Source organism: Xenopus tropicalis, chromosome 1 (genome assembly GCF_000004195.4).
Source record: "Xenopus tropicalis strain Nigerian chromosome 1, UCB_Xtro_10.0, whole genome shotgun sequence".
In the NCBI taxonomy this organism is placed as follows: Eukaryota; Metazoa; Chordata; class Amphibia; order Anura; family Pipidae; genus Xenopus; species Xenopus tropicalis.
This window is the reverse complement of record NC_030677.2, coordinates 120,574,286-120,718,464: the sequence shown is the minus strand read 5'-3', so window position 1 is coordinate 120,718,464 and position 144,179 is coordinate 120,574,286. Positions and strand designations below refer to the sequence as shown.

The window sequence follows — 144,179 nt, the reverse complement described above, 5'->3', positions numbered from 1 at the left end:
AGCTGAAACTCTAAACCTGAACATCTGTCTCAAGGCAAACAGTTTTTTTTTCCAAATCTTAGGTTTTGTAATTTATTGACATGAATTCTGAAACAAGTGACAGTTATTGGTCAGACTACATTGCCTTATCTAGCTAAGCAAAATATACTCACTGACAAAAGCATTAGAGTTAATGGAATATTGCCATTAGCTTCTACCGCTATCAAGCACAGAGTAACTAAATGTAAAGTGTCTGTCTAGTAATAAAATAATGGCAGGACCATGTTAGACGGGGTTATGGCTATCAGTCCTTATAAGGGTTCTTGACCTCATTCCCTTAGGGCCTTACTAGACTGATGGAGACCACACCTGCAATTCCATTATTATTCATCCTTCTGCATAGGGGTGGTTGGGTGTGGGACATATCTTCAGTGTTTTTTTCTGGTCTTCCCTTTCCTCAAGTGAGAGAGCTGATAGGCAATGAATAATTTATACTGCTAAACATTTGCAATTTAACATATTTTACTAGAAAAATGTGTACAAATATGTATGTATGTGCATAGTCTCAGTTACCTAGAACACTGATTACATTTATGAAGAGCCATTTTAATTATTATTATTATTAGCAAGTATTAATTAAGCACCAAAAATATTCACCAGAGCTGTAGAAAGGAATTTTTATAAATGAAACCTACAGCTTACATACAAATACTGAATGGTTTAAAAGATAATAGGGGTCTTGCTCTATAGAGCTGACAATCTAAAGACACATATATCCTCCATAGCAGTCTTGCTACACCCAGATAGTTCTGGAATACAACTTCCAGCATTTAGCAGCATATCATAAAGCATAATGGGAGAGTAGTCCAGCAATCAGAGATATTAATTCTGGAAGCAACTGAAGTCCTCCAGGGCCAGTTGGCTAAATAATGCAGAAGGATGTTCCAGCAACCATCCTGCCTGCTTTCTTTTTACTTGACTCTCTCTCTTGCTGGATTCATATAATTGTCTCAGAGGTTTAAAGTTTGACTCTTTATTTCATTACACCCTCTATTTAGAAGCCTATTTCTCTATTCTTATGATTTTCTTACAAAGTCATTATAATCAGAGGAAAAGCAACAGAAATTGACTGTAAGGTATATTTATTATTAAATAGTTGGGATTACTTAATGTGTGAAGTTTATATTTAATGTATTAAAGTTAATATAAGCAACAAAGTGTTTCAATTGTTCCATTGTTTATGACCAAATAAATAATAGAAAAATTAATGAATCTACCATAGTAACAAATAAATTCCTTATGTGTAAGTGTTCATATCACCATATATATATACATTTCTTCCCACCAACTCTGAAACAAGTTGGCGTAGGATTGGGGGGGAATTTGGCCCCCATAGCAGTGCCATAACATTGTAAAATATTTACTATCAAAGGAAAAATAACTACGTGTCAACAACAAAAATCAGTTGCTTTTAATAAAAAAAAAAGTGTTGGAATCATAAGTGGTATAGTGTGTAAGGTGAAACCAAATGGCTCTCAAGCCTAAATGGTGTTGTATGGAGGAATATAATGTTACATCTTCTGAGACCCATAAAATCCTCTTTCCATATGAATTTAAGGGTATGAGTTACATGTTTTACAGTTACCTGTCTTTTAAATAGCTCAGCACAAAACAAAAGGTTGTAAATTATAATCAGTGTAGTCACATAAATGTTCACCCAATAATCCATGAAAGTCTATCAGGGTTATGTACCTTAGGAAGGTAGTGAAAAATGGTTATCTTAGGATTCTTAACCCTCAATCTGCATTAACATCAGTAATAAAAACCAAATTCCAGAGCCTCTTCCATTAATATAAGTCCACCTTCATATTTCTGTGACACCTGTCAGTTTCAGCTAACACCTGACTGAATAAGTTCAATGGAACCATTCTCATTGGATGTCTGTGACTGTACTACCCTCAAGGGATTAAATACCGGGGAATTCCCTACCAGTCATTTGAACTGAAGAAGCCACTCAGATGAGTGGTGAAATGTTTTCAAGAAAAACTCAGAAAAGTAAATATTCGGAAGGGATTTTTTACTGTGCGAGCTGTGAAGTTGTGGAATTCCCTCCCTGAATCAGTCGTGCTGGCTGATACATTATATAGCTTTAAGAAGCTTTAAGATGGCTTCTTTGCAAGTGAGGGAATACAGGGTTATGGGAGATAGCTCTCAGTACAAGTTGATCCAGGGACTGGTCCGATTGCCATCTTGGAGTCAGGAAGGAATTTTTTTCCCCCCAGCAAATTAGAGAGGCTTCAGATGGGTTTTTCACCTTCCTCTGGATCAACTAGCAGTTAGGCAGGTTATATATAGGCATTATGGTTGAATGTGATGGACATACGTCTTTTTTCAACCTAACTTACTATGTTACTAAGTCCAGTTGTTTTAGACTTAATTCTACTAGACACTGTAAACCAAACCACTTGTTATGCTACTCTACTAACCTGCTCCTCAACTCCTCTCTCACTACCTCATCACCCACTCGTGTTCAAGACTTTGCAAGGGCTGCACCCCTTCTTTGGGATTCTCCCAATCTTTCCACCTTCAAAAGATCTCTTAAAAACATGTATTTAGAAAAGCTTACCCTCATTAATTTAGCAGCATGTGCTACCTCTCTCACTTTGCTTACTTCTGATCTTGCCCATTCACACACCTTGTGTCTTAACCCCATCTCCTTTTAGATTGCAAGCTCTTTTGGACAGGACCCTCTTCACCTTTTGTATATGTTATTGGTTGCTTTTTTATGTAATTATGTTTGTCCAATGTCTAATCCTATTGGTTGTATAGAAGAAGAATTAATAAAGTGTTAACAGAACATGTAATTTCTCATTGGATAATTCTCCTGCTTCAGTTGGGCAATGGTACTGTAGGACTTAAAACAACTTTTTTTATACAGTGTTTGTTTAAAAATGTATCTGTGGTTGCAGAAACACAGAATTCTTGTTGTAGTCCTTTAACATGTTGGTGAAGCAACACTCCACGGCTGTAAGGTTTATTTTCCAGGCAGAATTGCCTGTGGAACATATGAAATGATACATTCTAAAGCCAGTTATGGGTAAATGCATCTGATCCTATTTAGAGCTTTTTGCAACTGTAGCCCAAATTGGGCCAGTCTAACCATATTTCCTTTAGTAAACAATGCTTACCCTCAGGGTGTGCTTTGTGTAAGTGACAGATACAGTACAGCACAAATCTGCATCTTCCAACAACATTAATAAGTGTAAACAACTAATTTCAATAACACAAAAGACTGAGGGTTTATAAGGTCTAATAGTAAGCAGTTACATTAATTTTGTAAGAATACACTCAAAATATGTGTCATAGCATAGAACAAGACAATATAACGATGAACTTCTTCATGATAAATCACCAAAGACACTACCTGGAATGCATATAAACCTCAGCCATGAGTCATCTTTTATCGCTCAATTTTATTATCCTGTTATAAATCCAATCCAGTTGCTAGCTATTATTTTCCTCACAAAAACTGTGAAAACAGCATTTTCAAAAATGATACGTTGAAAAAACTTAATAGCTACATTTTATGAATCCTTGGAATAGATATCAGATACATAACCCGTGCATTTGTTGGCAGGGCTTATGCTTTTTCCTATAGAGGGGTGAAGAAAAAAAAAAACAATGAAATGATCTGCGATATTGTAATGTTTGGATTTGGATGCAATAACGTTTGAAGCCCTTAATCTTTACTGGACCAGCAAGAGTATTAGATAATTGGTCTTATGGGCCTCTAAAAAGGCTTCAATATCAGTTTCCTATTTATATTTCTGTCGTAAATCTGTTTGCACAATTCTTTCTATGTTTGTAGTTAACGGATATTTTGTTTTGTGCGTATGATGAGTCGTTTATGTGCCCTGGGCTTAAATAACCTACAATTTTAGGTAAGAGGTTAATGGCTTGATATTTATTGTGCTTTAATATACTCAAATACAGATGCTAATGCTATCCCATAAAATGACAATTCTTTATATCACAGAGCTTTTATAAAAGGTGATGTAAACCTTCTATAACAATGTATCAAGGGTTAAATCCTGCTGCGAGATGTAGTCCGACAACATTATGGATGGATTCTCAAATCTTTACTAATAAAAAAGATTTTCAGGTATTTGCAAGACCAGCAGCCTATTAAAGGAGAACTAAACCCTTAAAATGAATATGGCTAGAAAAGTCATATTTTATATACTAAAATTACTGCACCAGCCTAAATTCTCAGCATCTCTATAGAAGAAATGATTCAGGTCTTTAAATTTGTCACAGGAGCTCCCCATCTTGGATTCTGTTAGAAGTATCAGCAGGTGCGTTTCCTGCAATGCTGCCCCCCCCCCCCTTTCCACCCCAGCACTTACATTTTCTTGCACCAGATGGGGTCTGGGGGTGGAAGGGGTTCTAGAAGAGGCAACTTTCCAGTTTAAAGACTGAAAGTTTGGCTCCTAAAGTGACCAGAAGCAGCTTGCTGCCTCCCCCAGTAACTTTGAGGGCACTGCTGCCTGAGGCAAATTTTGCGACTTGTCTAATGGTAGCATCACCCTAGCAGCTGAGAAGCTGAGCTTAGGGGTGGGCAAATTATCCAGCAGAAAATGATGTTTCCCTGTCATATAAGCTGATGCTACAGGGCTGATTATTACATTTTGATGCAAATTGCCCTGGTTTCAGGGCTGCCATGTAATGTTGAATCTAAATAAATTACTAATTAGCCTTACATCATGAGATTTCTATTCTATGTATACTGAATATTTTGAGATGATCCCTAAGCTCAGTAACTGATCAGCAGAAAATAAGCTGGGGCTGGTAAAACATCAATCAGCTAACATTACACATTTCACACACTAACAAAGATAGGAAGAATAGTAAAAAACAGAAAAGAAGAATATAACAGCTGGGCAGGTCCATCGTGTTAAGACTAATAGCTCTATTGTGTAACATGTAGTAGTTAGTAGGTAGGAAATCTCAGTGGTCAATCCATGACCTAAGCACATATTCAGTGCAAAAAAAGGGCTGAATAACACCGGCTGCAGTATACATAATATATATATTATAAAAGAGCCATGCATATCCTGTATATTATATCCTTATATATGGTGCTTAGTGATGTCATCAGTTATAATGTGTGTTTAGTGATGTGATTTGTGTTACATGACTTACTGAAACTTGTGCATAACATAAATAATGTATCCTATTTTGTGAAATATAGGGATATTAAAAGTGATCTTGAAGTTACATGACCTGTATAAAATAATTCAGACTTTGACTTTATGGCCATGGAATTCCTCAGAGACTTGTAAAATCCTAATATTTTACAATAGGGTACATTATTCACTATACAGTCTACAGTTTGGTAATTTCCCTATGTGCTAAACTGTAAATTAAATTCTTATAAACAGAGCATTCCTATGTCATAATGCACCATTTATAGCTTAAATGGACAAGAACTGCTATCCTCTCATTCCCAGCCCTACCACTACCACTTGCATTAATGCTGTTCAGATTCATTGAACCCAAAAAAGAGTAACTGAAGTTAAAAGAGCATGGAACAGATGGCAGGAGAGGGTGAGCAGCAGGACATGGGAATGGGCATGTGGTATATACCAGAGGCTGAATGGATAGGTGGGTACAGGCCTGGACTGGCAATCTGTAGATTCTGGCAAATGCCAGAGGGGCTGCGGTAAGATGCCATAAACTGTTACTCATTAATGGGCTAGAGGGAGCTGTTTGGGCCTCTATCTTGAATCTCAGTCTCGAACTAAGTGGGTGCCAGCAACTGAGGAACTGACACTAGTGTGGCAGTAAGCACAAGGTAAGAGAGCAGTGATGGAGGAGTCAAGCCAAAGCCAGCAAAGTGGAACAAATGGACAGGAGAGAAGGAACAGCCAGGAAACAAGTGGGTTTGAGGGATTGGAGGTGAAAAGAAGGCGCAGAAGCCAGCAGACAGGTGTGGACATAGGGGACAGACAGGCTTGAAATGTGTTGAAACCCTGCTTCATCTAAATAAACCATAATGGTTTTAGTAGTATGTGCTATTGGATATTCTAAATAGAAAATTGCCATTTTTAAGAATTAAGGGCTGCCCCCTGGGATCATAAGATTCACAGTACACACAAACAAGCCAAGGCACACATACATGCTAGGTCCCATCAGCCAATGAATAGACAGAGTTCTGCCTTTTGCTTCCACACTACTTCCTGTTACAGTTAGAGCTGCATTATTTCTGTGGGAGCACACAGCCCATCACTAAATGGCGGCTCAAGGGAAAGGATGTAAAAGGGCAATATTTTTACTTGATTGATAATGTTTGCTTCTACTTGTACTAATCCATTAAGAAATATCTAATTGTACTCAGATGCCATTTATCAGAGAGATCCTCTCTAAGGCAATGCTTTGGATGCCTTAAAGCCATCGCTGGAAGCAGAATCCTATTGTTTATTGTTCTACATACATTATGCTTTATCTCTTGCACATGGTTTTATTTTCAGCCATCCCATGGGTATTTCTGCATACAGTGTAAGCCAAAGTAAATATGGCACTGCATCAGTTTACACATTTTCACATTTTTCCTACTTAAGAGTATTGTAAAAGGGAAGGAATGAATCTTCTTTTCCTATTTATTGGCATCAAATCAGTAATCCTTTCTGATGTGGCATTGACTTAAAGCAATGGAATAAAAATGCATCTGAAATAAACTGGAAAAAAACAATATTGCATTCATTGATACAGTATGCTTAAAAAGTTTCCATAGAAATTCACATTGCAAATGTGCAGCAACACATGGTATATATTTATTTGAACATTTAAAAAAAATTAGGGGGCCAAAGCAAATGTTTTAGCTTACTGATAAGTATTATCTTATGGTGAGCCAGTGTTTTTAATATGTAAGCAATCAAGATGTCAGACATAGAGAATAGGCAAGAAGCAGAATGTTAACCCCTCACTATTAGAGGATTCAGCAGATCAGGACTTGTACATTCATCATCATTGCGTAGCATATGGTAGGGTTAAGCCCCAAAAGGCAGATAGGAAACATTTTTTTTATATATTTGGAAATGTCTGACATTTATTGTCATCCTAAATGTACTGGCCTCAGATCTCCTCTGCCACATTCCATCATTTTATTCTTAAGTACCAATTGCCGGTTTTATTATGGGGAAAATAAGTGCTAATGATGTTCTGGATCTCATTGACAATAGTGTTATATAGTACCCTATTCCACATACTCCACTTTGAGCCATACCTGCAAACTTAATGTTATCAAAAGCGTGTGCACCCTTAATAAAACACCTTCTTGTTATAAGTGCCAGAAACACCAAAATATGAAAGTCTTTCGTATGCATTTAGATATAATTTACTGAAACCTTGCTCTGGTTAAAACTGTATTTGCTCTAAAAGCTCTAATCTACTTTGCAGATATAAGCTTATGTAGCCATGGGGGCTGCAACTCAGCCTATGGCACGTGTAATGTTTCTCCACAGGCATATTACATTTGCCAGAGAAATGCCAAATACGTCTCTGTGCCACTTGTCATTATCATCGATAGAAACAAACTGTTACAAAAAACTGGGTTCTGATTTTATATATACCATAACATGTCAAGAAATATAAAACAAGATGAATCTCTAACTGCCTCCAAACTGAACCCAAATAAGCTGATCATCTTTCCTCCTGGTCCTACTCCCGCCTTTACTATTTTTATTGATGACATGCCCATTAAGCCTGTAAACTCAGCACATTGCCTTTGTCTCCTCTCTCGTCTTCTGTGACTATATTAACATCACTATCAAATCTTGTAATTTCTTATGCAATATCGGCAAAATCTGTCCCTTTTCTTTATCAAGCACACTCATGTAAGCTCTCATCCTATCCCAACTAGACTACTGCAATTTGCAACTAACTGGCCTTGGTAACTCCCATTTCTCCTAACTACAGTCTATTACATTTTACTTCAAGTATTCTCCTCCTGTCATTGAAGGGTGATTGCACACAGAGATTTGGAGGAGGACAGAGGTCTTACATCCTGCATTGATTATCAAGGTCTAAATCAGATCACTATTGTAAATTTCCAAGCCAAAGATTCCTTTCTTAGGGATACTGTCATGATTTTTATGGTATAATTTTTATTTCTAAATTACACTGTTAACATAGCAAATTGTTTACTCTACCATTTAAAATTTTATTATTGAACCAACAAATTTATTTTTTAGTTGTAATATTGGTGTATAGGTGCCATCTCAGTGCATTGTGCCTGATTCTGAGCTTTCAGAAGGAGCCAGCGCTGCACATTAGAACTGCTTTCAGGTAACCTATTGTTCTCCTAATCCCACGTACCTGGAGGAGTCCCAAGTCAGACTTGGATTTCTTACTATTGTGATATCTACTGGGAGCCGCTATCTTGCTACCAACATGGTAGTTTAAGCTATTTTGTCACAACATGGCAGCTTTTAAGGCCCTCTGTGATTCCCCTGAGGAATCATGACACAGGCTTCATCTTCTGAAAGTTTCTATTTAATTAAACCATTCACATGGATCACAAAATCTTGAGCATGTATCTTCTTCCAACAGACCTGTTGTCAAGCTTAGTGGGCTTTTTTCACAGATTCGATTTGAGATCAACCTTGTTCTCTTTTACTGTTTGGCTCCCTTTTCTCAATTTTTCATTGCTCAAGCTGTTGTTTGACTCTTTCATGTTTTCTAACCTCAATACTAGCTGCCTGTCCTAAACATCAACCAGTTCCCAGCTACATTTTGCCCCACTCTCATCTGTACCTCTTTTACCCTGGTGTACCTTTGTAGTGTGCATGTTCCCTTGAAGTCCCACCACAAAGTTCCAGGGCCCCCAAAGGTCATCAGTGAAGACCAACATCAGAGTTCCTAAGTAATGGTTATTACACTATTTCTTGTACCCAACCTGCTTTTTGGTCTGCCAATTTCCCCCCTATCTTCTGGCCCATTTGCATTGCAACCCACTGCACTGCAGGAGATTCAATCAGCAGTCACAATCTTCCATGCAATATCCAGTGCAAATGGGCATCATCCACTGCTAATTTGGTTAGCAAGTATTAAACTAGAAAGGGAAGTTTGAGAACAAACTTCATGTTGGGTTGAAAAACGTGAAATCTGATCTGTTGGCTCCGCCCACTTTTTCTAATTTTTGACCACAGTTATATAGTAAAGACCACTGTGCAAAGTTTGGGGGCCCTGGTTTTAATAGTGTCTGAATGGCAGCAATTTAAATTTCCCCACTGAAAGTTGAGTGACATCTGATTGGCGGTCGGTGGCTCCGCCCACTTTTTCTGACTGCAGCCCCCCAGTGACCAACTTTGCAAAGTTTGGGGACTCAGGCATAAAAATTGTGAGACTGACAGAATTTTACACTTCACCATTGAAAGTAAATAGGTTAAATGTGATTGGCTATGTTGAAATTTAATAGGTGGAAATGGATTGGCTGTTGGTGGCTCCACCCACTTGTCTAACCCTGAATATGTAGTCGGTCAGTGACTGACTGTGCAAAGCTTGGTAACCCTGGTATAAATAGTGTGAGAAAGGCAGCAATTTAAATTTAAACCAAAAAAAAATTCAATAGGTAAAGTCTGATTGGCTGTTGGTGGCTCCACCCACTTTTTAAAACCTAAAACTGCAGTCCACTAGTGACCCTGGTGTTAATGCTGTGAGAATGGCAGCAGGCTGAATTTCCCCATTGAAAATCAATAGTTAAAATCTGATTGGCTGTTGGTGGCTCCACCCACTTTTTCTACCGCTGAACCGCAGTTACCTGGTGACTAACATTGCAAAGTTTGGGGACCTTAGTATTAATATTTAAAGAATGGCAGCAGTTTAAATTTAAACATAAGAAGTCTATAGGTGAAATTTGATTGGCTGTTGTTAGCCCCTCCCACTTTGGAGTCATCCAACAAATGTCGCTGTTTCATTCGGGGTGACCCCATTATTATGTTATTTAAGTTTGGGGGGTGTAACTTCAAAGCTGTAAGTGTGGCAGCAGTTTGAAAATCTTCCCTGTCAAAGTCAATGGGAAAATTGGGATTTGGAGCGGCGCCACAAAAAGACGGGGGGCGGGATCGCTTAGAAAAGCACAAGCAACCTGCTCCGCTATAGGGCGAAGAAGTGTGGAGAGTTTGGGTGTTGTACCCCTAAAATTGTAGGAGTATCATTTAGAAGAAAAAGCGGAAGAACAGTATGTTGGGGTTTTCAACCCAACATAATAAAGGTGTGTATACAACTAACCCAACGCTAGGATACAAGAAAAAGAGCACATTTTTCGGCTGATGACTAGAGAGAACTAGCAGTAAACAGATTGTTTTCATGTTTCTATCTGGGGCCCCTTTGGTGATCACTACAAAACGTTCTCATTGCTTAGAGCAGGGATTCCCATTCTTTTTTTTTATTTCGGAGCCACACAGATGCAAAAAGTGTTGGTGAGCCACACAAACATTCTTCAAGGTTTGCCAAATAAGGACTGTGATTGGTGATTTGGTAGCCCCATGTGGACTGCTAGCCTGCACTTTGCTTGGTGGAAACTGTGCTTCCAAGACTTGCCTTCAAGCCAGAGATTTAAGAATGAGCACCTACTTTGAGGGAGCAACATCTAGCTTGCAAGTCACTGGCTTAGAGGCAGGGGACAAGCAGGGCGCAAAGGAGCTACTTTCATATACACCCCCTTCTCAACCCAACGCAAAAGTGCTGCAAATTCTACTATTTGTGCCACTGTGGTTGAACACTGTATTACAGTGTAATCTTATTGGTTTGCAAAGAAAATTCTTTGCATACTGGGGAGCATTCATAAAGGTGTTTATATCTTCCATCAAAAAAGGTGCAAAAATCAGTGTAAAATAGTGTATTTATAAAAGTATTTCTTACAATCTCTCAGACTGGGCATAACCCAGCAGTCAAATGTGTGTGCAAAGAAACGGTTTTAAAGATGAGTGCGGAATACAGCGGCTCTCACTACGTAGCCTTTTACATTATCATACCAACATTTTTTAGCAGAATTTTACACTTGGCTACACATTCTCAAGAAGCCATTACACATCTTGGTAGCCTTGATTTTCCACAGTTGCATTAAAGTAGCAATAAGCGCTATATAAGCATACTTAAAGGGGAACTCCACCAAAACACAACTTAAGCTTTTTGAAAAGTAAACATAATTTCAAGCTACCGGTACTTTGCAATATACAATGAAAAAATATGCATATTTTTCCACGATTTTTAATGTAATAATCTGGCCCCCCTTTCTCCTGCTGATCTCACTGACACTTTAAGACAGCCAGCATCCTTCAAATCCCACAATTTCCTGAACACATGATGTTAAGGAACATCTCAGTGCAATGCATTGTGGGTTATGTAGTTCCTGCATGCTGTTTGTAAGCTGCGGAGAAGTTGTTACAATTTGTAACATCGATGTTTTAGTCCTTCTTCCCCTGCCAGGATTTCAAATGATGCTGAAAGAGAAGAACTGCTTTGCATCTGGATTTTAGTATTTAAAAATGGCATTTATTCATACTTTTTGCAGGATTAGTAATTATGTATATTGTGGGGTTTTGTGTGGGGATCTTGGTTTTGAAGCAAGTGTTTCCCTTTAAATAAACATGCTCTATTTAAATTTTTTACAAGAGCCCAGTATTTGTAGTTACAGGGTGCTTGGCTGCCATAAGCCTATTAAACAGCTTTAAAAATAGTTAGTCGTGACTTTTTCCCTAAAAAAAAAAAAATACATGGCATCAGTTGCCTGGAAATGCTATTACGTTCAGTGGCCAGAGACAACCATTAACATCCCAGTCATATCTGAATAAAACTTCTAAACCACAGAGAGAATGTGATCTCTCCATGTCTGTATTGCTACTTCTAAACTGAAACTGTCACCATACTTCCAACCATTCAAATCACTCACAACCAGAAAAAAAACCATACATGTTACCAATCAATATACAAGGAGAACGTTTAATGTTGTGCATAACGTTTCTGGGTTAAGTATTTTTTTTTTCTCATCCTTCGGCGTTTGCTCATCTGTCAAGTCTTCAAATTTATAAACAGTACATACACATTATTTCGTACATTTTAATTATATCTGAAACATGCCCTCTTCGCTAAGAGCAGAGGATGTGTTGACCTTTCAAGCCCTGCCATGCCAGCTTCATTAAAGCAGAAGAACTGTCACTCAAGTGAAGAAAATCATTTGCTAAGTATGAGTTTACAAATTTTTACAGAGTGCAAAAAATGAAAAATCCCTGCTTACAAACAAATGTATTTGTTTTAGTCATCTGGCTATTTGGGGTTTTCTTTTTTGGTGGTGGTGTACTGTTTCACAAAGTAATGGATGTGATAAAGGGCTAAATACAGATTTAAACGTGCGAGACGGGTAGAGAAGGCTGCACGTTCTCATTAAAAAGAAATAATTGCGGAGTAAATGTTACTTAACACACCATGTGGGAAACCAGAACATGCAACAGTTGTTTTAAAAACTTTACTGCAATTTAAACATTGAAGAAATTAGCAATTAGAAAGCTAATTGGAGCCAATCCTTAATCTGCAAGAAAAAATAAAACAGAAAAAAAAAAAAACACATAAAACAAAAATAACCTCCTGCGTGCGTATGAGCACTATTCACTCAATGACCAGGTTTGTAAATATCAGTGAAGATTGTTTTATTGGAAGGAAACATTTCTGAATTGACTTTCACAGGATTACCATGTTAAAAAATTCTGTGCACTAATTTCATACATAGATTTTTTGTAAAGCAGCAGATGATCATCTATGTTTATTTTGGCATTTACAACTTGCAAACTTCTTTAAAGCCCTATAGCAATAATCCAAGGTTTCGGTGACCAAAAGGTTCACATAACAAAAACCACAGATTATTACTAACACCTTTTTTTTAAGTTTAAATGAAATAAGGAAGCAGGGCATTACACTAAATTTCTGGATTGAAGTATACTAGTAAAGGCAAACATATAATGCTTAAAAGAAAATAAACTTTGTCTGCTGAAGCTTTATTTTGGTTGTATAGGTTTAATTCCTTTGTATTATAATACAAGCGGATTGCTGTTACTGCTTAATTAAAGCAGTTGTATGCATTTTCATTACCTAATTTTTCCAATATTTCCCGAGCCCTCCCACCCCCCGTTACTACCATACACCGAATATTGTGGATATGAACCCAAATCATCCGAGTAAATCCAGTGAGCAAAGTTAGTGTAATGCACTGGTGTGAAGTGAGATACAAAAAATACAGTCTCTTCTTTTCAATCATCATCAAAGTTTTGCTGTAGAAGGAAGTTGGCAGCCAAATTCTCATTCTTCTCGCATGCGAAATAAGCTTGTATCACAAGTCCTTCAGGGAATCCTAGTGCTTTTAGCTAAATTACAAAAAGAAGCAACTGCATGAGTACAAATAATCCTCAGCAAGGACAATGCAATACATAATATTACAACATGCCATGGCTATATCCAGTTGATCATTCGCTTACCCTTTCTATAGCTTCTTTTTCCTGAGGTGTGACTTGAATGTAGTTCATATGACCGCTTCCAGCCTCTGCTGCAATGCCTCTTCCACCTCCACCTCCTCCGCCTCCTCCTCCACCTTGCCCCCCACTTTCTGGGACTGGGTCATTTAACATCTGAATAAATTGCTCTTGATGCTGGCTAATTTGCTGCAAAGAAATTGTTTGTTTTTTTTTAATCTTTAGTTGTCTACAATATTTCAGGTTTTTTGTAAGCAGAAAGACAATTTAATATGCATTTCTTGTTCAACCCCAGGAAAAGAACATAGAATTAATGTAAACCATTCCAATGATGTCAGGCTAATTTTGAAATACACAAAAAAAATTAAATTAGCATAGTAGCTATTTCTATCTTTTAAATAAAAGAAAACTGCATTTTAACTATAGTTTACTGCACCCTTTGCTTATCTGTTGTCTAAACAAAGCTATACACAGCTTTTGCTCACTAAAGCCTAACACATATTAAGGAAGCGCTCCAGAAAAAAACAAAACTGAAAAATAATGCAGTTTCCAAACACCAATTATACATTATGTAAAATACATACAAGACATTATATGTATTACTATCATTTAAAGGGTGATCATCAAATGAAGCCAAATTTACTGGCATCAGTCAACTGACCAGCCTCTTACTAAAAAGCGCAACCAATAAAGTACACTTGTGTCCTGAGGCTTAGAGCAAATAAATAGAAGGCCAATGAAACTACCTGCAGTAGTGAGGGATTCTCCCGACCGATTTGTTGGAGAAGTGCTGGTAATAGGGAAGGATTCTGCTGAATGATCTGCCTCATCTGCTGAAACTGAGGCTGATTCTGCAAGAAATCAAGGGGATTTCCTAGAAATAAAATAAATGAATAAATAATGTACCTATAACACAAAGCAATCCTTATATCACCTTAAGACAAAAGACAGGGACAAGATACAATTTTATTTGTTCTCCTGTTGTTTCATGAGACACAGACAGACAAGACCAACATAAATAAATTCTAACCCAAAGCAGAATAAGAAAAAAAAAAAAATCAAGGTAGAAGTTGGGGCCAAGAAATGTAATTGGTAAACATCCAGTAATTCTCTTGCCCATACCTTTTTCATGACAGTTTCAACAGTTATCAAAGATATGTCCAAGCAGAGCTCATAAAGGCCCAAGGCACACCAGATGTTTTTCTAGTGCAGTTGGTGACAGGCTGCCTTCCTGACAGGAAACTGCCTAAGTGTTCAGCCCAACTGAAGTAGCCCCATGTGCCATTACCCCACCCTCATTTTTTGTGACAGTAAAAATTTCTAGTTAAAAAAAAAACAAAAAACTGTCCTATCTTAGAATAAAAAAAAAATATTCTTGACACATCTAGCATAATTAATGTAATCACATGCTTAACATGCTGATTAATTGATTAGAGGTCTCACCTCCCGTTGAGGGTGTAGATGGTGTAGTAGTCGTTGCAGCTGCACCTGCCGCAGCGGGAAGAGGCTGAGTAGGTGTACTGCTTAAAGTCTGGGGAGGTTCTGCAACTGCCTGACCTTCACGATCACTAGGGATTCCCTGTTAAGGTAAAAATACAAATTGCAACTAAGAAAATAGCATTTTATTTCATAGCAATATCCATAATGATATATTACTACAAGAACTTACAAAAAGAATATGTTACCCACATTATTTTTTATATAAAAAGACATAATGGGTGGCTGATATGCTAACCTTTGCCCAACAGTTAGGGCTAATATTTGTCCTTAAAATTATTGAAGGCTGATCACCTCTCCTTCCCATAATAGGTTTAAAATTTGTGAGAAACAAAAAATGTAAACTTAGATCTAGGTTTGGTCTATTGAATGAGTCACAGAAAATTCTTTAAAAGTTCAAGGTACATTGAGAAGATCTAAAATGGAGGCCATGCAGACATAGTACAAAAAGTAATACACCTGCCTAATAGATATGGGGGCTTGCATCAGGGACATCTAAAAAAAAAAAATTGGTCTGAAAGTCCAACTCAGAATAGAGAACTTACTGAAAGCATAACACAGAAGGCCCACCACACCCTCAAAACATTCCTCCACCTGGTGCCACTTAAAACCCCCATTTCACTGCCTAAACTTTTAATTAGCAATGAAAGGAAAGGCCGGGACAATTAATTATCATAAAAACCTCCAAATGTTACATTATCCCATTCCAATGTAAGGCTTTTGTTTAAATTTTATAAGAATACTTGAAGTTAGATCTAATTGAACTGCCTACTGAGGCAGTTTATTCCCAATAGATTAGTCACAATAATGCAAGCTGGAACCCTATATTTATTCTGTAGAGTGCTTGACCGATAACTGAGTAAATAGCCCTAGCTCTCTCTGTTTAAGATAGCAGCTGCCATGTTAGCTTGGTCTGACATAACTTGCCTGCCTGCACATACTGCCTGGTAGCTCCTGTTTCAGATTACAGCACGGAGGGGATTGGGGAGGAGGGAGAGAGGAGCAAGTTGCTCATGCTCAAGCCCAAGCCCTGGAGGTTTGAGCTGTGAGAAGGAAGTCTAATACCAAAGTCCATGTGTACTCAATAGAATCAAAGGAATGCAGTGTTTCTTTTGACAAAGGACTCATAGCAGCATTACTATGATTGCTTATGGCTGTATTTACATAGACCTCTCTGATAAAGCTTACCGTATATACTCGAGTATAAGCCGATCCGAATATAAGCCGAGATACCTAATTTTACCTAAGAAAACTGGAAAAACGTATTGACTCAAGTATAAGCCTAGGGCCCATTTCAAGGGCAAGCTGTTTGGGGTGCGGATCAATCGTCACATATCCCATTTCCCACACATTCTGTAGAGTTAGGTTACCATAAGACCTGTCATTGAGGGGGTCACTGCCACTCTGTCACAGCCGCTTCAATCACTCAATATCTGTACTATTTATATAAATACCCATGCCAAGCACAGGCAATTTAATTAATATACATATTTAATAGGTAATAACTATTTTCCTAAGTGTCACAGACCTTTAAAAGTGCAAAAAGCTTAGGGCTGCAAAGTACAATTTGTGGAACCTTTAGATGCACTAAACTACAACTCCCAGAATGCCCAATCAGTCAGGAACTGGCTAACTGGCTAACAAGCTCTGATACATGATTCATGCAATAATGCCTTTAAAGAGGTTGTCAAAGTTTGCGCAGCTTACCGATCAGCAGCGCCAACGTTGGTTTGCATGTGTTGATACTTTACCTCCACCTGGCTGCAGACTGTACGGCGGAGCTTACCGATCAGCAGCGCCAACGTTGGTTTGCATTTCCTAATGAATAGATAGCGTAGATAGCGGTACTCGTCCGTCCTTGGGGGGGGGGCGCATCGTGTCACTCCTCCGTGCATGCGCACGCAGCCAGGTGGAGGTAAAGTATCAACTGATTCTGGGCCGGCAGCACGCACATTCAGTTATCCAGGGGGGAAGGGGTGTGTGCGCGCGCAACAAACGCATGTCATCGATTTACCGTATATATGCTAGTATATGCGCGAGTATAAGCCGAGACTTACTTTTTCAGCACATTTTTAGTGCTGAAAAAGTCGGCTTATACTCGAGTATATACGGTACTTAGTTTTTATCTTTCTTTCTCCTTTAAATTAAGGAGATACTTGCCATAAGAAGGTATTCAACTGCCCGGTCTGGATTGTTAAAACTTGCTCTCAGCGCAGCAATTACTTGTTCTCGCTCATAGCCCATTGACATAATTTCAGTTACCATATTTTCATATGATTGACCTGTAACTGAACAAAAAAAGCACATTTAACACTGAATAAAGGTAAAGTATTTGTAGACACTGAATGGAATATTTATAAACAAGGTGTACTTACATCCATATTCAAAAACTACAAAAAACAAAACAAAAAACTTTTGTCTAAGGACAAACCAATATTTAACAGGCATCTTCCTTCTTTAGTTAATAATAGCTAGGTTGGGCTGGGCTACCAAGATGCCCTAGAACAAGGATTCATTTACCAAAATATTCTAATTTTCCCACTCTATCCAAGTCTTTGCCTCGTTATTCCCCTATCAGCCCTTCCGTCTTCAAGGATGTTTTGCACAGCCATTCTCTAGTTTTCTTCTATTGCCCACTCTTTCTGTATCTCTCATTCTTGAGTCATGTCAGCTTTCCTTCTTGCCACATGGTAGGCAGGGTAGATTGGGCTAGAAACATGTGAATGATGAATAATCTCTGCAAAGTGCTGTATAATATGCCATTGCTATAAGTTAATACCCCTCTTGCTGCTCTATGCCTTTCAAATAGTTTTACCTTCTTTCTCTTCTTCACTCTGTTCATCATATCCTCATGTGTCTATAATTATATTATATGTACCCCACTGCATGATAAGGACATCGTGTTACTCACCTTTTCTCTTCAAGTAACATAGTAAATTAGGTTGAAAAAATATGTACGTCCATCACGTTCAACCATAATGCCTAAATATAACCTGCCTAACTGCTAGTTGATCCAGAAGAAGGCAAAACCCCAGCTGAAGCCTCTCTAATTTGCCACAGAGGGGAAAGAATTCCTTCCTCACTCCAAGATGGGAATCGGACCAGTCCCTGGATCAACTTGAACTAACAGCAATCTCCCATAACCCTGTATTCCCTCACTTGCTAAAAATTCATCCAGCCCCTTCTTAAAGCTATATAATGTATCAAGTCACTTGAATGGACACAGGAACTACAGCTTCCACCACCAGGAGACAGGACACCAGGAGCAAGTCTTTTTCTCTAGCTATCCTTGAATGGAATGGTAGCGTCACTTGTCTGGTTTCTTGTGGAAAGGGAATACAGGAGTGCAAAGCGCATGCTGGGTTGGAAACATCTTTCAGAAGAGATCGACGCCATCTGAATTATGTTGTCTAATATTGTCTTTTCTGGCTCTTAAAGAGGGGGTTTGGATACCTCCATAGTGGCCCTGGGTCTGAGAGCTTAAGGGTGTCTAAGATATAAGAAAATCTATAAAGGAATCCTCAAGGACATATTCAGGTTCATTAGATTAGAGTGTCAGCAATACACAGGTAGCCACTTACTTCATCAGAGAAGGAGGTAGGGGTGTAAGGTTTGTGGGATGTAAACTTTGTCTAGCTTATCCAATAATTTAAGGATTCCACAAGTCTAGAATGCCATAAGAAAACTGAAGAGCCCAAGTCAGGGGCCATTTGGTAACCCACTGTAGAGGTTAAGTCTGGGGGTGTCCCTGGCCACAATGGAAGGGGCAATAGATTGTGCAGTGCTCCAAAAAGCAGGGGGTACATACAGTGGATCACTGTCCCTAATGGCAAACTTTTGCCTAGGGTAGAAATACACATTCAGGCAGAGCGCCCCAAGTTATAGGGGAGATTGTATTACACTCTCACTGCTTAGGAGACAGTTGCTGTAGTGTCTTACATCCTGTAGCAATCACACTAAAATGAATAAAGAAGGGGCAGGTGATGGCTGAGAAGAGTACTGCCCCATATATCACCAACGAAAGAAGGCTTCTACCACACTGTGCGCCAAAAGGCAGGAAACTGTTGAACTGAGCTAAAAAGGCTGTGTTTGCTAGATAGAAAGAAGGCTTTGCTCCTAGTAGCTGTGAGAAAATATAAAATAGGTTGGGGATGCATTCAACTGAATATCAGGGAAGGGGCTACAGGACGAATAGGGCCAGATGAGACTTCCCAAAACACTAATGATATTTGTCTATCAGCAATTACTAAATGCAACTTATGTGTTGTAAATGGCTTATCTGTGTGCAAATACAAGCGATATATGCATTGCTGCTATTACTTTATAAATGAATATATTTTATATAAATGGGATTGAAGAATCTTAAGCATTCATTGTTATATAGTACATTATATTAGGATATATCTAAAGTACTGATTTTCAGTGTCTGAGGGATGGAATGCATCAAGCACCATAAGCATTACTCTCTTCACCATACAGAAAAAAAATCCTATGTAGTAGGGATATTTACCTTAACATAAACCTAATTGCTTGGACTTGTAATAAACAACAACAATGTATATTTCACTTTAAAAAACAAGAAATTGGGATTCTAATGTCATACACAAGATTCAGAAACAGTCATTTTTATACCTAGTGAAGAAAAAAAAAAAAAAAAGCACCAGAATGTTCTTTATCTACAATCTAATACAAAGCCTTACACTAAAATAAAACAAAATACAACCTATAATACTATGCCTTAAAAATAAAGAATTACTTACCGAGTGCGCTTGTGGCATCTTCAAAGAGAGATGGTCGAGAGGAATCAGTTGGTAAACTGCATAAGTATAAAATAAAAATCTATCAGCATTTTCCACCCCCATAACTTATTAAACATATACAGGTTTTTTTTTTCCATAGGCCAATAGACATTGGGTTCTTTGGTCAGTGCAGACTTCTGAGACAAAGCTGAAAGATGAAAAAGCCCTTTTCAGTGACATCTTATGGACTTTTTGTCAGATACATTTTCTTGTTGTTTGCATCCTATGTCTCTATCACTAAAACAATATTTTAAAATTATTATATGGCTGTTGAACATTCTAAAGCAAACACCAGTTTTACAAGTGCAGGCCAGCAGTGCTCAATATTTTTTTTTACCTCAAACCACTCATTTTTTGATGTTACTGTTTCTTTAACATGTAAATGATTTAAGTAGACCTAAGGTATGGTGATCCAAATTAAAGCTGGGCGGTATGACCAAAAATTTATATCACGGTATTTTTCAAAATTATATCGGTGTCACGGTATTTGACGGTATTTTTTTTTTCCATGCATGATTAGGTGTTAACCCCATTTCCTAATAAATTAGAGAATAATTACTGCAGTATTGAAAATCAGAGTCAGGCAAGCGAAGGATCGGCAACAGACAAGTCGTAAGGTAAATCAGGCAGGCTTAGTTTCCCAGGCAAGGCCGCAGACAACATAGCACAGGAGGAGGCGTTTGATAGCTTTAAATACCCCCCACGCATGCGCAGAACCGGCGCCGTCAGCGCGTTGCGGATGTGCACGCTTTGACATGTACGTGCATTTTGACGCACGTGCACCTGGACGCGCGTGCGCAACGTCCCGCGGACAACAGGACGCGCGAGACCGGGCCGCACGGGGTGAGTACCCTAAAGTGTAGTTTAAATTAAAGTAATTCCAATATAATGTACTGTTACCCTGCACTGGTACAACTGGTGTGTTTGCCTCAGAAATACTACTATAGTTTATATAAAGAATACTGCTGTGTAGCCATGGGGGCAGCCACTAAAATGAGAAAAGGCACAAGCACATATCAGATAACCTCTGTAGAATACAATAAGTGTTTTTTATCTATTGTTATATGCTATGAAATCTGTGCCTTACTCCTTTTCCCCCCAACTTTAAAGGTTGCCCATGTGTCTACTTAGCAGGTTACGGATATAAACAAGTGATCCCCAAACAGTGGCTCGTGAGCAACATGTTGCTTACCAACCCCTTGGATGTTGCTCTCAGTGCCCCCAAACCAGGTTGTTATATTTGAATTCCTGACTTGGTGGCAAGTTTTGGTTTAATAAAAACAAGATTTACTACCAAATAAAGCCCCCTGTAAGCTGATAGTTTGCATAGAGACTACCTAATAGCTAATCTTAACCCTTATTTGGCCCCTCCATGAACTTTTATGATGCTTGTGTTGCTCTCCAAGTCTTTTTACATTTGACTGTGGCTCACGAGTAAGAAAGGTTAGGGATCCCTGATATAAACTACAGTAGTGTTACTGTAGCAAACAAAACTTTTACCAGTGCAGAACAACAGTACATTACATTTCATTTGCTTTAAAAAAAAAACCTTCATTTTTTGTTGTAGCTGTTCCTTTAATAAATACATTGAACCCCATCAAAACTGCTTTTAATCACCATCTTTTACCTCCTCTTACATAATAAGTAGGAGTGAAAAAGAGGCTTGACAATTTTTCAAGAATATTAGCTTAAAATTTATTGCTATTTATTAATATTAGGATTTAACCTAGGTAGATAAATATAATCTTCTTTGTCAGCAGTTTTGAAACAATTGCAAGGTTTTGGAAAACTATAAGGGGTCAGATATGTGATTAAACGGCTACAGGCTATTAATATTCTGTAGTCCTATCAAATCGGCTTCTTTCGAAAAGCTCTTGGCAGAGAGAAATTCTTGATAACAAATGCTGCCACTATATTCTCTGACATAATCATGGATGATATGCACACCTTCAGACTAGGTGGTAAACCTGATGCAAGTTTATTGTTCATGAAAATAGATATTATACCAAAACCTAAAACACAAAAGCAAATGCAGAGTAACCAAATGAATATAAATACCTGCACTCAGTTGATGAGGGACTCACAGTCTCCTGTGGACTGTCTGTTTTTTCTTCAGGTTTCTCTTCCTTAGGTGCAGTGGTTGTGGATGGCTCAGAAGTAGGTGCAGCAGGAGCAGGAACAGCGGGTATGGAGAAAGGTACAGGCAAGGGTATAGGGGCGTTTTGTCGGGCAATTGGTGTATATGTTAGAGGGGGTGAGGCCGGAGCTGGAGCTGCAGCACTGGCTGGCTGGGATGCTGCAGGAGTAGGAGTTGAAGAACATGCTGCACCTTTTGGCTAAAGAAGAAAAATAGACAACAATTTTAATTATTTTTTTTTTTGTTGCAGTTAGAAATGTCATTAAAGGACCAGTAATACCATCAAAATAACATTGAATAAACATTTTAATACAATGCACTTATACCCTGCACTGGTACAAATAGCTTATTTGCTTAAGAAACACTACTAGTTATTATACCCTTTACTTATATAGCGCAAACATATTCACTCAAACTAGAGTCGATTTCATCAGAAACAAATGAACCTACATGTAGCTTGGGAGGAGACTGTGGAGTACCTGGTAGGAAACCCAGGCAAGCATGGGGAGAAAATGCAAACTCTCTGCAGATGGTGCCCTTGCTAGAATATAATCCAGGACCAAGGCAGCAGTGCTAACCGTTGTGCTGCCCAAATAATATAAATAAGCTGCTGTGAAGCCAGGGGCAGTCATTCAAACTGAATAGGGCACATGTTTACACAGCAGATAACAAATAAGCTGTGTAGAATACAGTGGTTTTAAGCAGGGGTCAAATGCCATTCAAGGCTGTTTACAAAGCTATAAAATGGGAACCAAGGCCATTGATATTTTCAGTGAGGATCAGAAGAGGATCACTGGCTCAAGGTCTAATGTCGACTTAGATCATGATCCCTGGGGATGCCTAACAAAATGGCAGCCCCCATTAACTTACATTTTCCTTCACCTTTAAAGGGTACAAATACACAGATTGATACCTCAGTTTTAATAAACAGAGAATATTGCTTACATTTCTTTTTAATGCGTCTTTCCAGATTCCTTATAACACAGCTACCATTTCATATACCAACTTACTTTTGTCACCATAACCACCACAAAGTTCTTCTCATCAATTTTATATTCTTTAAGGGCCGTGTCATCATTTAGAATTTTACCTATGGGGGAAAAAACAGTAACAAGTTAACCTGTGCAAGAAAAGAACTAAAATTCTTAAATTATTAATCCAAGTTATCCTAAAACGGATACAGTCTTAAGAAAACAGTGTTGAACAAAAGTGTTCACTGCTTTGAAAGCAGCCTGTCACTTGCAATTTACATTATGACTGGCAGTACAGTTACAGGACTAGGTCTTTACATTACTGTATGTGACACAAGTTTGTTTTGCTAAAAAAATGTAGAGAAGGCCGTTTCTGTTTTTATCTCACAGATTAAAGTTTCACAAGCCACACACCTAAAACAATACAAAGCGCTTTACAGAATAAAGGGGTACAAATACATATCAAGTACAAACATTTCACAGAACAGACGCACAGTTTTATATTCATGTATTTGCATACTGCTAGGAAACAATAGAAGGGACGGCCCTGCTTGTGAGAGATAACCATTAAAAGGGTGAGGAAGTGAAACATATGGCGTGGATAACCAGTGTGGCTGTGGAGTTCTCATAAACTATTTGATGGACGCCCATAAAATTAAAAACAATATAGTGCAATACGGCTGTGGAGTTGCTGCTAGTTATGATAGTAATAGTAAGCGCACAGAGAATGAGTGCAGCACATGAAAAGTTCTGGATGCGGGAGCGAGACGTCGTAATGAGTGAGAAGGAGAAAAGGTGGTCAGCCGCAAAGTGAAGTTCAATTGTAGGGGTGTACCTGGAAATTAGAGAGGTGAAGATGGTGGGTTCTGTATGATAGTTAGTCTGTGCAGGCTAGAGGTTGGAAGGGACTGGCAGAGAGGGGCAGCACTTGTGGAGTGGGAGGAGAGATGTCTATATGGGGATTTAAGTCAGAATTGCCATTTTACCACCAATGCCATCAGGAGCTCCGTGCTGCATGTAGTTCTATACAGGCTAATGACAGGCTTGTCAATTGAGTGAAAGCGTATCCACTTTCCTGCATCTGTGTACAAAAACAGGTGGAGGAAAGGGGACAATACACTATGTGAGCCCTTGCCCTTACTATCCCAGCCACCAAAATATAAAAATGCATGGTTTGTTTTTATTTACCTATTAACTGTTTAGTAGTTGCCAGGGAAACAGGCATTTTGAACAAATCTAGTTAAATTAAATTTAGGGTTTTTAAATACAAATATTTTTACCTGCATAAATTAACTTTTGACCAGCAACAGGAAATGCATCCTTCCCTTTTTCTAGTTCAATCTTTTCTTTCAGTGCTTTGACCTAATAAAGAAAAGAGAATAACGGTTGATCATTTAATAATTACAAAATGCAATAAATGAATATGATAAAAACAGCATAAAGAATTTTTAAATTCCAGTGTAGTGCTAAAAAGTTGTTCCCATATACAGGTATTTTAAAACAATTAATTTTGATATAAAAAAAATTATATATAATCTATTCCCTATGGGACCAAGCTGTAAATTATATAGGAACACATGGTTTATAACTTAGAGCAGTGATCCCCAACCAGTGGATCGTGAGCAACATGTTGTCTCCCAGTGGCCACAAAACAGGTTCTTATTTTTCAATTCTTGGCTTGGAGGCAAGCTTTAGCTGCATAAAAACGAGGTATAGTGACAAACAGAACCTCCTATAGGCTGCCAGTCCACATGGCTAAAAATAGCCATTTACAGCCCATATTTGGAACCCCCAGAAACTTTTTAATGCTTGCATGGTTCTCCGATTCTTACATTTGAATGTCTCACCTAACACCAGCCACCTCCTGCTCTGCTATTTTTCTGCTTCTGTCGCATGATCTCATCGATTGCTGGTGCACTTCCCACCCCAACGACGCCCGCAAGATTGCCTAAACTCTTGCTATTTGAACCAACATGCCAAACCCCACATTCTCCATGATGCTTACACCGGTGTCACTACCTGCCACTACCTGCCACTCTCACCCACTAGGCCCCCTCCTGCAAATCGCTCACAGGGCACTTGTGTACATACCCACAACACAACCCCGCAACACATGCTCACAGATTGCTTGCTTGGTGAAAATATGCGTTACAAGCTCTCATCAAACCCCAAAGAGCAGTAGATTACAATGAATAATGAACTCCCAACTAAAATATAAAAATATAGATATTATGAGCCAGCTCAGAGTTACGTGACCTGTATAAAAGCACTCAGCCACCACCTAACTCTTTGGTGATAAAATATAGCAACGATCTATCGCAGGCGAATAAGTCGCTCCGTGGGGTCTTGCCCTAAGGGTGAAAACACAGGGAGCTACTAGTAGCAGTTATTTATCACAGCTACAAAAATAGTCAATGCGTCATTTACGGATAATTGTCCCTACATGTGTTTTAGCAGAGGCAATTCTCACTATTGTCTATGGCAGGGGATTTTCTGGTGTTTAGCAGCTGTGACAAGTAGCTGCTGCTAAGTGGCTCTGTGTGTCTTCACCCTTAACAGGATTAGGGGCAGTTGCCCCATCTCAGTGTAGCTGTGGTATGTACTATGCTGAGGATAATGTCAAGCGATATCTTAGGGCTAGGAATATTTTCATTCTTTTGAAACTCTGCACAAGTCCACAAAATTTCTCCATTACAAAATAAATAAATAAATAATAAAGGAATTAAGTTCTTAACAAAACCCCCCCCCAAAAAAAACTCCTAGTAGCAGCTGTCAAAATGGATTCTAAGAGCAGCAAGCTGGATATGACCGCAGAGCATTGCTCACAGCCAAAGAACCCACCCTGTTCCGAAGTTAAACTGGCAAATGGTGCTGGGTCATTTATGAATGGATAAGCAGGCACTGAGTTGGCTAGTAAAGATTTTCTGCAAAACAGTGTTTAAAATTTATAGACTGCACTGTCAGGGTCACAATTAATGGGAAAATGTACAACCTTTTTGACATTAATTTGGTTCTATGGGCCTGAACAGGCAGCCATTATGATCCAATTGTCAGATCAGGACAATATGTCCCAGCATGTAAGTGGCCAACAAGCAGATTTTCATTTGCATGGTCTATCTGTGGATACAAATATGTCTTAGTAAAAATAAATAAAAAAAAGTTGGGATAGTATTATGCGCCTTTTCTATATATACCTAACAGAATGAGCTCATGTCAAAATTAGGTGTATATATTCTCTTAACATAGTTACATAGGGTTGAAAAAAGACCATTGTCCACCAAGTTCAACCCATCCGAGTAAACCCAGCACACAACCTATACTAACCAATCTATACACTCACATACATAAACTATATATATATATACAACCAGTAATACTAACTGTAGATATTAGTATCACAATAGCCTTGGATATTCTGATTGATCAAGAACTCATCCAGGCCCCTCTTAAAGGCATTAACAGAGTCTGCCATTACCACATCACTAGGAAGGGCATTCCACAGCCTCACTGCCCTCACCGTGAAAAACCACCTACGCTGCTTCAAATGGAAGCTCCTTTCCTCTAATCTATAGGGGTGACCTCTGGTGCGCTGATTGTTTTTATGGGAAAAAAGAACATCCCCCACTGCCTATAATCCCCTCTAATATACTTGTAAAACGAAAGCATTCATCAAGCGTTTTACATTTTGTACCCTAAACCGAAGTATTGCTATCCCTTACTTATATAATGCCAATATACAATGTTCATACATCATGGAATTTCCTTTACCAGAAGCTTATCATCTAAGGACCCAATCACACAGAACACTCAAGCTCAACATATAAAGCACTGTGACAATTACCAGTGTGAAAAAAATAGATGTTACCAAAACTGAACAGTTGAAAAAAATATGCATGAAAAAAAAAAAACCATTAGGATCCCCACCCTTTAACACCTCAGCTGCTTGGTGAGACCAAACTGGCTGTTATTAACATCACTTTAAAGGGACAGTAACACCAAAGAAATGAAAGTGTATAAAAGCAATTACTATATAATCTAATCCTGCCCTGCACTGGTACAACTGGTGTGTTTTCCTTAGAAAGACTACTATAGTTTATATAAACAAAGCTGCTGTGTAGCCATTCACAGGAGAGAGGGCACAGGTTACTAAGCAGATAACAGATAAATTATATTCTATAAAGCTTATCTGTTATCTTCTATGTAACATGTGCCTTTTCTCCTTTTTTTCCCAGCTTCAATGGCTGCCCCCATGGTGAGACAGCAGCTTATTTATATAAACTATACTAGCGTTTCTGTAGCAAACTTACCAGTTTTACCAGTGCAGGGCAACAGTACATTATGGGGCACATTTACTAATCCACGAACGCCCGAAAAGCGTTCCGAATGCGTATTTTTCGTAATGATCGGTATTTTGCGATTTTTCCGTAAAAATTGTCGCGACTTTTTCGTAGCCGTCGCACCGAGTACAAAAGTTTCGTATTCATTAAAGCTTCGGTATCGTGACTTTCCTTGGGCCAGGTTGGAGCTGCAGAGTGCCATTGAGTCCTATGAGAGGCTTCCAAAATCATGCAAAGTCTGAAAGGTTTGCCCGCTCAATACGAAAAAAATTTGCGACGATATACGAGCAAGTTGTAACGGCTACGAAAAAAATCGCAAAAAATACGAAAAAGTCACAAAAAGTTTGTTTCCAATCCAATTTTTTCCCATTCGGGATTTGGATTCGTGGATTAGTAAATCAGCCCCTATATTTTAATCACTTTGAAACACTAACTTTTAGGTGTTACCGTTCCTTTAAGGAAGTGGTTCCCAGACTGTGGGATTCAATCTTTTTACTACATCTGTAATCTTGTATGAGCTAAGGGAGGCCATTTCACAAAGGTAGGACCGCCAAGGAGGCTTGAACCAAATGTCAGAATAACAGTGCTTCAGAGTCAAACACCTGGACATAAGTTAGGAGATGACATAACTGATGTAGTGCAACACCTTTATACATGCTCTTTCAGATGTTATTGTGACATTTTATAACTGCAAGTTTTCATTTAAGATGCTTAAGGACGTACATATGTGGTGAGTGGTTGTGAATAGCTTAGAGTGACTATATTAATATGCTGATTTTACAAGAAGATGCTCTTAACGAGTGATTCTAAACCACTGTATTTAAAAACATTTTTGAACGCTCAAATATGTACATTATTTAGCTTAAGGAAGAGGTCACATGGGGATGGTAATAATGGAATACGCACTAGGGGGCGCTTGAAAGCTGACCACATGACACCAATGTTTGCTTTTTTTCAGAAGAAACACCAATATATTAATGAAACGCCATACCATGAACTCTGAGAATCCACGTTTTTAAAACCACAATGTGAAAAATCCTTGTGTGACCTTGCCCCAAGTCTTAAAGTAGCCTCCTTGCCCAATGTGCCCATGGGTTGAAGAGGCAGACAGCTAATGAGAGGCCACACACAGTATCCCTGTCTTCCTATTGTTATAGTAGTTTGTGTGGAATGCACAAAAGCTGTGGCTCCTAATCTACCAATGCACCATGAATTGGCTGATGTGCACAGGCTAATTACGTTTTCTAACCTGGACACAGATATAGGTTGTATTTGGCAGGGCACTATAAACTTAACATTGAACCTAAGAAACAAAGTTATGTGTTTGGGGTATACTTTCCCTTTAGCCATTTTTATATGAGGTCATTCAGCCAAGCCGACTATGTGAATTTCCAGAAATATTAATGAATTTTATTTCTTACACAGACATGCCTTATTCTACAGATTGAAAGAACCCATGCTAGCCTGTCTGTGTATGAAACAGAAAGGTACTGTTTAGTATACAAATTGTTGCCAAATATTGCTTGTAGTTGCAATTTATCCTTTAAAACTTGGGGGACTTGATTTTAATTGCACTTCAGACTTAAAATGCTAATAGGCAGTGTAGAACTCACGTACAATGAGGGAACTTAATGTGGCACCTGAGATTATATTTGGGAGTGGGAGTGTAGGCCAGAAAAATTCCAGCCCCCGTTACCACAGAAGTTGGACAGCACTGTCAGATATATATATATATATATATATATATATATATATATATATATATATCTATCTATATATCTATATATCTATATATAAAAGTTGCCTGGTTTGCTATGATATGCTTTTATGGCTAATGTCCCACAGAGCAATGTAGTTGCCTGCGACTAGCCACTCCGAAATACCATTCCACTGGCAACAAAGAGTCGCCGGTGGAAAGGCCCATGCATCGCTTCAGTTTTCCAAAGTCATGCTAAGTTGCCTGCAGGAGGAAATAGTGATTTTTGAGTAGCCCACAGAGAAACATTAAGTTCAGCAGTATGAAAACGTGCAATATAACCAACACATGTAGCAACTACTAATATTTCAGTTGCTCCATGGCACAGCAAAATCTCATGCCACAGGTTCTAGTAAAATATATTTTGTAATGGCTTCCAATTCATGCTGTCAGGCTCTGTGAGAGTCTTCTGAAGCTAAGTAAAGAATTCTTATTCTGAAAACACTCTGCTCTGCCAGTAAGCTGAAAAACCTAGAACATGAGATATTTCTTGGCTCTAATAGCTTTTCTACATGAAATAAAGCAGTGCAACTCTACAAGGAATAAGTGTACGAAGTCCTAACAGCAAAGATTTAATTGAATAGGAAACATGATGTATTCACCTTATCAATGCTAAATTTATTAGGTACAGTACCTTTTAATTTAAACCAATGTGGTTTTGTTTCCTTTGCTTGCCATCTTATTCACTTTGCTAATCAGTGATAGCCCCAAAATGCTGGATCTTAATTTGACTTAATAAAAACTTGGGGCTAGGCCCAAGTTTGCAAATGCCTGTTGTGTGGTCTACTAGACTAGGAGGGCGTGCCATCTCCCAAAAGGGCTGAGCACCAGGCTTATTGCAGAAGGCCAGGGTGTGTTTGTGAGACCTAGGTGACATACAGTATAAAGCGGACCATACGCGCTAAGATCTGATTGTTTGGCGAGGTTGTCAAATAAGTGTATCTTTCACCACAATGCCAAACTTCAGGCATATCAGCGGATTCAAAAATTTTTTGGCCAGATAGTGGTTGGGCAGGTCTTTCGGATGGCATCATCCAAAAAGGCATCAGGCCAAAAAGCTGTAGATTCCAGAAGGACTGAAAGGACAGCTTTTGTTGGCCTGTATATGGCCACCTTAACTGCTACTCTAAGCTATCAAATGCATGTGAAAAAAAGGTGACTAAAACCTATTCAAAATGTAAGTAAATCAGTTTTCAAAAACTTATCTATTTTACTTCATTACTACATGGAATGGAAAGGTTTAATGGGCATTTAAAGTGGCAGTTTCCCCCTTGCTGTGTAAATGTTACTTTTCAACTTGACTGGCTGCCCCCATGACTACACAACTGTTTATGAATGAATGAGACATGTGCAGAATATATTTCTTGTTTTTTTCTTATTTTAATAAAATTTATATACATATATATATATACATATATATAGCGAACCCAGGGTGGCACTCTGCTTCAGCTCTTAGCTCGGGTGCAAGGTAAATGATTTAAATATCCAAAAAAGACCAGCAACACCGAGTTGTTATATTCCAAAAACAATCAATTGTGTATTAAAAACACATGAACAGCCAACGTTACGTTTCGGTCCCCATCGGGGCCTTGAGAAAGGTCCCGATGGGGACCGAAACGTAACGTTGGCTGTTCATGTGTTTTTAATACACAATTGATTGTTTTTGGAATATAACTCGGTGTTGCTGGTCTTTTTTGGATATATATATATATATATATATATATATACACATACATATATAATTTGTTGGCTGGTTGGTTCCTGGCAAGTACATCAATAGATTAACAGAGAAAACCATTCATATGACATTACATTTAACAGAGAGACTGTAACAGATAAGGAGGCTTGTTTCAGGCAATGTACACAGATGCACTGTACTTATAAACTATAAATATATAAAATCTAAACCTCTAATGCAGTTAGTTTCATACTTTCTTTGGTTCAAGTATGCCTTTGAGGCACAAAAGTTAGGATGCTTATCAAAAATCTTACTCGAATACCATTTAATTGGACTTTTGTATTCTTTATTAAAGTAAAAACTAATGCTCACCACATTACCTGGTCTTCAGGCAGGACCTCACATTCATTACTCTGGGATCCCCAAGGAGGGCCAGCCCAGTTTGAGGACCACTACTCCACTATACCAAAAAATAAAGAGCGCTTATCGGCCAATGACATGCAACACCTGTTGCAGATGGGCAAATGTTTTTGGAAAGCACTGTGCATGATATTAAGCTTGTGTTAAAAATGGTATTGTCATGAAAGAGGGTAATTATGTGCTGACAGTATCCCTTAAACATTGTCACTTTAATTCCAAAGGAAGAGGTGGTGACAAGAGACCCTCTGGGGATCCTAAATAATAATTTCAACAAATGTGTACAGTCTGTAGTGAGTTTAAGGGAGCCTGCAAAATAGGTTTGTTCTGTTACAACCATTTCTGGCATGTCTCAAAAAAATGACTGTACCCCTGCTACATATTTGAGAGGGGCTTAATGTCTTGCTTCTTTAATGTCTGCATACTTACCAACATGTTTCCAGCATTATGGGAATACATCATTATTGTGTGGTATGTTATATGCATTGTGCATCCCCTTGAAATGTATAAATACACACACACACACACATGTATATTATATACAAGACACTATAAATCGATCAGGGCCGATATTCAAAAATATGAATATCCAAAATGCACAACACTGACTTTATTTACTGCATAAAATGCCAGTTGTGCACTAATACTACTCCCACCACATTCATTAATAAACTGCTTTATGACCCCCTGCCAACTACATGACTACTCTAGCCACAAAGGAAGCTGGGAACGCAGGACATGCAATCCCTCAGATCGATAATGCAAACTCATCCAGCGCCCATAAACAACAGAGAGCAGCTTTGCCCCGGGCACCACGTGACTGTGGCGCCCCCCCTTCCCCAGCCAGGGTCACGTGCCCGGTATCTGCCTGTAAGGCGAGCTAGGGAGAAAGCTCCCACATTAGCGCGCCCCCTACCCACGTCCCAACTACTAGTTCGCGCAGGATACCCCAAAATAGACAAAGATTTCTCTAGCGCTCCTGCACGTTGATAAAGCCCTCTTGGCCAGTGTAAAAACAACCCCACCCCCCCGTTTTATGAGCAGCTGTTGTGCGACATTCAAATACTGTGTGCAAGGCCCCATAATGCTTAGTGGAACCCTGAGGCTGCAGACTTTACCGTCTCCTCTCCGTCGATGTCTATCTTAAATGTTTGCTGCTGAAGGGTCTTCAGAGTGATCTGCATGGCTGCTGTCGTATGCTGTCCCCAGCTCCGGCCTGATGTTCAGCCTGCTGCAGTGTGATAGAAGGCGCACTCCCCTCTCTAGACACGCAGTATATCCGACTCGGAGACGCTTTATCCGTGTTGGAAGTAAAGAAGACTCCTCCCCGTTACTCTTCTACAGTCCGCCGATCGCTAAATGTACGGCTATGAAGTACAGTGTCCAGCGCTTATTTCGCTGTCTCATTAGTACGGCCTGTCCGCCGCCATCGTGACTCCGCTGACTGGAGACGCGCGAGACTAGGAACTTGCGCGCCTGCGCCAGGGGGCGGGGCTACGGTGCGGCCGAGTGGGTGGGGCGTGCGGCTCTCAATGACAGCCATGAGCTGTCACTTCGTGCGGTGATGTCACTGCGCGTTCTGCGTTCAGGATTTTTTCTATTAGTAGAACTCGTTCCGGCCTCTAAGCTTACTAGGCAAATTGTGTCATGTCACTCACACACTGTGTGCACAGCATGAATCAGCAGTGAAGGAGCAGCGACTTACCGTAAGGTCGCAAACACCCAGACTTGTGTTACAAGGGCTGGGTAAAACAATGTTATTGATAAGGGTAACTAATAAAGAGAATATATCATAAATTAGAACATGTCATTACCTCCAGAGAGAGGTATTAGCAGAAACTGGTTTTGTGTTTCAATTTAACTCCAGATGAATGCAAATTTAAAGGAGACATATCCTATAAAAATGAAGAATGTACCAGGGAATTATACTCCTCTAGATATAGAAGGATTGTGCTTAAAAAAGTAGTGTTTCAGACTGATTTATTGAGAAATTCCACAAAACTCCCACTAACCCCGCCCATCTGTTCCACTTCTTGCTGGCTGAATTCTCTGGATGAGCCTTGGGGCCCTCAGTACCCTGCACTGTAGGATAGGAACCAATCAGCAACTAGGCTGACCTGATAGGGAACTGAAGTCTGTCTGTGCTTGTGTGAGTGCAGGGCTGTGATTGGCTCTCCCCCTCCTACTGTACTTCTGGCAGGGACCGTTAGGACACGCCCACTCTTCATTTCAAACTCAAACAGAGAAGTATGAAAAGTAAAATACTGAAACATGACCAGAAATTGATATATCTGCTTCCTAAACCTGTAGATGCAAAATAAGGATGTTATAAAAAGGTATGTGCTAGATTTTTATTTTTGTAATATGATAGAACCGGCACAGCATGCCTTGATGCTAGTTTTATTTCATGTAATACTGGAATTTAGGTAATGTGCTGACCCCATAATACCCAGCACCAGGACTGGACTGGGATTCAAAATAGACCCTTTCATTTCAAGTACATAGAGGCCCAAACAGCCCCCCCACCAGCACATTAAACCATTTATTAAACCACAATTTTTTTTTCAGAAAAATTCATATTTCTTCGAATTTTTAGAACTTTTCAGAATGACCACAATAATATTGTTAAAATAGTACGACTTTTTCATGGTTTTCAATAACTTCCACGAAAAAGTCGTATTTTTTGGAAAGACTGCGACCTTTTCGGAATTCATTCAATCTTCGGTATGGTGACTTTCTTTTGGCCAGGCTCATACCTCCCAACATTTGAAAACTGAAAAGAGAGGCAAAAAGATTTGGCACGCACAGCGCGGCAAATTTTTTTGACCATGCCCACTTTTGTGGCCACGCCCCAATTAACACACCCCATTTTTTTCTAAAAATACTCCTTTTATATAGTTGAAATGGCGGGATCAGATGCAAATGTGCTATACCCTCATACTGTACTACCTAAGGAAAACAAAATAGCAACTCCTACATATAAAATACAAATATAGAGAAAAGGCAGTCAGTTATAAGTGAGTTCTAATTATGTACCAGTTTTGCCCCCCCTATACACAGGGGAGACAGTACCCCTCATACACAGAGCCCCCCATACACAGTGCCTCCATTCACAGTACCCTTTATACACAGTGCCCCCATACACAGTACCCTTTATACACAGTTTCCCCCATACACAGTGCCCTTCATACACAGAGCCCCCCATACACAGTGCCCTTCATACACAGAGCCCCCCTCATACACAGAGCCCCCCATACACAGTACCCTTTATACACAGAGCCCCCCCATACACAGTACCCTTTATACAAAGAGCCCCCCCATACACAGAGCCCCCCACACACAGAGCCCCCCACACACAGAGCCCCCCCATACACAGTGCCCCCAAACACAGAGCCCCCCATACACGCTCCGACTCCTTGCGCTGCTTCTCTCCTTATGTGGCTCCTTCGCCGGCGGTCCCAGGCCCTTTTATAAGGTTGCGCCCCGTGTGTACGTGTGACGTCATTACGCACGAGCGCAACCTTATAAAAGGGCCTGGGACTGCCGGAGAAGGAGCCACATAAGGAGAGAAGCAGCGCAAGGAGTTGGAGCGCTCAGGTTAAGCCCTCTCATCCCGCTATTGTGGATCGTTCTATGAATGTCCCGCATTTCTGTAATCTATTACGGAAATGTGGGACATTCAGGGAACTATCCGGGACAGCGGGATGTAGTGCTGGGCGGTATACCGATATAAACCGAACACCGTTTTTTTAAAAAAAAATGATATCAATTTTAAACATACCCCCATACCGGTGTGCGCGCCTCCTGCAATTTTTTCGAAGTATTTCCGGGTTGCGCACGTGATGTCAGCGCGCACGTGACGTCAACGCGCACGTGATGTCAGCGCGCACGCTCTACAAAAGCGCCATCGCTAGGACGCATCACTCGGACGCATCACTGAACACCAATGTTTGGGGTGGCCAGCAATTTCTATTTATGTGGAGGGAGGGGGGATATTTTATGGGGGTGCCTGCCTGGCCAGAAATTTCTATTTATGTGAAGGGGGTGGGGTGGGGTGGGGGGGTGTTTGGGGTGGCCAGCAATTTCTATTTATGTGGAGGGAGGGGGGATGGGTGGCCAGCAATTTCTATTTATGTGGAGGGAGGGAGGGGGGATGGGGGATGGGTGGCCAGCAATTTCTATTTATGTGGAGGGAGGGATGGGGGATGGGTGGCCAGCAATTTCTATTTATGTGGAGGGAGGGAGGATGGGTGGCCACCAATTTTTATGTATATGGAGGGGGGGTGCCTGCAAACTATTTAGGGGCCCTGGCCCCTGGCCACCAATTTTTATGTATATGGGGGGGGGGTGCCTGCAAACTGGGGTTAACACCTAATCATGCATGGGGAAAAAAAAATACCGTCAAATACCGTGACACCGATATAATTTAGAAAAATACCGTGATATAAATTTTTGGTCATACCGCCCAGCACTAGCGGGATGCGCTATAGAAAGTGGGACTGTCCCGCTCAAAGCGGGACAGTTGGGGGGTATGCAGGCTGGAGATGTAGAGTGCCATAGAGTCCTATGGGAGTCTTCCAAAATCATGCATTGAAGATTCAAAGCTAGAAATGTTTTTGTACCGTTAATCATTCGGATACAAAAAGTTTGTGACTTTCGGATCGCAACCACAATATTTTCGTACGACCAAGAAAATAATTTTTGCTCAATTTTCATACATCAGAAATTATCGTGGTTACTCCAAATTTTTTCCAATCATGCTTTTAATTGGTGAAAATCTGTGGTTTAATGAATGGGCCCATAACTGCCATTTTACAGCAGCCCCCTGGTATTTGCCAGAATCCACAGATTACCTGCCTGGGTCTGCCAATCACCAGGTATGATGTACATGGGCGATGTCGGGGGAACAAGCTAATGTGACTGGATATTCTTTGACCTGAATTTTTTCTATGGGGTCTATACCAAATGGGTAGGGTTGCCACCTGGCTGGTATTTTACTGGCCTGGCTGGTAAAAATGATCCCTGGTGCTAATGTTATTAATTGGGAAAATGGTTATAAAAATAGGAAAACCAGTATTTTTTTCCAGAAAAGGTGGCAACCCTACAAAGGGGGTGTATGTAAACGCAGATAATATTGGACATGCTTAATTTGATGTGAGTTAAGAATTTAAGCAAAGCAGGTTGCACCAAAGTTTTAATCCTCCCTACTATGTGGAAGGACAGCAAATGATGTACAATAGCATATACGACCTCCCATTTGCTTCAGCTGCCATTTCTTCTTGTCTCCTCTCATAGCACTAGTTAGGAATACAGATTTCTGCCTCTGATGCCCACAGGCTGGATATATGCTGTGCAAGCCGTTGGAGGTCCATCTGAGTCTTGTCATTTCTTTAACTTGTGTGCTGTAGGATGCTCAGATGGGACATACACTGTAAAATGTATGTCTTATTTGAAGCCAAAACTGTTTCAGACTAATGCACTGAATATGCACAAATATAAATGCATGTTAGGTTGTGGTCTCCTGCATAAGCTTACATTATCCAGTATTTGACACTTTTAGACCACGGTGACCTAGCACAGTGCCTGATATAGAGCGCTCGTAAACGGTGGGCAAAACTTTCAGACTTTGCATGATTTTGGAAGCCTCCCATAGGACTCAATGGCACTCTGCAGCTCCAACCTGGCTCAAGGAAAGTCACGATACTGAAGCTTGAATGAATCCGAAACTTTCGTACTTGGCGCGATGGCTACGAAAAAGTCGCAACAATTTGCGCAAGTCGTAACGGTAGGAAAAAGTCGTGACAATTTCCGAAAAAGTCGTAACGGCTACGAAAAAGTCGCGACAATTTACGAAAAAATCGGAAAATACCGATCATTACGAAAAAAACGCATTCGGACGCTTTTCGGACGTTCGTGGATTAGTATATGTGCCCCTAGGTGTGAACAGACAACAAATCTTAGAATCTCTTCAGATATTGTTAGCCATTGACTATATGATGAAAGCACCTATAGATGTTATCAAGCTAGTTAAATCTGCAGGGTTGGCAGTAGGGATGCACCAGGATACAGTTTGGGATTCGGCCAAGATTCAGCCTTTTTTAGCAGGATTGGGATTCGGCCAAATCCACGCTCCCGGCTGAACCAAATCCGAATACTTAAAATCATGTGACTTTTTGTCACATAAACACACAAGTTAAAAAGTTAATAAATAATGTCATTGCCCTTTAAATAAAGTATGGCTAGTTTTGCCCTTTCTTTTCTCTCACTTTCGCGAAAATCCGCCATGGAAAAAATCATTGTGCGTCAAAAAAATTCATGGTCACATCAAAATGGGCACAGTCACATAAAAAATAGGTATGGTCACGTCAAAATGGGCGCAGTCGCTGCAAAAAAGGACGCACGTGGATTTTTCACCGTTTCTCAAAGATTTCTAGCGTTTCGGGATTTTTTCGGTTAAGCAAAATGGGACAGATTCACTTATCACTACACAGCAGGACTAGAAGTTTTTTTGACTCATGTTCTTTACAGCCTAAGTCTTTCCTCACTGTAAAACCAGGGTATCTCTGAGCCATTATGTCTATAAACGTTTACATCCAACCTGAGGAACAATATCTAGCAGTGACTTTATGTAGTGTATCTAGTAATGTGACCATAAATTCCTCCAATTGCTATATCCTGCAAAACAGTTATAGGAACCTGTTCACGCTAATGCATAAACAACAGATTGCTCTCTGCTTCAGATTGATCTAAAAAAGGTGTGTGCAAATTGCATAATTTCTTTTCAACAACTGTTCAGTAACAATGTTAGTATACAATCAGCAAAGTGAAAAGTCTGAGCATTTAGTGAATAAAGGATAATAGAGCTGAGTACTGTATGTGTGTGCAACATATTTGAGTAGTCCACCAGGTAGCAGACAATAGTTTCCTGGTGGGTTCACATAGGGATTACACATTGACATGGAAGAGCAGTGTGCAACCCTTGGGCCTCTGTTGTCCATCACTGTCCAAGAAGATAACCCTTGAAAACTAATAATTGCACTAGACAACTGTGGCAGACAAGCCCCTCCTTGGGGAATGCAATGCAACAACTTAACGTCACCCCATTACCCACCCTACCCTACGATAAGGGTTATATCCCCTCTTTTTGATGTATGGAAAACTTGAATGTTTGTGCTCGACCCCAACATTGGTAGACAATCTTCATTCAGTAGAGCAGGGATCCCTAACTTTTTTTTACCCATGAGCAACATTCAAATGTAAAAAGAGTTGGGGAGCAACACAAGCATGAAACAGGTACCTGGAGGTGCCAAATAAGAGCTATAGTTGGCTATTTGGTAGCCCCTGTGTGGACTGGCAGCCTACAGAAGGCTCTGTTTGGCTTTACACTGGGTTTTATGCAACCAAAACTTGCCTCCAAGCCAAGTATTCAAAAAATGAGCACCTACCTTAACACCACTGGGAGCAACATCCAAGGGGTTTGTGAGCAACATGTTGCTCACGAGCTACTGGTTGGGGATCACTGCAGTAGAGTGTGGTGGCACTGGGGTCCTGAGTTCAATTCCGTTCAAGGCATTATCTGGAAGGAGTTTTTATGTTCTCCCTCTGGGTACTCTGGTTTCTTCCCACACTCTAAAAACATATAGGTTTGTGTCTGTTAGTTACCCCTCCCATATAGATTGTAAGCTCTACGGGGCAGGGACCTCCTTCCTCTTGTGTCCTCGACTTTGCATTCTCTCGCGTTTTCGTGCGTATATCGGCTACATGTGCCTGCACCCGAGCATATCCCATTCATTCGGGTGCAGGCACAAGTAGCAGGCGTAGGGCTGAATTTTCGGCAAGCGTTTTTCCGCTTGCCGAAAAAATCAGCCCTACGCCTGGTGTGGCATCAGCCTTAGTTGCACAGCAAAGTCCATGTTTTGGAAATTATTGAAATCACTAGATAATATTAACCGTATCAGCTTATTTTGTTTTTCCCTTAACCCAGTGTTGCCAGTCATTAATTTTTTTCTAAAATGCTGTGTGTAAAATGTGTCTTTGATAGTATTGCACCATCAATAAAAGTAGTGAAAGCCACATCTGAAATCACTGGTTTAAATACAAGGATCTTCTTTGATTTTTTTCAATTTTCACTCAGCATGCCCCTAATGAGCATAAATATGTTATTTCATGTATTTAATGTTTTGTTATCAATATACTTCATTTAGTTTTTTGGGTTTTTTTTACCATTTTTTTTGCAAATTGACTCTCTATGCAGGGGTCCCCAACCTTTTTACCCGTGAGTCACGTTCAAATGTAAAGAGTTGGGGGGGCAACACAAGCATAAATGTACATGGGGTACCAAATAACGTCTGTGACTGGTTATTTGGTAACCCCTATGCTGACTGAAAGCCTACAGGAGGCTTTTTTTGTTAGTACACATTGCTTTTATTCAATTAACCCTTTAAGTGCCAGCCAAATTTGGCATTTTAGTTCCCCCCAGTGCCAGACGTTTTTTAAGCATTTTGTACTCATTCACTTTAACAATGTTTTTTGGTAGGAAAACCTCCATGAAACTAGGGAAATTATATATCATTTTTTTCATCACTAATTGGGCTTCGACATACACACTGAATTTTATAACTTTTCTGGAGATATGATGTGTATTTTGGGTGTAATATGTAAAAAAAAAAAAATTATGAAAAATTTCTGTATATTTTGAGTTTTTTTTCCATAGAAAAGTTGATTTTACACACATTTTTTGTTGTTTGTAAAAGCCCTGATACTCCCAAGCCCAACGATACTAAATATGTGGTGGTAACCCACTGTTCCTGTCCAGAAGTAACCCCCAAACTAAAGCAGTACTTTGTACAATATCACACCAGAACAATGTGGAAAAGCGCATGTAACAGTTGATGCAGCATAACTTATATGTTAATCTAAAATATCCCCTCATGTTTGGTATTTTTAGAAACTGCAGACCTTAAGGTTTCTAGGTGCAATCTAGTTTTCACTCAAAAGCCAAATACTTTTTGTCAGTGCATTGTGAAATTTGGAGCTTTATTTTGCATTTTTGTTTTTTTTCTAAAATGTAAACTTGGATGCAAAATCAAATGTGGATTTGGGGAAAAAAATCTCAGAAATTTTTTTGAACCAAGGCAAATTCTCCCAAATAAAATGATGCCCCATATGTATGGGTGCACATAAAGAGGTGGCCACCAAACACCCCAAAGCAGGGGCAATGCATAAGAGCAATTACAAAAAAAAATTGGGGGGCTGCGCTCTATGTGCACTACCTGCTGTTTTTCAGTGTTAACCCGCCTACCTGTGAAATAACCCCCACAAACTATATATTTCCAAAAGGTGCACACCTTCAGCTATTCAGAGGCACCACTCTTCTCTTTCTACATGGAAAATTGTGGCTGCAGTCTCTTGCAGAAGTCAGCGCTTTAGTCAGAAATCAAGGAAAAACCAGATACAAACCTAGATTTTTTCCACAAAATCTCCATGGCAACTACCAAAAACTTACTAAACATCAATCTGCAAGTTCCCCTGAATAAAATGACACCCCATATGTATGGGTGCACATAAAGACGTGGCCACCAAATGCCCCCAAATAGGGGCAATGCATAAGGGCTCAGGTGCCATATTATTCTATTATATTTTAACCAAAGGTTCAGAAACTGTGGGTCTGGCCCCCTAGGGTACAGGGGAACCTAACTAATTGTATGGGGTCATTTAACATGGAAGTCAAGAAGGATGTGGCCTGCTGGTTGATTTTTTAGTATAAGTGCTATGTATTTGGTTATGCTGACCATAGGTATAAAGTACTCCATTAGATGAGTGTTTAATGTTACAAATGTGCTGCAGAATTCTATAACTGCACTACACACAACTTGCACATAGTTTCTAGGAAGATGCACCGCAGAACATATTATCATCCCACACCCCATTCTACTTGTTATTGCTTGGTTTTCTTTAGTAAATCTCTATGTTCATTGTATACACTAAATTATTGTACAATGCTGCCGAATATATTGGCGCTCTATAAAAACATATGTAATAACACTAATAGAAAATACAAAAAGTACACACAGGGAAGACAACATTATAAACATATATGTTATATGATTATAAAAATAATTAAGTTCCAGATTTTTCCATAGTCTGTAACAGAGTTAGAGATAAGGCCCAATATTTATTGTTATTTTGTTAGACTTAGTTTAATAACTCGGATAATAAAAAAATGTAGAAAACATTTTTTTACTAATTATTAGCTGACTGGATATAATAGCTCATGAAAATAACTCTTGTGATACTGCATTGGTGAACTGAAAGATCTGAGATATTATCTCTCATTTTAGGTGGTTATTGACCTTTAGTAAATAGACCCCATAGTCTAGACATAGTATATTTCTGAGTAAACAGGCTGTCATAAATAACTACATGTTATATTTAAGTGTAAATATGTTTTCATAAATAGCTAGAGACAGGCTGTATGTTGCTCTAGAGTTTCACTTTGCCGTTGAGTGATACTAACATCAGTGCTTCTGTCCTGCCAAGAATTTCGGATGGCTATTTTAGTAGTCACTGGTGTAATTTGGGGATGATTTTAAGGGGACCCCTGCAAGCCTGTTTTCATCTTATTATGAATGTTTCTCTGCTCTGTTAGGTCTCCTTGCTTTGGGCATTCTGTTATCGTAGCTACTGTTACACTGTATACAGTTTAAAAAGCAGACTGAATAATCCTGTTACAAATTTAATGGGGTGATCAAACTCCCCCATTGAAGACATTATTTGTTTTATTTGTTTAATACTGTAACATTTTTGTTTTGGGCATTTTTATTTTCTTATTTTCATTTATTGATCATGAATTGCCTCAACAATCATTTCTATAGAAAATCCTATGTTAACCTTTTCTTCCATTTAAAGGGATTCTGTAATGATTTTTATGGTTTAGTTTTTATTACACTGTGTACATTGCAGAGAATTCATCCTACCAGAAAGCAAAACCCCACTTTGCGTTCTCCTGCTTGAGTGCTATCCTTATATCTGCCACTAGGTGGGAGCATTTTTAACAATGCAAAGATTTATGAGTTTATTTTGACAATGCAGAAACCTTCTTCAGCTTTCATGTAACTTGCTTTTTAGACGGAGAAGGGTGATCTGGGGTGCCAAGAACCATTGACCCACACTGTATATAATGTATCTGGGAATAAATTTCCTACCATCTCTCACTGCATTTAATGTATGTGGAGAGGAAATTCCCACTGCTTTTCACTGTATTTCAGATAACTGAATGGAAATCACTAATGGCATAACTGCTAATCTGGTATAACTGCTAGAAAATGCAAAAGAATTTTCCAGTGATTAAACTTAATCACAGTATGTAATATGTTTTACATGAGGCAATTTCAAATGTTAGTCAAGGGGAAGGTATTTCTGGGAGGTTTGTCGCCCCGGGGTAGCTCAGATCTGATCTGCTGTGACCCTTAAGGGTTATGGCGCACATGGAAAATGAGCTGTCCGCAGGTGACTAGTCTCCTAAAAATACCTTTTCTTTTGGTGTCAGTGTTATGTGTTGGAGATTCACACAGACACCAAAGGTATTTTCTGTTTTTCTGATTTGTTGCAATGGCTAACCTCATGTAAAAATCGAAAATGCAGGATTCTATATGAAGTGCACTATTAACTGATGTGTTTTAAAGAAAACATGTTTTCCCATTAAAGTATTACTTTAGGCTGATGTCCCACTGAGCAAGTTAGTCGCCCACAATAAATCTTTGCTATCATAGGCAACTAACAGCTCCAAAATCACGTGAAGTTGCCTGCAGGAGGATGCAAAAAGTATATTCATCTATTATATTTGAGCCATGGATAGATCTATCCCCCTAGAGGGACATATATTTATGAATGGAGGCTGACTTACCCTACCATTAAAAGCATTGCTGTGGGTTACTGTGCTGGGACAAATGTGCTCAGTGCTACCAAATTACCCGGCTGGAATGGCAGTGGATGTCATTTACTTGGACTTTGCTAAAGAATTTGATAGTACCACACAGAAATGATGCTAAAATAGAGAAATGTTGGCCTAGAACATATTTGTACTTGGATACAAAACTGGCTGAAGGATAGATTACAAAGAGTGGTGGTAAACGGAACATTTTCTGATTGGGCCAGTGATGTTAGTGGAGTACCGCAGGGGTCAGTCCTTGGTCCTTTGCTTTTTAACTTGTTTATTAATGACCTGGAGGTGGGCATAGAGAGTACTGTTTCTATTTTTGCTGATGACACAAAATTGTGCAAAACTATAAGTTCCATGCAGGATGCTGCCGCTTTGCAGAGCGATTTAAAAAAATTGGAAAACTGGGCAGCAAAATGGAAAATGAGGTTCAATGTTGAAAAGTGCAAAGTTATACACTTTGGTAGTAATAATTTAAATGTTATACACTAAATGGTAGTGTGTTGGGGGATACTTAATTGAGAAGGATCTGGGGATTTTTGTAGATAACAATTTGTCCAATTCTAGGCAGTGTCATTCTGTGGCTACTAAAGCAAATAAAGTTCTGTCTTGTATAAAAAGGGCATTAACTCAAGGGATGAAAACATAATTTTTCTCTTCCCTGGTAAGGCCTCACCTTGAGCATCCAGTCCTTAAGGATTTATTACGAGTATAAAAGAGTGCAGAGGCGTGCAACTAAACTGGTAAAGGGGATGGAAGATTTAAGCTATGAGGTTAGACTGTCAAGGTTGGGGTTGTTTTCTCTGGAAAAGAGGCGCTTGCGAGGGGACATAATTACTCTGTACAAGTACATTAGAGGGGATTATAGGCTGAATGGGGTTTGTTCTTTTTTCCCATAAAAATGATCAGCGCACCAGAGGCCACCCCTATAGATTAGAGCAGTGCTGTCCAACTGCCAGCCTGCGGCTCCTTTGTGTGGCCCCCCACCTGTCTGGCTGCTGTGACTGCCTACCTTTGTGTAAGCTTTAAATGGTATCAGTACTGAGATTGACTATCTCCCTGCATTGTTCACACCTCAGATTCAGGCTGTAAACCCCTGTATTGGTTAAACCCTGCATTGTTCACATCTCAGGCTCAGACTGTAAACCCCCACCTTGGTCACCTGTTCACACCTCAGACAGACTGTAGGAGCAGTGCCAGCATTGTCATTGTATGTACTGTCTATTGTATGCTGCCTGCCTTCATTTCAAGCAGCGTAGGTGGTTTTTCACGGTGAGGGCAGTGAGGTTGGCAAATGCCCTTCCTAGTGATGTAATGGCAGATTCTGTTAATGCCTTTAAGAGGGGCCTGGATGAGTTCTTGAACAAGCATAGTATCCAAGGCTAGTGTGATACTAATATCTACAGTTAGTATTGATTTTGGTATATATGGTTTATGTATGTGAGTGTAAAAATAGGTCAGTATAGGTTTGTGTGTGCTGGAGTCACTTGGAATGGTTGAACTTGATGGTCTTTTTTCAACCCTATGTAAGCCCATTGAGAACAGATTTTCTGTAAAGATGATTAAATACTTGTGTATGTTTTTTTTTTAACCAAGATCATTTTCAGGGACAAAAATGTCCTGTGATAGAGGGTCAAAAATAGAGAGTTGGCTAGTAGCAAATGGATTGCTGCCAACCCCCTGACAGGCAGTTTTAAGCAAATGCATGATTCAGGAAGAAGTTGTTAACTTTAAACTCTTGGATTAAAAATGCTTTTGACATTTCTAGCCACACAGGATGTAGCACAGCACAGGAAAAGCACAGAGGGTAAATCATGTAATGCATAATATAATAAGTGATTGTGCTTCCAGTTTACTCACAGACATGGCTGAAGCCTGATGGAGGGGACAAACCAATATACTAACAAAATTACATAGCCTGAGTTATGGGCTCTAAAGCCATAGGGCAAAGTGCAAAAACAGGCACAAAGAATGCTGACTTAAGGCAGAATTCGTCCAATATTCAGACCACGTAATATAGGGGCCCATTTATGCAGTTGGTGCTGGGCGCCAATATGCAGCCTTCAAATTACAGAATTTGCTGTGCAGCCACAGTATCTGAATGTGCTAGATTAGAAATCTAAATTGGAAAAGGGGATCATTCTTGCTCTATGTACTGGGTCAAGAGAGCCTGAATCAGCAGCTGATTGTGTGTCAGCAACTTTCAATGCATAATTAGTGCTCAGGCAAACCAGTTCATGTCCTGTACATGATTTTGGAACATTAAGGTATGCTCACCTGTTTTCTTAATGATAACTGAGCTAAGAGGCCAGTGGTACTATCTGCGAGAAGATTGTACTTTCCTACCACACAGGTAAATTATTTGTCTTCTGCTAAAACAACTGGATTGTGTAAGTGGCAGGGACTGATGTGCAACTGGATTGTGTAACCTCCACTGTGGCAGGGACAATCAGCGCTATATAAACAAATCATAAGAATACATAATGGGCCCGATTCACTAAAGTCCGAAATAAGGAGTGCTATTTATAGCATGCGTTAAAAATCTTATCACTTCTTATTTTTCACTCGATTCACTAAAAGGACACTTGTCATAATTAAGAAGCGATGTTCTTGGCGTTATTTATCTTACGATGACATATTTTCAAGCAATATATTATGCAGCGCACAAGATATTACGCAGCGCGCGATATTTTATGCAGAGCGCAATATATTACGCAGAGCGCAATATATTACGCACGTAACCATTACTTTCTGAAAACCACCATTTCCCTGAAAACTGGAGGATGCATCACTCTAGGGCCAACATATACTTGAAAAAATATGACTGCAAACTCCATGTTGTGTTGCCAATAGCTCACGAACCGCAATTTTCTTTAAGTACCGCCTGCCCCAAGTAGGGTTAATATTCACACAGATTAACACGATATTTTGCACGTTTAACGCTTCATATGTGTTTGTGAATCATGCGTTAGTACTATTTCTATTCGCTAATTAACGCAATGCGTTTTTTTTGTGCATGCGATATGCAGATTAACACATGCGAAATGACTTTGATGAATTGGTACTTAATTATCGCATGCTTTTTAATGAAAAAAACTATGCGATAAGCGTTATTGACCTTTAGTGAATCGGCCCCTATAACGCTTTTCGCATAGTTTTTTTCATTAAAATATGTCATCGTAAGATAAATAACGCCAAGAACATCGCTTCTTAATTATGACAAGTGTCCTTTTAGTGAATCGAGCGAAAAATAAGAAGTGATAAGATTTTTAACGCATGCTATAAATAGCACTCCTTATTTCGGACTTTAGTGAATCCGGCCCAATATCTGATATTTCTGTCTAATTTGTTGTGCTATATTTTCTTAACAAAGCAGCACACTTTCTTCTCTAACATGCAAAAGTATTCCATTTGTTGCACTGAAAGGACCTCTAGTGGTCAGCTTATAACTTGCATGCTGGATAAAATGCCTGCAAATAGAAAGAAACAAAGGGCTGCAGATTATTAGTAGAAGTATCTAAAAGTATACAGTTATTTTCATCCCATACTTAGGGTGTTTCTTCTAGCCTAAGAAAGACATTTACCTATATACATATATAAAATTAATATTAATGCTCTCTGGACTGGCTGTCTGGTATTCCCAAGTTATAGGTTATGCGTTAGACAATAATATGTATTTTATAGAGCATACTGTACTACACCCTACTGAGGTAAAACTATATGAATCCTTCAATTCTGTACATAATACTGTAGATATCTGCACATGCTGTGGGACTATTTTCTAATCCAACCTGCAACTAACTAGCACTGCACCCACCTGTGGTAAATTAGGCCTCTTGTTTTTTGCACAGATACTAATACACATACAGTGTGTGTCCAATATAGTCCAGCACACACAGGTCTTTCGAAAGGTGAATGGTTTGGCTCACATTCCAGCCTTTATCAGGAATATTCACAAAAACACATCAGTAATATTTAAAATAAAAATGGGACCAAATCACACAGAGGGTGATGTCATTAGTCCCACCCCAATGTAGTCTCCCAGAGTAGTGTAGTACTATGAAAAATATGATATGTTAACTTTCTATGCACCGCCGAAAGTATGATATAGTGTTGCACTCTAATGCAGAAGACATGCCCTGAAGCCCAAGGAAAAAATGCTGAAGTGTTAGCCATAAACAGGGCCACTTAATGGCAGTTCTCCTGCTGCCTGGCTGGGATTCCATAATCCACTTTTTATAGTCAGTGTGCCTTAAATAGCTGGTCTGTCTGGCTAGTCTGTACCCTCTGCAGTGTACTGCTATTAATGAGTCAGTCTAACCATTTTTTTTAAACATTGCTGGACAAAGTAAAAATAGGCTGTATAATACTGTCACACCTGCGCCTATTTATAGATGTACAGCGCACAGTCCCTTGTTACATACTGGGTTTATGTTTACTAGAACCAGTTCTTATCTGCATGTCAAATGATTATGCAGGGTTTTACTTGGAACAACATAAGCATTATTAGGAGTCCAGTGTCCTGGCTATAAAACAACAATGTACCATAATACATCGCTATCTATTATCATTGGTATATCAAAAGTAATTATAATAATAACGACAAGAAAATATGCAAAATAGGATGAACAAACTAGCGAATCCTTAGATGGCAACAAACTGCGGCAAACTGCACAAATTAACAACAGTCCATATCTGTTGTTATTAAGGCCTCAAAATAATAAAGGCTGTGGAAATGCAGGATTGCTTAAGTCTTAGAATGTCACATTAAGCTGAAAGGTCAGAAGCAAAAACGCAGAAACCAGTTTCTGAACATTAAATGCTAACTTGTCATCCAAAAGGCTGCAAACTTATTTACCAAAAGGGTGACATTTGTAAAGTTTCATTCAGTCCCCTGGCTAAAGTGTCCATGACAAAAATCCATACACATAAATTCTTTCCTCAAGAATAATAGTTCCCCATTACCTGCCCTCCTGGGGTCTAAACTGAGTCAAAGAATGTTTGTTTCAACCAGTGTTTGGCCACCGGTTGGTCAGCCTTCCCTATATTCTATAGGTCACCAAAGGTCTCTGTTTGCCAAAGAAAAATAAGGAATTATCTGTACTTAGTGGAGAAGGAAAGGAAAAAACTAAGTAAGCTTTATCAGAAAGGTCTATGTAAATATTTCCATTAGCACTTATAGTAAGTCTTCTATCAAATGAAACACAGGATTTCTCTTCTTCTTTTGTGTACACATGTTCTTCAGTGTCAGACTTCCTTCTCTCAGTAAAATCCTTCAGGGCACCGCACAAGTCTGCTCAGTTTGCTCCTCTCTGCCTAATTAGAAATCCATAAGATATTAGGGCTGATTCACTAAAGTGCGTTAATTTTTATCGCACGCTTTTTTGCGTTAAAATAGACGCGAAAATTAACGCGCGATTCACTACAGTATTACTGCGTGCGTTAAGTCACAAATCACATGCGTTCATTTGCGCGCAAACGCATGCATTAATTTTAACGCATGCATCAATTTGCACGCCGAAATAACACTAATGCATGATTCACAAGCACTTAAATGCGCTAAATATCACATTTGTCTGTGCAAAAATTAACACCTACTTGAGGCAGGCGGTAATTATAGAAAAGTACAGTTCATGAGCTTTTGGCAACACAATATGGACTTTGCAGTGTGATTTATTCAAGTATGTGTTGGCCCTAGAGTGATGCAGCCGCCAGTTTGCAGGGAAATGGTAATTTTCAGTACAGTAATTTTCCACAAGTATTGGCATGTATGGCTAATATGGCGTGCGTTTTTTCGCGCGACTATTTATATGCGGCTACTATTTATATGTTACTATTTATATGCGGCGACTATTTATACGCAGCGACTATTTATACACAGGGCGTTGATTAGCACATGTACCATCCAATACCGCACAAAAATAGTCTTTGCGACTAAAATAACACATGCATTATCGCGCGTAAATTAACGCAAGTATGCTTTTAGTGAATCGTGCGTTAAGTCGCTCTAAAATTTTTAACACACGCTATAACGCACTTTAGTGAATCAACCCTATTATCTTTTATTTATTTATGTTTGTTTGTTGTTTATGCATTTACCCAAGATATGGCCAAAGTCAAAAAAATATCTTAGGTGCATTTTTAGAAACTTTTTTCCAATCAGCAACTACTTTTTTTTTTTTAACAAAACATCACTCACCTCTTATAGCAGCCTGCCAACCCATTTTGGCCATCCATAATCCAAATGCAATAACGCATCTACCTAGGGGTTTGCAAAGGTGCCGGTTTCCAGTCTTCAGTCTGATTATCCCAAAATCAGGTGTGCCCATCTGACCAATGAGATTGTACTATTCAGTGCTACTGGAGAACTACTCCTTAGCAGCACATTGCTAAGGAGAAAACAAGATGGTGATCCTGGTTATGTGGTTTGTTTGCATGCAAAGTTGGTTTCCTGAGCAATGCTGGTTTTGCCCAGGTAGGTATCTATAATTAACATTTGTAGCACCAAATTTGCTAAGTGCAGGACCTTGCAGTGCAATATGTTCACCATGGAGATGTGTACTTGTCTTTACTGTATGTTTTTCTGGTATCTAATAGGGATGCATTGAAAACTAGATTCAGATCCAAGTGCCTATCATGTACCTGGATTTGGAGTCTGAAGTGGAGCAAGAAGCCTCCTCTACAAATCCCATAAGAGAACCAGTGCCTGCAACAGTGTGACAACTTGGCCCCAGGACCCCCAGCAAAAATACTTTGGAGGGGTCCCAGTGCAGCTATTCCATCTCCCCGCCACGCCACCACACGCTTTCAAGATGCCCACACCTGCCCATGCAGGCAGCAGATAACACAATTTGATAAAACAATCTGAAAAATTATATATTAAAGCATGTTTAGTGTCTTCCTTACAAGTAATGCCATTTGTGGATGGGAGACACTATAGAATAGGAGGATTATAATAAAAACCACAAGCGCTGTGGTGTTTTTGTTTAGCGCTGTTCACAATGTAATACTGTCCACTAAACATTTATTATAGTGAGAATGTTTAACACCTGCTTGAAGATGGTGTAATTGTGAGCATGACTTTTTTATTGCTGACGTAGCGGGATAAAAAGTCCAACAAAATTTAGAAATGCCATGGATATGTATAAGGCTATGCAAAAAATGTAAATTGAGGAAAGCAATTACTATAATTTTCATTTAGTCAGAGCAAATTGTACAGTGTGTCCTTTTTATGTGCCAAATTTTCATGTTTTAGTAGGACTCCTATATTTAAAGGAAAACTATAGCCCTGAACAATGTATGTCTCTATAAAAATATAATGTGTAAAACCATGATTCATCTAAATAAACCATTTTCATAAAAATATCCTTTTTTAGTAGTATGTGCCATTGGGTACTCCTAAATAGAAAACTGCCATTTTATGAATTAAGGGCCGCCTCCAGGATCGTACAATTCACAGTGCACACAAACAAACTAAGGGTACACATACATATTAGGTCATATGAGCCAATTACTAAACAAAGTTCTGCCTTTTGCTTCCACACTTCTTCCTGTTCCAGTTAGAGCTGCATTATTTCTGACCCTGTGATCTCTGAGGGAGCACACAGCCCATCACAAAATGGCGGATCAATGGAAAGGATGTAAAAGATATTTACTGATTAAAGATATTTACTGATATATATATATATATATATTCCATTTTGGAATACTTTAATAGGTCATTTAATAGGATATAAACTATCTGTTGGCTAAGTATTCATTCTGGGGGTATAGTTTTCCTTTAATAGAACTACTAAAGGAATACTGTCAACTTGCCAGGGACTGCATTAGGTATTTGCTACTGCAGCAATCCGAAACCTAGCTCAACATTCTCCTGATGAGACCTAAAGATGGCCTTTACTTATAGCTTTTCCATGCTCAAGGGTTCAGCTAATTCCAAAGTTAACAGTAGTATAGTGTATTATATACACAACGCTTTACATTTTTACAGTACAGTAATAGTACAAATTATAAATGAAGAAAGAAGATCTCCTATTAATGCTGTAGACTGACATGCCCTAATACAGGTATAGGATCCGTTATCCAAAAACCAATTATCCAGAAAGCTCTGAATTACGGGAAGGGCATCTCCCATCTCCTATATTTCCTTTTTCTTTGTAATAATACACCTTGTACTTATCACAACTAAGTTATAATTAATCTTTATTGGAGGAAAACCAATCCTATTGGGTTTATTTAATGTTTAAATCATTTTTTAGTAGTCCTTTAATGTCTTACAAAGACATCAAGGTACATATGTAAACAAAGGTCATAACATGATAAGTGATCCACATAGAAAAAGAGAAAAAGTGGAAATATAACCACATAAAATATATAAGAAATATTGAAAAAAGCCAATCGCTGATTGGTTGCTATGGGTTACTGCCCATGGGCAAATCTGCCCAGTGTTGATAAATGAGCCCCACTGAGTGTTGTGCTGAATACTTGCTATCTTATACACAGGACTATCGACTCCATGAAATAAAAACATTTGTGTCATAACATGTTATGACACAAGAGCGAGGAGCACTTTCCCTTGCCATATGCAATCAAAGTGGTCTTCAACAGCTATGAAGAGTCACAGATAGATCAACATAGTTCTTAGTTTTCTTATAATGGAAACAACAGGATTTACATGTATACAGCTAAAATGTTCTATTATTCTGTATAAACGAATGTAAAGTTTAAATAACAAATCTTAGGAAGTCTTAAATCAGGTCAGGATTTTAGGGCATTCCTGCTTAGGTATGCAGAAGGTGCATTTATTAAGATCACTTCTTTTTCGCTGACCTTAGTGTTTATGCAGAGCTAACATGAATTCCTTGATGCCAGGGGTGCCTTGAGGACTTGATGTATTACTGCTGTTATTCTGCAATATATATACACTTATATAAAACTTTGCAGACATTGCTCAAAGTAAAAAGAAAGGAAAGCTCACTGCTTTGCAGCCATGCTTCTCATTGGTCTGTTGCCCCTGTCAACTTAGTTCAAACAAACACCATTTTTTGATCATATATTTCTGACTTTTCTTTCCTTTAATTTCATTTCTCTCCAACTAACACTCGTAACCACCAACAATCTTTTTGTATACTCATCTGTTCATTTCCATATAACTGTGTATTTTTGCCACACTGGGCATGGCTGACACATCTGCTTCTTATAAACACTTTCCTCTTGATCTCATTTTGTCTGCCCTCCACTGAACCTTTTCAACAATCTCAACAATATCCTCCCTGCTAAAGGACCCAGATTGCACATAATTTCCAAAGTGTAGGCTTTCTAGTGGTACCAATAGCTGTACTAGTATTGCTGTGCCAATTTATATTTTCATTCTTTTGCATATGCATCCCGATATCTTGTTTGCCTTTTTTTTATTACTGCCAGACATTGTACAGATGGTTAGAGAGTATTATGCAAGCTCCATGCCAAGTTCTTTTCATAGTCTGTAGTCTTCCTTCCAGGTTATGGATCTTATAATTATATTTTATCCCTCATCTCATTATCTTGTGCTTTTGTACACTGAACTGCATGATCTCCTTTTCAGCTTTTAGGCCTAATTTGTTCAAATCCCTTTCAAACCACATTCTTGTGCATTTGCTGTGCTCTTGCAGATATGATGTCCTTGTCAAATACAGTAACTTAAAAAATACACTTTAGTTTTAAAAATAGTTTTTATTTCCAGCAGATTTTGTTGGCTAGAACTTCCACATTACTTCATGGGACAGAATTGTCTTTTTAACTGCTTTTATTGTCACATCCTCTTATTTTCTGTGCATATTTTGGATGGTAAGTGAGATTATTCATTATACAGAACCAAAAGCATGGACGTGGATTGTTATAATGTTTAATGATCTGTAAAACAATCTGTTTTTCCTATTAGTGCGGGGAGATTCTGTTAAAATTCAAAATCGAGAAGGACACTGAAAAAAAACACTGCTTATGATATCATCTGAGTTTAAAACTAAAGCACAACAATATGAATATCAATATCCATAAAATTATGAAAATATTCTGAATATATATATAAAGTAATAGGCATCCAATTGAAGCCAGATGGCTGCAAAAAATACCATTGAATTAAATTGGTATGTGTGTGTATGTGACTACTACGACAAATGCAGATATACACAAGCTCTGTGAGAACTGTGGTTCTCAGAGGTATATTTTTATTCGGAAACCAACAAGGGCCTCTATACCTTTATTTTTCTTATTTGTTTCTCTCTGTTTTTGTGCTGCAGGGTTTTTTTGTTCATAAAGTGTTGCCAGTTACTAAGCAACTCATGATGCCGTATTAAAAATAAGATACCACCCAGAAACATAGAATTTATGGTATTAACCCCTAAGTTACAATTTTAAAAACTGGACCAGTCTTGGGTTCCTTATATATATACAGACTGCATTGAACAAGTAGATCTGCCTACTGCTTGTTTGAATGTATAAGACAATGTTCTTTAGTGAGAACTAGATGCCATGTCAAGTACAGAGCTGATATGTGGGTCACCAACACATTTGATAGAGCAGGGCTGTCCAACTGGAGGACCATGGGCTGGATGTAGCCCTTGAAAGGATTTTTATGGCCCCCAGCCTGCTCAAATGCTCCATAGACTTCATTGTATGACATCATTTTAATTGAATCAGGCCCTCAAACAAGCTATATGAGAAATAATTGGCCCACTACTTGTAACAAGTTGGACCGCAACGAGACAGAAAGTTCTACGCATTGGTATAGAGCTAACTGTGGCAAGTAAAACTGCTCTGTAGAGGACTCATTGTGTATCTTAGTTGGGTAATTATTTACAGAGGCACTGTTCATTCTAGGAAGTATATATATATATAAATATGAAGCTGACTTCAACAGAAACTGGGCGAGTTAATCAACAAGTCATGTGTTATACTGCCATACAAAAATATCACAAAGCTTAATTCATTTCCTTAAGAGAAGTGAAAAATGAGAAATCTTGAATAAAAGTTTTAAAACTGAAAAAAAAAAAAAAAAAGAGAAGTGAAAAATGAAATATTGCATATTGTACTTTACTGTATATTATGTATAGTTATTCATGTGCGTGTTTCTCCTTAAGTAGACTTACCTCCATACGACATTATGGGATCTGTTGAAGTCTGTCAGGTCCAAACATTGGTATTAAAGGAACAGTAACACCAAAAAATAAAAATGTTTTTAAGTAATCATAATACAATGCACTGTTGCCCTGCACTGGTAAAATTTGCACATTTGCTTCAGAAACACTTCTATAGTTTATATAAAAAGCTGCTGTGTAGCCACGGGGGCAGCTATTCAAGCTGGAAAAAGGAGAAAAGGCACAGGTTACATAGCAGATAACAGATAAAACACTGTATTGTACAGAACTTATCTGTTATCTGCTATGTAACCTGTGCCTTTTCTCTTTTAAATGGCTGCCCCCATGGCTACACAGCAGCTTAATTTACTAAACTATAGTAATGTTTCTAAAGCAAATACACCAGTTGCACCAGTGCAGGGCAACAGTACATTATACTGTAGTTCCTTTTATACACTTTGATTTTTCGGTGTTACTGTTCCTTTAACCACAAGCGGTAGGTAAACAGTGTGCCAAATGAGTAATTATATAACCACAAACGTATATTTGTTTAATTGTATTTACAGCGTGTGTGTGTGTATGTACGGAGGTTCATATGCAGTACACTGAATGCTTTAGAGGAACTGTAACATTTTTTTTAAAAAGTAATTTTTTTATGAATTTAACAAATATTCATAGGGACATGGATCATTACTGGTATAGGTCTGTTAAACCTCTGCACTGGGACAGTAAGTATAGAAATATAAAAAAAATATCTAGACATATTCTTTTATAGGCTTTTGCTCTCCTTTAAAATGCTACTATTGTTTAGGAAACTCTTTTGAGCAGGGCCTTCTTTATATAATATATTGTGTAAACTGTATACAGGGTTGCCATCTTTGCCTGTGACTAAACCCAAACAAGGAGATTGGAGTTAATGGCATTGGTGGTGGGGCAAGATGCTGGGGGTGGGCATGATGTTGTCAGGGGTTGGCCCAATGATGTTGTGTGAGTAATGACACCAGGACAGGGTTATTTTGTCATTAGGGACAACTGACTGGATTTCTGTCCAGTTTATGGGGATGCACCAAACTCATCGATTTAGTATTTGGCCAAATCCCCGAATCTGTTGAGGTGAATACTGAACCAAATCCAAACCCTCAGCACTGCCAGAAATTGCCGGCATGCAGAAGGAAAAAGCTGATGCACGCACCACACAAAGCGCACATGGCAAATTATTTTCTTTATATAGGGATCTTAGATTCAGCCAAATCCTGCTAAAAAAAGGCTTAGATTTGTCCAAACCCCAAACAGAATCTGCAATTTGGTGCATCCAGGGCTGGAACTAGGGGTAGGTAGAAGAGGCACCTGCCTAAGGCGCAACGGTGGTGTGGGGGCTAGGGCACCCGGTCGGCTTGGCCCGACACTGGGTGCATGCCTAGTTTTAAACCAGACAAAGTTTTGAACTGGACAGCCTTTTGAAAATACAGCAATGCTAATTTAGAAAAACTAATCCTCGTTTTTTACTGAATTGCCTTTTTTCTGTAATCATATAAAAATGAACTGTACTTGATGATAAGTAAGCCATGTTGAAAGGAAAAAAAATCACAGTGAGTATCTAAGTATTTAAAAGTTTTCCATTTAATTATTTCATTATCAGATAGAAACTCAAACAAACCTGAACAGCCCTAAGAAAAACTAAACTGTTCAAAGCCGAACAGGTGGCAACCCTATCTGTACATTTGATGTATACACCTATCTATTGTCAATAATAATCATAATATAGTATAGGACTGCATATATGGAAACTCGTTATCCAGAATTCTAAGAACATAAACACATGAGCCCTTACATTCTACTTTTTTGTTATGTAACCCATGACTACTGCAAGAATTGTATGTTATTATTCAGTTGACTATACTTATCTTTTAATAAAGTCACCTTTCAAAAATACTTGCATTAGAGTGATACTAGAGCCAGCAGCTGTATAAGAATAAAAAGTCTAATCAATGTGGGGTTCCAAAATGTTAGGCACCCCCCAGTGATTGTAATCGCTCACCCGATACTCTGGGTTGGTGCTCCTGTTAGGAGAAAACTGCACCAGCCTGGGGTAGCTGCGACCAAGAGATCCTCTTCCTTCTTCTGCCTCTGTGCCGCATACGCATGGCACCCCCCCTTCTTTAAAAGAAGAAACATGAGGATAAACATAATGATTTTGAATTGAAATACCAAATATTTCTACCCAGTACACATAAGAATGTTGTGCAGAAGCCATTTTTCTTACCTTGTACACCATCAATACTAATATTAGTAACTAATATTACATTACATTTAAAATAAATACTAATATTAATAACACAAATCCTATCAGATTTTCAATTGCAGAAGTGCAAAATGTATGTATACAGGGTATTTTCTTGCTCTGGAGTTATTGATGCTTTAATTATGAAATGCATATCTGATAGACGATCACCTGTGGTGTATGGCAGTACATTAGTTATTTGCTATCAGTAAGCCTTTAGAAATAACACCATTAACGACAAATCCTGAATATAACACTTCATCTACTATTAAGAAAGGAGAGGGTAACCGTACTTTTCTGACAGTAGCAGAACATATTCATTGTTTTATTATTAATTGCCAAATCCCTGCTTTTTTCACCATTGCAAATTCTTTGTTGTAAAGTCGGCATTAAACTGATTTCTACTCCACCAACGAACAAATCATCTGAGATTCCTTTGGTATTTCTCTGTATTGATCTCTTGCATCATATAAAAATAATGCTGTCTAGCAAAAAGAAAAGAAAAAAAGCAGCCAATATCTCTGAGAGAGCAATATAGCACTGGAGACATTTTTTAACAACTGAACAATCTGAATTTATCAGTTGTTCATATTATGCTGATTTAAAACAATTATAAAATTAGGTTTATGCCATGCTCCTTACTGTAATACCAAAATAGTGAAAGGATCTGATAAGTCCAATAAATATACAAAAGCATAAACAATTAGATTTTAATGATTATTAATCATTAATTTCCCCAGCAAACACTGACGCAACCAACATTTATATAATGATTGGCAATTGCTTCCTATGCCCTTTTAACTAGAACACTATTGTTCATATAGTTTTAACAATCAAAATACACTATTTACATAGCAAGTAATTAACTCTACCATTCAAACTTTATTCTTAAAGCAACAAATTTATTTTTTTTAGTTGTAATATTGGTGTGTAGGTGCCCGAGTCTGAGCTTTCAGAAAGAGCCAGCGCTACACATTAGAACTGATTTCAGATAAGCTATTGTTTCTCCTACTCCCATGTAACTGGAGGAGTCCCAGTTAAGTGTGACTTAAGTTTATCAGAGCACAAGTCACATGGCCGTGGCACCCTGGGAAATGAAAAATATGGCTAGCCCCATGTAAAATTTCAAAATGAAATATAAAAAAATCTGTTTGTGTTTTTGACAAATGGATGCGTACAAAGGAATTATATAGAAGCAAATCCAATACAGAATAAAAAAGTATGCACAGAGACAGTAATGACTTACTAACCTTCACATGTAACCCATGACATTGAGCTCTAATAGACATCTCTGTAACCAAGCTCTGATAAATTTTATATATATATATATATATATATATATATATATATATATATATATATATACAGTGGCTTGCAAAAGTATTCGGCCCCCTTGAACTTTTCCATATTTTGTCACATTACAGCCACAAACATGAATCAATTTTATTGGAATTCCACGTGAAAGACCAATACAAAGTGGTGTACACGTGAGAAGTGGAACGAAAATCATACATGATTCCAAACATTTTTTACAAATAAATAACTGCAAAGTGGGGTGTGCGTAATTATTCAGCCCCCTTTGGTCTGAGTGCAGTCAGTTGGCCATAGACATTGCCTGATGAGTGCTAATGACTAAATAGTACAACAGTACAAATACAGCTGCTCTGTGATGGCCTCAGAGGTTGTCTAAGGGAATATTGGGAGCAACAACACCATGAAGTCCAAAGAACACACCAGACAGGTCAAGGATAAAGTTATTGAGAAATTTAAAGCAGGCTTAGGCTACAAAAAGATTTCCAAAGCCTTGAACATCCCACGGAGCACTGTTCAAGTGATCATTCAGAAATGGAAGGAGTATGGCACAACTGTAAACCTACCAAGACAAGGCCGTCCCCCTAAACTCACAGGCCGAACAAGGAGAGCGCTGATCAGAAATGCAGCCAAGAGGCCCATGGTGACTCTGGACGAGCTGCAGAGATCTACAGCTCAGGTGGGGGAATCTGTCCATAGGACAACTATTAGTCGTGCACTGCACAAAGTTTGCCACAAGCTATGTGGGGGACACAGCAAACATGTGGAAGAAGGTGCTCTGGTCAGATGAGCCCAAAATAGAACTCTTTGGCCAAAATGCAAAACGCTATGTGTGGCGGAAAACTAACACTGCACATCACTCTGAACACACCATCCCCACTGTCAAATATGGTGGTGGCAGCATCATGCTCTGGGGGTGCTTCTCTTCAGCAGGGACAGGGAAGCTGGTCAGAGTTGATGGGAAGATGGATGGAGCCAAATACAGGGCAATCTTGGAAGAAAACCTCTTGGAGTCTGCAAAAGACTTGAGACTGGGGTGGAGGTTCACCTTCCAGCAGGACAACGACCCTAAACATAAAGCCAGGGCAACAATGGAATGGTTTAAAACAAAACATATCCATGTGTTAGAATGGCCCAGTCAAAGTCCAGATCTAAATCCAATCGAGAATCTGTGCCAAGATCTGAAAACTGCTGGTCACAAACGCTGTCCATCTAATCTGACTGAGCTGGAGCTGTTTTGCAAAGAACAATGGGCAAGGATTTCAGTCTCTAGATGTGCAAAGCTGGTAGAGACATATAGAGACTGTATATATACAGAGGCTTGCAAAAGTATTCGGCCCCTTGAACTTTTCCACATTTTGTCACATTACAGCAACAAACATGAATCAGTTTTATTGGAATTCCACATGAAAGACCAATACAAAGTGGTGTTCACGTGAGAAGTGGAACGAAAATCATACATGATTCCAAACATTTTTTACAAATAAATAACTGCAAAGTGGGGTGTGCGTAATTATTCAGCCCCCTTTGGTCTGAGTGCAGTCAGTTGCCCATAGACATTGCCTGATGAGTGCTAATGACTAAATAGAGTGCACCTGTGTGTAATCTAATGTCAGTACAAATACAGCTGCTCTGTGACGGCCTCAGAGGTTGTCTAAGAGAATATTGGGAGCAACAACACCATGAAGTCCAAAGAACACACCAGACAGGTCAGGGATAAAGTTATTGAGAAATTCTGGATAACGGGTTTCCGGATAAGGGATTCCACACCTGTATATATATATATATATATATATATATATTAAAAATAAGAAAAGCCTTAGCCTTTCTGTGGGTTAAGAACAATAGTACATGGGTGGCTTTGTGTTCTGAACGACAGAAAAAAAGCAGAGCCATCATCACAGTCTTCTGCCTCCCCTTCTGATTTTCATGCGGTCAACCAAAACTCACTTAATGGCAAAACAGTGTGTCACAGCACTTGGCAGGGTATTTGATTACTGTAGTTCTTTCAGAAAATGCCAGCATTTGAGCCATTGTCTTAAAATACAGACACCAAGCCAGTTTTCTGCTGTGGTTAACTAAAATGTATTTCAGGAATCACAACGTAACTTCTAAAGCAGGGTTTATACAATACAATAGGGTGTGGGTTAGACCAAAACCAGGGATCTAGACATTGTATATGAGAGATTTTGGCTGCTGTCTACTCGACATATTGTCCTGTATATAATTACCGTGGCTATCAAAAACATATTACTACTTATTTAGATATAGCTGTGGCTCCTCTTAAAATTATAGTGTTAATATACTTGTGGACCTTGAGGACCTATGATTGTTATACTGGAGAGAACCACTCAAATGAGAAGACTGCGTACGAGGGACTGGGGCTAACAGTTAGTTATAGATAACAGTGTTACAGGCCTAGGAATGTGGGGTTTTCTCTTTTTTTCAGAAAATTGACACAAAGATGTGTTTATCAGAGGCTGCATTGGAGATGATAGAACCTGTGTGCTCACAATGACAGTAAGGGCCACTAGAGGGTCAGGATATATAATCCGAAGGGAAAGCTAATAAATTAGGTGAACACACCTTTAAGATTATGGGGGGCATTTATCAACATTGGAATTCTAGATTTTACCACAAATCAAGTTTTCTTTACTGCAAAAATCACAAATTTGAATTCCATAACTCTCATTTTTCAGATTTATTAATTGTGAAAAAAACTCGAAAACGCAAATATAAAAATTGCCATCTTAAAGCTTCTAAAGTTTTTTAATGAAGCAGCACACAATTGAGATTTTTTAGTTTTCCTGTTTTTTTAAATTAGAAAAAAAGTTTAAAAGTGGCCTCCATGAGATAAAAACACAAAACAAATTCCTTCTGCTTTTTTTAGGTTCTACCAAGCTGGGGAAACCCCACAAATCTCTGAATGTTTTTACCATTTGTATAGCAGCCATGTCAAAAGCAAACTCTACAAATAATGATAAAATAACCACAGAAAGAAGATTCCCTGTGGAATGCCAACTACCAAGGACACCTGAACACGGGATTAAAACTGCTGTCAAAAGTAACCAGAATCACTTGTGAATTATATTCCAACAAATATTTTTTTAAAGGGAAAGTAACTAATATGAAAATAGCAATGCAAATAAAGTTTAAATAAGGGGTATAGTAGAATATGAATATGGGAAAGTGTGTTATCTAAAAAGGAGGACAAAGAATGCAAAACAAAGTTGGGAAAGATGTAGAGATCAGAAGAGTACAAGAGAAATGTGGAGTGCATGTAAGGAAGGGGACGAGAAGAACAAAATAAGAAAATAAGAAGTGAGATGAATAGAAAAAAAAGGTAAATAGGGAAGAATGAATAAATGGGTGGCTCAGTTGGATAAGGGGAAAGGGATGAAGAATATATATATATATATATATATATATATATGTATGGCTCTCTCTCTTAAACAGAACTGGTATAACCAAAATACTGTTCATCACTGTACATAGTAGTAAACAATGCCACACCCAGCCTTCACTTTCTTATTTTAAAGAGACAGTCAAATTTCCTATTACCTATTCAGTTAGGGCTGCTGGTAGATCTCTTAGTATCTCAGTATCATGCCCATTGTAAAAAATATTTATTACACAAATAAGTAAGTTAGTGTAGTGAATGTGGACATCTTTTATCTGTAGTCAATACAGAAAAAAAATAAATCTGGTTGCCTGTGTTCAATGGAAATGTAAGAGAAATACATTCTTCAACTGGACTATAAAACTTTACAAAATTACATTATAACTATACTTATAACTTATACTATTATAAACTAAAACATGCATTTTGAAAGTCATGCTTGCATTTCAAAAATGCAGACAAAATCAAACTTACATGTAAATGCATTATATGTTATGTAAAATCTCTGTTATTATTGCCCTTAATTACTGTCTGGTAACTTAAGCACTGAGCTTTACCTTTACTTCACAGCTTCCTGTACCATGGTCAATCAATTCTTTTTAAACTCCTATTCAAATTTCCCTAAAATCTTCTTTACTAATCCAGTTATTCTCTATCACAGTGTGTCTTTTGACTGAATGAACAAGTGTCCCCATTTATGTCTCATGACCATTAGTTAGGAAGTGCTTGTCTTTCTTCAAGAGGGCTGTTTGCATTTGACTGGAGCAATTGTAGGTTGAATATTTCCTACTTGACAAGCTTAAAAACATTTACACAGCTGGGCATGTTTGCATAGACTCAGTGAACTTAGGCCGTTGCTTGATATCCCATAATCTGAAATGAACCTGCTTTTCACTTTCACTTTCTGAGATCAAAGTGTCCAAGCCCCTCAAAGTTTCTCTTCCCCTTGCACCACATACCGCAATATTATAAGAATAATATGTTCTTAAAGACAATTTGTCATCAAAATATAAAAATCTTTGACAGGGTCAAATATATTTGTTGCTTATGGGCAAAAAGACAGACCACTTTTAACCCCTTGTGTTGTACTGGGAACAATGCCCTTACTGTATAACAAAAACATTCTGGTGTAAAGAAATCCATTTCTCTAGTATTTCAGTTTAATACAAGATACTGCTTAAGTGTAAAGAAGGAAATCTATTGAAGAATACCCACATATCAGCGTTTTGATGTGTGCCAGCTTTGTGCATGTAACAGAATACAATGGTGATAATGAATTAAGATTAAAAATAACAATATAGTAATAATAATATTATAAAAAGAGGGAATTGGACATGAAATTATTCTTGCCTGTATAAAACATACACAGTGTTTGAAATTAACTACCAAATATAATACAATGGTTAGAATGCAGAAGAAGTCATAATTTTAGAAGAAATCATAACGGATTTTAATTATCTGGAATAAGTAGCTCTGTTAACTAGGGATGCACAAATCCAGGATTCGGTTCCATGTCTTTGGTCGAACCAGATCCAAATCCTTAAAATCATGTAACTTTTTTGTCACATACACATGAAAGGAAAAAGTCTATTGATATAAGAAGACTACATTCACTTGTACTCAACAAATAATTGAAACAGTAATTCTTGCATTGAATTAAAGGAATACCATCATGGGAAAACATGTTTTTTTTCTAAATGCATCAGATACTAGAGCTTCTCCAGCAGAATCAGATTTTTAAAAGTGCAAACAGTTTTTTTTTTTATATTTAATTTTAAAATTTCACATGGGGCTAGAAGTATACTTCATTTCCCATGGAGCCATGTGACTCTTGTTCTGATGTCACTCTTTACTGCTGAGCTGCAAGTTGGAGTGATGTCACCCTTCTGCCTTTCCCCCCCAGCAGCCAATCAGCAGAACAATGGTAAGGCAGCAAGATAGCAGCTCTCTGACACCTGTATTGCTAAAAGTGGTAGATATGGGATGAAAAAGATAAATTTGTTGGTTCAAGAATAACATTTTAAATGGTAGAATGAAAGAACAAATCACGATAGTATCTTTTTAAGATTGATAATCTACAGGCATCCCTTTTGCATCATGAAAATCCTTGTAAACCTTGTAAAACTAGTTCCTTTTACCCTATTACTTTAACTCCAAAGACAGATAAGATAGGACTCAAATAACTGACATACCACCTCACTAAATCTGTACATATGTCTTACATTTTCAATGCAAGATGTACTTTTTCATCTAGATATGCAGATCTCTGATGGCACCAGACCATTTATAGATCTTGCTCAAAACTACTTTTGATAGACTTGACTGAAGAGACTGAGTTTGCTCTCAAATGCTGAGAAAGCATTTGTCATGATGCGTTATAGTTACATGCATATGAATTTGACAAGACTAATGTCTACTACAATGGCTGTATATATATATATATATATATAAATATATCCAAACTTAGAAGACACTAACTCAAGTCTGGCCTATCATATTTCAATTGATAAAAGCCATTACTTGGTAAGGCTTCTAGTGATGTTTCCAGATATACATAGGCAGGCACTATTTACAAGGGAATCGTTCATACATTTATAAATCAGTAAAGACATTGCTTTGGGAGTAATATTTAAAATAAACATTTCTTTTTGTATAGTTTACCTTTTAGTTAAATAGCTATAACATATTGGCTTAATCTCAGTTTTGTGAAAATGAATCAGATTTAAAGAGTCCATTTAGGCCTAGATTTGTGGCTAAGCCACAAAGGCCGGGCCTATGGCAGCACAAATTTAGGGGCAGCATGCCGCCCAAGCAACACTGAAATTTTGCTCACATACGGAGCAATGGGGACTAGACACGTTGCACGTCCTCTCCCCCACTGCTCCGGGTGAGGGGGTGGGGAATGGGGGCGGCCTCAGGGCGCCCTGATAACAAATTCTGCCCTGGGTCCATTAATATTAGAATTACTTGCATGGCCATCTTAATTATTTGAAGGGGAACTGTTATTAAAAAAAGCACTTAACTCTAGTAGATGTTTAATGTATCTGTTTCATAAAAAGTTTATATTTGCTTTTCTAACGGTTCTTTATATATTTAATGATTTATTGTTGATTTCACCTGCTGAACCAGGTGTTTGAACATGAGTGCCAAATCCGACAAGTGCACTTGCCAATAGCAGTCAGTCAACTATTTGTTTTAAACAGTTTACTATAAGTTAGAAAGTGAAAGTAAAGAACTGGATGGTTGTAATTGGCAAATGCATTTTAGCACCTCTGTTGCTAAACAAGACCTCCTGAGTCAGCATGATATAGACAGTGAAATTTTAGGGTAATTTGCTGTTTGTCTTTTTTATGTTTAGTTGAATTTTAATCATTTACTGTTGTGCTGCTGCCAAGCTTGGAATTTTAAATGCTGTATGAATGCTAGGGAGCTAGGCAGCAGTGAGAAAGTTAAGATGGAAATTATTATTATTTATTATTAACATTTATTTATAAAGCGCCAACATATTCCGCAGCGCTGCACAATAAGTGGGTTTCATACATTGGACATACAGAGTAACATATAAAGCAATCAATAACCGATACAAGAGGTGAATAGAGCCCTGCCCACAAGAGCTTACAATCTACAATTGAATAGTAAAACAGAAACGTAAGAAAAGAGGTGAATGTATAATTATTGTATTCTAGATTTGGCTTACCTTGCAGTTTTAGTTTTGCCTAAGCGGCTTCTACATCAGCCTGGCTTTCTACTTATGACCTCTAAGACCCATAATATGGTGCTATATTCCTCATACAAGAAGCTAGATGGGAACAGCAACTAGCAGACTGAGGAATATTTCTTGATGTGTTTGGGGAGGCCAGAAGAATAGAGGTGAAAATGGATATCTGGATTTGTCTAAGAATAATGTTTGCAGGAACAGTTCCCTACGTTCACATAGTCTGTATAGACTAACTTACCACAGCTATTGTAATGTGATACTGGTTAACCTAATGCTTTAGTGCTTTTAATTGGTTTGGTTTCTCTGACTATAACAGACCCTAGAATTCATACTGACAACTACCTCTCATTTGTAAAGTAAGGAACTAGGAGGATGTCATATATCAAAGCTGTCCTGCTATACAAATTATAGTGAAGACATTTTGCCTTTATGGGACACTCTTTAATTGTGTCTAGTTGCAATGCAGATATTAAGCTTCACTATATAAGATCTCACATATAAAAAATTGCACGGTGAAAATTACTTGGAATGTTCCTTAAAAGGAATTTTTAAATAGGTATTCTGAAGGTAGTCCAAGTCACTTTCACTGGCTTTTTATGTTTGAAAATATACACCTAGGGTCAGGGTCACTTTGGACTTCTAGAGAAGCAGTTGGCTGGAAATGATCAACCTCATGTAAAACACAAGTTAGAAATTAAGTCCTCTGGTAGAGAGATTAACCTTCTCCCCATAGCAGACCCATGTCACCATGAAACAATCAGTAGGAGTCTCACATGCCTGAAACAAACATCCATGCTTCTGTGAACACAGTAAAAGGCCCATTTATCAGAATACAATGCTGTGATTTTGCTTAAGATAACGTGACAATTAGACTTTTGTCTCTTGCTTTTTCAAGACCAGTCACATAGCCTCTCATTCTACAGGAAAAGCAACATTCGAAACACTACAGCTTATGGTTCTGGTAGATATCTTCTCAATATGCTGATGTCTGTATTTAAAGAGCTTGCTGAAATGTGAGTTGTGAGTTACTACAGGTATAAATATTACTTTGTTACAAGGGATAATGTAATAAGAAGTACAAAGTCTGCTTCGAGCACCAAATGCAACTATATTTTAGGAATGGGGTTTTACATTTTCACTGTGGGAAAAAGTGCAGGAGTGCAGCTGCACTTGCAGTAAATTACCCCTAACATCTTTTAAAAAACAAACACTTTTGGGGCCGATGCATTAAAAGTTGCTGCAACAAAATACAATTTGCAGCTTTGCATGAATCAGAATTTTTCACCACATTATGTGGTTTATCAAAACATAATCATAAAAAAATGTGAATTTCCTCAACTAAAGCCTGTTGATATACTGTAGAAGTCAGTGGGAAGTGTATCTTCAGCAAGTGGAAAATTGTTTTTTCCCACAACTTTGTGCCAGTTGTGACTTCTCAAATAGCTTAGAAATGCATGGAAAATGTGATTTATGACTTGGCCCATGATTTTTCCTCTTTGGAGCAGATATACTGACAGACTGGAAAGTAATATATTTGGTTATTAACACTTTCCTAGCAGTCAAGTGGGTCTTAAATGAAGTGACACCATTAAAGGAAAACTATACCCCTAGAATGAATACTTAATCAACAGATAGTTTATATCATATTAATTGGCCTATTAAAGAATATTACCAAACTGGAAGTAAATATCAGAAAATGTTGCACTCTTACATCTTTTCCCTTGAGCCACCATTTAGTGATGGGCTGTGTGCTCAGAGATCACCTGACAGAAAATAATACAGCTCTAACTGTAACAGGAAGAAATGTGGGAGCAAAATGAGCTTTGTCCATTCATTGGCTAATGGGGCCTAGCATGTATGTGCGCCCTTGATTTGTTTATGTGCACTGTGAATCGTATGATCCCAGGGGGCAGCTCTTAGTACTTATAATGGCAATTTTCTATTTAGGTTTACCCAATGCACATACTATTAAAATGCATATTTTAATGAAAATGGTTTATTTAGATGAAGCAGGGTTTTATATGAGTAATTTCATGTGATATATTTTTATAAAGCCCTACATTGTTTGGGGTTATAGTTTTTCTTTAACAAAGCATTAACTGCTTTAAGTAGTGCCAGTTCATCACATTGTGTTTGAGGGCTTTGAGTTCTAGCTTCCCTGGAATAGATTTGTTGGGTCTAATAAGTCATCTGGTTCTAAATGATTTGAAAAAGTTCTTTTCTATGCAGGTTAATAAGTCTGGCTCTTTGACTTTTCCTGTACCACCACCTGCTACCCTATGCTGTATATCCAGTTATACCTGTATAGCTTACTTTCCATAGTAGCACTTTGGCCAAAATTTGCCTGCTTCGTGGTCCCAGAAGATATCCTTGCCCAGGGGAATAAACATAGGGAGTTGTATTCCTTGCTGGGCCTAGGGACATAGGGCCCTTATCTAGGTATGTGGAGTTATATTTTCAGCAACAAAAGTAAACCAAAAGGTGGTGCAAGCAATAGTGTGTACAGTTAAAGTCTGATGAAAAAAATATTAATTAGAACTTAGGAACAGCAGCTTATAAGAGTAAATAAAGAGGCAAAAATAACCCAAAAAAACCACAGGTGGAATATTGAGGGTGCTACATGCAATATTATAACCATGTTCCCTTTGTGCTGCTGTTATGAACAAAGTACATTCCTCATAGACTGGTGTAGGATATTGTTTCCATATCACAAAAAATCCTGTTCTGAACAATATAACTAATGGAATATACACATTGTAAATACTGAGATATCTTTTATACTTTTTCAGTTCATTCGTTCTATAATAAAGCAATTGTTACCTTGTCATCCTATATTTTCTAAGGCCTGGTAATATGTGAAAAATCCATATAAATGTTCTCCTCTAGTGTTGACTCAACAGCAACATTCACCTTTGTTCAGTGTCAGACAAATACACGCACAGCACTATTGCTATGACTCATTTCAATGGATTTCATTGTTATCATTGTTCTAGGAAAAATGATCTTACAAACTGTAAAAACAGCCAAGAAAGCCATAGTTCAGAATTGTTCCTTGGCTATCTTTATGTACAAATTAAAGCAGTTGTTATTAATGTATACCTGTACAGATGGGGAAAAAGGCCCCAATATCTGAACGCCTTGGTTATCAGTCAGTTTAGACAAGCCAACTGGTTTTACAATTTGCTTATTTGCAAATTCAGAAAAGTGCTTGAGGGAAAAGATCACCTGATTGAACAACTGTGTCAGGGAAGCATTGTCGCTATGAATAGAAAAAGAGTGGTAGTATCAGTGGAGATCAGTGTTCAGAGCAAGAGATGTTACCATTCTCTGAGTGCTTTTTACTTGTTATCATCCACAGTCTTTACTAAGGGGCCCATTTACTTACTCACGAACGGGCCGAATGCGTCCGATTGCGTTTTTTTCGTAATGATCGGTATTTTGCGATTTTTTCAGGAAAATTATCGCGACTTTTTCGTTACCAATACGATTTTTGCGGAAAAACGCGAGTTTTTCGTAGCCATTCCGAAAGTTGTGATTTTTTCGTACTGTTAAAACTTGCGCAAAACATCGCGCCTTTTAAGTTTTAACGCTACGAAAAAAGCGCAACTTTTCGCGCAAGTTTTACCGCTACGAAAAAATCGCAACTTTCGGAATGGCTACGAAAAACTCGCGTTTTTTCGCGCAAATCGTATTGGTAACGAAAAAGTCGCGATAATTTCCGAAAAGTCGTAAAGGCGCCGAAAAAATCGCAAAAAATACGAAAAAGTCGCAAAATGTTCATTTTCCAATCGGAATTTTTCCAATTCGGTCGGAATTCGTGTCTTAGTAAATCAGCCCCTAAGTGTTGCATGATTTCTAGTTTTCATTTTCGTTCTCTTTATATTAAAAAACATTAATGAATATGAATACTACTACTACTATATGTAAGTAACACTCATCAACTATAGAGGGGCCTGAATTCTGAGGACCCTTTGTCACGAGAGATGTAGAAAACAGAACTTACTAACCGACTTCCAGACCCTCTCTTTTTCTAGAGATTTCTGTACTCAGCAAGTGTACAGGGAGAAAAGGTGCTTGGGATACCTTGAAAAAAATGGCTGGGTGCTCTGTGCACAAAATAGGTAGGTGGTATGTGGTAGCGATTAGAGTAACTGGGCAAGCAAATTGCCCAGTGATTTTACATTTCATTGCCCTTTATAGTAGAACTATAGTCAAAATAAAATGTTACTAGAAATGTTATTTTTGGTTAAACTGAACTTACTGCACCATCCTAGTAAAGGTATATTGTAGAAGCTTGTGCTACAGGGCAGATTATTAATCAGTTCTGATGCAGGCTGCAATGATTTTATGCCATGCTATGTGAATCTGAATCAATTGCTAATCAGTTTTGCAATTTTCAGTTCTTCCATTTTGGGACATCTCGTAGTAGCTACAAAAAGGTTTGCTTGACCCTTGCCCAAGCACAATGTGAAGAGTCTCTTAATACCTTAAGACCTTGATATTTAAAGAGCAGATCAAGTTACTCCATTACTAGCTGAGGTCAGCAATTGTAGCTATGTCTTTTGTTCCATAAAAGATGAGCCAAGACAGAATAAAGCTGCTAGGGCATGGAACTGTGGCTGTGTTTCTATGGCCTCTTCTGGCTGCAGCTTAAATTAGGGCTTCTGGAAGTCTGTTAAATGATAATAGGAGATAGTATGCTGTTGCTGTGCAGATGTTTGCACGTTAAAGGTGTAAACTCTGTTAGACAGAGCAAGTGTCAGTAGTGACATCAGTTGCTTGCATTATGCATAGTTGCTTGCTATAAAGCCCAGCAATACTAACCATGGTGTTTACATGATCTTTAAGAATCAAAGCATGTATGTAATATTTTTGTACCTATTTTACAAAATATTTCAGTGCAATGAATTCGCCAGCCTGCCTCCTTGTTTCACGTCACACTTTTCATAGCTTAGTCTGTCTGTCTCCCAGTTAAAAAAGCAGGAACGATAAGTGGTCATGTAGGGTAGACAGACTGAAGAGAGCTTTTGATTTGATTACCCTTACACTTCACAGACAACAAAGATAGGCATTGTTATATGTATAAGGCTAGCCATATATGTCTGAGTTACGCAGTCTTGACCAAGTCTGATCAGTCTAATTTGGGCAAATTGGACAAAGAACTGCTCATTTTGTAAGACTTTGTAAAGTGAGTGGTGTTTTGTCAAAATACAATCTCTCACTTTGTTTAGGACACAAGCACTTTCACTAACAGGTCAAATTGTCAGATGTATAATTGTATAATTGATATCAACAAATGGTTTCTGGGATTTGCCACTGCAAACTTCACAGTATCTCAATATCTGTGCACCTTTGTCCACATTTTAAAGGTATTTGAGTTCATTAAAATGTTCTAATGCTGGGATCTAGAAAGTTTTGTTGGCAACTTTCCTCTGTCTACATTGTTACATAGGATACAAATCTATTAAACAACTAATTGGGAGGTTTTTTTTTAGCAATGTCCAAAAACACCACTCACATTGAGTACAGGTCATGGAACTCTGAGGTGACTTCTAATATCCTCATATTTTACAACAGGGAGTACCTTATTTATTATTATATACACGTTTCAGTGAGTTGTATGACAGAAATGACATCACTAAGCACCATTTATAAGGATATCTTTTATAGGATATTAATAGCTTATTACATTTTATATATAAAATGTAATCCAACAACATCCTGTAGTATGATGTGTAGAGTATACAGTATGTAAAATAGAATATTCTGGATTTATTCAGAAGAAAGAAGCCTTATAATCTGTGCTAGATAATACCTTTAAAAATGTTACATAATTAAGGTGGCCATACACGCACCGATATTATCGTACGAAACCTCGTTTCGTACGATAATCGGTGCGTGTATGGCATGTCAGCGAGCCGACCGATATCGCAGGAAGCTGCTGAAATCGGTCGGCTCGCCGATCGGCCAAGTTAGAAAATTTTGATCGGGCGCCATAGAAGGCGCCTGACCAAAATTCTCCCTTCAGAGCTGAATCGGCAGAAGGAGGTAGAAATCCTATTGTTTCTACCTCCTTACCTGCCGATTCAGCCCTGAATGGTGTGTGGCGGATCTGACGATGTTTCGTGCGACCGACGGTCGTACGAAACATCGTGAGATCGCCACGTGTATGGCCAGCTTTAGAACTGGGCCAAAATGGCATTATGTAGGTTAATGTATGTTCTTAGATATACACTTTTATGGGTAATTAAAAAATCAATAACTGGGAAAAGGATACCCATCAAGTTTAACCATTCCAAAAATGCTCCTCAAGTTGAAACTGAAAATCCTTGTAGGCTAACTGCCAATTCAACCTTATGGGGAAAAGATTTCCGTACCCAAAATAGCAGTCAGATGGCTCCCTGGATCAATTGCAAAATGACTGCTTAAGAATCATAGCTGTAGACGCCCTTTTTTTAAAAGATAGCTAATCTATTTTTAATATCACAAATTAATTACCTGCTCCCTCATAAACAAATACATTTTGACCCAGTTACTATTTATTTATCATTGTCTAAATGTATGATCAAGTACAACCTATAAAGTGTTTTGCTATTCAGATTTTTATATACTCTATACATCCTACAGGATGTTATTGGATCAAAAAGAGTTTACACATACACAAACACACAGATATATTAGAATAATTTGTTTTAGAAATATGTTCCAAATCATTTGCACTGTTAAGAACTTCTCAAGTGTTACTGAATGCGGCAATATTATAATATTAATATTATTGCCTAGATAGGTGGGTGGGTCTGTAGTCAACTTTGGCTGATAAACAAAGCAGGTTTGCAGGCAAATAGACTGTACAACCAAGTTCAATACCTTTGATTACTACTACATTTATGGTCTTTAGTTTGTGACATTGCACGGTGTTAGTTTTTTATACAATGGATTCCATAGCTCTGGGCTTTTGCCATAGTGCACTACTGAGCAGGTCTGCGATGCTATGGAATGATGCAGTTTCATTGGTTAGATGGCAGGTGTGTGATTTTGAGGTAAACAGATTATTTTAAAGCTTGGATTACCAATAGGTGTATATTTTGTTGCATATAATTGTACCCTAAGGAATGCTGAAATCTGATTAGTCATATAGACTGGTTGTCTGTTGGTGGAGGGAAGAAAGTTGTGCTATGAAAACATAGTTGTTGACCAACTCTGGCAGGACAGTCATATAAATGATTTGTGGTAACATGAAATAAGACATGACATGAGGTACCCATGTTTTTGAACAAAATGTACCTGTTAACTTGGTAGATACCTGAGAAGTTTTACTACATTTTGTCATACGAACATAAGCAACACAAACTTTCAAAACCTTCTTCTTTATATGTAGAATACTTCTCCATATCTGAATACAATCCTACAGAAAGCTATGTTATCCAAGCCTTTATTAATTTAGCTCATTTAGCTGCTGCAGGCATGCCTTGCATTTCAAAGTCCTCATCACTGGCCTCATTGCTTATACATAAGGCCTGTAACTACCATTTGCTTCTGTATGTTTGCAAGGTGCATGTTCTTTAAAGGGGACCTGTCACCTTAAGAAATAATTCCAAATGCTTTTTTTTATCTAGTTTTTTAATTAGTTGAGCAAAATAAACTCTACTTACCCTACATTAATTATCTAAATCTTGTTTCCCTCAGTCTTGCAAGTACACAATCACTGCAAGCAGGCAGATGCCATTTTGAAAACACTATTATTAAGACAAGCTTTGCATCATCCCAAAATCTTGTTTATGCTCCACAATCTGGCATACAATCTGGAAACATTAATGCAATGATATCTAGGAAGTGTTGAATCGAAAGTGAAGGTAATTGCCTGTCCCGCCTCTATGCCTGTGGCGGGGCAGGCAATATATAACTTACAGCTCAGATTTTTAACAGGTATTTAAAATATTAATTTGGGTTTCATGTTTACTATTTCTTGATGTTTGAAGGTTTCTGGTTTGACATCTTAGATTGAAATTCTAGACCTCAAAACTCAGATACCCGTGACTATTAACCATTACATTTTGAAGTATTTATAAACTGAACTTATTACACCAGCCTTAAGGTTCAGCATGGTACAGAAGCCCAAAACATAATGTACAACAGTATAAATAAATCTAAAGCAACTGGACTTGTTAAGTTATCATTGAAGACGTTTCACTACTCATCCAAGCAGCTTCTTCAGTTCAACTGACTGGTATGGGAAGTCCTCAGCATATGTACTCTTCCACTAGTGTACATATACCATGACCTGGATGGATGAAAATCTTCATAGTCATAAAGTACAACATTTTTAGCCTACTTCTTTAGTTAAGCTTTAGTTCTCCTTTAAGAAGGATTACTAACTAATAGCATGCTGACCCAACAGTAGGTACAGCAAAAGTGGCATTGCCTACTAACTGTTATCATTTAGAAAGATACAGAGAAAGTGTGTCAATTAACAAGAAATCTCTGTTCAAATATAGAATGTTTATTTGCAGGCATTGCTTTAAACTTTGCCATGTGTTCAAGGTCAAATAGCAAAGATAATTTTTATATTAGCTAAGAAAAAATCAATAGAAGCTTGAGGCTAAAACAAGAAATATGCTTTACTAAAAAGAGACTTGGTGTTTTTTTTCTTATATTGAAATCAAATCCTTAACATAAGACCATATGATCTGGAGTATATTTTGATCTCTGACTTGCTGTTGTCTACAAAGAAGCACTTTCATTTAACTAGGTTACTTTGTAAATAATGTAAACAATCATACATTAACCTCAAAATATTTATATTAGATTTATATTTGTTAGATAATGTAAAGGCAAATAATAAAATAATATACTGCTTTATTTATCAGTGCTGGGTTGTTATTCACATGTATTAAAACCATATTTATTCGGTACTGTACAATAATGCCTCATTTCTACAACATTAATTTATGCATCCATAACTCATCTACATGTACACTCACCAAAAGGTTTATTAGGAACACCTGTTCAATTTCTCATTAATGCAATTATCTAATCAACCAATCACATGGCAGTTGCTTCAATGCATTTAGGGGTGTGGTCCTGGTCAAGACAATCTCCTGAACTCCAAACTGAATGTCAGAATGGGAAAGCGTGGCATGGTTGTTGGTGCCAGACGGGCCAGTCTGAGTATTTCACAATCTGCTCAGTTACTGGGATTTTCACTCACAACCATTTCTAGGGTTTACAAAGAATGATGTGAAAAGGGAAAAACATCCAGTATGCGGCAGTCCTGTGGGCGAAAATGCCTTGTTGATGCTAGAGGTCAAAGGAGAAGGGCCGACTGATTCAAGCTGATAGAAGAGCAACTTTGACTGAAATAACCACTTGTTACAACAGTGGTATGCAGCAAAGCATTTGTGAAGCCACAACACGCACAACCATGAGGCGGATGGGCTACAACAGCAGAAGACCCCACCGGGTACCACTCATCTCCACTACAAATAGGAAAAAGAGGCTACAATTTGCACGAGCTCACCAAAATTGGACAGTTAAGGACTGGAAAAATGTTGCCTGATCTGATGAGTCTCGATTTCTGTTGAGACATTCAAATGGTAGAGTCAGAATTTGGCGTAAACAGAATGAGAACTTGGATCCATCATGCCTTGTTACCACTGTGCAGGCTGGTGGTGGTGGTGTAATGGTGTGGGGGATGTTTTCTTGGCACACTTTAGGCCCCTTAGTGCCAATTGGGCATCGTTTAAATGCCACGGCCTACCTGAGCATTGTTTCTGACCATGTCCAACCGTATTAGTGGTGTTCCTAATAATCCTTTTGGTGTGTGTATGTCTGCTGTGGAAATACAGTAGGCACAGTCTTAAAAAGAGGTTTGAAACTATTTCACAAAGTGCATTTCTCTGTTGCACCTGTCTGTACCTCTTGGGGCACTATACTGTCTGTATCACTTTTACACCAAAAGACAGACTGAATTTTGTACATTTGCATGCAGATCAGATATGCTGGTAGAGCTGTACTTTTTCTCATTCATGACTTTGTCTTTCTAATATATTCTGATTTCATCAAATCTCTTTCTGTCTCATCCAGTGCCAGAAATGTAAGAATTATAGATATAAGTGTCATCATATGTACCAATACCTGCAGTATATTTTAAAGGCATTTTACTGCCAATAGATTTGCCACATTAGTGCCACCTAGAACACTATATTTATTCTGCAGAAACCATTACCATACCTGAGTAAACAGCTTTAGAAGCTTTCTGTTTGCGTAAGATAGCAGCTGCCATTTTAAGTAGCTTCCTGCCTGCAGTCTCTAGCCGTTATAGCTCTTTAGGGAGGGGGGAGGGAGTTCTTAGCATTCTGGTGGGAGGGGGGAGAAGTAGAGGGGAGGGAGAACTGCGCAGAATCTGGCCCAGGGAATTAAGGCTATTTCTGAGAGAGGAAGTCGGACACTGGAACATCATGTTACAAAAAAAGAGACAAGAAATCCTGTTTCTTTTGAAGGAGGACTCAGTGCAGCTTTACTGTAAGTGCTTATGGCTGTATTTACATAGACCTTTCTGATAAAGCTTACTTAGTTTTTACCTTTCCTTCTCCTTTAAGTGTAGATTTCAAGATTGCAATAGCTTCAAATATTATACTTGCCCAAGAAATCAATCAAGAAATCATCAAAGCCCCTCTTAAAGGCATTAACAGAATCTGCCATAACCTCACTGCCCTCGCCATGAAGAACCATTTTTGCTACTTCAAGTTCCTGAAGTCTAAAAGAAAGTACAGTAAAATACAAATTCTTTTTTGCAGGAATTTGTCGCTAGAGACAGATTTACTGGAAAGTTTAACTGTATAGGGAGATGCTAGTTTCTGAAAAGGTTAGTAATGATTATCTTTTTCCCATAGGTATTGCAGGTATGTTCAGGGTTATGGAAGCTAAACACTGGATGCAGGTTCTACAAGGTTTGAGGGTACCCACAAACCAGGACTCCACAGGAACAGAGAACCAGGAAAGTATTGCAAGTTGTTGAGCTGAATGCTAGGTACAGGCATTGCAGGGTGCAGGAAGTCTGCCAGCCAGGAATGGGTTAATGGTCGAAAGCTGGATGGAGTTTCAGGCAGGGGTAGCAATAAAGTTGAGAGAAGAAATTAGAAAATCTTAAATCTTTACCAAGCATCAGTCCGTGTCAAGCAAGGAAATCCAACCACCAAAATATCAGTACTAGATGGTTGAGGAAAGAAGGAATTTATCAAGGCACAAGTTGAGTTTGAATAAGGTAGAAACCAGAATCAACAGGACACACTAAACATGCAGCACTAACAGTGCACCTGCAGCCATGCAAACAACGGATTCAAAGGTTCAGAGCTGCAGAAATTTCCTGGAAGAGAACCCACACCTGACAACCTTCCAACTTGGTCAAACATTATCAGACAGAGTTCTGGAAGCCCTAATTCGAATTCATGAGTTTTAGCACCAAAAAAAACCTGAATTGTCGCAAAAATTTGCTGAGAAATTTGTTGAGAAATCAGCCCCATATTCTTCAGTGATACACCATCATAGCTCTAGTTAGCGCTTAACAGCCATTTACTTACAAGTTCCTAATATATATGGATATATATATATATATGGATAGATGAACTTTCGATGAATGATCAGCACCTTCTGTATAAACTGTGAAGAGAACGTTATAGTGTTGAACCAATCAAGTGATTATATGTATAGGAATTTCTGTATGAGAACATGCCCAATGTGTTCATTTAAGAGTCAAGCATCATAGTCAGTTAATATTTTACTGCATGTGAAAGCCAACACGGTCCCCAATAGAGAAAGAGCAGGCAGCTTTAAAAGCTAATGCTTGGCAGTCTCAGCCACCCTGACTGTCACTCTACGTGCAAGCTGGGAATGTTTTACGAGCTGTGTTTTATAAGCAGTGATTATGACTGAGTTATGCAAAACCCCAGACTGCTGGAGGAGAGCTAATTACATACAAGGCATTTTACAATAATTGAAGTTTTTGTGGTTTTCTCATTTAATTTTAAGGCAGCCGGTCATTCAGCCTGTTTAATATGCCTCCTTGAATATTTCTGTATCAAAATAAACATGCTTGTATTTCCTATTAATATTCAGGTCTCTGTGGCAATTTATTGCTTTGCGGTATTGGTTGTTCTGTTCTATTTGTATTTTGTACAGCTCTATAAACTATGATGCGGGGATGTAGAATATTTCTGCTGTTGCTAATGGCACTATGCATAATTGCAAAAAATAAACAAATAAATAAGATTGAGGAGACTGCCTCATACCTAAGCTGATCAGAAAACCCTGCGCTACACTGATGAGCCTCAAAAAAGGCGAAACCGGTCTGTAGTTGGGAATCTGATCAGCTATTGTCCTGGCTTCAGCTTCAAACCCAGTGGGTGAGCTGTAGCCTATAGGATAAACCCATGTAAATGGGATTTTTTTAAGAGTTTGGAATTCATTCCCAGAATTCCTTTTGTTTGCAAAAAATAAGAAATCTTCAATAAACATTGTATTCAAAGCAATACCACAAAAGTGACCTGCTTGGCCATTGTGGCTTATCCTGTAACAAAACTGTCATTGATCATGTTACATTAATTACAATGCAAACTGTCATTTTTTGGCACAGTTCCTACTTGAAGCACTGCTTTACTGCCTGTGGGGAAAGTCCCAGACAAGAAGCTCCATAATTACAGATCTGGATCTTCCTCTAGATAACCCTTTATTAAGGGAAAAACAGAGGTTGCCACAGTTCACCAGAGAGGGTTTCATGGCTCTCTATTCACTCGTATGGGATATATAGGGGCAGATTTATCAGCATTCCCATTTTCATGGTTTTCGTGTATTTGAAACCACAACTAAACTAATTTCCACAAAAACCATGAATGTCTAGTTGTTTATTAAAAGATCTGAATTAAAAAAGCATGAACAAATAAAGTTATAGGAAAAACACTGCAACATTTTTGTATTCTCGTACAAATGAAGAAAAGCCTGAAAACATCTAAAACCAAGAAGCAAAGAAAGATCTTTAAGTTGTAAAAAGGGCACCTAGGGGCCCATTTACTAAGCAATTTTGAGATAATTTTGTATTTTTTCTAAATTACAGAACATTTCGGAATGTTTGCGAAAGGTTTGTTAAAATTCCACAAGTTTTTTGTGGTTTTCGTTAAATTTCTGCGAAAAATCGTACTTTGCGTGAAGAATACGAACATTTTGGAATTCGTTAACGCTTTGGTTACACTTTCCTTGGGACTATCTTTTCGCCAGGTTTGATCTGTCGAGTACCACTGAGTCCTATGGAAGGCTTCCAAAGCCAGACATGGAAGGCATCAAAGCCAGAAAGGTTTTCATGGCATAACGAACTTTTCGGCATGAAAATATTGTGACTTTCCGAATGCAATTGCGATATTTTCGCACAAACGATAACAGCATTTGAGACATTTTAGAACTTCAGAAATTATCGTGGTAACTCGGATCTTAATAAATGTTCCCCCTAGATTAACGGATTTTTGCTTTCAGATTTGCCACAGTTTAGTTTCATAATAAATGGTAAAAATAACTTGTATTTTTTTCCTGCAAGAAAGTCATATTTTTGCACAAAAAATACAAATTGTGAAAAACAGAACATTAGTAAATGCACATCTTAGAGAATCTTAATTAACTGATAAAAGTGAGTGTTCACCTTTTGATAAATATGTCCCTAGATTTGTGAAATTTCCTTCTGTCAGCTGCTTCAAAATTTGATAAATATGCCTCTGAAGTATCTACAAATTATTTTAATATTCTGTATTATTTGAATATCATTAAAGTTCAACCCAGGAAAGTGTCAAATTGGCTTATTTCTAAAAAAGTAATTTTTCTGTAATATTCAGCAAAAGGCCTCTGCAGAACCCAACATTTACTTTCGTGTCACTCAGACTAATTTGGAATGCCCATTTCAAAGGGCCTGTCTCGCTGCGAAATAAGAAGTACAGAAACAGAAAAGTCTGTAGCTAATGTAGTTACATAATGGAAATGGATTTTAAAATAGGCCTACAGTACAAAAACCCAATGCTTTTTTTCTGCTCAAGTTGGAGCAAAGTCTGCTTTTATGAAGGGCTAAAGGTTGTACATTTTTGAGACCTCCTTACAGATGTACTTGCCCATTAAATCTGTTCTCCTTTCATTCCCCTATTCAGCCTACAGTGAGATCAACCTTGTCTGGTTCTACTCCATTTGACAGCCCGTTAGCTGAAAGTTGTCTTTGCAAAGCCATTGCAAAGCTTATATTTTTTACTGGCTGTCTCCACACTTCATGAATAATGGAATATAAAAGAGCAAAACCCATAGATATTGTTGCCTTTTCTATCATGTTATTATTTGATGAAGTTAGAATTTCCCTAAATAAGCCAAGCACATCTACCTGGATAGCACCAGAAAAGCAAAACCTGGGGACACAGAATAATCCAGCCATGACCTTTTGGTTCATGCAGTGACAAACCATTCATCATTTTCCAGATACACTCTCAGGTAATGATTAAACCCAGCAGCAGCCCTCCAGTTTCTCTTCTTTCCTTTCCTCTTAAATTATCCTCCCTCCCAATTCTGTTCTGTTATTTTTACTTTTATTTCCCCTTTCACCATTTCCTACACAGCTTTCTTCCCTGTCCCCCTTCCTATTCCCCCATTATACAGTTACCTAGTTCAAACTCTAGCAAAATATTCAGCCGTTAATTTGTTTAATTTTGTGTATATTTTACTTCAATAATCTGAACAATTCAAACAACAATTCTTTGGAGTAGGGAATTCAGACCCGCATTACTCTTCCTAGCTAGTACAAGATATACTAGTGACATTAAGGTAAAATCTCACACCCAATGTGATAACTTCAGTGGCAAAAATTTAAAGGACCCTCCATCACTTGCTCATACAGGCTAATAATTATACTTAAGGCAGATGTCACAATATTCGCAAACATACTCGCAAATAAGCTCAAATTTCATTGTATCGGACAAATCAGTAATCCAGCCAGAAAGGTCCACAACATTAGCTGATGTGCTGCTTAATTTCAGTGATCCTGCCCCTCCTTTCCAATCAGTATTGGACTTTGTCTAAGAAAAAAATCTAAGAAATACTCCAAACTCACAATAAATAGGGAGAAATGCAGTCTTTTTACCCATTGGTGCTCACCCCTTTCCCATCACCCTCAAACTGTTTTGATTCCCCTCAATACCTGGGAATAGTGGAAGCTAGGAAGGACACTCAGTACCTTAACCTGAACTTTACAATATGAACTATCTGAACAAAAGCTCATCTACTGGTTTACTCTACCATTGACAGTCTGGGGCAATGTTTGCAAAACCTCAGTTGTAAAGGGTTTCTCCAGCCTATACATATACTTTTTGGCTTCCCAGCTATTTTGTTATCAAGTGTACCCCTGACCCTAAGGGCTCTGGCAGATGGGGAGACTAGTCACCCGCGACTAATCTCCCCGAAATACCATCCCACCAGTGAGTATGTAAATTGCCGGTGGGGAAATCGAGGCACCGCGTATGCCATCCCACTGGGGATTTACATTTTCGCCGGTGGGATGGCATTTCCGGGAGATTAGTCGCCCAAAACAAGGGAGATTTGTCGCAGACGACTAGTCTTCCCATCTGCCAGAGCCCTAATAATGGAAACTTCCCGGTACAGACCATACTATCTAGTTCAGTGGAAACCCTTGAATATATGCATTACAAAAGGTTCTATAAATTGTAGACAGAACCCAGTCATTATGGCTCCACAAACAGCCCGAGACACTGCTGTATAAGTATCTAGTTTGAAGCCTTTCCTCCTCTCACCTGATCTGCCTTTTTTGAGGCAACTCTGCTTCTTTCATGTTCAACAACTTCTTACATATGAGATAACCCAGAGCCCCCCCCCCCCCCCCCCCCCCCAGAAGAGCAACTTATAAACAGGGAAAGACTACAAAGGCCTAATCAAAACCTCTAGACTAATCCACTTTGTGTACTGGCCATTTAAGCATGCCTTAGTTCTCTACAACTCAACCAAGGATTTTTCCACTTTTGAGATTACTTTGAAGATGCCAAACCCAAAGAAATTGGTCACTGAACTAAAATGCTATATATCTTAACTGCTTTATTTAAGCAGACTTTTTGGCTAGGCCCCAGGAAAAATGATGAAATATGGGCCAATAGGACTGCAGCAAACATGTGAACAGTACTGGGTGTTTTTGCAATCTCGTAGAATACCTTCTAGATCTTTTGTCAGACCATACTGAAATATTGTATTTTACTATTTTATAATGAATGCTGTACTTTCCCTAACTCTCTACACCCACTACTCCTTCCTGTCATCTTTTTCTTAAATAATAATAAAACCTGTTTAAAAAAACAATGTTTGCAGTTGTCTTAAGAAGAATCTATTTACTAATTTAAGGGGAGCAAATAAGCCGCAATGTACTGTTACAATGTGTCAGTTGCTATCCAATTATATATTTACATATACATGTTACTCTGCACGAAGGAAAACACAAACACTGGTTAAAAGGATAATGGTCCCATAGTTTTATTAACAGGTTAGCAAAACAAATGGATTACATTATTTACACATTATTTGAAAAATAAAGTAGTGATAAAAGCACATCACAATCTTTATGGAATTATTTTTGGTAGCCACTCCAGAAGTCCAACTACTTCGAGAAGCTTTAAGAAAATGCCAATAGATATGCTGTAAGGCTCAACCACAAAAAGAGATAACCTTTAATGCAAAGATAAGTATTTTTCAACATGTTTATTCGGTGTAAAAGTTACAAAGACTATACTGGAAAGTTCAGTTTATTATAAACCATTTTTGGTTTGTTGTTGGTATAAGAGAATTGGTTTGGAAGTTCTGACAAACAAAAGGCTATTTACTCTTATTTTGTTGAGAAGCTGGTAAACCTGAAATGATTTCTGCTCACCGCAAAGGAATGAGGTAGGGGATATATTACAGCAACTCAAAGTGTGAGCCCCATGCAAATGTAGAGGAACATAATCTATGCTGGATCTAGAATTTTAAAAATAAAACACTTTTAAAATCTAACAAAAGTGCAATGAAAACTAAGTTAATGAAAAATATGTACATTTACATGAGTTTTAACGTGACTCCAACATTGCTCGGGGGAACAAAAAATCATAATTCTATAATCTCGTAACCCTGCCTGCTGTGTATAAAGCGGGCAGCGTGATGGTACCATTTAGGTCTATTCATTGTTATGTAACTGCAGGATTTAAGTGATGCTCATTTGGCATCCACAGAATGAGAACAGTCAACTTATTCATATGCTGAGACTTCAGTTAAAAATGAAAACAAAAAACCCCAAAAAAAGATCTGTTCGCTATTTAGCACAATTCCTACATTCAATAACAGAAAATGTAATGCATCTGAGAATCAACCTTTTAAAAGCCCATTCCTAATAAGAAAGGTTTCCAAAACATCGCCACATAACTGTTAGGAATACCAACTAACAACTGCAGAGTTCTGAGGATTTATTGTTAGGAGGCTTCACTGCTATTCAAAAACTGTATATTAATTTTTTTACATGAAAAGTATTCAGAATTAATACATGGTTTTCATTTACCGCCAGAGAGCCTAATTTAAATGTGTCAATTTATTTGCCTGAATATACTAGATCACCCAAAACTGTAACTGCTGCTGGTGTGTTTGCCACCCGAGATATGCATGCTGGGAACCACATTTATGGAAGGACCAAAATAACAAGTTGTCACTTTGTTTGATTATCAAGCATTCCAATCAGTAACTTAAGGATTGTGCTATGTATGGCAATCTAAAGAATAGAAGAGAGAAAAAGTAAACATCTGTCCAAAGTATGGTCTTCTACACAAGAGTAGATTGAGAAAAGCCAACCCTTAAATTACAGCCAACAAACAAGCAGCCTACAATTAAGGGCTCACATAGTAACAATATCCTGTTTTTCTGGTTTTCATAAATAAAAAAGAAAAAAAAAAATCACAGTATTTTAAAACAAAGTCCATCAAGGGTTTTCAAGCAGGACATTGTGCCTAGTATAAACTCTTAGAAAAAAAACATTTTTTTTTTTTGTTCACGTCTTGTCCGGTTTTCTCAACATTCATCCACCAGGAAAAGTAGTACGAACAAATGTAAATATAATTCCCATGCCCATGGGTAACTTGAGGTACTAGGAAACAGGTGGCCAAGTGAAGTGCAGAACTGTAATGATTATATATCAGTCTCTAAAGCAGCTGCAGTTTTTTTTTGTTTTTTTGAGTATTAAAATACAAAGATGTCCAGAAAGTGGTGCTTTCGAAATTACAGTCTAGTGAGAGATTCCATGAGTCTTTAGAGGATTTTCCACCATGAAACTATGCCATAAAGCAGAAATCCTCCAGTTAGTCTAAAAATTACTCAAGCTTTGTTCCAAGTAAGCATGATAAGCTAATGAGAAATAATGGTGCCACTGCGTAGCAAACTTCCTCATTGAAGTTTATGTATATTGTACATACTCCCATGAGTATCAGTGCTTCTGGGAAAAAAAAGATGTTAAGTACTTAAAAGCAGCTTTTTCTTTTTTCTTGTGATTTCCACCACTTCCACCAGTGTTCAAGTAAGTCCTTTGTTTTTCTTTTGAAATGAAAGGTTTATTCTTTTTTGGTCTCAGTATTCTCTGCAAGATTTTTTAAACTAAAGTTTTTTGTCTGCTGGGAAGCATCTACTTGTCTTTCCTCTGCCGTTTCCATTTTGCTCACATGGAAATCTTTTATGTTTTGCTCAATGTTTTCTTTTGGCTTTCTGTTCTCTTCATTCCCCTTCCTGTTGTCATGAACAGTCCTTTGAAAGGAGAAAAGGAAATATAATGAATTTGTTCTTTCTGCAGTGTTACTATCATCAGCTGCTATATACTATACAACCCACAGTTTGGAGAATACATTTAGGCCCAGGCAGAGCCTATGAAAGTGATCTTTAACTAAAAGTAAAATGTATTAGAAATAAAGCTAGCCTAAGAATTATTGTACTTCTGGTTTATTTACTGTTTTCAATGCTCCCCACCTCTAGAACATTGCTATTAAATGAAACAGGGGACATCTATCTGATGTTGTGCTAAGCATAAATTATCTGGAGATAACTGGTTAGAACAGAACTGTATTACTATGCAGCTTTTTAAAACCCAATATTAATGTTACTACCAATAAAAACCACAACCAGCCAACGAATAGAAGTATATAAAAGGCATGTTATATATTCACTGCATAAACAAATCAGTACAGGTATGAGATGGGTTATCCGGAATCCACTTATCAAGAAAGCTCCGAATAACAGGAGACCATCAACCTAGAGACTTCAATTTTACTATAATAATTCATTTTTCTCTGTAATAATAAAACAGTACTTTGTACTTGATCCCAACTAACATATAATTAATCCTTATTGGAGCCTAAACAATACTATTGGTTTTACTTGATGTTTAAATGATTTATTTAGTAGACTTAAGGCTTGGATATCCAAATTACAGAATGATTTTATCTGGAAAACCCCAGGCACTGAGTATTCTGGATAACAGGTCCCATACCTGTAACAGAAATGTTACAAGGGCCACAAAACACCAACTTACATGCCATGTCTTAACACATGACGTTCCCATTCAGTGTACAGTGCAAAGTTTCTTCCACAAAACTCACATGGAAAACGCTTTTCCTGAGCAATAACATTGCTTTCAGAAATAAGTGCAGCATCTAAGAAGGAGAGAAAAGAGTTTCATTCATTTGCTAACAAATCTCCTAAATAAATCCCTGCCTCACTATTTTGATATAAAATGGACATCTGGACTAAATGCATGTACACTTTTTTGCTAAAAGAAATACTGTACTGTAAGACTTTAAATTTCTTTAATTAATATGTGTGTTTTTGGCAGGAGTAGTGGTTTAACACAAGCCTTCTTTTTTTTTAAAGATCAGTTAATGGGTCACTATGGGCGTATGCTTCTTGTTTTGTTCTACAGATTACTAGTGCACAGATAATCCCTCTGCAAAATTGACTTCTGTTTATCTTTAAAACAAGACAGTGGGGGAAGGAAGGGGGTGGTATACTGGTAATCCAATAATCGACTTCACAAGGACCAAACATGGAAGCTTCAATGACCAGCTCAAGAAATAACAAAAAAAAATTGTCAAAAACCAATAGGCAAACAGTATGTTCGACACAAGCCCTAGTCATTGCATTTATGTTGAACAAGGGGACATGCTACCCCTTTCAAAAGACCCTGTCATTAATGCTGTCAATGCAAATTGATTATTAGTTAAATAATGAGAGGTTATCTTTGGAGGAAGGCACACCCTAATATTCAGATTGAGAGATATAAAGGGTAATTTATGACAGCAAGTGTTGCATGCAAAAAACACAAGTCTGCCCCTACTTATGCAACCCACTGGGGGAACCCTGTATGTAACACCACATTTAGGGAGGCCATAGCTCCCTGGTTCCCCAATATCAATAGGTACACTTGTGCACAGTTCAGCAGAAGAGGCAGGACCTATGCCACAACTATACAGATGTGCAAGTTGTGTGTTTAGACACAAATACATTTAATGAATGGTGTCAATAAGGGCAACATTTGTGTCCATTACAGTGTAAAAGACCCCTATAGGCTTTTGAAATTCTTGATTTTTCCCAGTTTTTCAGCTTGGGCCTACCCCTTATATTCTGCACCTCTACTGGTCAATGTTAATTACATTATAAGCATAACCTATTGTAAATTTATGACAAAACACAAGGATTTGCAATTGAATTCAGCAACCTCTCTCTGGATCTACTGATCGTTTTGACATGTGGTTTTCACGGTAACCTCATTTTTTTTAAACCTGCGTTCAGTTTGAATTGGCCAGGTTGATAACGCAATCTCTTTAAGCCTCTGTGGCCTTCTGAAAATCCCTATAATGGATAGGATAGGAAGAGTCGTCTATTTCCCATTTGTTTGGTGTTCATAGGGCAGCAGTGGACACTGGCATCTTAGCTTTTACAAGCAAATAGTTCACCCGAGAAGTGCTCATCTGCTAGCAGTTTTAGAATAGTTCCAATCTTATTTTTAATCCCTTGCTTTGCTCAAAAGTCTTCACTGGTCAATAGAAGGCACTTTAAATGACTCACCTTGACACTTGGTAGTGACCTCTTCTTCATCACTACTCGAGCTTTCTGGTTTATCTTTCATTTGTTCTAACTGATCCAGATTTACCAATCCAACCAACTCAAAATTACGACATACCTGTAAACAAAACGTAAGTTAAGTTAAATAGTAAATACAGCTGTTTTAAGTTCAAACTGTAGAGTTACAAACTAACGCATTTCAATCATTAATCATCAAGATGCTTTCAAAATGGTCTTGCTCTCATGAAAACATTTACGAAAACCATTTTTTATCTATCTTTATTAATTATGTTTTTAAACGTTGATACTTAAGCATTCGGTAAACAAATTTATTTACATATACACACACACACATATATATATATATATATATATAATAGAGTTAATCACGATGGATCAGCACTCTCATAATTCAAAAAAAATTATTATAACATGGTGAAAAAAATCCAACATTCTTGTCCCACCTGGGCACCTTTCAGAATATTGAGGACCAGTATACTAGGACTAATTATTATATAAATTATATATATATATATATATATATATATATATATATATATACATACACCAAGCTCTAACCCATGGTGGGTCAATACTAAAGCCAGGTTTTCTGAATCCTAATCCCCCAATTAACAACTGAACTATTTTTAATGTAATGCTCATTAATTTGAAAACATTAGAGCTCAGTGCTGCCATTGAGTTCTAACGCATGAGAAAGCAAGATGGGGTTCAAAAGCAGCTAAACACATTCTGAAGCACACACACATTAAAATATTTTAATCCACTGAACAGTTTCCTGACTTTCCTGATACTTATGGTCTAATATTTCCATCCTACTTTTATTTTGCGACACTCTTTAGTCAAACAACAAAACAGGGCCTACCTTATGCTCCTCTCTCAGATGAGTATCCAACTCCTCAGATAGTTTGGTCTCATAGTAACAGAGTTGACATTTGTAGGGCTTTAGTTCATTGTGCTTTTCAATGTGTTGTTGTAAGGCCTCATCACTCGAGCAGGTAAAGGTACATTTATCACATCGAAACACAACTCCCTGGAGGTGTTTCGATAATTTGGAACGGCAAACTTCAATGGGAACGACCCTCTCTTCTGCAACAAAATTTTGCAAGTGTAAAGGTAAAAAAAAAAGATGAAAAAAGCAAGATTATAACGTAAACCAAGGCAATAATAATTACAATTTCAAATGAGCAAAGAAAACCAAAAAGAAAATTTCATAAGCTTATATTAGTTCTAAAAATACATTATCAGCATTCCCTAAAATAATTGTAACTATTAGATATGAAAAGTCATACTCATACCAAAGTGTTCATTTAAGAAAATAAACTATTTGCATTAAAAAACTAAGAAACCTATGTATGAACCCTCTGTTCTAGATTTTCCTTTTTCACTTTCGCCAGAAAATACAGGTGGTAGCTGTATGCAATGCATCTGAAATGAAAGTAGCTTATATAAAATGGGCATAACTTGTTGTTTACATCAAAGGCTAAAACACAGATGACTTGCATTCCCCTGAACAAAACCTCCACCTTCAAAGCTTTAGCACAAAGGATTTTAGACCCAACATCTGTTCAGGTTACCAACTAATTAAGCCTTTCACAACAAGTAATATGATAGCAGACCATTTCACTTAATGAATAATAAGTGGTGAAAAAACTTGCCATTCCCTTGTGTATTTTAATATTTTTTCTTATAGCTAGATGGATAACATACACATTTTCTTATTTTTACCTAAATTCTTAATCATTGAAAGACCTTTTATGTGAGGGCATGTATGGCAATATAGCTATTACTAAATACAAATCACTCATGTAAACATATACCCAAGGACAGACAGCACGGTGCACTCAAAGTACAAATCTCAAGTCAAAGCAAATAACTGATCACTTGTCAAATCTAGCTTTCTTCATCTTGACATTTGGTATGAAAATACATTAAGACATTTTAGGGGAACATGAGTACACATGCTTATCTAAAAATGGAACAGAATATTCTATACACTGAATAGGTGCTATCCTGTCTGCCTCTGCCTCTCAGATATAGGGATGGTCTCTAAAAGGTTCTGTTGCATTTGGTTGGACCCTATGGAATGTGAAAATATGTTGCGTCTAACTGAACACCTCCTGGATGATAAAAGGGTCCCTGAAACGTTTTGCTCCATTCATGTCCAAATTACATGTGGTGACAAAAAAACTTGTTGAACCCAGTATGGATTTTTTTTTTTTTTAACAAAAAGTAGTTGTTGAATTCCTTGGCCGCTGAGTTGTTTTGTTGTATTCATTTATACAAATTCACAAAGAGAAAGGCAACAAATGCACAAACGTTTTATTTTAATAAGGAAATTATATATATACATACACACACACAAACATATATGCATACATGCACACATATTTAGACTCTCATCCCCCATCAGTACACATCTAAACATTTGTTCCTTCCTAGTGTTATTATTTTTGCATTTCCTGCCTTAGAAAAGAATTCAGTCCCTTGTCCAATTTTCTTATTAAATGAACAACATATCCTACATATCGACTAGTTTTATTCTTATATTCTTGTAATATTTTCCTATGTTTTGAACCATCAATTCTTCCTTATCTAATATAAAGATGTCTTGTTCTAAAAGCAGCCGTTTGATGCAACCACTACTATGTTTTTAAAGTTACGTTACTTTTTAGGGGGTTTTGCAAAGCACAAATCTTTGTTTTGTCTGCAGAGAAAATACAGACAGATTTATCAAAAAGTGAAATTAGTGCACACCAAAAAAAAAACACCCACTTTGTATTCATTTATAGAAGTGTATTTATTAAATGGTGAGCCCATTGATAAATATACTTATAAAAATCACACAGGAATGAATAGAAACTGGGTGAATTTTTCTGTAGTGAGCTCTAATCTCACATTTTGCTAAATTTATCCTTAAGTGTCAGCCATCAAAATCAAAATGTAATATTTATATTCTGTGCATCTTTGCATGTACCCATAGTTGGGCAAGCAGAAGCATATGTGTTATTAAAAAATTCACCCGTGTCTTCCATTATTATATATATATATATATATATATGGCATGAAGGAAGAGATTATTATAAACATATTTCATAATATAGAAATCAAAAGTTGCTCAGTATTGAACAGGTATCACTATTTTAATTGCTTGCTTAGAAGAAATGCTTGTTGTCATGATGGGACATACACAGAGCTTGACAACACAGTGCACAGGAGATCTAACACTGACAGAAGCGCTCCCAGTGGTATAATGCAGCTTGAAACCTGATCCAACATTTGCTAAAAATACCTGACCACTGGGGAAAAATACCAAACATCATATGCACAGAAGAGTAAACCAAAAAGCTTATAAACAGCCATGGGCTAATTTTAAAATAAACATATATATTACTAGGTCCTGATTTCTTAAAAATCAGTTAAAATGGAAGTTATTGCTCAAAACCAAGTACTTTTTTTAAAGCAAAATATGCAGGATAAAGTCACCAAATGTTTTATGTATTAAATCAGGCATAGTTTAAATGGAATGGCCCACAGGGCGGTTTCAAGCCCTTGGGCACTGTATTTTTCGTTATTTAAAAAACAGCCTGTTTGCCATTACATTAAAAGAACTCCCTTTGAATGGGAAAGAAAAAATCATCCCCAGTGTTTCAGTAGCAGGAGAATTTACTGCACACTTAGGGGCTGATTTACTAACCCACGAATCCGACCCGAATTGGAAAAGTTCCGACTTGAAAACGAACATTTTGCGACTTTTTCGTATGTTTTGCGATTTTTTCGGATTCTGTACGAATTTTTCGGATCCAATACGATTTTTGCGTAAAAACGCGAGTTTTTCGTATCCATTACGAAAGTTGCGTAAAAAGTTGCGCATTTTGCGTAGCGTTAAAACTTAACGCTACGAAAAATGCGCAACTTTTCGCGTAAGTTTTAACGCTACGCAAAATGCGCAACTTTTTACGCAACTTTCGTAATGGATAGGAAAACTCGCGTTTTTACGCAAAAATCGTATTGGATCCGAAAAATTCGTAAAGAATCCGAAAAAATCGCAAAACATACGAAAAAATCGCAAAGTACCGATCATTACAAAAAAAACGCAATCGGACTCCATTCGACCCGTTCGTGGGTAAGTAAATCAGCCCCTTAATCTCTTTTCCTTGATTCTTCATAGAAATTATGGGGGAGTAACGTAGTTAATCAAATTACTATTCCCAGGGTAAGGTGTTAAGTAGACAGGGCGATTAAAGACATACAGATAACTGCTTAGTGTCAACTACAAATGTGCAATCACTAGCACCTCATATCCTGGAGCAGCAGGAGTCAGGTTGCTTTTTGTTACGTCCTACTGGAAACTATAGGGACACTGTAAAGTGCTACATAGGCCGCAGAGTCATATTTTATATCCACAGATGTGTAATGGACCACATTGAATATTTTAACTTGTTCTGTTGCCCTACTAAATGGGAAATGTAAGAACCTACAGATTTTGACATGGGAACTGCCCTCCGTTCCAACATTCCAAATGCCTATGCTGAAAGCATGTTCCAAAAACATGTTTCAAAATAAAATTCCCACTGAAATACTTTACAAACTAGTTCACATTATTACACCTGTTAAAATGGAAAGGTTCTTAGAAGGAACTCTCAATTAAATTGTGAAATAAATGTATTAAACAGCTAGCACACTTTAGTGGGTTTTGTTAGTTAGCAACATCTACACAAGGTTGCAATACCAGTCAGTAACGTGCCCCTAAAGGAGACACTTATGGCAGATCACCTGATGAGTGGAGTGCCACTGGGTTGAGAGCTAATGTCTTTGTGGGAGAATCCAGCAGATGTATGCACTGTTTGTCATTGTTAAAAAAAATGAATGCTGATGTTCTAGGTTTTACCTTGAATTTGCTTTTCTTAATGTAATCAGACATGTTACTTGTTCTGAAATGCCCACTTAGATTCAATTTAGGAAAACTGCTCAAGTCTAATCCTTACAATGCATGAAGAAAAGCTCTTCTAAGTGCTTATGTTGCAGATTTCAATAGGAATATGGAGGATGTTAATATATTATTGACTCAGTGTAAGATTAGCAGAACTAAAATTTCTCAGCCTTTCTAATCAAGGTTATGCACAGAGATAGAGGAGAGTTCTAAAGGCACCTGCCTTTATTTTGTATGCATTAAAACAAACATAACAATCATGTTCTTTCTGTCTGATGTTTCTCAGGGAGAATTCTATGTTAAGGGTAAATGAAATGTTCTCTTTTATATGAGAAATGTTTTCATTCTCTAGTTCTATTTGAAAACTATTTGACCAGTTTAATTTTCCTGATAAAGTACAAAATGATTGTATTCTATACAGTTTATCCAACATGCTATAGTCTATCCTTTGAAGCAAATATACACTACCAATAATGAGTAACAAAACATTGTATTTAAATGCATAGACAATCTCTTTCATTCTTTAGTGTTACGGGTTTTTTTTCCCATCAATTTTTTTTTTTTTTTTAGCAATTTCCTACTGAACTGTATTATCTTTGTGTATGCAGGCTAATGTTCCTTTTAGACCTATTCTGGATATTCAAAATATGAAGAAAAATGTTTCAAGAAACAAATAAATGGGAGAAAAAACAACATGCAAACATTTTTGAAACTTAAACCGTTAAATGCATGTTATTTTAGATTGAAAGCTCTTTTGGGCAGACTTCTCTACATCTTGTCCCAGTTTTTTAATTTGTGTGTTTAATGTATACACCCATTTATTTACAGCACTGTGGAATATATTGGCACTTTTTAAATACATAATAATATTTTAACACATAAAAAACTACATTCCATTCCATAGAGGTATCTGCAATATTCAGATGTATTCGTTTTTACATTTTAAAAGACCCTTTCACAACCCTTTTAAAAGCTACCAATTTTTTCAGACTTTCCTAACTTGGCTCCATCCCTTCACTCTTTAGCATCTCTATTGGTCACTGAGCCTGTGAATCACATTATGGGCATGACCAAGTGTAGGAGGGGACCCAGTACGTATGTTTACACGGAGCAGATATCAGCCCAAAAATGTATGGTTTCGCATTTTTCGTGCAAATGCTCACTCCGTGAAGCTGCTCTAAGCCCAAAGCTGTGCCTGTTAATGAAGTTACATGGAGCTGCTGGCCTAAGTGCTGCACAACTTGTTGACCTTATATAAAGAAATCATTTGGAGTTCTGGCTCAGTTGTGTTTAGAGTAGTACTGTGTTTATGATGTGGAAGGCTGACATGATAGTCAGCAATCAGTGTTAAATTTAGCTGCATGCACAGGGGTAACCCATTAACTGAACCTCTGACATAGGTAATGACTGGTGCTGGGGGAGGGGCAGATAGAATGACATGATTCAGTATTCTTACAGAGGGCTACAGACATGTCTAACTGTCTATAATGTTTTCATTGATACTCGTCAAACTGCCTAATACTATAATAAAATTTGCAAAAAAATATGGTTACCTCTGTGCAGAACTATATGGTCTATCATGTTGTGCTTATATTTGGTATGGTACAGGCAGAGAGGGCAGCGTAAATCTTTGGGTCCTTCCATAGGAGTAGCAGAATGTCCAGCTTCAACATGCATAGTAAAAGCCGATCTGTAAGCAATAATTAAAAACTCAAATATTGCAACAACTGTGAAGGCTTTACCATATTGACATCAACTGTAAAACATGCTCATAAAGATAATAATTTTTATAAAAAGTTCCATTTAAGTGCCAAGGAAATTACACTTGTTCACTGGCTGCTAAGGTTTACCTGGGGCAAATCATAAGACATATTTCATAACCCATTATGCTTTTAGTATAACAAAAAAGACAAAAATAATTATTAGTTTTACTGGCTATGGCAACAATAATAAATGTAGAATGAGCTAAGAAGGGGCTAAAGTAATCTTGTTAAGTAAACTTGACTTGCAATATGCTTTAATGTTATTTTTACTTACTTAAAGCAAGTGTAGAAGGAGCAGTCTTTGCACTTGAAGAGTTTTTTCCCTCCATGTTTATCCCGGTAGTGACGACGAATACTCTGAATATATCCAGAGCTAAAATCACAAAATTCACAGTTGAGGACGGCTTCTTGATTTTGCTCAGCTGAGGTGCTGCTCACAGGAAGAGGTGCTGGGCTATTGTTATTATATCTAGCAAGAGCAGCTGACTGGTAATGATTGAGTTGCTGCTGAACATCTGGTGGCTCAGAATATGAAGAGTCTGTGGCAGGAGAGAAAACAGAAGAGCAGCTTGTAAAGGTCTGCATTGGCTGCAGTTGAGGTCTTGTAACAAACAATTATATCATTCTTTTTTTTATTAAAATTCTAGACATTTAGCATTAGTAGTAAAATATGTAAGCAGCATACCATTCCACTTAAATAGCATGCTTACGAAAATATAGATATGAATACCATCTTTATTTCAGTAGACTGGCTCTTGCCATTTTAGATAGAATCACTGTTGGCCAACTTACTCATATAACCCAGTCCCTAATGGAATACATGCTTTGTTTTGTTGATAAAACACAAACACGAGCCACAATAAAGCCTTAAAATAAATTATAATACCATGTAACGTAATTCCTCAGCTGTTACCAGTCAACAATGTAACTCTCATGTCCCATCTATTTGCTCTCCCCAAAACAACAAATTACTTACAAAAAAAGGATGAAACTAACACTTGTGAAATCTGATATAAAACTAGACAGTCATAGCAACTGTCTAGTTACCTAAAATAAAGCATAGAGGCATGTTTTTCTCTGTCAAAGCCTACTTTATGAAATGCTTGACAGTCAACCCAACACTTGTCCTAGTTTTAATCAGACTACTTTGGAAATTCTCATGTATTTGGTTTTTATCGGTCACACAATAGCTCTGCTGGGTCTTGGTATTGCTGACACATTTATGGCGACATACAAAGCTTGCAGTGGTATATCATTTATTTAATTAACTTAAAATTTAAGTTATACAGCAGTTTAGGGGCGTAGCAAGAGGATTTTTTTAAAGGTATTGTGCATCTATAAATTCCTTCATATTGTGGATTTTATGTTATTTGTTTCAAAAACAACCACCATCTAGACAAAGAAATGTTAAAAAAAAAATAACATCTGGTGGCAGTGTAGGGAGTGGAGTACCAATGACTGGCAATCTCTGGCAGGAAGACAGAGATTGTCTGCAAATTCTTAGCCTGAATTTCTTTTAAAGTCTCCAAATGTCTGGCACTGAGTCACTGACTAAAAAACAGGAGAAACAAATCCAATGTCTGCTAACCAATCCAGTCACACACTGTACTCCAGATCAATGGATGTTTTTATGTGATGTAAGGGGGAGAGTCAAAGAAATTAAACTTAAACAGAATTTTGTTTCAGAGTCATACTCTGGTATAACACTCCTACCTAAAAACTACTTTAAGTCTATATAAAATCATATAAATTCTGTCTTAAGTGGACAGTTTTGTTTTCACTTTTCTGACTATTAACTTCAACATACATGGCAGTACAAAATACTGGTGGTTTGCATTTATGATTTCTAAAAATATTTAAAGTGAGAAATATACCAGACATAACTGAGCTTGTCTGACAGGAGGACACCCAAATTAAGTAAAACACTAGGTAGCAAAAAAAATCTCCCTGAATCCCAGACAACTGGTATTACTGCCAGCAATGTCCTTTCTCCTATTTACTTTCCTCTAAATTAATAAACGTGCATTACAACTACATCGCTCACGCAAACTATACATTTGTTCTCTGAGAATCTTAGTTAAGGCAGTGCCCACACATGCCCACTATTAGTCCTGCAGGGTAGGACTACAATAAGTTGAAATAAATTGGGAAAAAAATAAAATGGAATAAGAAGGAGTCAAGTAAACTGTTAGGGAGCAAGCTCCATATACACATCCTACCTCATGGAAGCAGGATGGCAAAGAACTGTTAAGAAGGGTTTAATTCAGGAAAAAGGAAGACCCCCTTTCAGTTCTTCAAAAGCCATCCTACCTCCTGGAGGGAAATGTGCATTAAAGGAACAGTAACACCAAAAAATGAAAGTGTATAAAAGTAACTAAAATATAATGTGCTGCTGCCCTGCACTGGTAAAAGTTGTGTGTTTACTTCAGAAAGTCTACTATAATTTATATAAATAAGCTGCTGTGTAGCCATGGGGGCAGCCATTCAAAGGAGAAAAGGCACAGGCACATAGCAGATAACAGATAAAACACTATTGTATTCTACAGAGCTTATCTGTTATCTGCTATGTAACCTGTGCCTTTTCTCCTTTTTTCCAGCTTGAATGGCTGCCCCCATGGCTACACAGCAGCTTATTATATAAATTATAGTAGTGTTACTGTAGCAAACACACCAGTTTTACCAGTGCAGGGCAACAGTGCATTATATAATTATTATATTAAATCTCTTTCATTTTTTTGGTGTTACTGTTCCTTTAACCCTACTGTCCGTGTGCTGGCTAAGGTCTTCTTGAGAAATGCTGTTGTTGGACTAAAATAACTTGTTTTGTACTTGGATGGCAATTACATTTCTTATAGTGGCAATATACCCCCTTGTTCAACATCAATCAATGAACAGGGTTGTGATGAAAATACATTGTCAATTGTTTTAATCACAAAAATGTATTGTTTTTGTGGCTGACAATGATAAAACAAATCATTATTGGTATTATGGCAAACATATCCTGTTATTACTTTACTGCTACCATTTACTTTGTCACCTTTAACCCTTCCTCTGTCCAAGACAAAACAGTGCATCTCCCTAGTGGTCTGCAAAGTTTAGCTTTGATGGATGCATAGTGCTTAACTAGATCTTACCATCCAAACCAGACTCCTTGCCTATCCTGGTAGTTTGTTTGGCACGTGGGCTTGTCTGAGAAATAGTGCGTATTCGAGGTAATGTTAGTGTTTTCCCATGAACCTTTAAGGAGTGATCTTTCAGCTGGCTGATTGTCATCGTTGAAAACGGGCAAAAAGAGCATTTATAGGCATGTTCTCCTGAAAAGAGAAACAAAGCAACCATGTTAGCAAACGATAAATCTGTAATTAGCTGAAAATGAAAACTCCTTGACATTAAAACCATCAGCAATCGTGTAAACATTTTTATATGATTTTTGGTCATACTCCCATTCACCTACAGTGACACATAAAAAGAATGCCTAAAACTGAGACACAGGCCTAAAGACCATTCATTTCAAGTGTACATATTATATACCAACTCACCGGCATGAGCTTTCATTATATGAGTTTTTAGTCGGCTGTTATAGGAAGACTTGAAAGGGCACAGTTTGCATCTGAAAGGTTTATGATGTCCATGATGAGTCTGGACGTGACGATCCAAACTGTGTAGAGAATATTTGGTTACTGCAAAAGTAACTTGTATCTATTTTTACATGCCACCTTCAAAAACCTACAAACATTTAGACAAAAAAAACAGTTTAACAGTAAAAGTCATTCTCTGCATAGCTGTGATACAAATAAAGTTGGCAACTAAATTAGTTGTAAATTAAATACAGTTGATCTGTCCTAGCACTTGGCTTGGCAGAGGCAAAAATATGGGCCAGATTGGGAGGAAGAAAGCAAATTGTCCTATCAAAGCCACTTTACTAAGTTTCTTTCAAAGGTTCATGCTGGAGTGCGGTAACCCTCTACATTGCTTAAAGTCAACTGCTAATTGGTTACAAAAGATTACTGCACTGGTGCCAAATTTTACCTCTGACCACAACTTATCCTTGGGTTCATAATAATACATTTACATTGGCAGTTTTAAAATGGCAAGGATTAGACTTATTTATGCTCATGTTATACAAGAATATACCTTATATCTGAATACAAATGGTAGAGACCAGATATTTTCTCCCAGCAAAATAAATGGTAAAGATATCACATTGCTAAACATCTCCCTCAAGATTTGTGAAAGTTTTTACTTTGGGGAGACAACTGCCGTTATGAATAACACAGACTTAGCATTGAGCCAGTTTTATAATCAAATAATATAAATAGCAACAATTAAGTAATTATGTGCAGTCTAGGGAAAAAAGTGTGCTCTCAGCAGAACAAATATTTTTGCCTGATGATCGCTAGAGGCAATGTTGTCCAGTGCTTGCTATCTGAACACAGTCAAAACTATTGTCTCAGAGTACCGCCCATTGATAGTATATACAAGTAAAGGCCAATTTTCCTTCTTGGCTATGTATCAAAATCGTAATTTTTGTTGAGGAAAAAATATGCCATCTCACATTTTTTTTGAGATTTGAGTTAAACTTGAATTTTCAAGATTTAACATACTTATAAAATTAGAATGGAAATCTCTGCCACCTAAAACCTGCCAGAATGCTATAGGAAAACAAAGAAAAATAAATTGGGTTCTCTATTAAGCAATTTATTATAAATAACAAAAAATAGTGGCTGGCCAGCCAGCTATAGAATTCAATGAGAAGTGTATCTTTAGTATTCAAGCAAGTACTTAGCAGGGAGTAAGTAGCGAGTCACAGACCCTCTCCAATATTGGTCTTATAGATTTTTAAATATTGTCTGAAATCTGTTACATTATTCAAATTTCCAGTCAAAATATAATTCAGTGTACTACATTGTAAGGCAAAGCAAATGTAGAAAAAAAAAAAATCCCATAAAGAGAAAGAAATTTGCCAAAAACATACTTGTGCCGGAAGGCAGAGACAAAGGAACAGAACTGGCAGCTGTATTTATCATCTCGAGTGAACATAGCCAGTGCCAAGTGGCTTCTTTCATGAGAGCGTAGACCTTGCATGGACATTAAAACACGGTCACACTGTTTACATGGGTAACCCCCAGGTCTTGTTCTGCGTCCTTTTTTTGTTTCTTTTGCTTCATCTACTGGGTTTTCCTCAGCAGGCGTTGATGCTTCTTCAACATCCTCCTCCTCTTCATCATCAACACCATCGTCATAATCATACTCAATTGTGTCTTCATCTGTAAACTCATACTTTTCATCCTTATTTAAGTAAATTGGAAATATTTATAATTATTAAAAAGTAGTGTATCAGAAGAAATTAGTTCTCTCATTGTCTTATGATGGACAAGAAGGATAGAAACTTTACTTGACACACATAAGCATAATAAAATGTATTTAACGGTCGTTAAATATGGTCTTCCTGGAAAAAAGTGCAAAATTAAAATACTCCCTTTAGAGGAGCCAATACAGGTAAGACAACCTTAGCATACAAAAAACACTATAATTTGCACTCTGGAGAGTAGTCTTAAAACTGCTAGAAAAGGTCTATCCCACCAATAACCCACAGGTACTTTGATAGATCTGCCCATCGGATCAATTACTGTTTATTACATTATCAATTTAATTAGGCCCTGAAACATGTGGTAGACAACTGACCACCACATTAAGAGAGCAGGTTAGGTATAAAATATCTCACCTTTCTCCTTTATATGTATGGATGAAAAATAGAGACTATATTTGTAAAAACATTTCTATGGGAAAACATTTATCAATGCATTTACATTTAATACATTAGCTTCAGTTTTTTATTTTGCAGTTAAAAACAAGTGATCACAAAACACCCTATACAAATAAAGCCAATATCCATTAACAATTCTTATGCATTCCCCAATATTTTACTGAGCAACAGAAAGGTGCAGTTATGGACTTGCTATGTAATAAACCAAAGTAAAAATGTATGTTTTAACTATGTTATAAACTATACAACTATAGAGAATTCCTTATTCAGTGTATCTTGCCTTGATTAGCCAACTAATTACTTCAGTGAAATTACCTGTGAAATGTTACTTCTACTGTGAAATTTAACAATTGCAAATTTTGCACTGTAGGGTCATGTTTACTACTAGCTCATTGTCAGTCACAGCTAACTTTGTCACAAATTATTTGTACCTGTAAGTCAGAAGAAAGTTCGGGGACATTTCCATATTGAACATGTTTGCGAAGATGGTTGCAGATGGCTCGGAGTGTTGGGTGGACTTCCACACAGAACTTGCATTTGTATCCCACAACTGCCTTTTCCTTACAACTCTTATGTAATGCTGCTTCATTTCCCATCTGAAACCATGCATTCAAAGAGAAAGTGAAAAGTGAAACAGGAACTGCTACACTGTTATAAACCATTATGTTCCAAACTACATAGCACTGTGCTGCATATGCCAACACAAAAGCTAGCACTCTTAGCAATTCTGCCTTAGGTAGACATACATTTGACTAAAATTCCTTTTTTTTGATAAAGGGAATATTCAGGGTATCCTAAAACATTATAAAAACAATCAAGAAACAAAAAAATATTTTCTGTTGTGCAGTGGCTGTTTCTATATATTATAGCCCTGAGGATGTCACTGTAGAATGATGCATAAAGAATTATCCAAGACTTAACTGGGCTTATATATCAAAAGATGAAAATTCTAAAAAATTATATGTCTGGAGATATAAGAATTATTTGTCTGCCTTTGTCATGTAACAATACATACATTAAAATAGTCTATATTCTCATTTCACACTACATGGCCTACTGAAAGTGTAAATGGTCTCATTTTAAAATAGGACCTTGGTCATAAATTTGCTCTTACCTTTTCTTTATTTTCTGCAATCTCTGTGAGTTTCTGCTTGTTCAAAAGCTGCTTTCTCCTTTCCTGACGTTTGGCACGTTTCTGGAAGTCCTCATTGTGAGCATTCAGATGAATGGTAAGATCAGCTACACTGTTAAGTTTGCTATTGCAATGTTTGCATTGGTAAGTGGTAGTAAGGGAACGTGTGCCTGAGGTACCCAGTACGGAAAAGTCTCTTTTTATGTCCTTGCTGTGGTGATCAGTATAATGCATGCACAGGAGTTCTGCTGTGCTAAAAGAGAGTTTGAAGCACTTTATACATCTAAAAGGAAGTAACTCTTGTTCCTGGGGTTCTGGTTCTGTCTCAGTTGCCTCCTCAGTTGCCGGCTGTTCATTTTCCTCAGCATACACAGTTGTAAAGTAGTTACCAAGTTTGCTGCCATATTGTTTTTTTGGAAATACTCCAGGATGGCGTTTCATATAATGGGTGACAATACCTTTTTTGCTGTAGGACTGGAAAGAGCACAGTGAACATTTTTTCATTTCTACTGCTTTCTTTAACTCTTCACTTAACTCTAGTGAATCATCTTTTTGTGGGCTAGGAATAACAACTTTATTTGGTTTGTCCGATACCGTTCTAGATGCTGCTAAACAATGTGTGTAGTATGCATCTATATCATGCCGCTTTTGGTAGTGAGCAGCAAGACCTTTACGAATAGGGTTTGTATAGGAACATAGTGCACATTTAAACAAATTGTTTTTGCCTTCAGGTTGAGCTCTTACATTATTATGTTTAATGCGGTAGTGCCTGGCTATACCTTTTCTGGTTGAACAGAAGTATTTACATAACTGACATCTGAAGACTGTGTGTGGGGCCATATGGTTTCTCTTATACTTTGTAGGTCCTTTTACTACAGCAGCTTCTAAAGTAACAACAGTCTGAGGAGGATGTTCATCTAAAAGAACATCTGTCTCAACAGAAGCAAAATCTTTTGGCGATGAAAGCATGTCAGGTTCTGGCTGGTCATGATATTTTTCATAGTGGATTTTCAGTTTCTCCAGGGTTCCATGAGTATATGGGCATATTTTACACCTATATGCCCCATACCCTTGCTTAAATATGCGACTATTTTCGTCAGATTCATTCTGAGACATTTCAGTAGACTGCTCAACATCATGCACAAAATCTTCAGCAGTTACTTTAACGGAAGGATGTCTCTTTTGATAGTGAGTGAGCACACCATGAATCCGTGTATTAATATATGGACAGTGCCTGCATTTATAAACTGCTCCTGGATTTATATCAACCTCCTGAGCAAAGTCTGCAGCTTTAACTTTCATACCAGGATGTTTTTTTCCATAATGTGTCAAAAGCCCATGTAAATTATTGTATTCTGAATGGCAAACTGTGCACAAATATGGAGAAGAAGACAGGGCAGAATTATTTGTTTGCAATGGTAAAGTCTTTCCTTGTGATAAAATGAAGTCATCACCACTGTCCATTTGTGGTTCTACATTTATAGTAGGCTTTTCAGCAGAATATGAAGCCTCTTCTGAATTAACATCCTTTTCCTTAATTATGTTAAATAGCACAGATTCATTACCTTTCAGAGCCCAAGGGTGAAATGCTTGGTAGTGGTTGGTGATGTCCCAAATTGATGGCGCTTCAAAAGTACAGTCCCTACACTTATAGGATTTTGATTCTGTGGAGGCTTCATTAGGTGGGCAATCTGGACCCGCACATAACTTGGTAGCCATATACGTGTAATCAACATAGTGCTCAGGATGTCTCTTTTGGTAATGTTCAAGCAATCCACTTGGCTCTGGATGAGAATAAATGCACCACTCACAGTGATATCCAGCCTCTATTAGGCCATCTAAAAATGCCCATTTCAGAATTGATGTAACAGTTGCTCTTAAAGCAGGATGATCTTTTTTCATATGCTTTCTAAGGGCATAAACATAAGGAGTTGAATATGAGCACTGCCTACATCTCAGGCTTCTAAGCTTCTCTTTGTCATGTTCACTGGTAGATGGAAGAGCCTGTGTGTTTGTTACAGGCTTCTTTTGTCCTTGTTCACACATACTCCTAATAGCAGCAGTATGCTGTCTGATAACATCGGCATTCACTTTAAAATCTCTGTGTTTCTTTTGGTAATGGATGAGAACTCCTTTCACAGTCTGATTCCCATAATCACAGTGCTGGCAGAAGAACATCTCATTTCCCCTTGGTTGTGTATTGCCTTTCTTTGAATTTGAGGTGGAAGTTGGTTGTTTTATGGGTGGGTTTTGTAGTGCATCTACATTTCTCACAGTTGCTGCAGTTGGAGGAGCCTGTCGAATGTACTTTGCAGTAACCTTAATTTCAGGATGTCTTTTTTGATAGTGAACCAATACACCCACAACTGATCGATTGCTATATGAACAGTGCTTGCAGAAGTATAATTCGGGAGTTACTTCTGATGGGGAAGTCACATTTGGAGTGGGTACGGGAGATTTTTGTTGAACTGAAGAGCTTACCTCTAATGCCAGTTGTGAAATTGCAGCAGCACCTTCCACAGAAACTACCCTCATTGTTTTTTGAATTCTGAAGTAGGAAGCTTTTTCATCCGGATGCTTTTTCTGGTAATGTACCAAAACAGAATGCATGTTTGGACTTGCAAACTTGCAAACATCACAGTCGTAAACAACCACGCTGTTTACAGAGCTTTTCGGATTTTCAGTTTCTGTGCCAAATGGCTGAATGGAATTTTTGTTAAAAGTTGCAGAGCTGCTAGCTCCTTGGCCTGTTGGTGTAGATGTTACCATACTTTTGGGGGCTGAATTCAAAATTTCTCTTAATGTTTGGGACTCTGAATTCAACTCTTCTTGACGATCAACAACATAGCTTGAAAAAATCATTGCATTATTTATTTTAACTGTTGGGTGCATTCTTTGGTAATGTGGCATTAGACTTCGAACATTAGGGCTTGTGTATGAACAAAATCGGCACCGATATATCAAATCTGACTGGTCAAAATTGAGAACATTCATTGCTTCTGGATGATGCTCAGCATAATGCTGCTGTAAATCTTCAAAGTTATTGTAATCAATATAGCATTCAAGGCACCTATACACAGCACTGTGATCACTTGGATCCAAAATATACCTAAAACTAAATTTAATATATGGGTGCATCCTTTGATAATGGGTGCTCACACTCCTGGCAGATTTGTTGCTAAAGTCACAGTGCTTACAATAGTATAACCTTCCTGATTCTTCATTATACTCTGCGTTTTCATTCTGCTCATTTTCATTATAGATACTAGACTGATTGTGAGATGTGGATGCACTTGTTTCTTGCTCTTTCATGCCAGTAGACTGGTAGTAGTAATCTTCTTCATCATCTGACAAAGTCAGTTCAATTTCTGCTCCATTGGGTGTTGCTGCATAATTGTGCTGAATATTCCTGTAACTCACATTTTTCTGAGGATTATTAGCATCTCTAGCCCACATTTGATGGATTCCATATGCATCAGTTGTATCCATCTGCTCAGACTGTTCCTCTTCTTTGTCTATTTCTACTTCTATTTCCACTTCATTTTCTTCCTCCTCTTCCTCCTCCTCTACTTCCTCATCATCATCTTCCACATTTATGACATTATCTTCCTGTTGTTTGCTTTGGTTAATTTTGCTCTGCAGATTGCTTGCAATCTCATCAATTCTAGTTCTTTTTTTTACTGGTGATAAGTCTAAAGGGAAATCATTTGAGTTTTTCCGAGATGTCTTTGCTACAAAATTATTTTTAGAAGATAACCCTAATATGGAAGTTTGACTTTTTCTTACAGTACCTGAAGTGATTGAATCAGGATCGTCTTGTGCCTGTCGTACCATGTTACTATTAGGTTGTGGCATATCATCACAAAATGAGTGCTTGTGTTGCTGATGAACACGCAATCCTTTTAAGGTTGTTGTAGAATAGTTGCACATAGTACATTTGTATGGGTTCTGCTGGGTGGAGTCTGTCACAACTCCAGCTTTTTTACCATTGCCATTACTGCTTTCAAAAGCATCATTAAAAGAGGAAAGACTTTCATTAAGTGTACTTATACTGTCCCACTCTGATGGAGCACCACTATGGCACTGCTTGTGGGCACCTAGTTTTAAAGGGCTTTTGCATGAAAAAGGACACTCATCACACTTGTAGACAGCAGTCTTTCCAGAGAGATGAATGTTTTCAATATGACGAGAGATGCTCCGTCTATGCATGGTAAGGAAAGGACAAAAGGGACACTGAAATCTGTTCATATACCTTCTAAAAGGAATGCCCTTTGTTTCTAGTAATTTGTTGTTTTCTGATCCTAATAATGGTTCTCCAGAAATCCCTGAACCATGAGGATCCATTGGGCTTAAGCCATTTTCACTATCTAGATCAATGTAGTCATCATCAGAACTTGAATCATTTAGCAAGCTATTGCTATCCATGTCAAGCACAGCACTGGATTTTTCTGAAACTGCGTAAGGTGATCTATCTGACAAATTCATTATACCAGTATCTGATGATGGCTTTGGTTTAATTGGAACGTATGGCATAGATGAATATTTGGGTAGGTTGCCTCTAGTAAGTGCATTATTCACAGGGCTTCTGTAATTTGAAATGTTAACATTAGGAATGTCATGGCCTATAGTAAGAGGCATAAAGCTTCCACCAGGACTGGAAACTTGAGAACTTTTGTTCTGCAGATCTGACATGTTCATTCCATCTTGTCTTAAGCTTGACAGTATTTTGACCATTCCACGGTGTTTTTTCATCATGTGGTCACACCATCGCTCTCTTCGTGGTGTCTGATAGCTACACCATTCACAACAAAAGTTCCCCCTAGACTTTGTAAGTGGTTTTACCATTGATTCTAGGATACTACGCTCTACTACTTCTGCTGGTAATTCTTTACATGCTTCTTGAAGTGGAATAGGCATGGATATTTGTGGAGGGCTGGATACAGGAGGCATTGGAGTTTCCTTCAGGCTATTCTTGTGATACATTTTCTGATGCTTTAATATTCTTGCCCTTCTGGGAGACTTGTAAGTGCAAAACTGACAAGAAAATACTTTGCCAAATCCATCGTGCAACATTATGTTATAGTTTGAAGGTCCAACATTTGAAGAGCCTGTTATATTTGCTCCACCATTCCCATGAACCTTTCTAGTATGTTCCACAAGAAGGTTTTTTGATCTAAAATATCGAATGCAGAATTTGCACTGAAAAAACTTGCTGGTTGGCTTCGAATTTCCTGCATGATTAGACTGACTAAAATAACTTGGGCTATGGCCATAGTATGATCCACTTGCAGCCTGAGGAGTACTTGGCGCTGAAAACAAGAAGAAATAATTAGAAAAATAAGTCAACAGATCAATACATGTAAAATGCACAAGCTAATTAGAGATGCATTTGCAAACATTTTTGTGACTTGATAATATAACAGCATCCATTTAATATAACAGCAACCTTTATTTTTGTTTTAGTTTATGAATGGTATGATTGCTAATCACATTAAATTCTCAAATGCTACTATATTTTAGTATATAACAGATATTACTAACCATGATTTTCTTCAGCTGATGCATATTCATCCTTAACAGAAGTAAACACTCCTTCTGACTGGTTGCTGGAATGCGTATCCACAGTTTTTGCCTGGGTAGCACCTTCCTCAGTTACATCTGTGGGTTGCAAAAATGCTGTATGGACATCCTGAATATGAGATTTTAGGTCTTCATAGGTCTGAGCTTTGAAGTCACAGCCATCACACTGAAGAACCTCCATATTCCTTAAACCGGGCTTTTCATCAGGAAATTCTAAATATCAAAAAAAAAATTATTATTAGATAATAGATAAACAGATTAGATAAACAGAAAGAAACACATTTTATGGAAAGAACTTTACTTTGACATTTGCATTTAAAGACAGTACATATATAGGGGTCAAACTTGAAGAGTTTGGCTAATAGCATTTGCTGCAGAGAAAAACTCAGACCCCTTCCCACCCCGCATTTGTGCACATCGACAGTTAGGAATAGGCTTGTCCTTGTGCACACAGGGTCACTTTCAGGAAGAAAAAGCTTAAGTGGAGCTGCATTTTTCCACCAAAGAAAAAGCAACTATAAGTGCTGCTTTTTTTTTTTTTTAAATATAAGTTTATACATCTACATCTATCTGCCATTTTCCCTCAGTAGAAAGGATAAACATTTGTACTCTCAACAGTCAGCTTCTTCAAAGTGCTAAAATATAATACAAAAAAGTAACCACCCTTTCTAAAAGTTCTAGATACCATTACTACTTTGGGTTATGAAAAAACTCTTTCCTCTAAGTGTGAGCATTTCAATGTATTCCTAAAAGCTAATGAATGAAATTTAACCAGAAAAGTAAAGGTAGAATTACATTACGGAACTCTCTAGGAAAAGTTTATTTTATATTGTCTTTCGACAAAGGGAAAGTATAAAAAAAAAAAAACATTGTCCCCATATCCTCCTCCTCTGAATTTAAACATCCTGTGCAGATGTTTAACAGTAATTAAATTCAATCTAGACTTCCAGCATTTTTTTTCAACCCATAGGGCCTTTCAACTGAGATACCACAAAAGGAAAAAATCTGTACAAGATGGAGCCTTAAATTTTTGTCTGAACACCTATTATTCCTTGAACTAAGATGTGCAATAGCTTAATGCTGGACATTATTCCATCCATCTAAACCTTAATATCAAATGTAGTATTCCATTTCCTTATAAACCAGACCTTTACCTGACATTAATAACCTCAAGTAAACCATGGGCAGACGTTTTATGCTTTTAATCATAATTTGAACTTATTCTTCAGACTTCTGAAAACGATTGCTGTACAATTTGAGCCTTCATGTGTATGCTAAGGTCCCTTGGTGGGAGAACCACAAAGCCAAAACCACACCTAGCCCATATAATAAACCACAACAATCGCATCTGGAATGTTAAAGAGCAGAAGGATCATGTGGGGTGGGGGCACAGAGAAGTGTTGGGTTATCAGTCTTAGTCCATCTGGCTACTATCTATTGTATAAAACATGTATAACAAATAAGCAGGTCAAAACAGTACTTATAAACAACCTAGATAGGGGGCTAAATATTGTCTTGCATGGGGATTTCTCGTTAGAAAAACGAACTAGAACAACCCTACAATGAGCAAGTATCAATTGTGGGGACACATTGTTTAATGCCTATTGGGCAGACAAATATTTTCAGTTTTTCTCCAACAAGACTATATGGTCATCTACTCAAGCATTATCAGTATGTCACCTAGGGATGGGTTTACCAAATTGAGCAATAAAACTGGTTAGCTTTTGTCATAACAATACAAATAAATGCTTGACAGCAGGTTCAATTAGCTCAATTAGTTAAGTCCAATCTTTGAATGGATATCCCTCACCTTGACCAGTGAAACACAACCATTCACATACCACTTTATTGAACTTGTCTTCCTAAAAGCTCCACCATGCTACAGTTGCAGCTGTGGTGTATGATGGAGCTCTCAGTTCTTACAGCAAATTACTACAGAATCTGTAGTACCCACATGTTAACAGCCAGCCATTTAGTCTGTTCTTACCAGTTGTACCCACTTACCATATAACAAATATAAGCGATTTACGCAACACCTCTAGCCACAATTAGTGCAATTTATCCAAGCATCAGAACTGAATCCACACAGGTAAAGAGAATTGCATTTGAAATACTGTGACTTACATTAAAGATGCATTGTAGGTGCCCATTTTTAAATCTCTGGCTCGGAGACAAGTTTTGGAAGCAGAGAGAAACAGTTTAACTCCAAGCAGAGTCTCCTGCAGGTTAGCAGTCCACATAGGGCTACAAAATCATAGCCCTTATTTGCCATCCCCAAAGAACTTTTTTCATGCTTGTGTGGCTCACCAACACTTTTTAAATCGGAGTGTGGCTCACTTTAAAGCTCAAGTTAAAATGGGACAAAAACCCTTTGTCCTAGATACCTACAAAACATGGCATTTGGTGACACACAAGACCATCTCTCCCCACATTACTCATTAAACCTAACAAGGACGGCAGGACATTAGAAATTTACTAAAAAGAATCATGCATCACTCTCCCACATTAATTAAAAAAAAAAAATCACTTTACATCTTCAAATTCCTTCCTAAGTCTGCAATTTTTCCATTTGAAAGACAGTATGTAAGCTAATGGACATAAAACAATCCTATCAACAATTTGTGGAAAGACAAAAACACAAAGCAAACAACAGCACTAATTTACAATACATCACAATCAATCTTAACCACAGACGCTGAAGGGACAACCACAATATCATAATTTGCTTCAGACATGTAAAAATTTCACGCAAACATAATTAAATTGTTACAAGCTAGTAGAAAGACATGGCCTACTACTTCAACTACTTCATAACTCATACCTAACCCATAAGAGAGTTTCAAAATGGGAAGTCTCCCCTCAAACAGGTGTCTCTGGTGCCATGCCCCTAACGCAAATCTTTTACACTATTTTTGTCGATGCCCTAAAATTCAAACCTTCTTGATGGAAGTGATCTTTTAGTAGATGCAGATGGCTGGAAAACCCCTTCAATTGAACATAGACTGGGCCTTATTCAGTAATGTAACCGCCTACAAAAGAAAAACACCTGGCAGGTAGATTGGCAGCAGCAGCCCGAAAAGCAATTTTACATCAGTGGCTATCCACAGAAATCCCATACATCACACTGACAAAACAGAAGCTACGATATATCTTCCACATGGATTGGCTGGAAACAACACGTTATCCTTATCCTGTGAAGCTTAATGGATTGTCTCAGGAAGAACCTCCTGTTCAACTATTTTAAGTTGAAATTTCCTTTTTAGTTTCCTATATTTAGGACATTACACTTTATTTTGTTAATTTAGGTTTACAACTTTTCGTCTAACAGATGATAACCTTGTCCACAAATTGTCACTTATTTTAAAAACCAAATAAAAACATTGTTAAAAATATGTTTCTGAAGGCTTTATCTGCTTGCAGCAATGTAAATATATTAATGACTTGTTCTTCAAAGACATTCAGTACCAATGCCATGGTACTCTGTAGATCTGTCATTTACAAATTTCATCTTCTATTTAGGATGCTATTATATCTTATTTAAGATTCAGGAGCATGAATTCTGTTGTGACTTAACATTAAAAAGTATACTTTAAACAAAAATAATGCATAAAGTAATGCTGTACAACTTATGCAAGAACTAGTACAACAGCACTTAAGGATTTTAAAAACTGCATTCTGTATCATGAAATTACACAAAGAAATGCTTCTTATTTTCACTGCTGCCTCTGAAAAGAAAGATTGAGCATTCACAGAGGCATATTTACCTAAGCTACAGCTTGCCTGTTTCCCTCCCTTCCACATGAGCTTTGCACTAGATACTTTCAAACCAATCTGCAGTAATCAAGATGCTTGAAGCTCTTATTTCAGAGCACAAGACTGGATTGTGTGGAAGAGGTTGCTATCTGCTGTAGATCAAATTACAGCAGCAAGTGAAGCCCCACCCCATGTCTCTTAGCACAGTCCATTACATCTCAAAGCACATTTTTTTCCATGGTGCAGATGACTCCTGCATTCAAAGCACTTCACAGAAAAGCAGATCATCCAGTTTTTTCTCTACCCATCCCCCAAGCTTAGTCCTTTCATCTCTGCCAAACAAGCCACAGCTCTGCTGAATGTTTTTAATCATGCAGTCAAGAGATAGAAGCTTCTGCGTCACAGAAGCTCTGAACTGACTATGCAGTCCTAGTCCTCTGAGCTTTAGAAGCAGCCATTTTAACTCTGAAAACACAAGCTCTCTAAGCTTACAGCAACAACATGGCTTCAAAACATGCAAGCTTTATTTTTTTCATAATGTTTAGCTAATTCATATATTTATGTAAAGTTACACAGACAAGAATATATTTTTAAAATGCAGCTTTAGTTTCACGGGATATTTAACCATTTCTTTGTCCATATAAATTAGAGAACTTCAGAATGTTGCAAGCAGATCTGAAGAGCAAGTCATGTAGCTTGTTCTACAGAGGCCAACTAAATGTATGAAAGTGATGCATGACTGAAGCAAATTTCCTAATATAAACAATTTAAATTGATCTACATACATGCAAAATCTAAATCAGACATCATCTGCTCTCTTGATAGTTGTCTTTTCCCAGAGAGAAGACAAACCATCTCACTACGTTTGCTAGATTCCAAAGTCTACTGACCTTTGTTAATCACCAGCCAGCCTGAATCAGCAAAGAATGCCAACAGGCACACCCGCCAACACAAGGGCTACATAGTTACCACCCCCCATCATTCTCAAATGAGGATCTGGGAAAACACTGGACAGAAATAAACATCACAAAACCAATAATGAATTTGTAGAACTTATGTATATATACATATATAATTTTTTACAGTAAGATTCATAAGCCAACACAATCATGTGACAAACAATGTTTATAGATTAACAAAAGGTTTTCATGGAACAGCCCATTATGTGGTCTACAAACAAAATAGCACCTAGAGACAGTCTAATTTATCCATATTAAATTCTAACTTACATAGATGCAAAAAAAAACACTTTTAAAAAGATGTATCTGTCCCTAAAGCCTTATTGTCAGCAAATTGTTTAAACAGTCACCAGAAATAAAACAGACAGTCTGCATGAAGGTTGAGAAGTGCAACTTCAATGACCTTCTACCCTACACTGCAGCATGTAGAAAATGAAGATCAAAGTTTTCTGTTTTTACAATCACCTAAGAAACATATTTACATATTGAGATCTTGGGTGCAGCAAATGTCACTTCATGATAGCTGACTCGAAAACATGTTTTGTTTTTTAAAACCAGGTCAGCAGGACCTACAACTAGGACACCTTTTCAGGATCTCCAAGTATAAAAACAGGAGGAACACAAGTGGATTGGTCATTATCAATCCAATGAGACTTATCAGGTGCACTTAGTGATAACCTTACACACTCGCATGATAGGTGGGTTTCAAGAAAGAAACCTGAAAGGAGGTGAAGGTTTTTCCATTCTTTATAGGACCAATGCCCAAAATCTGTAGCCAGGGGAGAAATCACAATTTTACTCCTTAAAGGAGAAGGAAAGGCTAAGTCATTTGGGGTTGCCAAAATGTTAGGCACCCCCAAGTGACTTTAAGCACTTACCTTGTACCCTGGGCTGGTGCCCGTTAAGAGAGAACCGCACCAGCCTGGGGTAGCTGCAAGAGTTTCCTTCTTCCGTGTTGAAACGATTGCGCATGTGCATTAGAGTGAAAAGCTGAACAACAAAGTCAGTTTTCACTCTACTGCGCATGCACCGGCCCAGGGATTTTGCCAGCAGAAGACATACGGAAAAAGGAAAAGCTCGATACAGGTACCCGGGGCTGGTGCTGTTTTCTCCTAACAGGGGCACCAGCCCGGGGTAAAAGGTAAGCGATTAAAGTCACTTGGGGGTGCCTAACATTTATGGCACCCCCAAGTGACTTAGCCTTTCCTTCTCCTTTAAATGGCTTGCACACTGGACTGTAGTTATGAAATACTTTATTCCAAATTAGACATCAAAATCCACCTGACGCATTTTGTCCACAAGGAACATAATCATTCTTCAAACCTTCTTTTTTACTTTCATATTCAAACTAACTGCATAATGTCATATGGTATTTTTTTAGACTATAATTACACAATAGACTTCAATAGAGAAGTGCTTCAAACTAACTTTTTAACCTAATTAAAAACATGTGTAAGAGCTAGTGATTAAGACTAAGTGCTATCTGACACATTTGTAACACTAAAAAGTCACGCCTTGACCTTATAGTTTGTAGGGAAATATGAAGATGAAGATCATAGAATGACCACATTCTTGTAGACCAGTTAATGCTACCTGCTCATAGACTGCTATGGTCTAGTAGACCAAGAACACAATTTCCATCTGTTATGACTTCCCCTCCGCCCAATATCTCCCTACTAGAACACGCATATATGTGTAGTCCTTACACAGGTCCACAGATGACGCTCCTTTATTGGATAGTACAACACATACTTCACTTCAAAAGGTAGAGGATGAAAATTTGGCAGAAGCAATTTGCAACACATACTGCCTTCTATAGTTGAAATTTCTGAGGCACTGTATTTTTGTTTTCCAGAAGAATGTCCAAAATTTCTGGCTCTACTGCCTCTACCTAGTCACAGCTACAAGTCAGGTGCCCAAACCCTCTGTCCATGCATCACAGTTAAGCTATATCCAGAATCAAAATACAATGAAGCCTCTTTCACAGAGGCTCTTCAACAAGGAAGAAACCAGGTTTGATGAATGGCAGGATGGAGGGGGGGAGAGGAAGTGTGTTTAGAGCAACATATGGAAAAAGCTAACATTCTGAATAGGAACTGCAGTGCTATTTAAGGTACAGACTTTGTTACAAGAAGTGTATAAGACACTTTGCTTGCCTTTAATTTGCTTAGGGATACTGTTGTGATTTTTATGGTATACTTTTTATTTATAAATTACACTGTTTACATAAAAAATAATTCACTCTACCATTTAACATGTTATTCTTGAAACAACAAATTTATTTATTTTTCGTTTTAATATTGGAGTGTAGGCAGCCACCTCAGTGCATTGTGCCTGAGTTTCAGCTTTCAGAAGGAACCAGCGCTACACATTAGAACTGTTTCAGGTAACCTATTGTTTGTCCTACTCCCATGTAACTGGAAGAGTTGCAAGCTGGACTTGGATTTCTTACTATTGAGTGCTATTGGGTGATATCTACTGGGCGCTGCTATCTTGCTACCTTCCCATTATTCTGCTGATTGGCTGCTGGGAAGGGGGTGATATCACTCCAACTTGCAGCTCAGAAGTAAAGTGCGACTGAAGTTTATCAGAGTACAGGTCACATGGTTGTCTCCTATGTTACTTGCTTGTATCCTATTTCTATAAAAGATTCTGCACTTTAGGACAGAAGCTCAGTCAGAAAGCCTCTACATACACCTTATGTATTTATAATTTACATTATAAGCAATCTAGCAAAGTGTATACCCCACACCCCTTTTTCAGGCCTGTTAGTCATAAGAACAGTGGATATCATAACATATAGGGGATGAAATTGATTTATGTCTGTGTATAATTTAATGATATAAGACTGATTAAAGGCACAGATAATTTACTTTATACTTACATCATGGAGCACCACTAACTACAGTTTTGTAGTGTGAGTTTGCTTTTGGACTTTGCTTTCATATTAAAACCTAATTTACTTTCCTTGAGGACTTCTCTGCTTTTTTTGTCCTCCCAACATTTATAAATAGCACCCATTGTTCTTTCTGTCTTCTAAGCTTCTCTCATTAGCCTTTTCTTTTTGTGAGATTACTAAACACATCCCAATGGTAATTCACTCTAGAATATTCCTTGTTTTCATGTTCTCAAACACCCCTTACTAATGTTGACTACCTGTTCAGTAGAAACACTGCTCTCCATGTTCTCAGGTAATTCCCACTTTTCAATACAAGCTTTTGTCATTCATTGTCAAGCATTGTGTGCATTCCTTGTTTAAGTAAACTTTAAACAGATGGGTATAAATTGTATTTTCCTTTTTTTCCTTACTACCTCACACTGCCACCTACTTTTACCAAGCTGACATACTTTACCAGCAACTCCACTCTGGTTGCAGTAGTCGTTTTAGTGATAGACATTCAGCCCTAAAAATCCAAAGCTTTTCTCCACTCTGAATTTGTAAACATCACAACTTATTCACCTAACCACACCTTGCACTCTATCCTTGATGTAGTCGTTAAACTTCTCTCGGCACCTCTCCACACGCACGCCTTCAAGAGTTCTCTAGAACTGTACAGAGTCTCTGGAATAGCTTTTCACATTCCATCAGTCTTTAGCAATACTTTCTGAACACACCCCTTTGGGGAAGCTTGCCCTCATTCTTTTTATCTTTCAGAATAGGCACTTGTTTGTCTGCGCACCATTATTAATCTACATATTAAATCACTTTTCCAGATTTACAGAGAAAAATATTTTCAATTTAGCAACTCACTTACAAGAGTATTTTATATCTTTTAAATGACAAATTAAACAATGTTTATGTTTAATTTCTGGTTTAATAAAGTATAAAATAATGAAAAAAAACTAAGGCAACTGGACCTAGACAGCTAGCACAATGTGCAGATTGTGTTACTTTACAGATCAGAGTGGCAGGTTCTTTACGGATTCCAAAATCCATATGGAAACAAAGCTTATACGGGAAGTTGGATATAACCAAAATCACTGGGGGGTGCCAACATGTTAGGTGTTAATTCGGCTTTTCCCAGTGATTTGTACCTTCTCCTTTAAACCCTATCTTTAATTACAAACAGTACAAAGAGAACATATCAGATGTTATCAGATCAAATTGTTTTCTGAAAAATATATCATTTTGAATCTGATGCCAGCAACACGTTTAAAAATATTGTTTCCGACTGTGTTGCATCACCCATTCTTTTAACACCACTAACCATTTGGGAACCGAGTAGACCAATTACTGTAGTTTTGAAAGTGAAATGTTCTCCTATTCTTTCCTTTGTTGTATTTTTCCTTTTATAATGTGCAAAATGTTTTCAATGGGCAACAGGTCTAAAATTCAGGATTAATGGTGCCCTTCCCAATGTGCAAGTTAACCACGCCATGTACACTAATGCACCTCTATACCATCACAGGTGCTGGGTTTCAAACTGTCGCAGGATATGTTATCCGTGATTTCCAAAGAGAATTTAAATTACTGATTTGTCAGACCACCAGATAGTTTTCCACTTAGATGCGCTTGGGCCCAGAGAATGTGGGTGTGTTTATGGATCATGTATATATTGTTTCTTCTTTGCACTGTAGAGTTTTTACTTGCATTTGTGGATGCAGTGACCAAATGTGTTCAAAGACAACAGTTTTGGGAAGTATGTCTGTTTTAAATACAGTGCCAACTAAGGACCTGAAGATCAAGGCAATCCAATATTGGCATCTGGCCTATCCCTTGGGTACAGAAATCTATCTAGATTCTCCGACTCTTTTAATGATATTATGTACTGCAGATGATGAAATTCCCACATTCTTTGCAATTTTATGTTGAGAAGAGTTATTCTTAAGTAGCTGCAACATTTGTCCAGTGTTTTTGCAGTGTTTCACCCCCCCATGCTCTCTTGAGAATCTCTTTTTATACCCAATCATGTGACATTTGTCAATAACTGAGTGTTTTGTTTTTAAAGCGTTTCACAACTTTTCCAGTCTTTTCCAGACTTTTCCTTTGCCTCTGTACTAACTTCATTTAAAACGTGTTACTAACATCACATTCAAAATAAGCATATTTTTTCCAGAAAACAATACCATTTCTTAACATTTGATACAGGGTTTAAATTATTTGAAAATCATTGCATTCTACTTTTGATTTATATTTTACAGTGTCCCAACTTTTTTGGAAACAGGCTTGTATTATTGGAACCTAGAAAACTACAAATATTTTTTCGTAAAGGACTAGACTGAAATGTCAGTGACTGATAGCAACAAAATGATAATACGGTTACATAGAAGAAGCAAAACTGTTATGAGATCAACATCAGCAGAAGATGTGGACTTTCACAAGGAATAGATATGTCCAGTTTTAATTAACAGGTCTTGCAAGAAAAGGATGTGGCTTTCTTGTAGCAAGCTGCTACTGTTAAAACCAATGAAAGTTGGTTTCCTGTAATTTGTGACTTATGATAGTTACAAACTATGAAATGGTAACTATGAGCCGTTACCAATACTTATGGGAAGTCTGCTTAATTGCATTTTATATCATATAAATGTGAAAACTATTTGCATAAACACAAAGCACATGAACAGAATGTTAAAAAAACAAACATTTATAGAACCACTGGACAATCAACATTGAATTTGTATGCATAGGGGTATTTTCCCTTTGAAATTAGCCACCCTCTTGTGTGTTATGGACACTAAAAACAAAACTTGTTTGATGTTCTATTATAACATCTTAAGACATATGAGTTACTGACTCTTACAGTTACCTATGTACTGAACTAAACCAAATTTTCTAAATGTTATGCTTTCAGGACAGGAAAGTAGTAGCCAAAATACAATGTTCAAAAAAGGAGTAACTGAAACAAAAAAGTCACTAAAATAGTTATATCCTTATTAACTTTAACACGCCTGCATTTTGCTGCATTGCAATTCCGTGGCAATAATGTAAATTTGTAGCTACAACTACAAACCAAATATACTTCTCCACCCTTGTTTCACCTATCCTTGTCCATATATTTCCATCAAAGACATAACATATACTTTATTCCAGTGGTTGTCAGACTTATTCAGCTGATGCCCATCTTTGAGGCCAAACCTTTGGCTTAGACTTATAACAATGTTGCAAATATGGAAACACTGCTAAATCAGCCATTCAGTCATAAGTTCAAGCATTCGTCGGACATCAAATGATTATTGTTAATGCAAGATGTTCTAATCAACCTCCAAGAAGGCCATTTAGGAATAGATTTGTGTAAAATGCATATTGCTATGTGCACCCCTTCAACCAACACTCTGTGGCCCTCTAGGGGAGCCAGCCCTAAAGTTTGGGAAACTTTATTCCCTCCAAACCGTTGCCATATATTTTCTATTGCTCAAAATATTGCCATCCGCAGACCCATATATATAGCCCCAACTTTGCAATGAGAATGTAATGTCAGGTTGCTTCTTAGAGAGTATAACCCACACTTATACTGCCAGGACTGCAATTTTTTCCAAAACAAAGTGCAATCCCCAGGACATTGGGTCCTGGAGCTGGACTTATGCATCAGTTGGAATTTTCAGGTTGAGGGTTTAAGTATTGTTTTAAATATCTCTGCAAACTCCCATTCCCTCTTGTAAAAGTTGTGTTGCGTTGCGTTAATGATGTAGCCCCGCCCACGCCCAAAACTTGGCATAATGCACTCTGCTATTCCCAACTGACCTGCAAACTGTAATCAACTTTGAGGGAATTTCAGCAACTACTTGACCTACTTGATCTACATAAAGTGACAAGATTTCTACATCATTACTAGGATGGTGGGAACAGCAGAAATCCCTCAGACAGAGGACTATTGATGTTACAGTACTATTCAGTGACATTCTCCGTTCTAAAATGCCTAGAATAGTTTCCATATCATGATTTGACAGGTGTTTTAACAGGGAACAACTAAATATATGAACCAAGACAAATTTTTAATGCAAACGTTATTTTCAAGATTTCTACATGCTCCTTTGTTTCCAAGTTAAAATGCAAGATAAGACAGAACAGAACATAAGAAGCATTTATAAATATTTTCTCATTTGATCATTATGTAACTGTAACATATAGCTCCTGGATCCTGGTTCAAGTGGATGGAACTGAAACAAACACTTATTCAGTAAAAAGGCACAGATGCACAAGAATAAGGCCTTGCCAAGTAACCTGGAGCAAATAGTTTTATTTTGTTCCAATGATAGCCCCAACAACCTATTCTAGTGAATCTGAGCAATTCATTTTTATTGGTCTACGTATGTTCCAGGGGTGAATACTACTTTTTAAAGAAAAATGGACTGACAACCCTAATTCCAGAAAAATTTGTGCATGGTCACACTTGCCATAAACCTAAATATTTATGGATACAATATTAGAAAAATAGAAAAAGCAGCTCTAGCAGTACTATACAAGTACAGTTCAGAGATGTTTAAAGGAGAACTATATATCAACAAAATTTAGACTAGAAATGCTATACCACATGTTTTAGGCACCATCCAAAGGTCACCACAACCTTCAGCAGTGACTATCTGTGCCTCTTAAGGGCACACCAGTAGTTCCCCATTTTTATGCAGATTCACAGCAACCACTATGGGCTCCAGGCAGTCACCTAATATATTTTCTATGACACATTCTTTGCAAATGTTTAGAGGACTGATAAGCTTACCTTCTCAAAACAGACTATGTCCAGTGTCCACTGACACCCAATAGGTGGCCTAACTGAGAAAACAGTAAGCTGCTCAGACAACTTTGAAGGCATGGATCTTTCCTTTTTTAGGGCTGCTGAACATTTGGGCTAGTACAATAAGTTCAGGATATAAAATAAAGCATTAAAAAAGTATAGATAGAAAAACAATTCTGAAGAGGAATATTTTTTATAAATTGCCATCCATTCATTTTGATGTGCTGCGTTCTGTTCACAGGACATTAAAGGTGATGGCAGCTCTCACTGCATGAATAGGAATATACAGAGGTGGAAATTGTGCATTTTTGTGTATACAAGACTGTTCACTTGGTGGCCTTCAATGAGTAATGGATTCAACCTAGCCATGTGCTCTACAGCCAACTTTGCATGTCTCATATGTAATTTTAAAATAACCCAGCCTGCTAACATTCTATCGGCCTATTTTATAACAAACAAAAAAGTTGGATGGTGCAACAATTAGCACATAAAAGTTTGAAAGAAATAAAGCACAAATCTCAGTTAATGTAAATAGATAATAGGCAACTCCCTAACTTTTAAATGCATTTCACTTTAACAACAGAAGCCTATGGTTTAGCTCTACTGTAAAAACAGGGAAGTTATGAGCAGAATGTCAAGGGAAACTAAAGTGAAAAGGGATAAGGAAGTTTGATACAAATACAGATAAAGGCAGAGGTGAAGAAGAAATAAAATGTTGCTGAAGACTACCATACTTCAACAAGGCTTCCGTTGGTATTTTGCAAGTGTGTGTGCTTTTACAGTAACATCAATTTAAAGACCTTGCTTCCCGACACACCAGTACCCAGTTTCAGTCTAGGTCATTAATAACAATTACAATTTTTTTTTTTTACAGTTCTGTGTTTTTCACAAACCCAATGTTGTGCAACTGGGTGAGCGAACTGTGCAAACCTTGACAACCTTGCAGTTTATCATGGCTACATTTCCTCCACTTGCATTACAGACATGTAAAATAATTTTATATTGGTGTAAAAAAAAAAATATTTAGGAATAATCAATGAGGCCAAATTATGTTATCAAGAAATAAATCAGTGGTTTTTATGTATATTTTTATCAAGCAAGCAGATGTAGACTCCTGGCAAACATATAGACAGTGTTGTCATGTTTCTGTTCTTCAGCTTCTAGGTAGTATTTTCATGGTTGTTCATAGTTGTTCTAATCATCTAATCCATTCAGTTTGCTGCTGGTCATCTGCTTCTTAAACTCCCTCTAATTCTTCCAAGCACAAATGGTTTGTCCAATGTATTGGATCTTCTCATAATATGTTCAAAAGGACCTTTAATCTAGTGGTTCAACTGAAGAATAGATTTCATTTGGTTAAGCCTTTCATGGAATTTCAGATGCTGCTCTAAAAATAATTTTTTGCTAATCAGCTAGGCAGTTTTAGGAACAAAACTGTCCCTAATCTGTTTGAAGGAAAGGAGCAACCAACTTTAAAAACTTTTCGACCAGTCACCCCAGCCTTGGAGTTTATGAGGGCTCTGAATACCAGCATACCAAATAAGGGGTCCAATACTGGAACAGTATTCTGAGGAAATATTAATTATCATAAATATGGACAAAGTCAGTTTTGTCCTTGTATACACCAATGTATTCATATGGTTTGATCTCCCTGTATAAGCAGTTTGGTCATGTATTATGGAAGAGATTTTTTTTTATATTCAGAAGCATTTTGTCAATACAATCACAGATCCTGTCTGAAGTCTGAAGACAAAAGAATATGTTTGACACGATAATTAACAGAGTGGCTAAGGTAAACATATAATAAGGGACCAGTTTACAAAAGATACCCTTTTTTAACAATAAAGATAATTATTAAAAAAAAATGTTAAATATAAATCTGCATACTTTCTTTAAGTCCAAGTCCCAAGTTTGGACTGGGCCCCTGACAAGCTCCATTTATTAGTAGGGGAGTTTGAGATATATCCTAAAGAACACACACATTATACTAAAAGAATACAAATAATTATGGATCTGGTGCATCCTTAATTTATATAAATGTATAATTAAATGGTAACATGAATTCCTATGGATAGAAACAATACTCAGTGGGTAACACTAAATATAAACTAAAAAAAATAGGCATATCTAATAACAATCCAGTTTACTCTTGAACTTCTACTGTCCGTGTTTGTTACAGGAAGCATATGGCAATATCGGAAATACAGCCATTAGCCAAATAACAGGAAATAGCTTTATGGAGCATATCTTTCAAAAGCTTGAGTTTGAGTTTAATGAACTACTCCTCAGAATATGTCCTACAATGAAGTTGGAAGGTCCAGCAATCATGCAGCAGAGAGACATGGCATTCAGAAATATGATGCAAATGCATTAGAATACTAAAGCCTAGAGGAAGTCTAGCAACAAACATAGAATATATACATATATATATATATATATATATATATATATATATATATGTATATATTCTATATATATATATATATATATATATATATATATATATTTATTTGTGTGTGTGTGTTTTCTTTCTCTAAAGACGCTACTTGCTAAGCCTGCAGCCAATGGCTTACTGCAGGTCAGTCACCAACACCTAATCCCTACACAGGACTCCTATTATGTTAACAAATCCCTTACAAAACACCAGGAGTGACTGTGACCTGTCACTATGGCATTGTCAGTCAAAAAAAGTACATCTCCCTGGGCTTTTTTATTGCCTATATAGAGAGAAACCACACCTTCTATGCTTGGAAAGGTATTTCCCTGTACCCACTGTTTTAATTTTTATCTCAAGAAAAGTCAGTGAATCAGCTTTCAAAAATTGGTTTGCAAATAACTGCCTTGTTTCAATTACTATTTTCTTTCTTTTCACAGTTTTGAACAAGTAAATATTACTATATTCATAGTACAGGTATTGGACCCCTTATTCAGAAACCCATTATACAGAAAGTTCGGAATTACGGAAAGGCCATCTGCCATAGACTCCATTTTAATCAAATAATTTACATTTTTAAAATGAGGTTCCTTTTTCTCTGTAATATTAAAATAGTACCTTGTACTTGATCTCAACTAAGACATAATAAATCCTTATTGGAGGCAAAACAATCCCAGAGGGTTTAATTATTGTTTAAATAAGCTTAAGCCCTTATCCAGAAAACCACAGGTCCCAAGCATTCTGGATAACAGGTCCCATACCTGTATATTCATTCCTTATATTGTCCTACCTAAAGAGCATAAGGACCTAATTGTAGGCACAACCCATAGTTTAACAATCCTTGCTAAGAGGTTAAAAATACTTCCATCCCATCTGAAAACAGCAGATGGATTTTAAACACATTAGTTCTGAAAAACTCGTACACAGGTCCAACATTTTGAATTTTGGAAAAGTGGATTTGGACAATATATATCCAGAAGTTGCAGTTCTGCATTAAAAAAAACTAAATAACTGGAATTTCCAGAAGTCTAAAATAACTACAAGAATGAGAAAAAAATGGCTTGGATAATTTTTCTACCAGTTATATTATTATGAATAAGGCCCCTGACTACATCATCTTTGCAAATGCAAATTAGATTCTTTTTCATTCAAAGCCTGTTGATTTAATTGTAAGGGACTGGCCAGATGTACAATTAACTAGCTACCTGAATGCACAGCCAGTTTGAGATTTCTGATTTAGGTTATTATAACTGCAGACATTTGCCAAACAACTCAATCTGCATGCTTTTAGAAAAGTGTATTTAAGCACGAGAAGATCCTTGTGAAATTTCTGTTTTGGAGGAGGAGTCAGGTGTTTGGGTGTACTGGTGAATCCTGTACTTGAAAATACCATGTAGATACTATTCTTTCAACAAAGCCTCTTATTTCTTTAAGAACCTGAGCACAGATCTAAAGGAATATTCTGAATTCTTCCTCTATAGCTGGTAATTACTAGACTTGCCTATCTGTTCCTTAATCCCTGAAAAAAAGAAAAGGAGCTGATTTGAAACATATATAGTTTATTACATACTGAACCAGCAAAATAAATAAAACAAAGAGAAGATTCCCCAAATTTAAGGTAAAATAAGAACTGTAATAAACTTCACAATAGTTTCCAGCTCTGGCATGAAATGGCTGCTTTTCTCCTAGCTGCCAGTTCCTAAGCTTCATGTTGACATTACACATCCTGCATTGTAGATCCACCCCCATGCTGTAACTTGCCCAACAGAATTATCTCCTGCGTCACAGCAGTTCTAGGACAACTGCTTACACTGCAGATCTGGAGACTTCATTTCAATGCTCTGTGCATGCTGCAGCTGAAAGGCTTGCCAAGTGTTCTCTAAAGATTTATTGCACATTTAATAGTAAAACCATCACAATGTTGTTATACTAACAAGATAGCACCAGACTGGTGGAAATTAAAGTCAGTTTTACCACACAAAATAAGGTTAAGCATTACTTCTGCACTCAGCTGAGACTGAATTACAGGTCCTGCTTAAGATTACATCTTCGTATGTAAAAGAACATTAATTTTCCTTTGTTGCAGTGTTAAAGAGTCATACACTAAATGAAAGCCTTCAGGTGCTAGGTTATGGTTCAAACATAACAGCATCCTGCATAGAATCCACCACATAATATTTGCATTCAAGTTTAAGGCTTTAAGTATATTTTTGTATATGTAAGAGAGAGTCAGTGGTGTAGCTGAAAATAATCACATTCAAAATAAACAAATAGGAATGAGTGATAAAAAAATAAAGTGACCATCTGAAAATATCTTTTACCAAGAGCTATAGGATGGCAGACCATTTTTTTTCTCAAAGGAATACTGTCATGGCAAAACATGTTTTTTTTAAAAACACATCAGCTTCTCCAGCAGAATCCTGCAATCATTTTTTTTTTTTTTTTTTTTTAAAGCACATACAGATTTTTTAAATTTAATTTTAATATTTCACATGGGGCTTGACAAATTCTTCATTTCCCAGGGTGCCACAGCCATGTGATTTGTGCTCTGATAAACTTCAGTCACTCTTTACTGCTGTGTAGCAAGTTGGCGTGATATCTCCTCCCTTTTCCCCCCAGCAGTTGATCAGCAGAACAAAAGGAAGGTAGCAAGATAGCAGCTTCGTGACACCTGTATTGCTAAAAGTGGTAGATACCGGAATAACACTCAATAATAAAAAATCCAAGTCTGGCTCATGACTTCTCCAGTTACATGGAGTAGGAGAACCAATAGATTATCTAAAAACAGTTCTAATGTGAAGCACTGGCTCTATCTGAAAGCTCAGACTCAGGCACAAAGCACTAAGATCGCTGCCTACACTCCAATATTACAACTAAAAAAAAAAAAAACACATTTGTTGATTCAAGAATAACATTTTAAATAGTAGAGTAAATTATCTGCAATGTTAACAGTGTAATTTAGAAATAAAAAGTATACCATAAAAATCATTACAGAATCCCTTTAAAAATAAATTCCCACTATGTTTTGAACAAAGATCATTTTCAGAATAATTATTCACAATTATAGCCCTACAAACACAAATAAAGCATATATATTATATATCAGGAGAGAGCCGGCACTCACGTCAATCAGGTCACAATAGCCTGGGTGCAGGCCCAGGTGAAGAATTAGATACCGCAGCGAAGAGATCCGCACTCACAGGACTTATAGAATTAATATGGTGTTTATTGAGAAGACTAACGTTTTGGCTATATCACTAGCCTTTTTCAAAGTGACAAGTGCTTCAGAATCTCCTGTATATAGTAGCTATATGCCGTATTTTATGTGTATATATTCCCTTTTATTTTAACTTTTTTGCAAATTCTTTTGTTTATTCACAACTTTGGTGTTTTTCCCCAATGATTGACGTGTGTTGATGATGTCGTTCCCCACTTTTCCCACCACTGAATGTTAATTAGACACTGGTTTTGCTGTGTGAGTCACTTTGAAAAAGGCTAGTGATATAGCCGAAACGTTAGTCTTCTCAATAAGCACCATATTAATTCTATAAGTCCTGTGAGTGCGGATCTCTTCTCTGCTGTATAATTATATATATATATATATATATATATATATATATATATATATATATATATATCCAAAAAAGACCAGCAACACAATCGCCTGATAAATCATGCTTAGCGATGTCATTGCTGTCATCAGTAACGTCAATTGTATCATGTCTTACAGAAATAAAAGTAGTACAGCTATGGGACCCATTATCCAGAATGCTCAGGACCTAAGGTTTTTGGAATAAGGGATCTTTCCATAATTTGGATCAGCATACCTGAAGTATACTAAAATTTAATTAACAAATAAACATTAAAAAAGTTTTAATAACCATTAAAAAAAACACCAAATATGATTGTTTTGCTTCCAATAATTGACATAGAACAAGGTACTTTTCTATTATTACAGAGAAAGTACCTGTATTAGACTGAAAAAAAAAAAAAAAACATGGATAAAAATACACATGGTGGAGTTCTATAACCTGTATAAAAGTACTATGCCTACAGCCCAAAGATTTATAAAGGTGCCTATTATTTTACAACAGTAAAAAATAGATTATTCCTATATAATAGCCCAGTACATAAACATGTACATAAACATGTATTTTTGAAAGGAGTTAAGGGTTTAACCCTTGTGTGCCACAAGATACACAAAGAGTATCTTGAGGGCTATAAATAGCAGCTCCTTAAACAAACCATATTAACAATTTCAATTGCTTGGATCAACAATAAGCTGGTTCGTGCAAAATTAGTCCCTATCAGAACATATAATGAGACACTAGCCAACCTGAAGTAAGACCACATCTCTCTCTATAACCTGCAGAAAAGGGACACAGTCAAGTTGAATGGATGGCCATGGCCAAAGCAATGGAAAATGTTGCCTCTTAAACATGATCTGTTGCTTTAAACCAGAGTGGCAGAAAGTTTTAGCTTCAACTTCCAAAGTATCAATGACAGAGCTGGTCTCACAAACTATGAAAAGAAATCCCATGTTGCTTCTTCGATTTCTTCTGTATTGCAAGACCTGCTTTTCTGTTTTCAAATACCAAGTATGTTGCTTTTCCACCTAAATATAAATAAGAACTATTTTATATAAGATGTTATTGCAATAGATTTAGCCTAAACATGTGTAAAGGTCATCAAATCCTGTTTGCAAAATGTTTTATGGACTGAGTTACAGTACATTATTGTCGTTGTTAGCCGTAGAGAAGTACTGAACAGTTTAAAGCTGCATTTCAAATTAGGTAAAACGACGGGTGGCATATGCCTAAAATTGCTGAGTGTGCCAAAGCTCTTAGGCTGTTTCGAATGTTTAGGGACCACCCCAGTTGTGGAATTATAAAGGGACCAACTGATAGATGTTTTTATACTTAATGGGGCAGTATTTAAGCTTGTTCAACATGTGAATAGCTTTTGTTCTGAACAAACTTTTTGCATTTTTTAACCACAAAAAAACCTGTTTTTTGTTACTAAAATAAATACTAGTATACAACCCCCTGCTTTCTTGGTTTGTTTTAACTGTTTTCTTAGCAAAGTTACAACATGAAGAAGCTTAAGTTTCCCAAGTTGCCGTTTAACGGGGGTATACAGCCATTTTGAAGTGAAGTTAGTAAGCAGCACTTACTTATAAGACTGCTAAAATTGGGCAGAGCAAAGTGATACACTGAAGGGTATAAATAGGACAGCTTAAAAGGAGGTAACAAATTCTGGTGTAAGAATCTCACCCAGGCCTCACCTACATGAAACATCCATCTATGCAAGAATCACAGGAATACTTGGTTTAAATGTTAAAAACAATGAGCAAGCATTGTTACAGATAGGAGAAGTTCTATTCTACAATCTACATCACATTTATTTTAGAGGTAACCTGATGAGATAGGCACATGATGAGATAATCTCTCTCCAAAACACTGTAGTAAATATATTGCACAAGCTAAAATAGATAAGCAAGTTCCATAAATATCTAAAACTATATATTTTGTTACAAGACACACTCCAATAATTATATATTATTGGATAAAAAAAAAATTCCGCAAGACAGGTGTGCAGGCCCTTGTTCAAATGCTTGTCAAGAGACTCTCACCTGAAAATGTGCATGTGGCCTATTGGTAACTTAGGTGCTATAAAAGAGTACTTTTTTATAGCACCTCATTAAAACTAAAGTTAGTGGAGTCATTGATATAAAACAATGAAAAATCCCTCTAATCTAAGAGCCCATCATTTATTTATTAGATATTTACTTTGCAAGAAAATCTGAGAAAATAATTTGTCCACATTAAAAAAAAAAAAAAGAAATTCACTCCTGTATATTTTCATACACCATTTTCATGCTTGTATGAAAAGTCAGCAACACTGCTAAAACCATTAAATTCAACCCAGAACTATGTACACATTCACCATCTACTCTGCAGTGGAACTACAGAGCCATGTCTACCTTCGGTGCATTATCTAAAGTTATGCCAGCAAATAATTTTTAGTAAACACTAAAGCTATTGCATAAAAAAGGTAATTATTCCTTTTTCAGCCTTATTCAGTACAGCAAATTTACCCCTTGGCTACTCTGAAGTCTGATGCAATACAGTGACCTAGCCCAGGACACAACATGTCTATTACCCTAAAATACCAGTGTTTAAACAATCCTTCAGGTGACTAGATTGCAATGCCAAGTGGAGAAGTACATTCTTTATTTATTTTCACTGCCAAATATACTGTTTCTTCTTCATCTAAAAGAATGTACCATTGATACTGTAAAAAGAGCAGTCATTCTTCGGTCCTCTAAGAAAAGGTGGGTATACATGCACAGATACAGTCATCAAATACAAGGTTTTATAGAACAATCTGTGTTGAGAAAATGATATATTATCGTACCATGTAGGTTAGTGGTTTTTGCATTCGGACAGGTTGGAATATTTAGACTGTTCGTTTGTGTGTTTTAATGCACACACAAGTAGTGCTATATAAGGAAAAAAAATATACATTCATACAAGTGTTCAACAGTAAGATCCTGCTGCTTTTGTTCGCAAGATCCATCTGATGAGTAATCTTTTCTACAAACAATTATATTTGCAAGACAGCAATCTTCATGTCAATAAATCATCCTTCTATATACCAAGCAATATTATGACCATTTATCTGACACAGCATATGATAATGTTTTAGCATTTATGGTCAACTTAAAGTGCAGTATACTTACCTGTTTAACACATAGGGCCTGTTTTGGAGGTATTTTATGCCTAAGATTTTAAGGTTTTTTTGCAATGTGTTAACAGAAACAAAGTAGTACCCCCTGTATAGTATAATTCTGCTTATCAGTAAGGCAAAAAAAGTCACATGAAAGGTGAAATGGTGAGGTTCGTTCATACAGAGCTTATTTATAAATGGCCTATTATCTCTAAACAAACTCAGCTAATTATAGGGGAAAGTTAAGCTGGCCATACACGTGGCGATCTCACGATGTTTCGTACGACCGTCGGTCGCACGAAACATCGTCAGATCCGCCACACACCATTCAGGGATGAATCGGCAGGTAAGGAGGTAGAAACAATAGGATTTCTACCTCCTTCTGCCGATTCAGCTCTGAAGGGAGAATTTTGGTCAGGCGCCTTCTATGGCGCCCGATCAAAATTTTCTAACTTGGCCGATCGGCGAGCCGACCGATTTCAGCAGCTTCCTGCGATATCGGTCGGCTCGCTGACATGCCATACACGCACCGATTATCGTACGAAACGAGGTTTCGTACGATAATATCGGTGCGTGTATGGCCACCTTTATAGTATGAAAGTACAACTAACGCCTTAATAATATAAAATAAATATGCATTTTTAAATTAAAAGAATATGTAGAATATATTCCCAAAGAGCCCTGGTATGGAGAATGTATATAAAATATCAGCTTTAGGTGAACTTAAATGCCTCCTGAAGCTGGAATAGTAGTGGCATTTTACATAAATTTACTGTAGTCCTTAATCACTGCAGAACTGTAAATCCAACTTCACACTAAAAGAAGGTTGTGCTTAAATTATATAATTTATCTTCCAACATAATATTGGTTTTAACAGAGTTAACATCTAATAAAAGGTTTGTGTACTGACAGCTCTTTAGGTAATATCTATACCAACAGCAACAATACCAAGACATATTCACCGCTGAACCTACTTTTGTAAACCAGTGGTTTCCCTTTATTTTAATGAAAAATAAGATAAAAGTAACTTCACTCTTCTCTTAAATTAGAAAATGAAGTATGCTATTTCCAGATGTCGGAGTACAGATCACTGGTCAAAATTCTGTCCCATAAAAAAAAAAAATATTATCAAAAAGTAGGCAAATGTAAAGATATAACTTGATTGTTATTCTTACCGGATTATCTTTAATACTGACTGACTCACTTTAATCGTCTTTGCGAAGTTAAGTGCTGTGAAATTAGTTATTTCATGACAACAAAGTAAAAGCTCTTATAGTTAGCTCTCTACCATCAACAACCAAGAAACTGCTAAAGAATTGGAAACTTCTAGATGTTGCAGGACAATGTTAATCATCTCTACATCTAGCTGGGGTGAAATAGAATCTGTGAGTTGTAGTTCTGTAGCATCTGGACCACAGCAGCTTGCTTCACCATATTGTTCTAAAAATTGGTTAATATGCGTACCTTGAAAATTTCTTGTTTATTCTACTTCTTTGATCATATAGCCCTGACATATTCAGTAGCCTCTGCATCTAAGGTAAAGAAGAACTAACCCTTCTGAATCAGCAGAAGAGTAGAAGGGAGCTACCAGGGGAAACTTTGGAGGCACAGATCAGTAGTCGCCTTGGGCTGGCACAGAATCTCAAAACATAATGTGCTTAGTTTCTTGCCTAAAACAGGTACATATGCATTAGAGTAATTAAAAGAAGAAAATAATTCCAAGGTAACATGTATATTATATACACATACAATATATAATATCAAACAATATGGGTGACAGTTAAAGAACAGACTACAGACTGAAGGAGTAACATCCATGAATTCTAAAGAAAAAACGTGCCACAGTCACGGAATAACAGTCTTTCTGTAATTCAGTAGGACATAGGTGGTATGGCAAACTGTGCTGTTCTTTGCTATCATTTATACCACTATTGTGCACTTCCCCTCAAGCTTCCATACCAGTATCTTTCCGAGTACAAGATTGCCAATAATAAGCACAGTCAGTGACATATTCTCACATAAGGGTATCTTTAATAAGTGTTCTGGACATTGTGTGTCTGTTTATTGGCCCCAAGCTAATAACGAAAGACCCTTTACTTGAAACAACAAGTCTATCAGATCAGTAGTAGCAGAACGATATGTTTCAGAAGAACAGCACTTTATGTGGTCATTAAGGGCAACTACTACTGGTGAGTACAAATATGGGCCCTGTTATCCAGAATGTTTTTTTTCCGTATTTGGATCACCATATCTTAAGCCAACATTTTCCAAAGCTACTGGTAAAATAGATCAATAGGTCTCTGTGACCCTGAAAACAGTAAAGGGCAAGCTCTGAAGAAATACATCACACCACCACTGACAATCTACCAGGTTAATTAAAAGTAGCAACTAAATGATGAAAGAGTGCAGCTAGCAATAAATTAATGTGACAAACAACCAGTGGGACCAATGTCCAGTAAAAAAAACATACCGAGTTAAAAAAAGCAAGACAAGAGCTGTTGAGAAGAGCCATGTATGTAAGAGTCCCTCTAAGGGTTGTCTTTAAAGCAATAACACAAAGAGCAAAAATTAGATGCCTAGTAAGGAAGTCCTTCAGTGTGTGCTATTGCTTTATATCAAAAACTGTTTATAACAGTTACAAACTCTTTAAAAGGGTAATCAAAATTAAAAAAAAAAAGAGGCCTTGGCCTGGGTAATAGTTTGCTCCTGTATCTGAGTGGAGCACACCCTATCACCAGCTACAGGTTGGGTGCTTGAGTTTTGTGTAGACAGAGCGCTCTGCTCCATGTCTGGTTTACCCTCCCACTGTAACTTTAAGCCTAATTTTTAAGCCATAATTTGCTTTTATTTAATTTCAGGTGTTCACCACCCTTACAGCGTGTTATATATATATATATGCACATAGGCATGGCCAACAAACAATAACTGGTATTAGATCAATATTAAATTTGATGGATTTGTTAACAATAGCTACAATTGACAATGGCTTAGTATTAGGGATGTGCGTGTTGACCCAAAACTAATTTGAGCAAATATTGTGGGGAAGTATGCTCCAAAAAAAATCCCTGTCTTGGAACCAGAGCTGCAGGCAGAAGTAACAAATGAAGAAGGTTGGGTGTAGGTGCTATAATGGCAACATTTTATGGGTTGGGTCCTACAATGGCAACATTTTGTGGGATGGGTGTAGGTTAAGGTTTTGAAGGTTAGGGTTGGGTGTGAATTGAGTTTTTTCTGACCCACCCATCACTATTGAGTATTACCACATACAACTGTAGATGAAGAGGAGAGTGTCCACCTGAAATTTACTATGCTATCAAATTCATGTTACATTGAATTCCACTATCTGCATTTCTATAACATACTTGTGTTGCTAAAGCAATGTTCATATCACTATACCTTGGATCAAGTTTTCAAGGGGCATTCTGGATAATTTAACATTTTATGCACAATCATCAGGTTCTGAGATCAACCGAGGATAAAAATATGCCCATATTTATATATATTACCTGGGCATACATCATATTTCTTGCTCACTGTACACATATACCAATACCCTCAACTTCAACATCATTAACAACTCATTAAGGCTTTTAAACATCACATTTAGTACAGATAATTGATCATAATATGAGAAGTTTGATGATGACCACCAAAAAGAATCTTAATACATGCTGAAAAAATAAGCTGCTGACTTCCAAAATATTCCTACACAATCTTCTGGCTACGTGTTACACAACATGAAAAATAAATTCTATTGAGAAGTAATGTTTTATGCAAGCCACTAGGATGATAAAGATCCATGATACTGTTGTTTGTCACCACCTCATTTTGTCTACTTCAGATCCTGCTCTCCTCCATTTTCTGGTGGAGCTACAGCATGACATGGCTTACCTGACTCAGATAACAGCATTCTGCAACAACTACTGTAGCCACTTCCTCTTAAAACATGAAATCAGTCTACTGAAACCACACAGAGAAGAAAAAAAGCTGAAGGAAACCCCCAGCTTGAAGGCTCTTCTCATAAAAAGACATGAAATACACTTCTGTTGTCTAGCCTTATGCTGCTGTTGAGCTGAGTACAGTAAGCTACAATGAAGAGAGGAATGTTACCAGAGAAAGCTTGGCTAGGGTGTATGCTAGAGAAGCTTTGTGCTTTGGAGTCTGGACACAAACCAACCCAGACAGCCTGAAAATGGAGGACAGGGAGATAATGACAGCCAATGAGATCAAAGGGCAGAGCAGGGACTTCTTTGGACTCTGAGCATGTGGGCATGTTCTTTCTGAGGCCAAATGAAAGCGGGCAGGAAGTGTTATTGGCTACATTTATGATTCTAAATTCAGTTAAAACCACAGGGAATAGAATTTGTTCTCCTCCTCCAGGCGAACCCTACAGAAATACCAGCCTGGAGCTAAGCGACAACCTCCCCCTCCTCCTATCCCTCCCTCCTAGACAAGAGATTCCGACCCAGAATTCAACCTTCCATGTCATCTCAGCTCAAGAGGGAGGGGGGGGGGGTGACAGGAGACCTCTAGAACTGGGGAGGAAGGGGGTTGGTTACAAACTGATAGAAAGAGGTCACCCTATTGCTTGGGTCGTGCAGCCACCAAGCTCAGTAATGTTGTAATTCCTCCCCCTGTGCGGGTATTGGTCTCTCCCCAGCTTCTGATCAAACTCTCCACAAGCAAGTGCATGCAAACATTGCCAGTCGCTTCCCCCCCCCCCTCTTTTTTTATAATTTATTTAATCCTCCGGTTCCTTTTAATCTCCACCACTTGGGGGTGTTTGGGCTGACGAAGGGGGTCAATTAATGGATTCATTAATTAGCCGCCCTTCTCCTCCTCCTACTACCATATCCACCACCACCACCTCCTTTCTTCTCCAGACAGCAAAACGCTCATGAGAGTCTTCCCACCCCTTCACTCAACAGTAATAATTGACCCCGGTAACGCAAACCATAGGACTTTTCGCAGCCAGCGAAGACATTAAACCCAGAGATATTAAAACAACGAGTGAACAATGGCCATTAGCGTAGGAGAGTCCAATGCGAGAACTTACAGACTAGTGCCCGGGACGCTGCAGCTCCAGCCTCTTCCTTGTCCTGCTCCTTGTCCCCTTCCAATCTCTATGTACTCGCTAGGGTTTAGCGTGCCGTCGCCTTGTGGTAACGCGCAGTGGAGATGGTGCCTTTTCTGTCTCAAGTTGTTTGTTGACTCTCGTGCTCTTGCCAGGTCTCAGCAATGGAGGATCGCCATCTTCCCTGCTTTTTTTTCTCCTCCTCTTTCTCCTTCACTGGCTGCTGCTGCTGCTCTGCAGCTGCAGATGACCTGAAAGATCCGTCTCTCTCTCTCTCTCTCACTGAGTATGTGTGTGTGTCTCTCCCTCTCTGAATAATGAGCAACCAGAAGGGAGAGGGAGAGAGCGAGAGAGGACAATCTCCTACCACACAGAACGCGAGAGCACCAGGGGGTGCGCGAAGCCTTTCTATCTGCAGCAACGTGCAGCCATACAATGGAAGCCCATATGCTCCAGGAGACACCACACAAAGCCTCAGCAGCCCTGGGCAACCAGGAGAAGCGTGGGCCGAGGTCTAACTAGTGGTGGGCAAGGTGATAAGGCTAAAGTGCCCAAAGTTTAAGGCTGAGGCACGCAACCTGACCCCTCTTTAACAATAACAGGAGGTGGAGCAAGTGAAGGAAGAGCTTCTTGTGGAAAGTTGTTGCCTTCACAATCCAATGGTCATATGTTCTGAGAGAACCTCGTGTCACAGCCGTTCAGCGAGGTTCCTCCATGATTTGCACAAAATGAAGCTTGCTAAGTTCTACTGATTACTTTAAATCATTTTGCACTGTCCACACAGCTTTTCCACAACACACACCTCCCGCTGGTCGTTGCAAGAGCAGACACTAACCCACATTTACTAGAAGCATTTTTTTTTTTTACCCCAATGCTTTCTGGGGTTTTTTGTTACTTAAAATGGCTTTTCACAGAATCTGATAAGTATTTTGAAGTCTTCTCCTGAGAAATAATCTGGTTATATAGAAGAGCTATTTTGCAAATAGCTGCAGAGGCAAGCAAGAAGTACAAGATGACTCATTCCTAACAAGATGTTTACATTCTTTCAAAATAATAAAAATAACAGTATTTCTAGCCATTCTTTATATTCATTAAAGGATGACAGTCATATTAGTCCATCTCCACATAAAGACAAGTGGCTGCACTATAGCAAAGATGCCACCTAACCTCATGTCATTAGGGTGATAGTGATCCACTCCAGACATTTTATGTTACCATTCAGAGTAAAGAAGAATTAGAATGTATTAATTCCAGGACTGGACTATTATCACCCTAGTGGCATGGGTTTAGTTGTAGCACCATCTAAACCAACATTTCTCCTTTCTAATGGACTTTATGGATTTTAACTATGAATGTAACATACATTAGGGATGTCCTGTTGCTCTCCTATCAGTAGACCTTCATGAATATGTTTATGGTAAGAATCCATAATATCTTTTAGAAAAGGATTTTGAGGCCCCTATTAAAGCCTATATTGAGACCCTTTAGTTTCTGTGTACAGTTTAAACATTCTTTTTTGATCCATGCTTTATTAAAGGATTATAATGTAAACAACTTATGCCTCTTCTGTTTTATGAGAACTTGGCTCAGAAGCAACACACTAAATACATAAGAGATCACATAAAAAGTAATATTTCTTTATGTTATAATATGGGCAGATTTAGCCTGGTTCAGTGACCTTTAGAAACTAATCAACACTTGGTCTTTGCAAGGTTAGTACAAGCAGAAACACATAAGTAATAATTTAGGTGGTTTCATGGGTTATTTCAGTGCCCTGTACTTTCTATATATGTGTTAGATTCTTAAATGAATTAAGAGCAAATAACGTTGAGATGTTAATTTAATGTAATATTGCTTAATATGAAATTTTTATGTAACAAGTACAGCATTGTGACTGAGGTGGCCATACCTCACCTTTAATACAACTCAATCTGAAAAAATGCTAATTACAGGGTACAACTATTATACACATTACCCTATGGTATGTATTTTTAAAGGTTTCCTTTTCTAAATGCATGAGCACTTTAATCAAGATATTTGGACTTCTTCAAATGTGTATGAAGAGAATTGCTCATACTGCCACAGAAGAGTTACAATATCAGTTACAATCATTATTTTATAATGTTGAAGACTCAGTGAAGTTCAAAAGCTTTCTGTTATCTCTGCTAATTTTAGAATTGTGTTCAGAACAGATGAGCAGGTAGTCCTAGGGTTGTCCTTCACCTTTAAGAGAGGGTGTCTATAAGTAAGGCTAATTTGTAAGATTACCAGCTTTCCAAAGTGAAATCCAGGGTCAGGAAGGGGCCTGTGGCATGCATAGTTTGCCATGAAAAATATTTATATGCCATGACCACCCCCACTTGCCATTCACCCACTCAACATCACAGCCACTCATTTTAATCTTAATATAGGGACAGAAAATATAAAATGAGGTAACTAATGATTACCTTAGCCCAAAGCAAACACAGTAGATGAGTGAAATGGACCTAGAATGCATGATGCATGGCATTAGTAATGCCAGTAATATCCTGCTTGTGAATGTCTTATAAATAACCTTTTTTAAAATTGAAGTAGCAAATAAGCTTGAGGGATGGCATCTTGGATATTTGATAAATCATTTTAAATATACTACATCTCTGCACTGAAATTTGAAGCTTGCTGAGGCATACATTTGACTTTCTACCTAGTTAGCCAAATGTTTATTGGAGTCAGTGAATGAATTGGTACCACAATTCTTTCTCCATTATTTAAACTGAATACAAATCACATGTCCTTTATAAGTGGAAGTTAAAGGAACAGTAACACCAAAAAATGTATATATTTTAAAGAAATTAAACTATAATGTACTGCTGCCCTGCACTGGTAAAAGTTTTGTGTTTGCTTCAGAAACATTACTAGAGTTTATATAAACCCTGGTGTGTAGCCATGGGGGCAGCCATTCAAAAGAAGAAAAGGCACAGGTTACATAGCAGCTAACAGATAAACCCTGTAGAATACAATGGTGTCTTATCTGTTATCTGCTATGTAACCTGTGCCTTTTCTCCTTTTTTCCAGCTTCAATGGCTGCCCCCACGGCTACACAGCAGCTTATTTATATAAACTATAGTAGTGTTCCTGAAGCAAACACCCCAGTTTTACCAGTGCAGGGCCACAATACGTTATATTTCAATTACTTTAAAATACTTGCGCGAATTGTCGTGACTTTTTCGTAGCCGTTACGATTTGCTTGTATATTGTCGGGACTTTTTAGTATTGAGCGCTCGTAAACGGCGGGCAAAACTTTCAGACTTTGCATGATTTTGGAAGCCTCCCATAGGACTCAATGGCACTCTGCAGCTCCAACCTGTCCCAAGGAAAGTCACGATACTGAAGCTTGAATGAGTCCAAAACTTTCGTACTCGGCGCGATGGCTACGAAAAAGTCGTGACAATTCGCACAAGTCGTAACGCCGTAATACCGATCATTACGAAAAACAACGCACGCTTTTCGGACGTTCGTGGATTAGTAAATGTGCCCCATAATGTAGCCCTGGCTTAGTTACATTTTGTATTTGACCATGGTTATTGGTAATCGTAATAAAAATGATGACTTTGTATGCTGTCTGATGTTCAAGTTTATACAGAGTGACTACATCCCTCTTTGTATCAGGTATAGCGAATTCCTGTGGAGCTGCATGGGCCACATAATAAAATTCTCTGCTGCAAATGGTGTGGTTTAGTGTATGTACACAATGTTATTCATACCTGTGGCTGGTGTGTAGCATTAACTGTGTGTTACACTTTTTGTGAACAGCTGAGGAAACACTTATGATAGTGTACAAAATGCTGCCACAGTCAACCACATGTACCTGTATCACTTTCAGTTAAAATGATCTTACTGTGACATGAGAAAGTGATTCAGATTCCAGCTACATTGCTTGGACAAGTCATTCACTGGATAATGCAATAAAAGTCACAAAGCAGCCAATTAGCAGTTAGCATTTACTGGTCATGCTTTTAATAGAAAACTTTTGATTGATTGCTTTTGGTTGCTAGACAAGATGAAAACTTTATGATGTTTATTACATTACCTATTATATGTTTTGGGTTCCAGTTTGCATTTCGCTGCCCAAACAAATGAATTGAATGACGGCTATCAGACCAAGTATATTAACACATGGTCACTCAGAGCACACTATTGCTGTGGGTTATTATAATACCTTTCTACTTTTAAGCCCCATTTGGTACTCAAACTGCCGTTTGATTGCTATGATCAGACTGGAGAGGAATCTTACATGAAGCACTCCTGATATCCATGTATGTTTTTTTATTTTCTTTCATTTATACTATGTGACTAATTTAAAAAGAAAGATTGGTTGTGTCTGTTTATTGCAAAATATAAAGATAAATGGGTGACCTTTATTGAGGATCTTGACCTTGCCAAAACATAGCTGAAAGCAGTTAAAAGGCACATGGATAGAGCACTTACCCTTTATCCATAAGGAACATTTAAATTGGCCCATTCAGGGTTTTATCCAGTTAAAGTCAATGGGAACAGCAAAAGGCAATTTTGTGAGCTAGCTGATAAGAGAGGTGCCAACTTAGCACAATAGGCTAATAATGATACAGTCCATGGTTTTTAAAAAAACGAATTCCTCCATGGTAAAATTAAATTAGATTGGAAAGATGCCCAGAGTAAATCATTATCACCCTAATGACATACGGTTAGCAACTCTGTGGAAAGTGCCACACATGTCATAATACTTAAAGTGAAAGTGATAAGAATGGGGAAGAATAAACCAACTTCTGGAATTAAAAATGCATAAACATATAGAATCTAATGAGAAAACATTAAAAATTATTCTTTAATCTACAAATAAATCTAAAATTACTAAACTGAAATAACATATGTACAATGTAATTTATTTCCAGTATATGTTCAAATGTTTTCTCTCTAACAAAACATCAATCCATACTGTTGTAAAGGCAAACTTTGCCTTTTTAAAGTATTAACTTTAAGTGTTAACTTTATCTTTTTGTTATATTTCTATTAGTGTTAAGAAAAGTTACTTATTAATCTTCTCAAAGAGTCTTATTTATCTGCATATTTAGGATTGTTTATGAGACCGAGAGTAATTACGATTGTTCTAAATGGATAATCTCATCCAAAATCTCCAGTAAAACCCTGAGATCTGTTTACTCTCAAAATGGTATTATTTTTCCTATGTTTTGTAAAAGGAAGCTTTTGTAGTGAGGCATGGGCTTTCCATCCTTTTACCCAGGAAGAATAGTCCTGCAGCCTACTTCTGGTTTCCACCCAGTGCTTTCAACTGAGACTGCACTAACCAAAATCTCCAATGAGCTTTCCTCCAACTAATACTCCTTGACCTCTCTGCTGCTTTTGACACAGCCTCATGGATCTGGTCAGAATTCTGTAACCACTTCTTCTCTGTTTCATTCTTAGGTAAAACCTCCTCACCACTTAAACTATCTGCCAGGGTCTGTCTTTGGACCGCTACACTTCTCACTATACACTGTATCCCTTTTTATTCCTGTTGATCTCCTGTTTATTGACTGTGTACCTGTTCCTGATACTAATTGTTTGTTGCCTTCCCTGACTCCTTGACTTTATAAGACTACAATTCTGTTTAACTCTTGTCTGTCCCACATTTTCTGAATCAAACTCTTCCTTGTTCAGGTTCTCTCTGTTGGTCCTCAAAGCTCTCCTTACTGTCATGATTTTTATGGTATACTTTTTTATTTCTAAATTAAACTGTTAACATAGCAGATAATTCACTCTACCATTTAAAATTTTATTCTTGAACCAACAAATGTATTTTTAGTTGTAATATTGGTGCACAGCCATTTCAGTGCAATGTGCCTGAGTTTGAGCTTTCAGAAAGAGCCAGCGCTACACATTAGAACTGCTTTCAGGTAACCTATTGTTTCTCCTACTCCCATGTAACTGGAGGAGTTGCAAGCCAGACTTAAGGTGGCCACACACGTGGCAATTTCCGATCGTACAATCGGCCACTAACCTTCAGGGCTGAAACGGCAGATAAGGAGGTAGAAACAATAGGATTTCTACCTCCTTCTGCCGATTCAGCCCAGAAGGCAGATTTTGATCAAGCGCCTTCTATGGCGCCCGATCAAAATCTTTTAACCTGGCCGATCGGCGAGTCGACCGATATCAGCAGCCTCCTGAGATATCGGTCGACTTGCCGACTTACCATACACGCACTGAATATCGTACGAAACGAGGTTTCGTACAATATTATCGGTGCGTGTATGGCCAGCTTTAGATTTCTTACTATTGAGTGCTATCTACTGGAAGCTGCTATCTTGCTGCCTTCCCATTGTTCTGCTGATCGACTCCTGGGAGGGGAGGGTGATATCACTCCAACTTGCAGCTCAGCAGTAAAGTTTGTCTGAAGTTTATCAGAGCACAGGTCACATGGTTGTGGCACCCTGAAAAATGAAAAACATGGCTAGTCCCATGTGAAATTTCAAAATGAAATATAAAAAAATCTGTTTTTTGAAAAAAGGAATTTCAATAGCGGATTCTGCTGTAGAAGCTCTATTAACTGACACATTTTGAAAAAAAATACAGAAACAGAATTTATCTCAGCTGTTGCAGCACATTTCTACCTATCTGGATACCTTCAAATAATCTCATGGGATTTCAGCTCCGCCTCCTCCATCTTTGGCACCTGTGGAGCAACTTAAGCTTTTGAGGCCAAGATCACAGTTTCCATCCATTATGCAGATGACTGAGATGCTTGTCGTCGCTTCTTGAACCAGTGTAAGATTTACCTTAAATTGACTCATTATCTGTTCCCTACTGAGAAGTCAAAAGTTGCTTATGTAATTGCCTTGCTTGTTGGGAAGCTTCTTGTCCTGGCCTCTTGCCTGTGGGTAAAGGTGGCCATACACGCACCGATATTATCGTACGAAACCTCGTTTCGTACGATAATCGGTGCGTGTATGGCATGTCGGCGAGTCGACCGATATCGCAGGAAGCTGCCGATATCGGACGACTCGCCGATCGGACAAGTTTGAAAATTTTGATCGGGCGCCATAGAAGGCGCCTGACCAAAATTCTCCCTTCAGAGCTGAATCGGCAGAAGGAGGTAGAAATCCTATTGTTTCTACCTCCTTACCTGCCGATTCAGCCCTGAATGGTGTGTGGCGGATCTTACGATGTTTCGTGCGACCGATGGTCGTACGAAACATCGTCGGATCGCCACGTGTATGGCCACCTTTAGAGATGATTCTGTTGTCCATAATCTTGCAGCCTTCCTTGCCACCTTTCACAAAATCTTTGATGCACCGAGTTGTGATCAATGTATCTGTCCCTTAAACGAAAATTTCCATCTGCAGCAGACTTGGACTTTTGCACTTTGGCTGCTGAAGTTTCCTAAAATAATGATTGCTTAGTTGCAGCTTTCTGGCAGGGTCTGAATGACGATCTCAAAGATGAATTGGCATCCTCTGATTTGCTGGTGTCCTCAGTGATTCGCATTGACAACAGAATGAATGAAAGACAAGGTTTTATTAGAAAATCCTCCTCTCCTGCTGGTGCTGGCTTCTTTTTGGTTAAGGAAATTACTGCCAAAAACCATTAACCCTTTCCTTGTATTCCTGAAATGTTTGACAGACTGGAAGAAGCCAGAATTTTCTCTAAATTAGACAAAAAAGGGATTTAAAAAACTTGTTTGTATTCATCAAGGAGATGAGTGGAAAACTGCACTCAATACCAGGCATGGTCATTATGAATTGTCATGCCTTTCAGCTTATGTAATGCCTCAGCAGTGTTCCTGGACTTCATCAATGATATCTTTCATTACCTACTTCAGTCCTGTGTTCTGGCCTATTTGGATGGTATTTTGGTGTTTTCCTCCTCTCTGCCTGAACATGTCTCTCAAGTCAGATTTGTTCTTTAGCTACTAAGAGAGTATAACCTTTATGCCAAACTGGAGAAGTGTGAAATTCCACAGAAACAAGATTTCATTGTCAGGTTATAGAATCTCCTTTTCGAATATTGAAATAAATACCACAGTCTTGAACTGTCTTACTCCAGTGGGACTGAAAGCCTTTTAGCCTCTTTTGCAATTTTTTAGTCACCCCTATCACAGCTCTCACTCTGAAAGTTAACTGGTCGCCTGAAGCTTGTATTTAGCTCTACTCTTGTTCTGATTCACCCAGACAACTCCCATCCTTTTACTCTTGAAGTGGGTTCTACCCTGTTTTAGCAATTTGGGTTTCAATGACCATCTTTGTGTGTTCTTTTCTCGTAACGGAATGATGGTGTTGGCAACATAAAGTTGCCCATTGGCATTGTTTTTGGTTCAGTTTTCTCATTTCTTATAGACCAGGTTCCTAAAATGTAAAAGTGGGTGCCTTGTCTTGATCCCTGGGTTTTGAAGTTTAAATTTCCACACTCCCTCCCTGTCCCATTATGACTATTAGTCCTGTGTCTCTAGCTTTGCCCTTCTCTGAGCCTCCCTCTGTATTAGATCTTCATTCCTCAACCTAAGGTTGCTCAAGTCCATTCATGGGCCATTCTTCCAGGTTTGCAAATCATGCAGACATTAAAAAGACAGGTGAACTAATTCTTCTCTTGTTGCAAAGTTTGTCTCTGCCTGAACTAAAGATACTGAAGATACCTTGTTCCCTCCTTTGAGGGTTTCTCCAGCCTTTACCAGTTCCTTTCCAGCCTTGGTCTGATATTTCCATAGAATTCATTGTAGGCTTGCAAAAATCTAAGAAAGCTTCTATCTGCAGCCTTGTTGGCCAAGGTTTTTGTTAAAGAAGTGTTCCACTTATTTGGTTTTCCTGACTTTTCCATAGTCTCCGATCATGGTGTCCAATTTGTACCCCAGTTTTGGTATGCATTCTCTAAACTTTAGGCATGAAGTTGAATTTCTCCTTTGCATACCAACGGAAAGAACTTATCAAATATAACTCTTTTATCTCCCAAAAACCACGATAATTGGTCTTTCCATGGACTCAGTTTGCCCATAATAATTTGTGGCATAAACCTATGGGATTATGGTTTCAATCACTTGGTTTTTCCATCTGAACTTTCCAAAGTAGACGTGCCTGCTGCATAATCTGCTCTTTGTGATTGTGTGTCTATCTGGACCCTAGCTTGCCATGGTCTGGTAGAATCAAACTTCAAGTGTCTTCTCCTAAATGTGCTCCCCATTGGTCCCTTCAAGATCAAGGACATTGTAAATCCTATATGCAATACACTGGACCTTCCTTTGCAGCATGAAAATGTCCTTCCTTTAAAAACCTGTGGTCAAGAATGTCTTTTCATCTGGCTTCTCTCTACCTCCTTCAGTCTCTCTTAAAGGAACAGTAACATCAAAAAATTAAAGTGTTTTAAAGTAATTCAAATATAATGTGCTGTTGCTCTGCAAAAAAACTGGTGTTTTTGCTACAGAAAAGCTACTATATAAATAAGCTGCTGTGTAGCCACGGGGGGCAGCCATTCAAGCTGGAAAAAAGGAGAAAAGGCACAGGTTACATAGCAGATAACTAGTAGATAAGCCCCATATAATGGGGGTTTATCTGTTATCTGCTAAGTAACCTGTGCCTTTTCTCCTTTGAATGGCTGCCCCCATGGCTACACAGCAGCTTACTTATATAAACTATAGTAGTCTTTCTGAGGCAAACACACCAGTTGTGCCAGTGCAGGGCAACAGTACATTATATTGGGTATTACTTTTATACACTTTAATTTTTTGGTGTTACTGTTCCTTTAAATGGGCAGTGTAAAAAATGGTGACAAAATTCGGCACATATCGCCAGGCTTCGCTGTGTAATAAACAGCATAGTTTTTTCTCTTAGACCAAAGCGGCGTAAAGTAACAGTGTCAAATCTGCTGTTTAGACAGCGTAAATTAAAAAAATGCATTTTACAAAGTATAAGAAATAGGCCCCAAGAGTCTGACGTTCTAGAAATCTTGGATTCCTGTTAGGTTAGAAGTAACATTCAATATCTCATTCACTGGAAGAATTTTGTTCAAGAGGAAAGTTTCACCTAGGGACACCCTAGTGTGTGCTCCTGAATGATAGGCCTGAGGAAGATATACCTCCTTACCATGTATGCAAACATGATGCGCATAGGAGGCCATCCTGACACAATTGTTCATTTGGGCGTGCTTTGGCTCTGGCTTTGATTTGAAAAGGCCTTTTCTACTTGTTTACATTGCTCAAGATGGCTCTGTTCCCTATTGTTCCTGTTTATGTCCTGATTATTGAGTATACTATTTTCCACCCTATACATTGTATGCCCTTGCAGGCAGTACCTTCATTTTTCTCATTGATGCCATGTATCAGTTTGCTTGCAAATTATTATGTACCCTTATGTTCAGTGCAATTGGTGCTTTAAAAATAAATTTATTACTAATAATAAGAAAAAGATCAGTATATTAATACCAGAATTATATAGTTCACACGGACAGACAATTTTAGCTTCTAATCTGTTGCTATTTGAATAAGCCTCTATGAAGATAGCTTCTACAGAGCATAATATTCCCAGAATATCAAAAACAGGCTGTCTAAATGTTAAATCTGTTGTTTTTTAAATATTCTTTATAAGTATGGATATTTTGTATATGGCATATGCCATTCAAACAACAAGAAAACTGTGACTAGTCTAGTTTGTTATCCACCTTTTAAGTATTGTAGTACTTAATACAATATATTTTCTAAATGTAATTTAATGTCCCTTTAAGTTAACTAAAAGCAAATGTTAAAACAATGGGCAACTTTATTTGAAACAATCCAATACAGAAATATTTTGTGTGTGTGTTTTCTCTCTTATTAACTGAAAGACCAAAACTCCACTCTCCATTCTCCATAGGCAGCAATAATATTAATTATTTTATTGTTTGATCTATATACCTCAATTAGGATTTTGTTGTAGAAATAGGAGAGAAAAACATGGAGAGAGAAAATAAGCAAGGAAAAACAAAATAACAAACATGGACATATGTAAAAATGGATTCAGGAGATGCCCAATAAACATTATTTTAGAAACTGTATAAAACATATTTAGTTTAACAGCATTTCTAACATAATGGTTATTGGGCATCTTCTGAACCCATTTTCACATATGTCCATTTTTGTTCTTTTGTATTCAATTGCTATTTTACGCCAGCTACTCTCTCCATGCTTCTCTCTCCTCCTGATATTTGTTTTTCATTTTCTATGCCTTTTTCTTTTATGCCATGTCTTTGTGTGCTGTCTTTTGTACATCTTCACCCGTTCTATGTCTCTCTGGATCTCTCTCCTTATTTTGTCCTTTGTTTATTTTACATCAGTTTCTCTTTCCACTTTTCTCTCTCTTGTTTTTCTACAGATATCTATCTGTTTATCATTTTTCTATCCCTTTTTTTTTAATCCCATGTCTGTGTGCCTTCTTGTTTACATTTCCCTTATTTTCCTCTCTCTCCCTCACCGAATCTCTCCTTCTTCTCTCTGACATGTGACAAGGTTTCTGCAACCTTGGAGCAAAAGGAAAGCTTACTGAAAGCTTTAGCTGCAATGCCAAACCTTTCAAAAACCTTCTACTGAGGTTACTGGACTAATTCAGCCCTTAGCACACATGGAAAGCTTTTATTCCTGCATTACCTCCACATGCATTCATAGGCTAAAAGACAGAAAATAGTAACAATAAATGTACAAGCGACACATTTCATTATTACTATTATTTTCTTTCCTCAATAATTTCTCTGATTGTGTTGACCAATAGGAAATAACACCCAACAAATCCCTTTTCTAACAGACACAGTCAAACCACCAGACCAAATCATTGTTACATGCTCACAGAAAACTAATAAGAAAAGAATATTACTGCACCCATATTGGCATGTTCCCTTTCCTGTGATTTCATAGCTGTAGGAGAGAATGTTGGCCCAGTAAGCAATATGAAAAACAAAACTGTTAGTATGCATGGTTGCAAATAACCAAGAATCGCAGAAACACAGACCTTTTGCAAGATGCATATATGCATACATCTCTACATGATATAGATATAAGATCTATTATGCACAATTCTTAGAACCTGCATTTTACTGGATAAGAGATCTTTCCATAATTTGGATCCCCATACCTTAAGTCTGTTAAAAAAAATGTAAACATCACATAAACCCAATGGGATTTTACTACCAATATGGATTTTAGCAGCTTAGCAACCATCAATTACAAGGTACTGTCTTTAATATTATTACAGAGAAAAAAGATATAATTTTTAAAGTTTGAATTACTTTCTTAACCCCCCACCCCCAGAAAAATCCCCCATCCACTACCCTTCATTGAGCCCCCTCCCTGCACTTTCCCCAAAGAGTCTATTTCAGTAAACAGTTTCTCTGATAG

General features: G+C 37.6%; 2 protein-coding genes across 4 annotated transcripts; both read right to left on the bottom strand.

Annotated features, from left to right (window-relative positions):
• Positions 1 to 11,962: 11,962 nt before the first annotated feature.
• rad23b (RAD23 homolog B, nucleotide excision repair protein) lies at positions 11,963 to 32,593 on the bottom strand. 2 transcript variants are annotated; one of them, XM_012963733.3, is made up of 10 exons: positions 32,213 to 32,593; positions 24,187 to 24,268; positions 22,946 to 23,025; positions 21,857 to 22,134; positions 19,760 to 19,815; positions 17,160 to 17,281; positions 14,946 to 15,081; positions 14,249 to 14,376; positions 13,509 to 13,691; positions 11,963 to 13,397 (listed from the first exon to the last, which is right to left on the bottom strand). In XM_012963733.3, the coding sequence occupies exons 1-10, from the start codon at positions 32,276 to 32,278 to the stop codon at positions 13,284 to 13,286; spliced, it is 1,245 nt and encodes a 414-aa protein (XP_012819187.1). In that variant the 5' UTR covers positions 32,279 to 32,593; the 3' UTR covers positions 11,963 to 13,283. The 2 variants fall into 2 exon arrangements, with proteins under 2 accessions (XP_012819187.1, NP_001025578.1); NM_001030407.1 differs by having other exon boundaries at positions 12,670 to 13,397; positions 17,160 to 17,287; positions 32,213 to 32,551.
• Positions 32,594 to 81,382: 48,789 nt separating this feature from the next.
• Positions 81,383 to 132,672, bottom strand: znf462 (zinc finger protein 462). Of its 2 annotated transcripts, XM_002933988.5 has the most exons (13): positions 131,798 to 132,672; positions 105,155 to 105,406; positions 99,596 to 104,922; positions 98,913 to 99,077; positions 97,690 to 98,003; positions 96,254 to 96,372; positions 95,849 to 96,028; positions 92,989 to 93,253; positions 92,505 to 92,641; positions 86,884 to 87,107; positions 86,004 to 86,118; positions 84,472 to 84,592; positions 81,383 to 83,690 (listed from the first exon to the last, which is right to left on the bottom strand). In XM_002933988.5, exons 2-13 carry the CDS (start codon positions 105,372 to 105,374, stop codon positions 83,501 to 83,503), a joined length of 7,377 nt encoding a protein of 2,458 aa, XP_002934034.2. In that variant the 5' UTR covers positions 105,375 to 105,406; positions 131,798 to 132,672; the 3' UTR covers positions 81,383 to 83,500. The 2 variants fall into 2 exon arrangements, with proteins under 2 accessions (XP_002934034.2, XP_031746322.1); XM_031890462.1 differs by lacking the exon at positions 131,798 to 132,672 and having other exon boundaries at positions 84,539 to 84,592.
• Between the last annotated feature and the right edge of the window lie 11,507 nt (positions 132,673 to 144,179).

What these genes read in the sequence shown, in the direction of transcription:
- znf462 (XM_002933988.5), bottom strand. Translation starts at nt 105,374, where the DNA reads ATGGAGGTTCTTCAGTGTGATGGCTGTGACTTCAAAGCTCAGACCTAT. An exon ending in TATAATGAAAGCTCATGCCG is followed by an intron (nt 96,029 to 96,253) that starts GTGAGTTGGTAT and finishes TTCTCTTTTCAG; the next exon opens with GAGAACATGCCTATAAATGC. An exon ending in TCCTTCTACACTTGCTTTAA is followed by an intron (nt 92,642 to 92,988) that starts GTAAGTAAAAAT and finishes TATTGCTTACAG; the next exon opens with ATCGGCTTTTACTATGCATG.
- rad23b (NM_001030407.1), bottom strand. Translation starts at nt 32,278, where the DNA reads ATGCAGATCACTCTGAAGACCCTTCAGCAGCAAACATTTAAGATAGAC. An exon ending in AGATGCCACAAGCGCACTCG is followed by an intron (nt 17,288 to 19,759) that starts GTAAGTAATTCT and finishes TTTTTTGTTCAG; the next exon opens with TTACAGGTCAATCATATGAA. An exon ending in CAGTTGAATACCTTCTTATG is followed by an intron (nt 15,082 to 17,159) that starts GCAAGTATCTCC and finishes TTACCTTAACAG; the next exon opens with GGAATCCCTAGTGATCGTGA.